The 106909-nt window shown below is 47.8% G+C and overlaps 1 protein-coding gene and 1 long non-coding RNA gene across 4 annotated transcripts; one reads left to right on the forward strand and one right to left on the reverse strand.

Annotated features, from left to right (window-relative positions):
* The first annotated feature begins 1531 nt into the window (after positions 1 to 1531).
* RCAN1 (regulator of calcineurin 1) lies at positions 1532 to 103018 on the forward strand. Of its 3 annotated transcripts, none has more exons than XM_023238770.2 (4): positions 1532 to 1849; positions 93832 to 94005; positions 98261 to 98420; positions 101249 to 103018. In XM_023238770.2, the coding sequence occupies exons 1-4, from the start codon at positions 1607 to 1609 to the stop codon at positions 101419 to 101421; spliced, it is 750 nt and encodes a 249-aa protein (XP_023094538.1). In that variant the 5' UTR covers positions 1532 to 1606; the 3' UTR covers positions 101422 to 103018. The 3 variants fall into 3 exon arrangements, with proteins under 3 accessions (XP_023094538.1, XP_023094539.1, XP_023094537.2); XM_023238771.2 differs by lacking the exon at positions 1532 to 1849 and adding an exon at positions 90459 to 90634; XM_023238769.2 differs by lacking the exon at positions 1532 to 1849 and adding an exon at positions 92377 to 92561.
* Positions 37423 to 40063, reverse strand: LOC123379869. The gene is made up of 2 exons (XR_006584817.1): positions 39665 to 40063; positions 37423 to 37723 (listed from the first exon to the last, which is right to left on the reverse strand). It is a non-coding gene; the product is annotated as an uncharacterized LOC123379869 (long non-coding RNA).
* Positions 103019 to 106909: the final 3891 nt, after the last annotated feature.

The following is a 106909-nucleotide window of genomic DNA, read 5'->3' on the forward strand; positions in this document are numbered from 1 at the left end:
GACCACCACTCATTTCCTTTCGGTCTCTATGGATTTGCCTCTCTTGCACATTTCACATAAACGGAATCATACAGCATGCGGCTTTTTGCGACTGGCTTCTTTCACTTAGCATAATGTTTTCAAGGTTCATCATGTTGTAGTATGTATCAGAACTTCATCCCTTTTTGTGGTTAAATAATATTCCATTACATGGCTATCCGTCTCCCTTACCCATTCATCTGCTGATGAATGAACATTTGGGGTTATTTCCACTTTGGGGCTATTTTTAATAATGATGCTACGAACCTTTGGATGTTGGTTTTGTGTGGACATGTTTTCATTTCTGTTGGGTTTATACCTAGGAAAGGAATTGCTGAGTCCTGCAGTAACTGTGTTGAACTTTCTGAGGAACTTTCAAGCTGTCTTTCCAAAGTGGCTGCACCATTTTACATTCCCACCAGCAGTATAGGATGGTTCCTAGATTTCTCGAATCCCGTATCACATTGTATTTTATGAATTATCTCTGTATGCGTATTACTTATTCCACTTGGATTTAAGCTCCTCCTGACCACAAAACGTCCATAAGATTGTCACAATGGCAACCCGGTCTAATTTCACACCTTCCAAAGAACTCTACACTTGAACAGAGTTACCAAGCATTGGGCCCTTACTGGATTCGTACCATATATGAGGAAACTAGAATTCAGGTTACTCGTCCAAGTAATTAACAGCAAAGCTGATATTCAGACCCAAGTTTTGACTGTACCACGTGGTCTTTCACGGTGAAAAAAAATCTACCTATTTTGCAGGGGGAAAAAGAGAGTCTTATTTGAGAATTCGTGCTTTCCCTCTATAAACTCCCCAAAGGTGGGGCGCAATGTTTTGCTTCTTTCATTATCTCCTCTTGTGCATAGCACAAAGGGGTAACTCAAAAATTTACTTCTGATTACATAAACTTTGAACAATGATATTATGACTAATAAGCTGAAATATAACAGTAAGGTATTGTCGTCATGGTCTAGTTCAATCCTCCCTGCGACTATATGTAATAATATACGGTAAGCATCTAACCACTTGCCAATGCCCTCGGAGCCACAGCCACAACTGAATCTCGCTTAAATCCCCCAAAGTTGGCCTTTGTGCCTCAAAGCGTCACCGCCTGGGAACCAGAGAAGCGCTGCCTCTCCAGCTACCATCCCGGCGCCCAAGACGCAGCCTTGCGCCTTTCAGGTGACACCAGCTGGCTGCGAAGCGGCACTGGTTGATGAGGCCCGTGCCCCTAACCAGCATGGCCACCGTAAGGCTTCGGGGTGAGGGCGGCCGAATGAGGATCACGTGAGGAGAATCCCGTTCCTTTATTGGCTTTCTCTCCTGGGAGGGCGGGATACAATCACCCAGCGGGGGGCCGGTCTTAAAGGGCCCCGCGGCTGTGTCCTTCCCGAGCTCCGCCCCCGGGGCTGGGCGGGGCCGGCGCGCGGAGGCCGCGTCCGGGGGAGCCGTGGTGACCGCCGCCGGCTGAGACGAGAGCCCGAGGGGGTTAACCGCCGAGTCGGCGCGCGGGAGAGCGCGAGGGGCGCGCGCACGAGCCCGGCTCAGCCGACGGGAGCGCGCGGGCTCGGGCGCGGGGATGGAGGACGCCGTGGCCGGGCCCCGGCTCCGGGCGGCTGCCGAGGCGGCCGAGGCGCGAGCGCAGCCGGGGGTGACGCTGCGGCCCTTCGCGCAGTTCTCGGGGGCGGCCGAGGCCGACGAGGGCGGCGGCGACTGGAGCTTCATCGACTGCGAGATGGAAGAGGTGGACCTGCAGGACCTGCCCAGCGCCACCATCGCCTGCCACCTGGACCCGCGCGTGTTCGTGGACGGCCTGTGCCGGGTGAGGGCCGGGCCGGGCGGGCCGTCGGGTGGAGGGCGGACACTTGTTGCCCGGAGGAGGCGGCGCGGGTCGCGGCGCCCAGGTCCCGGCCGGCCCGGGGCAGCCTCTCCAGCCCGGGCCACCGGCGGGGCCGGGAGGCGACCCTCGGGGACGTGGCGATGCCCCCGGCCGCCCTGCCGCGGTCCACTCACGGCCCGGTGGGGCGGGGGCGCGCTCCCGGAGGGTCCGGGTCCCTGAGCACCTGCCGGGCCGCGCGCGCAACCCGCAGGGGGGCTTTCAGCGCCTCGCCTTTGACGGTGGCCGGTCACCACCTCGCAGACAAGCTCCTGCCCCCGGGTGTCCACTCGGGTGGGGAGAGTAGGGGTTGGGGGGAGTGAAGTAAGAGACAATCTCGGGATGAATTAGCACCCGGCGTGTCCGGGAGCTCGCAGGGCCACCCCCGGGGCATGTAAGGTAGCCGGGCGGCACTTACTGCTTTGGGGAAGGGGCTCCCCTCATTCATCGGGAGGAGGAAACAGACGTGGAGCGGCGACGTGACTCACTGTTCATAAATAGGACAGCGTCTCTGCATTCTCAATCTGCACTCTTGGAAGAAAAACCAATGTTTGGGTGAGGATCTGTGGTTGCTCATTATCCTGTGGCTGGCCAGTTTCGGTCGAATGGTGTTGAGGGGAAGGGACCCATTCTCTAGGCCTTTAGAACAGTCGGGAATCTTGCTCTCTGAAGGGGTGACTTGCCACCATTGGGACACGCTATACATGGGGAGTTGGTTTTTTTTTTTTCATCCACCCAGTTTAGAAATTTAGGAGGGTGAGGGGGCAGGTATGAGTAATCAATGGTGGTGGCAGGGAGGAGGAATTTATTTCCAATCTACAATTAGTGTGCAGAATAGGATTTGGACAACGCAGGCGTTGCAGAATAAAGCCTGTCTTTAAGAGCTATGCCTCAGGAGGAGAGCAGCTGTCAAAAAAAGCGATGCTTTCCATGCTTGGCTCTGGGTCTGCGTATACTGTCTATGAACTTGTAGTAGGAGGCTGTTGCCAAGAGGTGCGCCACTGTGGAACCGAGAATGGTGTGCTGGAGTCCCATTTATTTGTAATTTATGTGCCCATCCGCTTTCAGAAAGGATTTACAAGGGCCGTGTGCTTAGGCAACTTCCTGTGCATGCTTTCTAAAGCAACAGTTGTCGTAAGTGCGGGGTCTCGCTCGTCTTACTCTAAAACCTTTTCTCTTCCCGCGGCCAGGGTCTAACTAGCATTTCAGGTCTCTTTCCCCGGGGGTCCGAGGCTGTCCTTCTGATGGAGCCAGGTCAGGTCATGTAAGACTGCGTTTATTTGCTTGGGTGTCTAGCAATTCGTAGTTTTCCAGTTTTCCCGGTAAGTGTGGGGGGCATTCCTGAGATTGCTTTGTATGAAATTTGGTCCACTTTGCTAGCTATTCGTTTATAACAAATGTTGGCAACTCTGCTTGGGCCAGGCGCTATTCTGGGCTCTGAGGGCACAGCAGTGAATGGAACAGCAAGTCTGCCTTTCGGGGCTGACCTTTTTGTGGGCGGCAACAGACAGTGAACAAATATTAAATATGTCACGAGGTGACAGTGCTAGAGGAAAAAGTAGGAAGGAGGAGACAGGGGAGGAAGGAGTGGAGGTCTGGGAGGGGAGGGAGACTGATGTTTTAGTAATGATGATCGGCGAAGGGCTTACTAAGGAGGGGATATTTTGAACAGGCACTGGGCTACCATTCGTTCCTTCATTTATTCTTTTGCGGTTTATCGAATGCTTACTACATTCCAGGCACTGTTTGGGGCCCAGTGAGTAGAGGGGCGAACACAGTGAGCTTCCTGCTGATGTTCCAGCGGTTGAAGGGGGGGTTAGGTAACAGAGGAATATAAGGGAACAAGGTCATTTCAGATAGTATGAAGTGCAGTGGAGAAAAGTAACAGGATTATGGGCTAGAGAGCCACCCAGGGGAGGATGGGGGCTGAGTCAGAATCAGTCCTCACGGGAGCACTGTGGTGGTTGAAGGGGTTTTAGTAAAGAAGTGATTAATCGCAGCAGGACTCAGAGAGTCCACCGAGGGGGGGTGGGTATCGAGGGGAGGAAGTGGCATTGCTGGAGCCTGGGGGAGAGCAGCGGCCCGGCAGGAGAGGCAGATGTGAAGGGATGGAATTGAGATGCTGTGGCAGGGACTGGCAGGGAGGAAATACCCCCGCTTGCCCTGGCTTTCTGATCTCCTTGGCTGAAGCCAGCTGGCAGCCAGGAGGCAGGGGGGCCCCGAACAATACAGTCCCATAGGTGGGCTCAGCCTTCCAGAGCCCGGAGAAGGGGAGAGAGGGCAGAGAAGGGCCCTGGGGACGATGCAGGCAAAGAGGACGTGCAGAGAGGAGTCAGCATGGGGCCACTTTAGATGGAGTGGCCCTGGAAGGTGTCTCTGCACAGCTCGGACTGGGCTGGCAGGAGGAAGCTCCCGGTGCAGATTTCGCGTGGCTGGCCTCCAGGCAGAGGGAACAGCCAATGCAGAAGTTCCAAGGCAGTGGTGAACTGACTGCATTCAGAAGGCGCAAAGGGGCCCTCGTGGCCGAGTGGGAGACGGTAGGGGGAGACTGAGGTTCGACACAGCGGGGGGAATGGTTCCATGAGGGGCCTTGGTGGCCATGGGAGGGATTCAGGTGTTATTCTAACAGCCAAGCTGAGCGGAGAAGGTCTCTTGGACAAGGAGAGTGGGGGGTCAAGAGAGGAAGCAAGGAGACCCCCTAGGCGGCTCTTGCCTTTCCTTGTCCCAGGGAGCTTTGGAAGTGTTTGGACTCTGATGGGGTGTTGGAGATGGACCAAAGGACAGAGCCTCCATTTGAGTCTGTCAGAATGGGGGTGGGGGAGCTTTATGAGCTTTGGTTGTGCATCCATAGGGTCCTGTAAGATGTCAAACAATTGGCGAAGACACAAAATTCACTGGGCTAGTCAGAGGCTCGGAGGGCAAATAGTTCTGCCAACCAAGGCGGCGAGAGCAGAAATCCCCGCGTGGCCTTTGGTGAGCCTTCCAGTAAAAAGAGATTTCTCCTTTAGCTAAAACCATCCCTCTAGGTGGGAAGGTGTGGCTTCTGACAGCCTTATTAGTTTAAAGGCTTTTCTCTCTCCCATCGGGCCAGATCACCCAAAGGTGGTGTAATGAAAATGTCCTTCTCCATCAGGTCAGTGTGGTCTGACCCCTAGTGGGCATGCCGCTAACTGCATTGCTGACAGAAGTCGCAGGGCCAGCAGGGGGTAGGGTGTCTGGTGGTCCCCTCTCATTCAACAGCCTCTTAGAAGGCCACCTGGACGAGTGATGGTGGCTTAGCTTGTTAGGGGACACTAGAACAAAATGCCACAGACTGAGTGGCTTATAAGTAACAGACATGGGGGGCCTGGGTGGCTCAGTCAGTTAAGCGTCCGACTTCAGCTCAGGTTACGATCTCGCAGTTCAGGAGTTCGAGCCCCGCGTCGCCCTCTGTGCTGACAACTCAGCCTGGAGCCTCTTCAGATTCTGTGTCTCCTTCTTTCTCTGCCCCTCCCCCGTTCGCAGCCTGTCTCTCTCTCTCTCTCTCTCTCAAAAATAAAATAAACATAAAAAATTAAATAAATAAGCAACAGACATTTATTCCTCACCATTCCAGAGGCCAGCATGGGTGACAGCCCTCTTCTGGAATGCAGACTTCTCGCTGTGTCCTGAAGCCATGGCAGGGATGGGGAGCTGGGGCGGGGGGCTCTTTCATAAGGGCACTGGTCCCAGCCAGAGGGCTCCATCCTTGACCTAAATACCCCCTAAAGTCCTCATCTGCTAATACCATCACCTTCAGGGGTTAAGATGTCGGCATGCAAAATTGGGGGGACCACAAACGCCCAGACCGTGGCAGATGGTGGGAAGGAAAAGGGCTGTGCCAGACTGTTCACCCAGGCTCGTATTATTCTCTTAGTCCCGAAAGAAAGAAATCGACCTGAGGCACCAGTTCATTTGGGAATGTATATCAGAGGTCATTTTCTAGCCCTAACAGTTAGGTCTGATAGGTGAAATTTGTTTCTATTAGCTGGGTCATCATCGATGCTGTAAATAATTTATAATGAGCGTGTTCATTAAATGCTTATCTAACACCTAACTGAAGCCGTATGGTCATTAATTTCAAGTAATATTACTAGAGATTTGCACCATTACAAATGAATGAAGACTTTTATTAAAATAAAATTAGTTCCTGTTGTAGAAATATTAATGTAGCATATCCCATTACCATCCCCTTTTTGCAAGACTGTTTTTGCTTTACTGAGAAGGCAAAGCGGCACTTTGAACCAGTAATTATAGGTGCTTTGGCTTGTCGGCAGTGGTCCACTGGTTCCCTAGAATAAAAGCTAACTAGAAACTTAGAGGAGTTCTCAAAAAATGCTCTGTGAGTTTCCCAGCAGCAAATATATTTCCATACGGTAATAGGAAAGAATACCGCTTTATCTGTTGTCTGAAAGATGAATGCATATTTGATTCTTTTTAATGTTTATTGATTTTTGAGGGGGGGGAGGGGCCGAGGAGGGGGTGTGGGGAAACAGAGGATCCGAAGCGGGCTCTGTGCTGACAGCAGCATACAGCCCGAAGCGAGGCTTGTACTCGTGAATCAGGAGATCCTGACCTGAGCCAAAGTCGGATGCCCGACCACCTGAGCCACCCAGGCACCCCTGTGTATTAGGTTGCTAACGCTTTGCCCAAAGGCTAAGTCCGAACATATTAATCATCAAAAAAATGACTCTTCTCTAGTGAATAAACTCACCTTCCTTAAAACAGATGCCCACTTAAGATTTGTGATACAGACATGACTTTCTTTTAATAACAGGAAATATTCCGAGAGCCCTAAAAGGAGTTTGAGTGGTGGCTTTGATTTGTCTCTATCAGTGACGACTGATCGCACCTTAGCTACATACACGAGAGTCCCTGGGGAGCTCTAAAATCGTCCAGACCCGGGCCGCCCTGACCAGCTGCAGTCTCAGGGACTGGGAACCGCCTGGAAAGAATTGCCCGGGAAGCTCCCCCAGGTGATTCTAATGGGGAGTCCAGATTGGGGACCGTTGTCCTACCTGGAAGGGGTTTTGCCTGACCGGAGGCGTTGTTGGGCCATGAAAAGATCCTTGAGTAATTGGCCGCTGGGTTCCATTTTGAGCCAGATCTGTGCCTCCATTGCCTCATGTCTAAACCAGAAGTCAGGCTCGTGGTCTGACGCCTCCCTTCTCTGAGTGGTGTTTGACCTCCTAGCTGGAAAGCAGGGTGATTGGCTGTCTGCCCTAGAGCCCTAGCCTTTGGGAGGCGACACGCGGGATCGGGGCGTGGGCTTTAACCTGGGGTTGCCTCCCTTCGCCTCCGTGCGCCTCCCTTTCCGCGGCTGCTCAGTCTCCAGATGTCACATGCTGGACTTGTCTTCCCAGAACCGATTTTTGTAGACAGGATACCATTCAATAGGAATTGGATGATGGAGATGGTTTTGGTGTCCGTGTCCGGGGTAGCATGGCTGATGCTACTTGGGGGCTGACTTCTGCTCCCAAGACTGTGGGCCCTTGGCCGTGTTTCTGCCTCTTCCTGTTACAAGTCAGTCTGTGGCAGCGTGTCGTGAGATGTGACATTCCAGCTGGACAGTGGCAGTCGGCTTCCTCTGCAGTGTCAAATCCAGGCATTCTCAGGCCATTTTTAGCCTCACCCGAGTGTCATAGGCATGTGGTTTCTCAAACTTGAACCATGAGTAAAACGGCCCCGACACCCACCCCCAAAGAGTAGAGAGATGGTAAACCAATATGGTATGGTTTAATTTCTTTGGAAATGTTCAGCATGTTCTATGTTAAAAACAAAAAACAAAAAACAAAAAAAGCCCACAAAAACCCCAACCGTGTGTTTCATCCGTGCCAAGTTTATTTTAGAATTTATTCACTATATCCCTAATTTTAGAATTTCTGACTCTTACATAAATCAAATGATTTTTTATATCCGTGAGGTTCCTTGGGTCCCTCCCCATCACTCGTCGTGGGAGCAAGCGTGTGGGTCGCTTTCAGCTCTGTCCCCTACCACCGGGCACTCAGCAGCGGTAGCATCCGCTGTCACTGCCCTGCAGCCGGGACTTTCCGGGCCCCAGGACAGTCCCAAAAGGGAACAAAACACAAACCGGCCTCGTGAGAGAACAGAGTAGCTAAAGCAGAAGCTGCTGGAGTCTGATTCCTGTGTCCATATTTCAGGTTGTGTTCGTTGCCTCTTGACTTTTGAAAAAGGTCCTCAGACAGTCCAGTCCACGCTTGTCATCCCTGCCGCCGAGGGGACCCGTTTGCCGGGCTGCGTGACTGCATCACTCCTGGGGGGCAGCAGCCAGCTGTGCACACACAGCAGTGTCGCACATCAGTGTGCGCATTGAGGGTGGCAGCGGAGATAGGCCCCCGCGGCCCGCATTTTCGGTGCCGATCGTCAGGACCCCTTTCGAGGGCTGGGGGGGGCGGGGGGGCGAGTGCCAGTCATTTGAAATATAATTCGGTTGTGACAGCGAACTTTTTTCTTTTTCTTTTCTTTTCTTTTTTTTTTTAATGTTTATTTTTGAGAGAGCGTGTGAGTGGGGGAGGGGCAGAGAGAGAGGGAGACAGAATCCGAAGCGGGCTCCAGGCTCCGAGCCGTCAGCACAGAGCCCGATGCGGGACTCGAACCCACGAACCGCGAGATCATGACCTGAGCCGAAGTCGGACGCTCAACCGACTGAGCCACCCAGGCACCCCTACTTATGTTTTTTTAATGTCAAAAGATTTGATGGGGTTTAATATGCTCCCCTCCCCACTGAAGTGTGCGTGAGAAGAGACAGTGCCGCCTGCTAGCAGAGGGCATGGGTCTGAAGCAAACCTTCACCACGCGGGTCCACAGTGGGATGAGGATGCTATTTCTCCCACCGTGCCTTAGTTTCCCCACCTGTAAAGTGGGGGTGGTGACAGTACGTGTTACGATGTACATAAAATGCTTATCACTGACTAGGACGGAGTAAACATAACCACCTGCGTTGGTATATCAGTGATCTACAGCTGTGCAACAAACCAACTCAAAACATGGTCGTTTCTTTAGAGAGAGTTGGGGAGCGGCAGAGAGAGGGAGAGAGAGAGAATCCCAAGCAGGCTCCTCGGTGTCAGCACCGAGCCCGACGTGAGGCTCGAGCCCACGAACCGTGATCTTGACCTGAGCCGAAAGCAAGAGTCCGACGCTTCACCCACCGAGCCGCCCAGGCGCCCCAAGACATAGCGCTTGAAAACAATACATTTCATTATCCCACGGTTTCTGAGGGTCAGGATTCCAGGGATGGCTTTGCTTGGCGCCTCTCCCTCCAGGTCGGCCTCCTCCGAAGGCCACGCAGAAGGAGTGTCTGCTTCCAGCCTCCCTCACGTGGTTGGCCGCAGGATTGCCTTTCTGGGGGGCTCCTGGGCTGAGGGCCTCACCTCCTTGGTGGCTGTTGGCCAGAGGCCTCCCCGGTCTCCTTGCCACGTGGGCGTCTCCACAGGGCACCTCCCGGCCTGGCAGCTGGCTTCCCTCGAGCGAGCGAGGAAGGGCACGTGACAGGCGGGGGATCGGGAGTCCTAACCTCAGAGCGGAGGGAACCCCACCACTTTTGCTCTGCTCTGTGGGTGAGAAGTGAGGCCGTGCCAGGGGCAGGGGGCGCCCACCAGGGTGGGACTCCCGGGAGGTGGGGGTCCCTGGGCCATCTCAGGCTGCCTGCCGCGGGAGCTCATCTGTTAGGACACCGTTTTCTTTGTAAACTCTTCTGACTTCTTGGAGCAGCTAACCCTCAAGTGCTTATGAAGGTTTTTTCTAATCTTTTTTTTTTTTTTTTTTTAAGCTTCAACCCTATAAAAGTTCTTTTCTCCACTGTTTTAGGTGGCACCACTGAACATAAAATACCCCATTGATAGGATTATAGCTAGGTTATTAGGTTTCTACAGTATCAAAAGCTGTTAGCCACTCCGTTTCTGAAAGGAGAGCTCGGGAAACTGGACCCATTGACGTTGGGAAGGGTCAGGACAGTATTTTTCCTTTCGGTGCTAATTTCAGCAGGTGTGGGGTGAAACTCCTGTGTTAGTCCTAATCGACGCCATAGGAACAAGTATTTGAGGCTGGGCTGAATTCAGATTTAAAAAATGAAAGTGTCGGTTAATTCAGATTAGCCGAGTTTGGATTTGTTTTCAGTCAACGTAACAGTAGCGTGTTTTCCTTCCCCCCTTTATGTGTTTTTGTTAAACTTCCTGCTTTATTTTATTTATTTACTAAGTTTATTTCTGAGAGAGAGAGAGAGAGAGAGAGAGAGAGAGCGCGCGCGCGTGTGTGTGTGTGTGTGTGTGTGTGTGTGTGTGTGAGAGAGCTGGGGAGGGGCAGGGGGAGAGAGAGAATCCCATCCCATGCAGGCTCCACGTGGTCAGTGCAGAACCCAACACAGGGCTCAAACTCACGAACTATAAGGTCATGACCTGAGCCGAAATCACACGCAAGGGGCAGGGGGGCTTAACTGATCAGGAGTCTGATGCTTAACTGACTGAGCCACCCAGGCGCCTCTCTGCTTTATTTTATTTTATTTTATTTTAATTTTTTTTTCAACGTTTATTTATTTTTGGGACAGAGAGAGACAGAGCATGAACGGGGAGGGGCAGAGAGAGAGGGAGACACAGAATCAGAAACAGGCTCCAGGCTCTGAGCCATCAGCCCAGAGCCCGACGTGGGGCTCGAACTCCCGGACCGCGAGATCGTGACCTGGCTGAAGTCGGACGCTTAACCGACTGTGCCACCCAGGCGCCCCTCTGCTTTATTTTAAAGATGATAAAGTAGTTCCCATTCATTACGGTGAAGTTTTTTATGTGTAATATATTTTTCATCTTCTTATAAGAACTCTGCGCAATAGGTACAATAACATCCCCATTGCACAGATGTGGAGACCGAGGCCAGCAGAGGCCAAGTAGCCTGTCCTAGGTCGCATAGCCAGGAAGTGCTGGTCCTCTGATTCAAGCCTCGTTTTGGCAACCTCCAGAGCTTGGGCCCTCGTCATCTTACAGAGTACAGCTCCGCACATGAATTTTTCATGTCTTTCACATCTTATTGAAACCCCAGGGCTGCTCGGTGAAGAAAGTATTTTTATCCACAGGAAAACGGAGGTTCAGATGAGTTACAGCTCTGTTACTCCTTCAGCCATTTATTTATACTTAACGGTGTATCCAAGTGCTCTTGGTATATCAGTGACAGCCATAGTGATGTTCTTGTGTTCAAGCAGAAGGCAGGGCCTGGGCGCTGGAGCCCTGGAGCCAGAAAGACCTGGATTTGAACCTTGGCTCCATCACTTCATTCATTCATTCGTTCGTTCGTCTGTTTGTTCATTCATTCGTTCATCCATTCATTCAACAAACGTTTACTGGATGCCTATTCTGAGCCCTGTGCTGGTTTCAGGACCAGTCCTGGGACCCCAGGTGAGTCTCCCACCCGCCCCAAGGCCCCGCCTCCTTGGTTGCAGAATGAAGACAGTCATCCCCACCCCACAGTCATGGTGACATCAGCATGAGGGGGCGCAGCCCTAGACAGCCTTTGGTGAGTGACAGACACCAACCATCCCCACCTTCATGGGGCTCACAGGTTAGCAGCAAAGACGCAGAATTAACTTTTGATTCCTGTGTGTTATGGTCAGTTGGTCAACGTAACCAAAGCACTTGGTAGATCCATAAAAAACCACATGTCGTTGGGCAAGTTATTTAACCAAACCTCAGTCGCTTCCTCTATAAAGTGAGCAGGTTGAATTGGATAATGTCTGTGAGGCCATTTCTGGCTCTCGAAACGATATGGGTGGCTTTACACTCTTACATCAGTGGCACATGGTTAGAACAGGGCCCATTTGCCCTTTGCTCCCCAGCACGCCCACATGTTAAAATCAGACTTTTCCAAGCAGGAAGTTGCTCAAGAAGGGAACTTCTCTAGTGTGAATGTAGTTCTCTTCCATCCGGCTCTCCCACCTGTAGGGGAGGCAGAACCTGACCTCTGCTCATCCTGGGTTTTCGGCTGTGGCTCTTTAACAAAAAGACAGATTAATAAGAGAAAAAACAGACCGTTATTACTGGGTGCCGTGCATGTCACAAGGGAGAAACCTCAGCGAAATGGAACTCGGCTTATCAATCCTCTTGAACAAAGAACGACATACTTGCAGTGGAACGACAGGACGGAGGAAGGCCATTTCAGGCTTCCAAGGGCAGCTGACTGTGGAAAGGTAAAGATGTGGGAGGAGTAAGGTTCCTCTGGTGTCTTCTCTGGGCTGATAAAGAGTCTGGAGTTGTCTCCAGTAAAAGGAGACTTTACATGCTGCCTTTAGGCAGAAAAAGAGGGAGGAGATAGAACTTAATTGCCTTCAGCTCAAAATAACTTTCATGTCAAAGAGGGAGACTTGGGGGGGGTGACATATTCTGCTTCCTTCACACCCATACCCGAGTCCTACACTGGTCAGTGAGAGGCCTGTCTGCGGGTTTGTAGCTGCAGAGGACGTGAATTTCAGTCACTTAGAAATTTACATGGGGCTGATGTGAAAGAAACCTGTGTCAGAGAGCGTTTAACTGACCGCAGCATTGATTCTGTCCGTCCAGCATTGGAGGGTCTGCCAAAGAGAGCCTCACAGGGCCGGACCGCTTATGTGAAATGTTTGTTCTTACAGTCTCTTGCTTACTTGGGACTTTTCCAAATCTCCTGATGGCTATTACTTATTGACAGGTGACAGTATGTCCCATTTGCACGTCTGATTTATGCCCGTCGTCCCGGGAAAGTTATCAGTCGTACCCCTTTGACTCTTAAGTTTGGATGATAAAGTACAAACTTAGTAGTTGTACAATTAATGATAAGCAAGCACCCTGTTTATGAAGCACCATTTGTTCCAGATATTTTATGCACATCATTTATTTTTTTTTTTTTAAGTTTATTTGTTTATTTTGAGAGAGAGCTAGGGAGAGAGAATGGATCCCAAGAAGGCTCCACACTGTCAGTGCAGAGCCCGACGCGGGGCTCGAGCTCACAAACCATGAGATCATGTCCTGAGCCCAGGTGAGGCGCTTAACCGACTGAGCCCCCCCGGGGTACCCAGCACATCATTTAATCCTTCTTACAACCTTCTAAGAAAAATACTATCTTTGCCTCTTTTGTAGAAGAAGGCTTCTTCCCCCTTTGCAAAACTACTCAGCACATAGAATCCCGCCGCAACTGGGCCTCTGACCGTGGGCACTCTCGCAGAACCAGGGCAGGAAGGGCCCCTCAGCCCACACCCTGCTTTTCTCTGAGGAGGAATCAAGGCTCAGAGAGGGGATGATGTCTCCTCAGGGGTGCTCCCGGGACATTGGCTGGAACTAGAACAGGTCTCCTTCCCCCTACCCTCCGCCTTTTGTACTGCCCGTGTAATTCCCCGGAAGTAACGTCCTCCCCTCTCCCACCCCCGCCCCACCCAAAGAACCCAGAGCGCATGAATAATGAGGACAGCTAGAGACAAGTCAGCCAGGACAGGCAAAACTGTCCCAGTGCCACCGTTAGGGGGCTGCCACAGAGCAGGGTATCCGGGCCCCCTCCTGGCCCGAGAGGCAGAGAGCTTTGCCCCTGAGCCAGTCCCATGCTGTTCAAAACACCGGCACTGGCCACCAGGGGGAAGTAACTTCGCGTATGTTCTGCGATGGAGCCTGTCTGTTGACTTAGACTTTAATTCAGGCATCAGGACAGAAAGTGCATTTTCAGCAGGAAGAAGTCACGCCTGTACCGCAAAAGAAGCTATTTAAAGATTAGTGTGTAGTTGAAACTTTCACGTGGAGGGACCGCCTCCCCTGCCCACAGAAGACCAAGGGAGTGAGAGCCACCTCCCGAGTGGCCCCTTCCCTGCCGCCGGGCCATGCCGGGCCTTTGGTGGGAACAGGAAGCACAGGGGCATGTGGTCCTCCTACTCCAGCCATGCCTGGTTCGAGTTTGGCACTCCCTCTGCCTCAGGCTCCGGTTTGAGGTTTGTCGGGACTATGACTCCAATTATCAGCGGAGGGGCACCTGGGTGGCTCAGTCGGTTAAGTGTCGGACTCTTGGTCTCAGCTCAGTTCATGATCTCACGGTTTGTGGGATCGAACCCTGCATCGGGCTCTGTGCTGACAGTGTGGAGCCTGCTTGGGATTCTCTCTCTCCCTCACTCTCTCTACCCCCCTGTACTCTCTGTCTCTCTCAAAATAAATAAATAAACTTAAAAAAATAATAGTTAAAACAATCATCAACAAAGGGGCACCCGGGTGGCTCAGTCGGTTGAGCCTCTGACTCTTGATTTCAGCTCAGGTCACGATCTCAGGGTTTGTGGGATCGAGGCCCGCATCAGGCTCCTTGCTGACAGTGTAGAGCCTGCTTGGGATTCTCTCTCTCCCTTTCTCTCTGGACCTCCCCCACATGCACGTTCTTGCACACGTGCTCTCTCTCTCTGTCTCAAAATAAACATTCGAGCTATCAGCATAAAGAAATACAAAGGGAACTCATTCCGATGAATCGGACCCCATTTCAGAGATAATGGGAATTTTCTGAGCTGGCTTCCGATTTTAGGGTACCACATAGACTACTTACAAAAGTAAAGCGTGTGCTGCCAGATCGGTCTCCAGACCTGTGCAGCGGGAAGTGTTCTCTCACATGGGAGCCCCTGTCCTGGGGTGAACGTAGCCTTCAAACTCAGCCCCCTGTTGATCCTGACACAGGATTTCCAGACTGTTTTTATTTTTAAAATCAATCCTGAAGTGGTGTATTTCTTTGAAACGGTCAATAAACTTGCAGGGGACTAACACTTTGACCCTAATTTGCTCTGTTTTGTCAAATATTTATTCCTGACACGTACTGGGAAATAACTGCTCGTCGGCAGAATACTTTGTAGCCTCCCCGTTTGGAGCATTTTCAGTTCTGTAGAGCAAGTTGGGGAAAATGACCTGGTCCTCCACGTGGTGAGCCTGCCTGAGACGGTGGCGTGAGTGAGGTGGGGTGGGAGGGAGAGACATTGTATGGGGGGGATGACTCCCCGCATTTGCCGGGGGGGGGGGGGGTGCGTCGTGCAGAGGACAGAACGGGGCGGTGCATGCCTCAGTAGCGGCTTAGTCACCTCGAGGGCTGTGGCCGAGATTCCAAGCTTCATCTTCAGTCTGTAAAAGGAGGGCGAGGGGGTGCGTTCACCTTTCCTGGATGCGGTGAGGTGTTAAATACAGCACCGCAGTGTCTGTGCTAGTATCTGAAGGCACGAGATACTCCAAAAGTATTTGTTTTGTCTTTATCAACGACCCCACTTTAACGGCCATGATTATATTACTGGATGATGATTCGTGTTGGGCTGCCATTTAATTTGTTTGTTAACTCATTCCCTTTTCATTTATTTCCGTTTCCTCCTTCGTTTTCTCTACTAGATAGCACAGGGGCCACACTGGCAGGATCACCTGGTGGCAGGTTCCTTTGCTGCTTGGTATTAATCTTAAGTCTTACGGCTCCGCTGAAAGTGGAAAGGTGCAGGCGTGTGCGCCTGGAAGATCCTTAAGTGCCATTTGTTACGGGCACATGCCTGCCTTGCTTTAGAGTCCTGAATGCTTAAAGGTGTTATGATGTTGGGAATAGGAGGGTGGGTCCCAAAGCCAAGTCAGCCTGAGTTCAAATCCCAGCTCTGCCAGCAACTGGCTGTGTGACCGACCTTGGGCGAGTGACTTTTTTGTGCTTTGGTGTCTTTAAGTAGGCCTCACTCCCAGCCCAGAGCCCGGTGCGGGCCTTGAACTCATGACCCTGAGATCAAGACCTGAGCTGAGATCAAGAGTTGAAGAACGCTTAACCAACTGAGCCACCCAAGCATCCCTGGTCTCTTTGTTTTTAAAATGGGTAATCAAAGTACCTACCTCCCGGGGTTGTGAATATAGGGAATAAGGGCAGGTCACCCCAAAATGTGCCACTTTGGCATACTGACTATTTTTAAAAAAGGTTACTTAAGAGACGGCCTGTGCAAGAAGACACTCAGACCGCCCTCTGCCCCCGTGAAGGCAAGATATCATCCTCCCATGCAGAAGGTACCCTCCCTGTACTAGGAGGTAAAGAGAAGAGACATCCTTATCATCAGAGAGAAATTCGGGGCTGAGAAAGCTGTACAAATAACCCTGTTACTTTTTACTAACTTATGACCCTAGTCCAAATGCTGATTAGAATTCCTTACTAATTAGAGGCGACTGGGTGGCTCAGTCGGTTGAGCATCCGACTTCAGCTCAGGTCGTGATCTCATGGGTTTGTGGGTTTGAGCCCCATGTTGGGCTCTGTGCTGACAGCTCAGGGCCTGGAGCCTGCTTCCGATTCTGTCTCCCTCTCTCTCTGCCCCTCCCCTGCTCACACTCTCTCCCTTTCTCTCACAAAAATAAAAAAAAAAAAGAATTCCTTACTAATTGAAGCTCCCAAAAGTTAAGTTTTTCTTTGTCCTGTCAATTCCTTACAGATGTATTGTTTCTTTGTCTAAAAAGTATGAAAACTATATGCCTTGGTCATTTCTCTGGGTCTCAATTTCACTATTGGGTCTCCATGCACACATAATAAAACTTCTCCTGTTAATCTGTCTCAGGTCAAAGTAATTTTTGGTCCGGCTGGAAGACTTTAAAGGGTAGAGGAAGAATTCTTCCTTCCCTAAATAAGGATAAATATAAATTGTTAACCTTAAAAATAAGACTCCATATTATATGTCAAGCGTACTTCAATTAAAAAAAAAAATAAACAGTGGTGTCCAGGTAACTAAAAATAATAAAATTAAAAAGAAAATAATGTAAATGAAATAAATTAAATAAAGCTGTTAGTTATTTTACCAACAAAAATGCGTTAATTCCGGAATAACAGAATTGCAATTCCAGAGAAGCAAACTAAGGCTAAACCACAGCCAAGCCTGGAGAACAAAGGAGAAGAATGTTCTTTCATAAAGGGGAGGTTGGGAGGGCTGTGTAAACAAAAAAGCCATTGGCCTAAACCAATGGGGAATTCAAGTATTGTGGCTTCTCATTGGCTGAGCTGTTGCTGGGGCAGGAGAAACCCTTTCTTCCTCCTATTGGCTGTGATCAAGTAGTATCCTTGTGCAAGGTTCCTCCCTCCCTCCATTTGATGGGAGGTAAGGTGTTAGCACTCCCCCTTCTGGCCTCCCATTTTGGTGAGGTTTCCCTTGATTAATTTTCACAAAATAAAGAGCTAAGAATAACACCAGGCTCAAAGTAAGTGTTTGGTACATGCTAGCAATTTTATTAAAACTAGTCTTAAAATTTAAATACTACAGTGTCTGAGTCGCTCACTACTATTTATCCTGTGCCTAGGACAGTGCCTGCCACACAGTAGGCACTTAATAAATATTAAGTACGGCGGTAGAAATAAAACACTAACATAAAAATGAAAGTATTGCTCTTTTAAGTCCATTAAATACTAAGCCTTATTTTCCCAGGAGGTTCCCGCACATGGGAGCATGTGTATGAGATTAACTGGCTGAGGTGCTGTTCAACATTAGGAACACTGCAGCAGGATGTGTCACACCAGGAGGCTAGCATGGCCTGTCATCACTTGTAAAAGCTTAGATCAAGTATGCTTTAACATGAAATGAACTCTGCTACAAAGTTGAAAACAACTTAAGAAACAAAACGCTGTGGGGCACCTGGGTGGCTCAGTCGATGAAGCCTCTGACTCTTGATCTCGGCTCAGGTCATGATCTCACCGTTTGTGGGATCGAGCCCCATGTGCGGCTCTGTGCTGACAATGTGGAGCCTGCTTGGGATTCTCAGTCTCCCTCTCACTCTCCCTCTCCCCTTCTCTCTCTCTCAAAATAAATAAATAAACAACAGCAACAAAAAAAACCCCGAAACACTGTAAAAACAAATCTCAAGACAATGGATGTAAAAATCCATGAGCCCTAAAGCATAAAATCATTAATGCTGATGATGAGAAATCCTAGGGGCGTCTGGGGAGTTCAGTCAGTTAAGTGTCTGACTTCGGCCCAGGTCATGATCTCGCGGTTTGTGGGTTCGAGCCCCGCGTCGGGCTCTGTGCTGACAGCTCAGAGCCTGGAGCCTGCTTGGGATTCTGTGTCTCCCTCTCTCTCTGCCCCTCCCCTGCTCACTCTCTGTCTCTCTCTGCTCTTAAAACTAAATAAACGTTAAAAAAAAAAATCCTAGACTTCCCAGCACAATTTTTATTCTTATTTTTATTATTTAAAAAAATTATTTTTAGACATTTATCAATAAATGTCCGAATTCGGAGTGACAGATTCCAAAGCAGGCTCCAGGCTTTGAGCTGTCAGTACAGAGCCCAACAAGGGGCTCGAACTCCCGAACCGTTGAGATCGTGACTAAGCCGAAGTCGGATGCTTAACCGACTAAGCCACCCAGACGCCCCTTTCCAGCACAATTTTAAAAAAAAAATTCTGTAATTGAAAAGTAAATACCATGTTTGCTAGGGAGTCTTTCACTCTCTCTTGCCCTCCCTCTCTTCTTTCCTTATATCCTTTCTTTTTCTCTCCCTCTTGTCTCTTTCACTGTTCTTAGAATGCCTTTTAGGAGACACATCTTTTCAGAAATTCACTGTCATCTGCTAAATCTCCACTTACTGCACCAGCCAGACTCTAGCACCCTTGATAGAAGGTGGCTGGTCATTCTCTGCCAAATCTTGTCCCTAAGAGGGCAAAATCAACTTGTGATCTTATCTCTGAATGCTGCCCTGGTTTCCATTACTTCGTGCCAGGAAAGATGACCTTCCTTAATGAGATGCATGCTGTCTGCTTAGTACTCAGCGGCCTGCTGTGCTTTTAATTAAATGAACCAATCTTTAAAAGCTTTATGGTTAGCCCCACAGCAGCCTGTCACCCCGCAGTCTGTCCCCGGTTACAGTAATTCCAGATGGTTACATCATAGGGTGGCACCAGTAGGGGCTGAAGGTTGGACTTTAGCACTGTATGATCTGGGCTCATACTTCTTAGAGCCGGTTCTCTGTGCTTTGGGCCCAGGATAACTCACCCCTTAACCTTCTTGCCAGACAGCACTGCCATTCTAAGCTGGCTTTAGCAAAGAGTTTACGCACCATTGCGCTAGGTCCACAGCGTGCTGGTGTAACAGTATCTAATGGCATTAGGGAGAACTTTCTGAAGAGCACAACTCATAACACATTTCTGAGTACCAACCATGGGTTTTTTCATTCGTCTAGATTGCTATTTGATCTGAAGAATACTTCATTATAGAACTAATACTTGGCCATAAAAATAAAGTACTTACTGAAAATTCCCCATCCTCTTCTCGCAACCTGTTTCTTAAAGATAGCCTCTGTTAAGTTTTATGTATACTGTTTCATGCATGTTCTATGCATGCATCGATGTGTATGTGGTGTAGATAAAGAGATAAATGCACTTAGATATATACCACGTATATATATTCATGCAATGTCATACTATACGCTCTTTTGCTACTTGCCTTTTTAAAATACTGTGGCTATCTTTCCAATAGACTGCATTTCTTTTGATGGCTCCCTGGCATTTCAGTATAAGAATATAACATTTAAAAAAAAAAAAAAAAGAATATAACATTTAACCACAATTCCTACTGATAGACATTTAGGTTGTTCGTGGGTTTTTCCCCCCATATAAACATTCTTGCAAGCAGCTCCTTATACATATATCTTTGTTTACTTGTGCAAATGTGTGTATTACATTTCTAGAAGTGGAATTTCTGAGTCAGAGGGTTTAGTGATTTTGCGTCTCAATAGATGCTGCCCGCTTGCTCTCGAAAATGTTTACACTCCTGTATATTAACCCCTACACTGCATCAAACTTCCTCTTTCCCCACATTCTTGCCAACAAAAGGGATTCTAAAGCATTTTAGATCACTGCCAAGATCGTCGTTCAGAGGTGCAAAATAGTATCTCTTTGTTTGAACCGGTTTTTCCTAAAGTAGGAACAGGGTTGATCATCTTTTATGCTTCTCGAACTCTTGTTGGGTTGTTGTTGTTGTTGTTCCTGTGAGTTGATTGTTTATATCTTTTTGCTACTTTTCTGGTAAGTTTGTGGACTTAAGAGTTTGTAAGAATTTCCTGTATATTAAAGAAATTGGTATTTTATCACGTATATTGCAGACATTTCCCCCAGTTTGCCATTTGAATGTATGTGGGTTTTATCCCACAGAAATGTTTACTCTTTTTATTTGTAGTTCCGATGTGGAACTTTTTTTTGCCTTCCAGTCTTCTGGGTTTGTCTCATACCTACAAAGTCCTTTCCTGGGCTTTGTATATATTTGTATATATTTTTGGTATATATTCCTGGGCTTTTATATATATATATATATATATATATATATATATATATTTATATATATATATATATTTATATATATATATATTTTTGGTATATATTCCTGGGCTTATATATATATATATATATATATTTATATATATATATATATATATATATATATTCTGATGTTTGCCATTAATTCATTGGGTATTTTGGTATAAGGAGTAAGGCAGATTTCTGGTTTTCTTTTTGCATGTTACCTGTGCATTCCAAATCCCACAGATTTGAAATACACGCCGGTATTAATCAGGGTGTTAATCTTTTTTTCCCATTTCTGAACCTATTTCATGCTACTTTAGTGGCGTGGCCTAACATGTTAGCCTTCTTTAACAGTTATGGGGTCTAATTCTCCCCCATTCTTCTCTCTCAGAGTTTAATTTTCCAGCCAGTTTCATTTTTTTTTTCTTAATTTTTATTTTTGAGAAAGTGTGTGTGTGCAAGCAAGCAGGAGAGAGGGGAGAGAGACTCTCAAGGGGGCTCCATGCTCAGCGTGGAACCTGACGTGGGGCTCGATCCCATGACCCTGGGATCGTGACCTGAGCCGAAATCAAGAGTCCAGTGCTCAAGGGGCACCTGGGTGGCTCAGTCTGTTGAACGTCCGACTCCGGCTCAGGTCATGATCTCACGGTTTGTGAATTCAAGTCCCACGTCGGGTTCTGTGCTGACAGCCCAGTGCTGAATGCCTCAGATTCTGGGTCTCCCGCTCTCTGCCCCTCCCCTGCTCATGCTCTGTCTCTCTCTCTTTCTCTCTCAAAAATAAATAAACATAAAAAAAAAAAAGAGTCCGATGCTCAGTTGACTGAGCCACCCAGACTCCTCAAACTCAGCATTTTTTATAAAACAATGGACTCTTATTATTTTATTTTGTTTTGGTTTTTAAACGTTTATTATTTTTGAGACAGAGAGAGAGAATGCGTGCACACAAGTGGGTGAGAAGCGGTGGGTGGGGGGGGGGGCGGGGGGGTGGCACAGAGGATCCCAAGCAGGTTCTGTGCTGACAGCAGAGAGCCCAGTGCGGGGCTCGAAGTCAGGAATGGCGAGATCATGACCTGAGCCAAAGTCGGACACTTAACTGACTGAGCCACCCAGGCGCCCCTCAGCACCTTTTAAATGACAGTATCTCATTTACGTAGCTCGGTCAAAACTTGCCATTTTGCTCAACCGGCTGAGCCACCCAGGTGCCCCTCGTTTGCTTATTCTTCGTAAACTTCAGAATCATTCATTCTGTCACGTTCAAACTCTCCTCCACCCCCTACAAAGAATGGAACAAGAAGTGCAACAAGCAAGCCTGTTAGGATTTGGAGTGAGATTGCTTTGGGCTTACAGTTATTTAAGTGAATGTTCGCATTGGGAATGTTACGTTTCTATAATGTTCTACCTATTTGGGCCACCTTTTTGCCACCAATAGAGATTTGACATTTTCTTCATGTAGATCCTGTCTGTTGTTTGTAGTTTGTATTCATGTTTCAGATTCTTGGGTGTAAATATTTTTTATGCAAACGTAGGAAATGTATTAAAATGCGAGCTCTCTTTTACTATTATACTGACTTCTACTGTCATATAAAGAAAAGTGTTGTTTCTATGGATTAACTTTGTAACTAACCACCACACTGAGCCTCTTACTGTTTCTAACGGGTTCAGTTGATTCTTTTGTATTTTCCAGCTGTAAAGTCATATCCTCTGAAACTAGTGATAATTTGACACGTGCTTTACAAACTTGTGGCTTAATTTCTTAGCCACGTGGCACTTTAACAATGATCATAGTGGTGTCAGATGGCATCCTTATCTTATCTTGTACCGAACTTTTAAGGGGAGTGTGCTCGCATCTTACCATTGACCATAACCTTGGGATGGCGGTATGGTAGTTTAACTCACCTGCAAGTAACTTTGATGAATACGGTCCTTTCCCGGTCTAAACCTGCTTGTGCACAACAAACACATCCAGCTCTCTTCTTGCTTTGTTTGTTTGTTTGTTTCAATGTTTATTTTTTCATTTTTGAGAGAGAAAGAGAGAGAGAGAGCAGAGGAGAGGCAGAGAGAGAGAATCCCAAGCAGACTCTGCACTGTTGGCCCAGAGCCTGACGCGGGGCTTGCACCCACAAACCGTGAGATCATAACCTGAGCCGAAATCAAGAGTTGGATGCTTAAGTGACTGAGCCATCCAGGTGCCCCAACTTCTCTTGTTGCTTTTAAGTAGACTTGATCCTCCTTTAAAGAAGTGACTGGAAGGATGTTCTATGAACCATATGTCTCTGCCCAGTCTCGACACTGCCCAACCCACCAACTCTGTGTTGATGGAAAGGTTCTTTATCTGTGCTGCCCAGGGCAAGAGACACTGAGCCACTGAGCCTAAGAAATGTGGTGGATACGATTGAGGAGCTGAATTTTTTATTTTATTTTACTTAGATTACTTTAAATTGTCACATGCTATTGAGCGCTCAAAATGTGGCTGGTGCTGCTGAGAAACGGAATTTCTTATCTTCAGTGTAAGTAACTTTAACTGAAATAGCCACACACGGCTTGTGGCCACAGAACCGGGCAGCACGATTCCGCTTTCGTATCGTGAGATAGGATGTGAGCTCTGGAAACCACCTGGTGGCCCCTCGGTGCGCTCAGAGAGGTTGAGATTGCAAGCAGTCTCGAGCGGCAAGTTCATGGCTAACGGCAAAGAGACGCCCAGGCAGGCGCCTCGTTCTCGTCTCAAGCTTTTCCCACTAGGCCTGACCCCCACCTTCCTCCTCACTTCCTGTTTCCCTTCTTGAAGTGACAACGACGTCGTGGGGTGTGCAGACCAACAAGCGGTCGGTGAACGTGCCAGACCCCGCTGACTTCTTCACCGGGTGGGTTGACCCTGAGGCTTGCGCGGTTGGTGAGTTTCAGCTGAGTTTCCCTGCTCTGCTCTGCACGGTTCCCTTGGGGTTCGGGTGGTGCGGTGCTGGAGCCCATCCAAGAGCCCATCCGGGCCCTGCGCCTGGCCTCTCGGCAGGTGGGGTTGAAGGCAGCCCTTGGCACTGTGTTCTAGCATCCTCAGGAGATGCTAGTAACTGTGCCCTCTGGGTCCACATGTATTTTCTAGTCTTCTTCCTTCAAGACTGTGAACATGCGCACTTCCAGCAACACAGCAGCGTGTGGCTCCTACCGTTGTGACTGATCCAAACCGGAAAAGCAATTGCGTCTGCTGAGTTGGGGTGTGGGGGGAGAGAATAAAGAAAGGAGAGCCTTTAGGAAGGTCCTTGGGGGGTGCCTGGGTGGCTCAGTCGGTTAAGCGTCCGACTTCAGCTCAGGTCACGATCTCGCGATCTTGCGGTCCGTGAGTTCGAGCCCCGCGTCGGGCTCTGGGCTCAGAGCCTGGAGCCTGCTTCCGATTCTGTGTCTCCCTGTCTCTCTGCTCCTCCCCCGTACATGCTCTGTCTCTCTCTCTCTGTCTCAAAAGTAAATAAACATTAAAAAAAAAAATTAAAAAAAAAAAAAAAAAACGAAGGCCCTTAGGCCAGGGCTCCAGACCAGGGTGGGTCTCCCGGTGACAGAGAAACCATAGTGGTGCTCACAAGTCACTTGGAATTTTCCTACTTGAGCTGACCCTCCACCTCTCCCCGTGGAGATTTCCTAGGCAGTCACTTTGGGCCACAGCTGGCATTCTCCTGGACTTTCCCTTCCTGCCGGCCACTCGTTCACATGAAGCAGGAGTGACCTTACCCCATGAGGGACTCCTCACTCTTTCTGGCCGAGAGGAAGACCCAGCGCTCACACCCGGAGGTCATTGGTTGGAGCTTAGTGGTGACGGTGCCGAGCGCTTGCCCTGCCACTCCCTCGTCGTGTGACTCTGGGCAACTTGCTCACCCTCTCTGTGCTCACCTTCTCTGTGCCTCGGCTCACTGGCCTGGAAGATGGTAATGGCCACCTCGTGGGTAGGGCCGCCGTGAACATTCCACGAGTCCGTAGCTAGAAGGTGCTCAGAGGGCCCGGCTCCCCAGTATGCCCTCCACAAATGTTAGCTCTCCACACAGGGGACACTCTCCCTGCCCCGAGGGCAGGTGACCTCTAGGCTCCGTCCGCCTCTGCTCCTCGGTGAGAGTCCTCCGTGCAGGCGTATTGAGAGCACTGCCTGGGTACGTGCGGATGGCTGCACCGGTGGCCCCCAGGGAGTCCCCTTTCCTGGCCCGGTCACATGCATGTCTCAGCGGGGCAGAGGGACAGCTGCTTTCTGACAGCAGGGTCCCAGGGCCCTTGGGGCGGCTTGTCCAGCACCAGCGACCCCACTGGAGCTGTCAGGACGCTGGCTCACGGGCCCGTCCGGGCAGCGAGTTGGTCTGGGAAGTGATGCTATCCCAGGGGCCGGTGAAGGAGTTTGCATGTCTGAACCTGTTTGCCAGTTGGGAAGTCAGCTGCCAGGTAGGAAAAGGACCCGCCTCCCGGGAGCAAGCAAAGCCCAGGGGTCTGTTTCTCCCGGTTTCCGCAGTGGCTGAGATGGCAGGGACCACCTGCAGAGCCTGGCCTTTGGACCGTTCCCAGACGCTGGAACTTGTGGCGAATAGACAGCTTGTGTTCACTCTGGCCGAGTCAATAATTTGCGAAAAGGTCAAACTCGGCTTGAGCAGAACACAAAATCACTAGGATTCTAGTCTTTTGCCCCAGGTGCTCTTTTTTTTTTTTTTTTTTTTTTTGTCCCCCATGGTCAGGCAAGACCTTGAAAGGTCTTGGTGTACTTCCTTAGAGCTTAAAAACTAAGTCATTGTCCTCCGGCTTTGGTGACTCTCTTTTCCTGTCCCCGCCCCCGCCGCCAGCACATCCAGAGAAGGGCTGTGGTGACTTTTCCCCAGCCACCCGCTCAGCACCTACTGTGTGCCAGTCCACACAGCAGCTGGCTCCTCTGTGTGTTGTGGCCAAGTAAATGCTTCTAGAGCCTTTGTTCTGTGCCAGGCACTGTTGAACGTGCTTCAAAATATGGACACATCCTGACACACACACACACAGAAAAGCTGCTCTCGTGTCCATTTTATGGATGGACTAACCGAGGCCCCCAGAGGTGAAGTCGCCGGCTCCGTGTTGCACAGCTAAGTTGGGGGCGGGGCAGGATTTGAGCCCAGGCTGTTCTATCCCAGAGCCCAGAGTCCTTGACCACTGCCCCCTGCTGCCTCTTCATTCTGGTCCCCCGTTTAGTTTGATTCCAGCATCCCTGTGAGGTACACACTGTCGTTACGTGTGGCCTGGAAAGTTCCTGTGAAGGCCGGTAGCCGGCCTGGGATTCAGAAGCGATGCCCGTGGGCCCAGATCCGAACACTGCTGCTCCCCGGGCACCCGGCTGCCCAACCATCATTGCCATCCGAGCCCCTGGACTTTGTCTCAGCCCCTGCCCTCACGTTACACCCATCAGGTCAAATGCACCTGACAGACTCTCAGGGGCTCAAGGCTCCCCTTCAAGGGCACCTCTCTGCTCATCTTCATGAAACAGTCTCTTCCAGCTGCGTCTCTGACTGCAAAATCGTTCTGTCTCCCCACGTGCTTGTTTACTGGTTCTGTTTCCTCTGGACGGTTTGTATCCTTTGCCTGATCCAGTGATCGGACTGTCGAGTTTAGGTAGATCTAGTTTCCGACTCAAGGGTCAGGGTCCTCCAGTCTCATCACTCGATACGTAACATTTCAGTACCTTTCCTGTTTTGCCACGATTCTGAAAATAATCACTTGCCTGTCATGCTAAATAATTAGAGCCTAAGAATGCAGATGTCACCCGTCGCCCAGCCCTCCAGCCTCAGAACAAAAAATAAGTGTCAGCTAGCAGTTTTTTCCTACACGGGCGACAGAATTATAAGCATGCCTGGGGCCGTGGTTGCCCAGAGCATGAGCCCCTCCTGTAGTCTGTACACCTGCTGCTTGAGGGCAGGACTCTCCCTGGTGGTCGCCCTGTACCCCGACCTGAGACCTGGTGTGCAGGAGCACTCCATCAGTGTCTGTCCAGGGAATGACAGCAGGCAGCTCACACATATTTGGTGGGAAGGGGGACCCAGGAAGCCAGGAACTAGCCCAGAACTTTCACAAAGAGAATGCCCACAACAATTTTCTTCTGTCTTCTAGACGTTTTACTAAACCTATCTGCTGTTCCGGAAGCTGTGCGTGTCCTTTCTCTGTGCTTGGCTCAGCAGCCAGGGGGCTCCTCACCCCGACCCTGTGGCCCATTGGGACTCCATGCTTCCATCTCTTGGGGACTCACCTATAAAGCTGGCACGGCCGTTTCTATTCGGGCTGCCTCAAGCCCCCTCCCTCGCCTAAGAGAGAGGCCGAGCAGGCTCATCATCCAGGAGCACTTCCCATGCTTAGTATGCGCAAAACAGAGCGGACACACTCGCTCAGTTAGGATCCCATTGACACAGCTCTAAGGGAAGCTCGTGATTCGGGGTGACTGCTCACCCGTGTCATAAACCAAATCTTATTCCTAACCGTTTGATTTATTTTATAATCTGTGACGACACACTTAGAGGATCGGCCGAGGGAGGGTGAGCTGGCATATGGTGAAAGTACGCTGTGCCTTGTCTGGCAGTCGGTCGTAGGTGCTCTGCAGGCTCGTAGCCGGGGGGCCGAGAGGTAATTAGTATCAGGTTGAAACACGGGGCACTGCCAGTGTCTGAGCATTTTTCACCCAAAGACGTTGGCGCTTCACTATTCTGCCCCTGTCCACGACCAGGCTGGCATTGGAGACCATCTCCGTAACTGAGCAAGACTGAAAGCATCATACGAAGTCCTACCGTGTGCAGGCTGGGTCAAGTCCTGGTGTAATCTAGGTGAGGGAAGGTCGATCTCATTTTAGAACGAAGGCCACCGAGGTTTATTCGTGATTCCGCTCAGTGTTGGTGCAGAGCCCATGGGCACGGGTCTTCTGTGTATTGAAGCCCTCGTGACTGCTCAAGGCCCAGCGCCCATCCTCCGGGTCTTTATGTCCCCGCACACTTAGGAGAAACAGCGTTGCAGTCCATTCCCATGTCCTCCTGGAGCTCCACTTAAGTCCAGCCATTGAGGCTTTCCTGTTATTGGAGATTGGCATCTCTGTATTAATCGCTAGAGTACGTAGAAGTTACATAGGAAAATCTGGTCGGGGACAGATGGCCCCAGCCAAGAAATGTGTGGTTGTTTTTTTGTTTGTTTTATTTTCCCACGGAATCAGAAAACACAAGGAACAGATGATTGGTTTCTGTTCGCTTTTCAAGGCTTCATAAATCAACGTGGGCCCTTGATAAATGGTTCTATTCTTAACAGACTTTGAGGCCTCGGTATAGAACAATGACAGGCACCTGGATGGCCCCAGAAAGGTGGCTTGGGTGGAAAAGGAGGTCAGGGGTTTGTGTGGGTGTGTGAGGGAACAGACTGCCCCTAGTGCTGGGAAGGCGGGACATCCCCCCTCTGCTTGAACGTAACCACCTCCCGGCAGCATTTTATTCCGGAAAAACAGCAGCCTAAATGCTGATCCTTGGGCTTTTTCACACCTTTTCTTAGCCAATCAGAGGACAATTTTAACAGGGTTTGGGCATGGGTTCGGGCACTACCATCCTGAAATAATGAAGCAGGGCTGACTGCTAGAGGGGGTCCTGACACCCAGGAGCGCTTGCGAGGCTAGGAGCCCCCCCACCCCCAACCCTGTAAGCAGAACATCCCTCCAGAATGCAAGTTCAGACGTGTGGGTGAATTGGGGCAGTTTCTCAGGTTTTCTGGTTCCCCATCATTTTTCTCTCATCTCCGTAAACCCAAACGGAGGAAGACTCTGTAAAGACAGGGGGATCTGGGGGGCACCTGGGTGGCTCAGTCAGTCGAGCGTCTGACCAGCTCAGGTCATGATCCCGTGGTTTGTGAGTTTGAGCCCCACATCGGGCTCTGACAGCTGAGAGCCTGGAGCTGCTTCAGATTTTGTGTCTCCCTCTCTCTCTGCCCTTCCCCCACTCACGCTCTGTCTGTCTCTCAAAAATAAACATTAAAAACGTTTTTCTTAAATAAAAATTTTTAAAAAGACAGTGGGGTCTGACAGGGTGTAAGGGGGTGGGAGCACTTATGCATTACCTGTGATGACACCTCACAGCTGGAATCCAGATCCTTCTCTAGTTCGGTATGTGACCACGTTTATTGTAAGGGGGGGTGGTATTGGGGGCATGGGTAGAATTCCATGATGGCTTATTCTTTTTTTTTTAAGTTTGTTTCTTTGTGTATGTATGTATGTATGTATGTATGTATTTATTGTGAGAGAGAGAGAGAGAGAGAGAGAGAGAGAGAGAGAGAGAAAGAATTCCAAGCAGACTGTGCTATGAGCTCAGAGCCCAATGCGGGGTTTGATCTCACCAACCATGAGATTATGACCTTAGCCGAAATCAGGAGTCGTGGGCTCAACCAACTGAGCCAGTTGGGCGCCCCCATGATGGCCCGTCCTGCACACACGTGTAAAATGATGGCCGTTCTGGTATCAGCCTGACGGTCATAGGATCCCGCTTGTGGGAACTTGAATCCTTTAAATAGATCAGTTAATCAAACTGGAATTCAGTGGTAGCTTGAAAGACTTGAGCGCCATTTAGTCTTGAACTAGCTGTGTTTGAAGGTCACCTTTCATTTCTGTCCCCTTTACGTACGCCGTCCAAGGGCCCCCAGACTTCGGGCGTCCCTGCGGTAGCTGGCCAGCCCCTGTGCCCGCGTCCCCCCGCACGTGTTCAGTGAACACCTCCTGCTCCGAGGCCCCACCCCAGGCCTCTCTGCTTGCTCTTCCCTCCTCCTGGAACCGTTGGTGCCCAGAAGCCCATCGCTGGCTTCCTCACCTCTTTTGGGTCCTGGCTCAGATGTCACCTTCCCAGGGAGACGGTCCCTGGCCATCTTATTTCAGGTGTACCCCCTCCCGTGCACTCTCGGTCCCACGTGCTACTCCATCGTCCTCCAGGCCGCTTCTCCCCCATGTGACACACCGTGTGTTTTATTTATTATTTATTGTCCAACTCTGCTTCCCAGACTGTGAACCGCATGCGGGGGGCGGTATTTGTGTTCATTGTTATGTATCTCCAGTTCCAGAGCTCTCCCTGGCACACAGGACGCGCCCAAACAAATATTTATCAAATGAAGGGATGAATCCTTCCTGACAAAGATTTATACTGGCGTCGGCTGGGTGTAGCATTCTGGAAGCGAGGACTGGACCCGAGTTCCCACTTGAGTCCACGCCCTTTGTAAGGAAGTCCCTTATGTGGGTCCTGGCGGGTTTCTTCTCTGAACGCTGTACAGGCATCACCTGTACACAGATTATAAAGGTACAGCTTGATGGGTTTTTACTAAAGAAAGAATCTTCATCATTGCCCCTCAGGTCAAGACAGAGAATATTATTGTGCCCAGAATTTTCTAGGCCATCCAGATCCGGTCATCCTGATGCTTTGATTGGCTAGATACACTTTATCTTACAATAGGGGCATAGATTTACTTATCCTTGAGGCTCCTGGCTTCTCAAGTAGAGGAAGCATGTCTTCTCATCTTTTTGTAAATTTCCTTTTGTGGCCTTGCACACAGGGACCGTCATGCTTGTGATGGATCAGCCCTTAGTCCTGGCTCTGTGTTAAGAGGGGATATGGGCTGAAATACAGGGCCTGGAATGGTGGAGCCCTGTAGGCTACCAGATGCTGGCCATGGCTGGGATGGAGGGGCTTTGTCAATGTGGGGAGATGTTTCAGGATAACGTTGAAGAGATCCAATTTAGAAAGGGGATTCAGAACATTTTTTCTGAGGTTTCTAGTTCTTATTCCCTTCCAGATCAGAATGCTGAAGTTAATACTCTGAGAGGTGTGCTCATTAGACATTCCTTTATTCATTCACTTGCTTATCCCAACAAATATTTATTGAACGCTCCTGGCAATGTCCGTAGAACCGGGAGAAAACATAGCAATGTCTTTGCCCTCCTGGAATGTGCATTTTTCATGGGAGAGACAGGTTTTTTGGTTTTTTTTTTTTTAAGTATATTGGTGATAGATTGGGATTAATAAATAAACCATGAATAAACCAAATGAGGGCCTGATAAGCAATAATAGGAGGCACCTAGTGGGGCCCCCTGAAGATCTTTTTGAGGAGATGACATTTAAACTGGGGTCTCAGGGCTGCAAAGAGCCAGTTAAAGTCCAGGAAGAGGTGGGGGCCTGCGCACAGGCCTCTGGCAGAAAGAGTGTTCACACAGGAAACCAGTGTGAGCAGAAAATAGGGAGGAAAGGGGAAATGGGTAAGTACTGAAAAGTGTTTGCTGGACTTCTATATTAGTTGGGGTTCTGCAAAGAAACAGAACTAAGTGAGAGAGAGAGACATATACAGAGAGATAGAGATACACAGAGGTACAAAACTAATCCCCTTTCCTATATATTATATAATGTATATTAAGTATGAATGTATAACTATATAATGTATATTAATAATATGCATATATAGACTATCTTAGATTAGTTTTGTTTGTTTTTAACTTAAATGGAAACATGTTTTTAATTATTTGTATCTCGGTTTTTTTGTTCAGCATTCTGTTGCATGTGGTATTAGAGTGCTCCAGAGAAACAGAACCAATAGGATGTGTATCTTTATATAGAGAGATTTACATTAAGGAATTGGCTCACATGATTGTGGAGGCTGGCAAGCCCAAAATCTGCAGGGTGGGCCAGCAGGCTGGGGACCGAAGGGTGAGGTGATGTTGCAATTCGAGTCCAAAGAAAGTCTGGCTGGAGACTAGAGAGAGACCTGGTGTTGCAGTTCAAGTCTGAAAGCCTTCTGTGGCAGAACTTACTCTTGCTTGGAGGACGTCAGTCTTTTTTTTTCTGCTCAGGCCTTCAACTAATTGGATAAGGCCCACCACATTAGGGAGAGCAATCTGCTTACTCAAAGTTCACCAATTTAAATATTCATCTCTTCCAAAAACACACTTGCAGAAGCTTTCAGAATAACGTTTGACCACATATATGGACACCATGACCCAGTTGACATGTAAAATTAACCATCACACCTGTAGTAATAGTTCATTTTCATTGTTGTTTCTATCTATGAATATATCACAATTTATTTATTTATTATTCTGTTATTGATGCCATTTGGATGTTTTCCAGTTGGGGTATCATAATAATCCCTCTATAACATTCTCCTACATGTCTTTTGACATACATATCTTCATATTTCCTTGATTGTGGTACAGTGTTCCTTTTTTACAAGTCCAGCTTTGCTTTATACTCTTTTGTTCTAGAATTTTATGTCTAGGTTCCTGAAAGACATGGGTCAGTAATTTTTTTTCTTATGATATCCTTGTCAGGTTTTAGGATCAAAGTTATGCTAAAATCATAAAACAGGTGAGAAGAGTTCCCCTTTCTGTGTCTATTGAAGATTTTATGTAAAATTGATGTTATTTCTTACTTAAATGGTTGGAAGACTTCATGGATCTTCTGTGAGGGCCTGGAATCTTATTCTGAGAAGGTTTTAAAATTAAAGATTCAGCTTCTTTAACAGAGATAAAACTAATTGATTTTCTCTTGTCTGTTTTGTTAAGTTGCAATTTTCTTGGACTTTGTCCATTTTATTTGAAATCTCAAATATATTTTCATAAAAATTGTATTGCATTTTTATAGGCTTTTAAGTATCTGTAGGACCTATAGTGATGTCTCCTGTTTTCAACTCTGACAGTGACAACCTGTGCTTCATGTGTCCTGTTAAAGGTTTATTGAATTTATTAATGTTTTCAAAGAGCCAACCCTTGACTGTTCATTTTTTTTCTATTGTATATTAATTTTCTATTTCAATTTTTTTTCACTCTTCCCCTCTCCCTTCTTTTCTTTGGGTTATACTTGTGTTCTGTTTTCTTGCTTTTTGAGATTAATAAGTAAATCATTGATTTTTAGTCTTTCTTCTTTTTCAATATGCGCATATAAGGCTGTAAGTTTCCCTCTACGATGTTACTTCTGTTGCATCTTCCAAGTTTTGGTGTGTCATATCTTTTACCTTTCACTTGAAGATATATTATGATGTCCATTGTGGTTTCTTCTTTGACCCATGGATTCTTTATAGGTGCATTGCTTCATTTACAAATATTTGGGAATATTCTACTTATCTTTTATGTCATTGATTCCCAGCATAATTCTATGTGATCAGAGAACACTCTGTCTCAGTCCCTTGACATTTTTTCAGATTTGCTTCATAACTCCACTAAGGGCCAGTTTCATGTATACTTGAAAAGCATGTGTATTTTTTTTTTAATGATTTTGTTTTTAAGTAACCTCTACACCCAGTGTGGGGCTGGAACTCACAACCCCAAGATCAAGAGTCACGTGCTCTTCCGACTGAGCCAGCCAGGCACCCTGAAAAGAATGTGTATTTTGTAGCTTGTCGGATGCACTGAACAACAACTTACAGTCAATTGGGTTAAATTTGTCATTTGTGTTGTTCATATCATCCGTTGCCTTACTGAGTTTGTATTCATGATGCCAAGAGAAGTGTGTTAAAATCGAAACACAGTTAAAATAAAACTGTGATTGGGATGTTTTTCTCCTTTCTCTCCACTTTTACATGTTCACTCTTTCCTTCCCACCCCCCCCTCCCCCCGTATATATAACAATAAAATAACCTTAAAAAATGACGCAAAAGAAGACATCATTTTAAAAATTATTTTGTTTCATTATTTCATTCCCTCCCCTAATTTGTCCATTACGCATTTCTTTACTATTCTTTTAGTGTTCTCATAGTGGTTATTGTAGAGATTACAACATGCATCCTTGACTGATTAAGGTCTGATATGAATTAGAGAGTAGAAATACTATCTTAGCATGTGCTGCTTCTGTAGCTAATGCATTATTCTGGAAATAACATGTAAATTTGCTTTTTGCGTATGTGTGTCAGTAAGGTTCTTAAAAGACCTCTTGCAACTGTTAATGTTTTAATAATCACCAAAATGAATTAAGAGTAAAGTTGAAACCTTATATAATCTTTAGAAATCACTCAACTCTTTTGAAATTCTGCTATTCATTTTTCTAGAAAAAGATAAAATTCATCTTAAACAAGAATGACTTATAAATTATTTTTATAATAATCCAAGTACACAGTTGAGGTCAAATCTTGGACCTTTCAGCATACAGGACCTTGCCCTTTCAGCATACAGAATTAGTATCTGTTAAATGCGTATCGAAGCATGACCCTCTGATAACATAAAATTCTCGTTTTTAGTTCCTAATGCCACACACTTACATGCAGCTGTGGGGACTAGTGGTCAGTGTGCATTTGATTTTGTCCTTTGGATTCATGATGCTCTCATGAATCCTCTGGTGAAAAGTCAGACATGGAAAACATACAGGTTTATTTTCAACAAGACCCTGGCACCAGGCAAGCAGGTGCATGCTTCTGCAGAGTCTGAAGAAGCCTAGCCTATGAACTCCTTCTAATTTGTAAGCACCTGACCCAAAGTTAAAAGCAACTTATGATCTTTTCATAAAGAGGACTGATGTCCTCTGCATCCTTTGTAATTTTCCCCCGACCTGTTCCTAATTATACCATCTCACCTAGCAATTTGATGCAAACCTCAGTAGGTGTTAATATCAACAAGGTTATATTTCATAGGGGAATGTAATTTTCCACTGCCGTCAGCAATGGAAGACGAGTAGGCTGGTAAAAGAAACCCTTTTGCAAGAAGGTTGTATTTGAGGAGTCATTCACAAGAACAAACTATAATTACGAAGCTTTATTTTTACAAAGGAAAAATTTTTTTAACCTTGGTGATGTCTGTTTTCTTAGATTTGGTGGCAGCATTTGGAAAGAGATACTTTGGTGTTGGAAGTCTTGTTTTTCATTATTATTTTGCTTTGAAGTTGTTTGGTGAATTCACTCTGAATGAGACATTTTGGTTATTTCTAATTTCTAGCTAACAATTTCTGATTTCCCTTCAGGTTCTTTTTTTTTTTTTGAGAGAGAGAGAGGGCACAAGTGAGCGAGGGGCAGAGAGAGAGAATCACAGGAGGGGCAGAGAGAGAGAGACAGAGAGAGAGAGGGAGAGAGAGGGAGAGAGAAGCTGGGCTCACCCGAAGCAGGGCTCAAGCTCACCTGACGTGGGGCTTGAACTCATGAACCCTGAGATCATGACCTGAGCTGAAGTCAGATGCTTAATGACTGAGTGCCCCAAGTGCCCTCCCTTTGGATTCTTAATACCTTCTGAAGGCTAGGGAAGGATATTAACAGAGATTACTTGAAATAAGGTGTGAGATTTTTCTGCCTCTAGAATACGGGCAAAAGGTAAAGTCAACAAATTGTCGCATGATGTCAGCCAGCAGGCTGGGGCACTCCAGATGGTTCTAGCAAGCTGCCTTTGGCCAGCCCTGTCCTCAGGTGGGTGGTTGGGTGGGCAGGAGGGGGGAAGGAGGAGGCATGCTCTTCAGCAGAAGGTTCAAAGAAAAGTCATCCTAAGGTATTTGGGAGTAAACTGGTAACTCCTCGTTAGACTTCATTATCCGTATGTACTTTGCTTGTGTGTGTGTGTGTAGTTTGTTTTCTTAATAGTCAGCCTTCAGGTCTCTGTTACCTGGTCTGGTCATGGGATCTCTGTAAATCAGGGTTATGTTTATCAACCTGTTGAGATGCAAAGCAAAATAGAGGCTCTTTGTGTTAGTTTACGAGAGCTGCCGTATCAAAGTGCCACAGACTGGGTGTCCTTAACAACAAAATACATTTATTTTCCAGCAGTTTTGGAGGTTGAAGTCTAAGGTCAAGATGGTGGCAGGTTTGGTTTCTCCTGAGTTCTTTCTTTCTCACTGGCTTGCGGATGGCCACCTTCTTGTGTGTCCGGGTGTAGTCTTTCCCCTGTATGCATATGTCTGGTGTCCCTTTATGAATCCTAATCTTTTTTTTTTTATTTTTCTTAACGTTTATTTTTTGAGAGAGAGAGAGAGAGAGACAAAGCACGAGCGGGGGAGGGGCAGAGAGAGAGAGGGAGACACAGAATCCGAAGCAGGTTCCAGGATCTGAGCTGTCAGTACAGAGCCCAACGCGGGGCTCGAACTCAGGAACCGTGAGATCATGACCTGAGCTGAAGTCAGACACTCAACCTACTGAGCCACCCAGGCGCCACCCCCCACTTTTTTTCTAAGTAGGCTTCACACCCAGTGTGGAGCCCATTGCGGGGCTTGAACTCAAGACCCTGAAGTCAAGACCTGAGCAGAGATCAAGAGTCGGACCCTTAACCAACTGAGCCACCAAGGCGTCCCCATTTTTTTTTAAAGAAGCTCTGTGCCCAACATGGGGCCTGAACTTATGACCTCACATCAAAAGTCACGTGCTCTACAAACTGAGCCAGCCATGCACCCTTTCTAATCTCTTCATAAGAGGACACCAGTCAGACTGGATTAGGACTCACTCTAAGAGCCTCATTTTAACTTAATTACCTTTTAAAGGCCCTCTCTCCAAATAGAGTCACATTCTGAGGTCCTGAGGGTTAGAACCTCAACATGTGAATTTAGGGAGGCAGGTGCAATTTAACCTATAACACTACTAGAGTAATCTATTGGTTATCAGGGGCTAGGGGGTGTGGGCAAAATGGGGACATGTTGGTCAAGGTTACGTTTTTGGTTATAAGAGGAATAAGGTCTAGGGATCTAATATACAGCATGGTGACTATAGTTAATAACACTGTATTGTATATTTGAAATTTGCTAAGAGAGTAGATCTTAAGTGTTCTCACCACACACACACACAAACAAAAGGGGGTAAGTAATGTTTTTTTTTTTTTTTCAGAGAGAGAGAGAGAGAAAGCCAGAAGGGGAGGGGGCAGAAGGAGAAAGAGAGAATCCCAAGCCGGCTCCACACTCAGCACAGAATCCCATGCAGGGTTCTATCCCAGGGTCCTGGGAACTGACCTGAGTGGAAATCAAGAGTCCCTTGACCAACTGAACCACTCAAGCGACCCAGAGGTTAACCATTGTTACGTAAATAAGCTTGATTGTAGGACTCCTTTGACAATATAGATAGATAGATAGATAGATAGATAGATAGATAGATAGATAGATAGATTTATTCATCTTAAATATATAAGATTATTAATCAGTATGTTTTTATCAGTCAACCAATAAACCCGGGGGGGGGGGGTGGAGACTATCTGTAGGAATTTCTTAGCACTATTGTTCTAGAACAAGTATCAGGCTGTTCTCTGAAACTAGTGACCCTGGACCCAATTCCAACGTGTCTGGGTGGGGAGGAATTTCCCCACCACACCAGTTCTCAGACACCAGCTGGGTGTCCAACGATCCGACTCCATTCCGACACCATCTACTTGGAGGTGGCGTCGGATCTCACAGGTTCAGGGCTCAGCCCTACCAGACTGCCCCCCAGCCCCACACCCGTACACTTCAGGTGCCAGCCCCAAGTCCAGGCTGCCACCTGTGTTCCCGACCACCCAGCTATAAATCGGAGGCTCCCACGGCCCTCGCCTTGGGTCTGATTCATTCACTAGAGCAGCTCACAGAACTCAGGGGAGCATTTGACGTACTAGACTACTGGTGTATTATTAGAGGCTATAAGTCAGGAGCGGCCAGACGGAAGGGAGGCACAGGACAAGGTGTGGGGAAAGGGCACGGAGCTTCCGTATCTCTGGGCACGCCCTTTTGTTAATCTCTATGTGTCCCCCAACCCAGAAGCTATCTGAACACGGTCCTTTGGGGTTCTTAGGAAGGCTTCATTACAGGAGCATGATGGATGAAATCCTTGGCGTCCAGACCCCCTGCCCTCCCTAGGTCAAGGGGTGGGACTGAAACTTCCAGCCCTCCAATCACCCAGTGGGTTCACCCAGCAACTTCAACCAGTCCCGCCGCCTTCCCCTCCACCCCCCATTCTGAGAAGTGGTCTAAAACTCACCTCATTAACATAACAAAGACACCTTTCTGCCCTCCAACGCTTAGCAAATTGCAAGGGTTTTACGAGTTCCCTGACCCACACGGACACTGAGATGAAGACGAAATATCTATTTCTTATAAATCACAGTCTCACAGACATTCTTTAAAATGGCACCAAACTCCATCCAGCCCAGGTGCTAGAGTAAATGCCTCATCTGGCTTGGAAGAGAGCAGCCCCGTTGGCCTTTTGATAACAAAATCAGAGCCCCCAGGTCACTCCCTGATTCTGTGACCTAAATAGGAAGGCACGTGCTTTGCAAGAATGTGGCAGGTCCCCTGGGAGGCGCCCTTGCTGGGTGCACTCTCGGTGGGCACCAGGCCACTTGCCCATCTTCCCGACTTTTTATTTTTAGATTTTTTTTTTTTTCCCATGAATACTCCACCACTGAAACTGTCACGCTGGGTATCCTGATTGTGTTTCATACTTTTTAGGGCTGCAAACAATGGAGGCTTTTCATTCTTAGTGATTTCTTTGTCCTTAGTAGTGGCACTGACGTCTGGGGATGACTGCTTGTTTTTCTTTGGGCTTCTTCATCTCCAAGGTCAGAATTTAGTACACGGAGAGCCAAGAGTGGGAACTTCCCCTTCCTCTTCCTCCTCTTCTCCCGTTTGAGGAAACTTTTCAAATAAGAAGAAAGAGAGGGTGTGAGTAATACTTTCTCAGATTCGAAAGATCATTAAGGGGCACCATCAACTCATTTTTTGACCCTCGGAGATGTTCATCTTCGTTCTGTTTGTTTGTTTTAAGTTTGTTTGTTTGTGGGGCGCCTGGGTGGCTCAGTCGGTTAAGCATCCAACTTCGGCTCAGGTCATGATCTCAGGGTTCTGTGAGTTCGAGCCCTGCATCAGGCTCTGCGCTGGCAGCATGGAGTCTGCTTGGGATTCTTTCTCTTACTTTCTCTCTGCCCCTTCCCGGCATTCTGTCTCTCTCTTTCTCTCTCCTTCCTTCCTTCCCTCCCTCCCTCCCTCTCTCTCTCTCTCTCTCTCTCTCTCAAAAATAAATAAATAAACTTAAAAAACATTTTTTTTTAATTTGTTTATGTCTACACCCAACATGGGGCTCAAACTCACAACCCTGAGACCAAGAGCTGCATGTTCTTCCGGCTGAGCCAGTCAGGCACCCCTGTTCTGTTCAGTTTTTTCAATTTTTTTTTTAAAGTTTATTTATTTATTTTGAGAGAGAGACAGAGAGAGACAGGCAATAAGGGGCAGAGAGAGAGAGAGAGAGAGAGAGAGAGAGAATCCCAGGCAGGCTCCCACTGTCAGCACAGAGCCTGACACGGTGCTGGAACCCACAGACCGAAAGATCATGACCTGAGCGAAACCAAGAGTGGGACGCTTAACCGACTGGGCAACTCGGGCACCCGTGTTCTGTTTTTTAACAAGACTCTCCTTCTAGCCTTCCTTCCTGTGCCCGGTCCTGGAGCTTCCTGAGCAGGGCAGTCAAGATCCTAGAAACAGCATCTTCATTTGGCTGTTGAGACGTTAGAACTGGTATCTTTGAACTGTGAGGTAGTCTTTGAAAACAAAATCACAAGGAAGGCCGTTGGCTATTTAAACTCTCCAGCTTGAAGTGATTTCCAATATTGATCTTTCCCACAGAGCCTAAGACTCCCCTGAGGCCCCTGGGCCCATCCCTAGAAGGGCCTAGAACTCCGACTCACTGCTCAGTGTTTTCGGTTTTCAGGATTTTTCTAGTGCTTGTCAAAAGACATTTTTGAAGTCTTTTGGCCTAAAAGTCTCCTTCCTCTCCCTCCTCCTCGCCGGTCTTGTTGTCTTGTTTACAAACATCCCCTGGGGTGACTTTCTATGCTTTTTCTTGACTCGCAACCAGCCAGCTTTTATACATATGTCATCAATGGACGGGAGCCAAGGAAGGAGGAAGCCTCCAAGGTCTCGGGGGTCTCAGACCCACAGCGCCTGGGCTTTGGATCCCTGCTCTGTGCAACCTCGGGCAAGTTGGTTAACCTCTCTGGGGTTGGATTCCCTCATCCATAAAGTGGGGTGACTACTGCATGCCTCTTCGGACCCCAGGGTCAGAGGTGAGGGGCCGAAGAAAAGCATCCAGAGCCCCCAGGGCAATCCCCACACCCATGTCCCCTCCCCACGCTGGTTCCCGGGAGTCTGTCCAGTGTCCCGCGCCTGGTTTTGCAAGCGCTGCCTTTCAGCTGCGTCGGGTTACAGCCTACAATCCCTGCAGCCCAGAGGACGTGACTGGATAATAGCCTGTCAAGTGAGCCACGGTGATATTTGAACATGAGCCCCGATCTGATTATTCTTCAGTCATTCAACCCCCGGCAAGAACGGATTCATACTTTCCACTGCTGCCTGCGCCAGCCGGTTTCCATATCAGCCCGAGTCTCAGGAAGATGGAGGGACACGCTGTCATTCTTTCCATTCGTGCTGACCCCACTCGCTATCAGGCCTGAGCGCCAGCACGTTCAGCTCAAGGAAGCTGCAAGTGCCGACCGACCGGGCTGCGCAGACCGGCTTCCGTTTCCAGCACGCTTGAGGGGAGATAAGGCGGCTCTTCGTGTCCTAAAGCCGGACTCACCTTACCTGCAAAAGCAAGATGAACGGGGCCTCCTCCCCTCTCCTTGGGAATCTGTGGCCAAGTTCGCTTTTTTATTTTGAGCCGTTGAAGTGAGGGCAGTGCGGACACTTTGCACTTTGGGTCTGAAAGGAATGCAATGTGACCTTCTCCTCTCTGTTCCCTGACGCCTGCTGTCACTTGAAAAGAGTCAGACTGGTAGCAACTCCCATATGAATTCTTCCACGGGGGGGAAGATCGGTGGTGGTCATTTCTGTTTGACAGAACGGACAGGCAATTTCAAAGAAAAAAAAAAAAACAAAAACACAACCAAACCAAACAAAAATTCTTCAGCTCACGGTCATTACTGAAAACCAGCGGCCCCGATGGAGTCGGAGCTCGTGGCCCTGAACCTGGCCAACCCACCACCGCCCTCTCCCCTGAGCCCAGGGACGTAGCTGACACTCTGTTTCCGTTTTAGAGAATTCATTCCGGGGAACTGAGAGATGGGTCTATTTTAGGACCCTTGACTAATTCATGTTATTCTGTTTTCTGTAAAGCAAAAGAGTGTTATCCATCAGCAAGTGTAAGTAACGTCTGAGGAATGCAGCTACACTGTGTTAGGTTTGGGGTCATGATTACTGAATGGGTCCTGAGCTCATGAGAAATTCAGAGGCCCCCATCCTTGCTCCAGGCCCAGGGCCAGTGATCTGGACTTGGCCTTCAGCACTGCAAGTTGAATCACCTTCCCAAGCAATTCCTAAACAGCCGGCCTAAACATCTCTCAGGGACCCACCTTCCAGAATCGCTAAATACAGATCCTTTTTTCATTTCCTGGGTTTTTTTTTTTTTTTTTTTTTTTTTTTTTTTTGTCTGCTTGGTTTTGTTGTTGCCTCACGTGAGGCACCTAAGTGCTGGGTGACCTTGCCCCAGGGGTCACAGGGACTCACAAGGGTTGATTTGGGACTGGTAACCCAGCCCTGCTCTTCCCAGGCCAGGAGAGGCTGGTGGCCGAGACGCTGTGTGCACAGCCACACAGACCACCTGGAACATTCTGTAGTGTGACCGATGCCCCTGCAGTGTCGCTCCGGCCAAGATGGACCTCCCAGAGGACCCACTAAGTTCCAGAGATTCTTCTCTAACCCTTAGGAAGGGTTACTTGTAGGGAAGACTGTCTACAAAGTGTCCTCTCCCTCTCTGGGCGGACCCATCGCCCCAGGGCCCAGAGAGGGGCCGCCAGGACGGGAGCAGATGTCAGGGTTGGCCCCAGAATAGGGCTGGTCTGTCCAATCCACCTGCTGCCCCGTGACGGCAAGCTGCATGGGAATCGAGCCTTAGACAACCAGTTCAGTTGTCTGTGACAAAGCATTTCCACTGTCAATGGCTTCAGCCAAATGGCCCATTTATAAAAATGATTGTCCAGTAGGCTTTGGATGCACACTGGTTATCTTCTTACTTTCTCGGCTCAGTGGAGAGATGATAAGAATATGTAGTGTGGCTGGGGCTCAGTCGGTTGAGCGTCCGACTTCGGCTCAGGTCATGATCTCACGGCCTGTGGGTTTGAGCCCTGCGTCGGGCTCTGTGCTGACCCAGCTCAGAGCCTGGAGCCTGCTTCGGATTCTGTGTCTCCCTCTCTCTCTGCCCCTTCCCCGCTCATGCTGGGTCTCTATCAAAAAATGAATAAACGTTAAAAAAAAAAAAAGAATAGGTAGTGTGGCCTGTCGCAGATTTCTAGGGGGTCTGGCTGATTGCTACTCACAGCAGGAGACCTCCTGATCTTTGATAAAATACATTTCTAAATTTCCTCCTGCAAGGTAATTCAGATGTCTTTCCTCCACACCACCCCTTCCTGGAGTTTTTCAGTGCAATATTCTTCTTTCCAGATTGGGCCCATCATTCGTATGCATTTAACATGGAGTCCAGCATGAGGTCCTCATTCACTTACCCAAATTGTATGTTCTGGGGGTAAAAATCCGGAGGTCAGTAGAGAAATACGAGGGTCAAGGACAATACAAAGATCTTATGTTTTCCACAGCACACATCTTGCCCTTTCCCATTTTTGAATTATCACATGTCGGCTGGTGGGCCCCTGGACTCCGACCTTAGCTGGCTCGGCCTCTTCCTCCTCTTCAGCCCCTGTCAGTAGTCTACAGACTGACATCCAGACCTCTCTACGGACTCCCGACATGTCCCAGCGGGACTTCCGTTCGGATGCTCACAAACCTCTCGAGCTGTGTGTGTCCAAACCTGGGCCGCCGGCTCTGCTCCTAAACTTGTCCACCTCTCCTTTGTTTTCTCCCAACCACTGAGCTGTTCGGGTCAGAAACAAGGGAGAGCATTGTTGATACCTTCTCTCTCACCATCACTAATTCAGCCAAAGGTTCTGTAGATTTCACATCTAACCATGAGTCCCTCCCGTTTCCACTTCCCTGTCCTCACTAGAACTGCCTCAGTTCGGTCTCTGAGACCGTCCCTTGCCTAGGTGACTGCAACAGCCTCATACCTGACTTTGCCGTCCGCTCCTGTGACCCCCGATCTACCTCTAGCCTGCTCCCTGAGAGATCCTTCTGAAGATCTGTTTAAGCATCTCACTGTCCTGCTATGAAGAACTCCTTCACACTTATCCACAGTCTAGAAGTTGAAGTTCAAGATCCTTACTTGGCAAACAGGCCTTTTGTTTGGCTCCTGCTTACGTCTCTGTTCCTCCCCTGCCTCTCCCTAGCATGGCTCGTTTAATGCAGGGGTGTGGACCCAGTGGGGTCCCCAGGATGCAGACAGCTGTACGATGAAGCTGGTGGTGGGTCTGCCTGGGATGCCTCTCCCTGCTTCTGCATCCAGTTGGCCCCCTTCGGTCCTTCTGGTAGCCTCTTAAGATTGTTGTTTTTTTTGTTTTTTTTTTTTAAAGAGACTTCATGTTTTAGAGGGGCACCTGGGTGGCTCAGTCGGTTCAGTGTTCGACTCCTGATTTCAGCGCGGGGGCCGTGATCTCATGGATTGTGACATTGAGCTCTGTGTTGGGTTCTGTGGTGAGTGTGGAGCCTGCTTGGGAGTCTCTCTCTGCACCCACCTGCTCGTACACATGCTCACTCTCTTTCTCAAAATAAACTTTAAAGTAAAATAAAACAGGGGCACCCAGGTGGCTCATTCGGTTAAGTGTCCGACTCTTGGTTTAGGCTCAGGTCACGGTCTCGCGGTTTCGTGAGTTCCAGCCCTGCGTAGGGTTCTGTGCTGGCAGCATGCAGCCTGCTGGGGGTTCTCTCTCTCTCCCTCTCTCTCTGCCCCTCCCCCACTTGTGCTGTCTCTGTCTCTCTCAAAGAAATAAACTTTAAAAAATAATAATAAAATCAAAAGAAGAATCAAGAGACTTCATGTTTTAGGCTAGTTTTATGTTCACAGCAAAATTGTACGGACGATGCAGATTTTCCATATGGCCCTGCTCCACTCCCCCCTCCCGCCCCCGCCATGCACAAGCTCCCCATTATCCACAACCTCCCCATTATCCACAACCTCCCCATTATCCACAGCCTGTACCAGAGGGTGCCTTTGCTACGGTTGATGGCCCTGCACGGACACATCATCATCACCCAGAGTCCACAGTTTACAGTAGGGCTCCCTCTTGGTGTCGTGTTGTACGTTCTGGGGGTCTGGACGAATGTACGACGACATGCATCCACCGTTACAGCGTCACGCAGAGTATTTTCGCTGCCCTCCAAATCCTCTTTGTGCGGCCTGTTGATTGTAAGACAGAGAGGCAGGCAGACTCTTCCCAGCTAACCTCTGATCTTCTCCGGTGAAAAGCCTGTCTTGGTACTGCCCTGCTCGTTCCTAACACACGTTCTCTGCTCGCCTTGTGATGTGTTGTTAGTAAGTGTTTCATGAATGAACGCATGAACGCATGCATGCGTGAGTTGGCCATACGCTTAAAAGCCACGTCATGATTGAGCCCAAGGGGATAGCATAAGTCGCTGGGTGTCTTTGCGTCTTCTCCCACCCATGCCTTTGTGTTATAATATTCATTCGACTGCAATAGATTCCCTGCCAAGCAAGCCATTAAGACCCCCTGGAAATCTGCCCAGTTTATACTTTAAGACATCGTTTTGTGTTCACCCAAACGTGCAGACTTCTCCGGTGCCAGTGGCTCACTCTTTCAACCTACTACAATTTCGTTCTTCCGAAGACTCTAGTTCCTGGCTGGTTTGGGTTTTATTTGTAGTAAAATTCAGCATCCTTCCTGAAAAAGAAAGGCCGAGCGGAGAGGGACAGGAGGCATTCGTAGGTGGCTTTATTTTTTTATTTTCTATTTTTTTTTTAACGTTTTCTTTATTTTTGAGACAGAGGGAGACAGAGCATGAACGGGGGAGGGGCAGAGAGAGAGGGAGACACAGAATCCAGGCTCCAGGCTCTGAGCCATCAGCCCAGAGCCTGATGCGGGGCTCGAACCCTTGGACCACGAGATCGTGACCTGAGCTGAAGTCCGACGCTTAACCGACTGAGCCACCCAGGCGCCCCTGTAGGTGGCTTTATTAAAGGAACAGGAGGACCCCGCCACACTTGGAACTTCTCAGAGGCGCCCCCCGCCCCGGTTCGCTCGGGTCTGAGTTGGATGGTGTCCCCAAGGCTCTCTTCTTGTCACAGGCTCCCCTGGAAGCCATCCAGAGCCCGGTTCTCGCAGAGGCCTCGGATCTCCTTGCGGGAAGGAACGGGTCGGGGAGAGGGCACGGCCCCCCGGGGGCGCGAGTGGGGCAGGCGTGATCCTGGAGGGCTCCCCGACTCCGTTAGTGCGCCGATCCGGCGAAGCGCGAAACCCCCGCGTCCGTGTTGGGAAACAGAAGGAAGAACTAGGAGGCCAGTTCTGAAATCACCGAATTGTGTCACCGGGCAGCGGCCCGGGACCGTCTCGGGTCAGCTCCGTTGTTGAACTGCTGGACCCCAGGCCAGATCTCCCTCAAGCTCTCCCTCCTGCTGAACTCCCCCCTCCTCCAGCCCCCACATCTGGGCTGCGGCATCTGGGAGGCTTCACCGGACCCCTGGCCCGCTCGCGCGCCCAGAGCGACCGAGAGCTGACCGTCCCCGGAGCGTGTGACGAAAGGAACCCGAGCTCTGGCCACGCAGGCCTGGGTTGGACCACCTCACTTTGTTTTGAGTTCGTTTCCTGGTCAGCGAACCGACACCCACCTCGAAGGGCTGTCCGGAGGAGGAAACGAAAACGAGGTGTTCGAGGCTCGCCCGGCGAACTGCCTCCTCGTCCACTCTCCCGTGTCTCGGGATTTTTTGCGTGGGTCCTTCCAATTAGCGGAATCCTGCTGAGGAAGGCCTCGTCGCTGCCCTTCCCGTGTGAAATGCCTTTTATTTTCACTTATTTTTTTTTTAAATGTGTAGTTATTTATTTTGAGAGAGAGCCACGCACACGTGGGGGAGGGGCCGAGAGAGAGAACCAGAAGCCCCAGCCGGCTCCGCGCTGTCGGCTCAGAGCCCAACGTGGGGCTCGATCTCAGGAACTGGGAGGTCATGACCCGAGCGGAAATCAAGAGGCGGATGCTTAACCGACTGAGCCACCCAGGCGCCCCGCTCTGCCTCTAACAAAACACTTTTACTTCACACCTTCTGCTTTGTCACCCTCCAGGCAGAGATTTCTCAGGCTCTGTCTGGACTTCCTTAAAATGGGCTCCCCTCAGGAGTAAGATCACCTCCGCCATGACGCCGGGCGTCTACAAGAAGCTGCATGATCAGGAGAGGGAGAGAGAGGGGTTAGGAAGAGGAGGAGGGAAGAAGGAAATGCTGTCGTTAGCAAGTTGAGTGTGGTGGTTCCCGGCGGGGCAGGGACGAGGTGGAGAGCTGGTGTTTTCCTGAGGAGTACCGCGCCCCCTGCTGAGGGTGGGCCATAGTTGTGGGGGAGGGGCCAGGTAGCTGCTGCAGGGAGAGGCGCCTTCTGACCACCTCTCTGCAAAGCCCCAGGACCAGTTTGGGTAAAAAGTGACCCATGATGGAAGGGTTGCTTAAAAACTCACCCGGTGGAAGGCGACTAGTTTTAGGAGAGGCCCTCAAATTTTACAGCTGACAGTGTCCACTTCCCTTTCCCTCTCGTCTCTTCGCGATTTCCTCCCATCTGTCCAGTTCCACCTTCTAGGGGCCCTGCTTTTATATTCAGGTGATTAATGTTTACATTCTGTGCCTGTGACCGTTGTCCATGTTTTGTTCATAAGCTGATTCTAAAACCGGAACATCAGTAAGCAGGGTTTATGCTATTATAACTCTGAAAATGTTCTTCAGCACTGGGCCAACCAGTTGGTTAGGATTCATTTCCTTCTAAGTCCAACTTCATGACCCACGAGGCACTGGAAGAGAAAGTATCTAACATCAAAGGGAAATGGACTCTCCTTTTATAACACTCAAAAATCTGCCAGTTTAAAATCCTGTGATTTTTGGACCTGACTTACTTGGGTAGTATTTTTATTTTTCTTAATTTCTGTGTGTGTGTGTGTGTGTGTGTGTGTGTGTGTGTGTGTGTGTGTGTGTGAGAGAGAGAGAGACAGAGACAGAGACAGAGACAGAGACAGAGACAGAGAGAGAGGCTTTATCATAGTCCGAAGTCTTTGTGTCAATTATGGGAAACTTTCTGTTATTCACATTTTTGCATTCTGGCCTGGCTCTTCTCAAGATCTGAGGCTTTCCTGCACCTGGGCACTTTTCTTCACTCCTCCCTGAGCGTTCCCGAGATCCCCTGTCGTTGTCTTCTGTGGGTCATGCCTTCATCTGGCCGGACTACATTCACCTTAACTCTCCCCAACACCCAAGAGAGAATGAAAAGTAAATGATGTGACTTCTTGAAATAGCTCAAAAAAATAGTTAGGCACCTTCCCACTTGATTGCTAGTTTTTCTCTGCATGTAGAATTGTCTAGTGAATACTGTTCTCTCCCAGAACTTTTCGGGAAGCTCATTGTCCTCTAGGGATGGGTTTGGCTGATGTAAAGGCTGAGGTCAGTCTAACTCACACACCTTTGTAGGGAACTTACTTGTCTTTCTCTTAAAGCATTTTTCTTCATCATTTATGTTCTGAAACGCTTTGCAGATAGGTTTACATGTGAATCTTTGTTCACGGTGGTCTTCATTTGCCAATTTATTTCCATCTCAACAATCATTTCCTTTAGGCCCGAGGAATTTTTTTTTTTTTAAGCATTCTTAATCTCTTCCCCTTCATTTATTTCTCCTCTTTCTGGAACCCCGGCAATTGCATGTCAGGCCTCCTAAATTGGTACTCTCTCTCTTTTATATTTTCTATCTGTATGTGTTTTTGTGACACAGATAATTTTGACAGTGTTCTACCAACTAGGGAGGCAACGTGTGTTGTTAACAGCAATAATGAAAATTACCAGTAGAAGTTATTATGGGATACAGTAAGGCCTCACAGGAGGCAGGAGCAATGGTTCTTATTGGCAAGATAGAGAAGGAGCCAAGAATGAGTGAGAATACAGAAAAATGGTGTCGTACAACGGGAGAAGTTAATTCAAGTTCCTCGGCTTTGATAGTCTTAAAAAGTGGAGGTTCAGGTCATTGACGGGGGCTAAAGTCTCAGGGGTAGAAAAAGGTACGAAACACCTGCTGAGGCAACAGTGGTGAATGGAAGTTTGCCCCGGAAGCCTTGAAGGTGCACCTGAAGTTATATAGGATGTCTTTGTAGTGGGATTGGTTGGCCTGGCTTTATGTCCAATAATCAGAACCTGTGAGCAGGAGTGAGTTGGAAATTGAGCAAGACCAGCGTGGTGACCGGACATTGATGAGGGATCTCAACCAAGGCAAAATATTGTCATCAGCGATGCGAATATGAGAGATTAGCTACCTAATCTTGACTTTATCCAAGTCCGTGATTCAATGTTCTCTCTGTGTCCTTCCCTGCTCCCTCAGTCACCATCACTATACCAGCCTTTGTCCCAGAAGCAAAAAGGAGGCAAAAAGGAAGAAGTTGAAAGCTTTTGGTCCCCCAAATTCGAGGCAGTCTGCTAAAATCTTTCCATATACCTCAAGTCTGTTTTCAGACATTATCCTTGGATCAGCATCGTAAATCCAAAGTAATTTCATCTTGTACCATAAATTCTAGGTGACGTTGGCTTGGATCTAGGAACAGAGACCAGATAAGTCAAATTCACTCACTTTCATTGACTTCAGAATTGTTGAAGCTGGAAGAAACCTTAGAGATCCAGCCAAGTGGTTTTGAAATGGTCTCATTTTTGGGTTTTGTTTTTGTTTTTAATGAAATCAAGATTCGTTTTTCAAACGAACTCTCTCACTGAACCCAACACGTAAGCAGAGCAAAGAGGAGTTGCCCCGTTGTGCAGTAGCGGTCTGCCTTGGAACCCCCCCCCCCCCATGGAGTTCCCCATCACATCCACAGACTCCTAGGAGTTCCCCTTATTTTATTTATTTATTTTTTTTTTCCAACGTTTATTTATTTTTGGGACAGAGAGAGACAGAGCATGAATGGGGGAGGGGCAGAGAGAGAGGGAGACACAGAATAGGAAACAGGCTCCAGGCTCCGAGCCATCAGCCCAGAGCCCGATGTGGGGCTCGAACCCACGGACTGCGAGATCGTGACCTGGCTGAAGTCGGACGCTTAACCGACTGTGCCACCCAGGCGCCCCCCCCCCCTTATTTTATTTAAAAAAATTTTTTTAACATTTATTTATTATTGAGAGACAGAGAGAGAGCATGAGCAGGGGAGAGGCAGAGAGAGAGAGGGAGACACAGAATCTGAAGCAGGTTCCAGGCTCCGAGCTGTCAGCACAGAGCCCGACGCGGGGCTCGAACTCACAAACCGCGAGATCATGACCTGAGCCGAAGTCAGAAGCTCGACCGACTGAGCCACCCGGGGGCCCCAAGTTCCCCTTATTTTATAATCGAGGACGCGGAATCCAGACGAGGGCAGGTGGGGTCAGAGCTGCGCTTCCTGCTTTCTCTTCTCTGTGTTCTCCCACCAGCAAGAGACAGCAACCCCCGGACAGAAAAGAACTGTGGATGAATCCAGATTTTGACATTCTAGCTCCTCACGGGAATGAAAGGAGCTGTCTCGGGAGAGTTTTAATCCAAGGCTTTTTTTTTTTTTTTTTTTTTTTTTTTTTTTTTGCCTTAGGCTCTTACCAAATCCCCCAGGATCTCATAAGGGACTTAACTGCTTGTGTTCTGGTCCCAGAGACACATGCGAGCCCTTCAGACAGTGCAGGTGAATTCTGCAGGTTTCCCAGCCTACATCCTGGGAACCACCGGGCACTGTGTTTCCCTAGCTTTATAAACGGGCTCTTCTGGCACTGGGATGACCATTCTCTGCCCTTTCTTGGTCACCCTATTATGTTACTGATAATTAAATTAGGTCTTTGACTGGCAAGCAAGTAAGATCAGTTTGTTGTAATTTACCAAATTAGTCTTAGCGACTAATTGTGAAGTCATTTACATTTTTTATCTGTATTAGCTGTATTGTTTTAATTTTAAATGAATTGGTTGACATTATTAGGGAGATTTAGTTTCATTAGTTAAAAGTACATTCACGTTTTGACCCAATACCTCTTTTTGAGAGGTAAATGTAAGTTTAAGTTCTATAGAATACACTTAATCAGGTTTTTTGTTGTTTTTTTTCTTTAATTTTGTTTAACGTTTTATTTTTTAGGAGACAGAGAGGGACAGAGTGTGAGCTGGGGAGGGGCAGAGAGAGAGGGAGACACAGAATCTGAAGCAGTTCTCCAGACTCTGAGCTGTCAGCACAGAGCCCGACATGGGGCTCGAACCCACGGACCATGAAATCATGACCTGAGCCAAAGTCGGACGCTTAACCGACTGAGCCACCCAGGTGCCCCAATAATTCAACAATTTTATACATTTCCCGAAGAGGAGAAATTTAAAAGGATAATACACATGAACACCTACACACAGTTGCTGGCACACAGGACATGCTTAAATTGTTCATTGCTTTCCTTTCCCTCCCCTCTCCTCCCCCTCCCTTCCCTTTTATCCAATCATCCCCACCCCTCACACGCCCCATCCTCACTGTGAGTTCGAACCCCACATCAGGCTCTGTGCTGACATCTCAGAGCCTGCTTCAGATCCTCTGTCCTCCTGTCTCTCTGCCCCTCCCCGCTGGCTGGCTCTCTCTCTCTCTCTCTCTCTCTCTCTCTCTCTCTTTTACACACACACACACACACACACACACACACTAAATAAACTTTTTTTAAAAATGGCCTCTAATCTAAGATAGGCTAACTTGTAAAGAATCACACAGACTAAAGGCAGCATCCGTTAGTTAGTGTTCGGATTAAATTGTTTTAAATTCCTGGAAGGAAACGGACTCCTATTGGAGGATCAGTCTTTCAGGATTTATGGTGATTCCTACACAGCAGTTTCTCCAACTTCAAAACTTAGTTTTATTCCAAAGTCTCTCCCTGTGAGCCTACCATTTAGTCCTTGAAAGGCACTTGGCCACCTGCCCGTGAAAAGGCAGGTCCAAATGCGTCCCGTTCAGCCGGTTCTGCCCCACTTGTCCCTGAGCACAGAAGCTTAGAGCCACAAAGCTCCCTTCCACTGACAGCCCCTCACCCTTAACATACGATCCACTTGGGATTCCCGCGTTGGTATCAGGAGACCCTTCTGAGGAGCCCGTCTACTGGAAATGTCAGGGAACTAAGGTGGCCCCAACGCACTTCTGCTCCCTGGCACCCTGCCATCTCTCACCAGCAGACACACTTTTTAGACTCAATTACGGCCTCGTTGTCATTGCGAACTCGGAACACTGAATTCTCACAGTTAACCGAAAGGTTAAAACACGTTCGAGGTCAAGCTCTTAACAGCCAATCTAATTCAATTAGCAAGGTCTGTTGATGGCTTTGGTGGGGGGGGGGGGGGGGGGGGGAAGAGCTGCATCCAATAAAGAGCGTCTTCGGTTTGCCCTTTCTGCTGCCCAAAGCGAGTGCAGAAAAAAAGTGTGCGGACTTCCAGATGGAATTCTGACTTGAAGGGGCCCAGGAAGCGTTGGCCAAAGCACGAGTAGCCAGCTGGAGTGCTGAAGCCAGAAGTCAGCTTTCAGCGTGCGTGTTGAACTTCCTCTTGATGGGACTGTGGTGGGCTTTCAAAGCCGGAGCCCAGGTCTTGAGTGGAAGGCTCACGTCCCCCTGGAAGCTGCATTAAGTGCAGTGCCACACGGGTCCGCCAACACCTCCCCTGCTCTCAGAGCTTAGCCCTCCTATGCAGTCATCCATCGGGTGGAATTTGGTCCTGACTGTGAGAACCGACCAAATGCATGAGACACAGGACAACAATATCTCTTTCACTCTGATTATCTGCTGTCCACGTAGCAGACAGAACTCTGGAATAGAAATGGAAAAAGGGAAGCACGTGATTCCTCCCCATGTTTCTTCTTAGGTTACTATTTCATTACAGCAGCAGCAGCAAGTAGGAAATTCTAATGAAGCCCAGACTTGCTAGAGACTTCTTCAGTTGGTTGTAGGTTAAACCTTACAAAGATTTTCCCAAGCATTTTTCCTGCCAGTAACTAGGCTGAAGTTTTAATTTTTTTTTTTTTAAGTTAATTTATTTGAGAGAGAGAGAGAGCAGGAGGGGCAGAGAGCGGGAGAGAGAGAGAATCCCAACCAGACTCCACGCTGTCATTGTAGAGCCCCATGCTGGGACTCTGGGCTTGATCTCAGGAATGGCAAGGTCATGACCTGAGTGGAAACCAAGAGTCAGACGCTGAACTGACTGAGCCACCCAGGTGCCCTTGAAGTTTTGTTTCAACGTTGATTTGAGGTTATTCTGAGTACTTGGGTTACCTTTTTGTAACAGAGTGATGCCTCTTAGAGCTTGTATTCCCAATCTTTTAAGTATTCCAGGTTTCTTTTTAGTGGAAACGATCTCTGCCTCTCTTGCTCGAAAGCATGTGGGTTGCGCCCACACGGAGCCTCAAATGCAGAAACACTCGGAATCATCATGGCGTTTGGGGGCTTGGGGGTGGGTGGAAGTCAAAGCAACACCGTGGGTCAGATTTTTAGTTTAAAGCCGTCTGGTCAAACAACTCTGAAGTGAGGGTGCTAACCACGATCCTGGCCCCCCCTCCAGGTGAGGGCCTGTGTGTCTTGGGAGTGTGCCGTGCTCCCTCCGACCGGGGGAGCAAGTGATTGGTTTGCCACCTACGTTTCGCACCTACCTACCGGCGTGCGCTTATGTGCATGGGCGCCCTGGCTGTGCGCGTGTGCAGAAGTCGGCCTGTGCGTGTGCGCACGCTCAGAAGGGAGAAAGAAAAAGGGGCGGGGAAGAAAAAGCAAGGACAGTTTAGTTGTGCCTCGGAGAAGCTGGAGGACAGAGGAGCCATGTTTTGGGGGTTTGGAGCGGGGAATGTGGCGGCGTGTGGCTTGTAGTCAGCCTCCCATGGTGGACCCCGGCAATGGGCTTCCCCAGTGGAACCCTCCTCTGGCCACGTCCCCAGTTCCCAAAGGGACACACCATCGAGGCCCTACACCTCTCCATTTCCGCCGCACTGTGGATACCCAGGACCCCGTACCTCCCTCGCTTAGATGACCCAGATCCACTGCCAAGGTCTCTGTGGGTCTCCTACCCAGGTCCGTGGACGAAGCCCCTCTAGGCCACAGGATGGCTGAGCAACAGTTGTCTTGGGGTTGTGGGCATAGCTTCAATGTGTCAACTTGGGTGCCGGTCTGGAGTGAGCAGGGCCCCATGGAGTATGACCCCAGGGTATGGGGTGCAGGCGGTGTTAGGAAAAGAAGGGGTTAGTTCTCTCTTCTTGGAACATCCCAGTTAGGGACCCCGGGGAGTCTGAGAATCCGAAATTGGTGCCTGGCCTCGCAGGTCACTATGACCGTCAGCTGGAGCTGCTTTAACAAAGTCCCACAGACCGGGTGGCTTCTAAATCACAGAAACCTATTTCTCACAGCCCTGGAAGCTGGAAGTCGGAGATCGGGGTGCGAGCGTGGTTGGGGTTTAGAGAGAGCCCCCCTCTGGCTGGCAGAGGGCCAACCTCTCCTCGTATCCTCACGTGGCAGAAAGAGTGAGCGAGCTCTAGGACCTCTGGTAAAAACACCAACCCATTCATGACGGCCCCACCACGGTCCTCTAGTTGCCTCCCAAAGGCCCTCGCCCAGATACCATCACATTGACATGAGCACTTCAACAGATGGCAGAAGGGGGCACATTCAATACACTACAGTAACCTTTTTTTTTTTTCAAGTTAGGAAGACAGAACATATTTTATTTAAAACTTTTGACTGATGAAGGCTTTTAACCGTTTAGGTGCCTGGTATGCGGGCCTCCGTTTGTTCAAGAAAGGCAGCTCGCCCTCAACCCAAGTGCTGTGATATGGAGCAGGTGTGGGGTTCTCCGTGCAGGATTGGGAGACCCGGGGTGGGGAAGAGGCTTTCCGGGTCCCGAAGCCACTGTGCGGGTCTGCGTGGCCAGGCCCGCACCCGTCCATGTTCACGGTCGCCGGGCCTCTGCTGGGGCAAGGGCAGCTTCCTGTGTTCGCGGGCAGCCCGCTGCATCCTTACACGGCTCTGAGATACTTCCCTCTTCTCTTCGGCTCAAGGCATCCCCGTTTCCACCGTGGCACTGTCTAGTATGATCCAGAAAGGCGGCAGTTCAGGCAGGGAGTCGAAGGTGTTCCCGAGAGAGGGTAGCAGCCAGCCTTGGGTGCAAGAGACGGGGTGCAGGTCCCTGAGACGATACATAGGAAGTGGCCTTAAACAGTGATGTGCCATTGAAACGTGAGAGGGTAGCCCTCGCTCTGTGTCCCTGGCCGGGTGCTGGGAACACAAGTGTCCGCCCCGGAAATGGAGCAGCACCCGGGTTTGGGGGCGCCCGGGGATGGGCTGGGAGGCGGGGCTGCGAAGCCTCCCGGAGCTGGTGGCTCTGCGCGACCCGCTCCTCCGGGATGGCGGGCCACGCTTCCCAAACTGCCTGTGGCTTTGACTAGATTTGTTGCAGTTTTCAACCCCTTGCCAACTAAACGCAACACGATAAAAATACATTGCTAGGGGCGCCTGGGTGGCGCAGTCGGTTAAGCGTCCGACTTCAGCCAGGTCACGATCTTGCGGTCCGGGAGTTCGAGCCCCGCGTCAGGCTCTGGGCTGATGGCTCAGAGCCTGGAGCCTGTTTCCTATTCTGTGTCTCCCTCTCTCTCTGCCCCTCCCCCGTTCATGCTCTGTCTCTCTCTGTCCCAAAAATAAATAAAACGTTGAAAAAAAAAATACTTAAAAAAAAAATACATTGCTAGAAGAATGGCGTGGAACAGAAAGACCTACAGCACACAAGCCTCAACGTCTTAGTCTTAGATGCAACAGACATACAATTTTCCTGATAAATTGCTTTTAAAAGTTTCTAAACGCCTTCCCTTGGTTCTCTTCTGACCTCTTTGCAGACCGGCCCCTGTCACAGACGCACTTGGGCAGCCTTATGCTGAATGACAAGTAGAGGTCAAAAGCCGGGATTTAAAATACGTGTATTTATGATTATGAGGTTTTCATTAAATTTTCAGGAAAAAAAAAAACCAATGCACATCATATTCAATTTGCTTTATTTTTAATCTGCTTTCAAATCTTTTCTGGTTAGCAAGCACACGTTTTACGGCGTTATAGCCCTCAACTGTGTTTATATTCTGCGTTTACTCACTGGCCCTTTTCTCACATGTACACCCCCAGAACCCCTTCCTGGGTCTGAGCCTTCTCACTGGCCACCCAGTCACCTGGTGGCTGTCCCAGCTTGCGCACTGTTCTCCCCTCTCCCCTCTGTTCCCCGTTCAAGCTCTCTGAGGTGCCTGAGTGTCTGCTAGAGTCACAGGTTGGTCTCCTTCCTCCGCCTCTGGCCCTCTCTTGCCTCTCCGGCTTCATTTCTTATTTATTTCCTCCGCTGTGACCGCTCCCACCCCATGTGCTTCAGCTGCTGAGCCCTATGCAGTTCTGGAAGGTTCCTGCCTTTCCATGCCTCCCTGCCTGGGGCTCCCCGTAAACCAGCCTCTGCGCTGGCCCTCGGCAAACGGTAGCTGTTTGCTCTTATGGAGAACTCTGCATTTTGTCGCATTTCCCCCCAGATACTTTTCTATCACAAACAGCACTGAATTGAAACACTTTTCTACAACCTCTTTTTTTTTTTTTTTAAACATAGGAATTAATTCCCCCAAATGGAATTAGAGAGTCCCAGCTTATGGACCCTTTATAAACGTTGTTGTATATTGCAGACTTGTCTTCCAGAAAGGTTGAACCACTTTTCAGTGTCAACATCAGTAAATCCTGAATTTTAACTCAGAAATATTGTGCCACCATCGGCCTCAAAATAAGTTTTTTTTTTTTTATTATTTAAAAAAAATTTTTTTTTCAACGTTTATTTATTTTTTGGGACAGAGAGAGACAGAGCATGAATGGGGGAGGGGCAGAGAGAGAGGGAGACACAGAATCGGAAACAGGCTCCAGGCTCTGAGCCATCAGCCCAGAGCCCGACACGGGGCTCGAACTCCCGGACCGCGAGATCGTGACCTGGCTGAAGTCGGACGCTTAACCGACTGCGCCACCCAGGCACCCCGGCCTCAAAATAAGTTTTAAGCGACAGTGTATGGTGGGTTCTTAGGTTTGTAATAGCTAATGTCAAACGGATTGGCTTTCCACTTTAGATGCTCGTTCTACAAAGGTCAGGGCCTGTCTCCCAACATTCCTTTGCCCTGAAAACAACGGACCCGTAATCAATACGTGGTGATGATGATGACGCCAAATGAGATGAGCAGAAATGAAGATAAAAGCTTTGTTTTCGGAAGATGTCCCTCGTTGGTGTGTCCGGCAAAGGGGGGAGAGGAGTGATAATAGATAGCCAGTTCACCGCGTAAGATACGCCTCGGCGCGCTGCTGGCCGGGTTGACCCGGATACGCCATCACCAGGGTCTTTGATTATGTGTCATGTTTACAGATGAGAAAATTAGAGCGCATAGAGAGAGCTTCCATACCTTGCCCAAGGTGGTGAGTTCGTAGCGCACACAGTGAGGCTGGGATACGACCCTGGGCAGCCCAGAACCCCCCACCACCCTGAGACAATGCTGGGTTTAGCCTCTGCCCAGCTTGATGGCATAGTTCTTCTGTGGGGCTTTTTTTTTGGGCACTTACCATTGTGAGGGTTGTTATTACTCTAGAAAAGTTTTTTTTTTTAACTTTTTTTTTTAACGTTTATTTTTGAGACAGAGCATGAACGGGGGAGGGTCAGAGAAAGAGCGAGACACAGAATCCCAAACAGGCTCCGGGGCTCCGAGCTGCCAGCACAGAGCCCCGACGCGGGGCTCGAACTCCTGGACCGTGAGATCATGACCTGAGCCGAAGTCAGACGCTCAACCGACTGAGCCACCCCGGCGCCCCTCTAGAAAAGTCACAAGTTCAACACAGATAACTTTTTTTTTCTGAGCTGCCGGAAAGTGGTTACCCACCTGGTGCCCGAATACCGTGGGATATCTCCTCCCGACCCGGCTGTGCTTCTACATAATCACAATGAAACTCTCAGGATCAGGACGTTAGGGCTGATGCGTCACTGCCATGCCACCGTGAGATTCCCCTGACAGCGCCCCATTTGTCTCAGGGATGTCCAGCTGAGGCGTGAACATTACAGTGGGCGTCTTGTCTCGAGTCTCCTTCAGCCCAGAGCCGTGCCCCAGCCTTTCTCGTGCATTCTCATGACCTGGACACTTTTGAAAGCTGCAGCCCATCATTTTGTAGAACGTCCTTCAGCCTGGATCTGTCTGATGTCTCCCCGGCACTAGACGGAGACTGTGTGTCCTTTTTTTTTTTTTTTTAATTGCGACAATACATATGACAAAATTTACCGTTCTTAACCATTTTTGGTTTTTTTTTAATTTTTATTTTAAGGTTTAGTTATTTAGTTTTGAGAAAGAGAGAGAGCGAGCAGTGGAGGGGCAGAGGGAGGGGGAGAGGTAGAGAATCCCAAGCGGGTTCCGAGCCGTCAGCACAGAGCCCCCTCTCCGTCTCACGAACTGTGAGATCATGACCTGAGCCAAGATCAAGAGTCAGGGGCTTAACCGACTGAGCCACCCAGGCGCCCCAGCCATTTTCAAATGGACAGTCCAGGGGGCGCGTGGTGGCTCAGTCGGTTAAGCCTCTGACTTCAGCTCGGGTCATGATCTCACGGTTCGTGAGTTCGAGCCCCACGTCAGGCTCTGTGCTGACAGCCCAGAGCCTGGAGCCTGCTTCAGATTCTGTGCCTCCTCTCTCTCCGCATCCCCCACTTGCGCTCTCTCTCTCAAAAATAAACAAACATTAAAAAAACATGTTTTTTAATGGACAATCCGGTTGTGTTAAGTTGTGTAAAAGCGTGCTTTTGTGAGCGTGCTAGACGTTTCAGGTAGGCGAGACCAGCCCTCCCTCCCCCAGTCTTCCCCCTGTATGGTCCTGTGGCCCTTTGCAGGTGCCTCCCCAGGGCATTTGTCCCGTGACTCCGTGTGCCACTGTGGGTCTGCCCCCCGCGAGAAAGACACTTTCTTAGGAACGCCTGGCACGTAGTAGGTATGCAATCAGTGATGACATAATAAAGCAAACCCTTGGGGGAAATTATAAAAGAGAGAGTAATTTGATTTTCCAGGAGCATAAGAAGGTACCCAAACTGATGTCACTGCCGAGTACATCAGTGCCCCATGAAGCCTTTATTGATTCTTAGCCAAAATGGAACCTTAAGAAATTACCCCTGAGGGACACCGGGGGAAGATGATCGTTTTTATGTGCTTTCATTATGGAATTCACCGAGCGTTCCGTCAGATTTCCTTGAAGTGCTTCTTCTGCGTGCCCTCCCAGAAAATATGCGGCTGATCTGGGAGTGCTCCACTTCAGCTAACGCGCTCACGCTAGAGAAGATGTACTTGAGTGCAGCGCAGCCTGGAATTTTCTGGGCAGATTCCTGAATTGGAAAAGATAGCATCTTGGGCCTTTTCAGGAGCCCAGAACCCGAATCCTCAGTGCCTGTGGAAAATGGGTCAACTCTTCAGAACAGTAGGACTATTGTGCCCCCCCCCCCGACATGGGGCCATTATTGACGATATTTCGATTTTCTTGGCATTGACACTGTGTATTAGCTTCTCTTCCTTTCGTAAACAGATTACTCAGGTAACTAATTTCCATGTGAAATAATCCAGAAAGAGGTAACCATTCTCCAGAAAGCGCTTGCCCTTTGCCACTGTGCTTCCAAGCGTTCAACCAGCCAAGCGAAACCAACGACAATATTTTTTCACTCTTGGAGGAAGATAAAACTATTCAAATGTATTTTTGTTCACCTACGGAGCATTCGAACGCTATTTAAAATAAACCAGGGTATGAGGGCAGATCACTATTTCTGACATTGCAAACAGTCCAACCAGGCTTACAGATATGCTTGGGGGATTATTTTTCTTTGTACTAAAAATAAAAGTTTTAAAATAACCCACGTGTCAAGAAGAGTTTCTTGGTGCTGGAGAAAAGGGCAGAGATTGGGCACTTTTATCCCGTATTTACACTGATCGCGATCTCAACACAGCATTAGTTTCTAAGGACAGGTTCCCCCACTCTCTGAACGTGGCGTGTCCCTGTGAAAACTTTCCTAAGCTGAAGTGGCGTAAAGCAAAGAAGCAATTAGCATTTGTATGGAAAAGTTTCGAGCGTTTCCAGACACCCCCAAAACTCCACTGTCTTTGGACTTTCTTTTCTTAGGACGTATCTTGCTAAATAAAGGATGCGCAGTATCAATCAAGATAGAGCACAGGTGCTCCGAGACGCAAGTTCAGTGCTCCAGGGACTAATCGCGAAGATGCTGGGTGTAGTTCCTGGGGAAGGCGCTTGGGGGCGTCACTCTGGTCGCTCAGGGCGCGCGCCGCCTCTATGTGACTTGCTGCAAAACCAACGCTGAACGCTCTCGTAGCTTTTTGCCTTCTTTCATAGAAGTGAAAGTCCTGTTCAATTTCTTGTGGTTAAGAGAAAGCAGGTACTCCATAGGTCTTTGGTAAAAGCAGAGGGCCAGAACGCGAACTTTCGAAAAGTGGGGTATATACCGCTTTGCCGGACATTACTCCTATTTATTCTTTTATTTCGCCACTGATTCTCCATTGACGTCCCCCCCAGGCACTCACAGCGTTTCCCCAACAGACGTAACGTTCTTCTGATGTCTTTGTGAAATCGTGTCAATAGTTCCGATTTTTAACACACTATTTTTTTGTTGTTGTTGCCACTTCAACCAAATGTTCTTCTGGTACATCTTAAGCTATTATATTAAGTATTAAAATTATTAGAGAATTGCAAAATAGTTTCCATTATAAAACCCTGCTTTCATCATTTACAACTAACTTTACAGCAATCCTCTTATAACGAGGTTTTCCAGTAAATGGAGGTCCCACAAAAGTCAACAACCTTGAGCTGAAGATCAGTCTGGATATTCATCGTTCGCTTCTGTTCTTCTTCCTCATTTTCCCCTCATATTCTCTATTCCCTGTTTGTTCTAAGTGTAGAATATGGGGAAATGATAAAGGAAGATCCTGCTTTTAAATTCTTAGGGATGTCGAGGTTGGTATCTTTAGGTGGAACAGTTCGCAGAAGGAGTTTTAACATTTGCCTTCAGGGCACCTGGGTGGCTCAGTCCGTTAGGCGGCCGGACTCTTGATTTCCGCTCAGGCCACGATCCCCCAGTTTCTGAGTTCGAGCCCCACATAGGGCTCTGCACTGACAGCGTGGAGACTGCTTGGGATTCTGTCTCTCTCCCTTTCTTTCTGCCCCTCCTGTGTGCTCTCTCTCAAAATAAATAAATCAACTTTAAAAAATAAAATAAAATTCGCCGTCTCACAGGTACTTGCATCCTTTCCTATGTGTGTTCTTCCTCACTAGCACCTTCGTGGAGGCCTGTGTCTGTGCCAATATATGCCTTCGGTCAGCCACACGCTCAGACTAAAGCCTTATGCTTGCTTGTTAGTCATAAATCGTGCAACCTCTATTCCTCACTTAAGCAGATTCTAGGTTTGTATCAGAGTGCTCAAAAATACCTAGCATCTGACTTCTTGCATTAAAAGATACATTCGGGGGGAATTTTTTTTTAGCGATCCTATCCCTATGTCGGGTCAGAGCCCGAGACCTAAATGAGCTCACCAAAGTTCCTGTTAAGTAGTGTTTGCTGACTCACCACTGTAATCTGAGGGCGGGTCCACGTACCCAAACCTTCGTCCCTTTTTCGGTACTATCTCGGGGATTTACAGGAAGGCGTATTTGGGTACAGCCGTCTTGGGTCACAGTGAGAGGGCACGCAAGTGCATGTAGACTCCGCCAGTTGTGAGCTGCACGACCTTGGGCGAGTAATCTGAGCTCCCCGAGCCTCTCATTTCTGTGAAGGTAAAGATAAGAATGCCTTCCCTTCGTCCTCTCCACCGGTTTCGGGAAACTCAAATGAGTTCATGCGTTTGAAAAGACCTTGTAGACTGCAAAGCATAGTTTGAGTGTCACTTAGAATCATTATGTCAGAGCCGGCGTAATAAACTGGAAATACCTGAGCCACGTTCCCAGAGGAACATCAGGACCTTCTGTGGGACCCAGTTCCGTGTATTTGGAAGGACTTAATCCGCTGGAACAAGGGGATGTTTGAGAGCGCGGCATTTAAAGCATTAGGCTGATTAGACCATTACCAGCAGGACATTTGTGCACCTCACAAACAAGCCCTTTATCTTCTTGCTTTGCCTGTGAAATTTACAGAAACACCTACATAATAGGATTCCTCACGGAGCTTGTGCTTGTCTGAACTCATTTGTGAGCGTATCCGTCTTTATCCAGAACAAACAGGCTTTAATGAAAGTTCTTACAGAAAGAATCCTGTGCTGTGTGAATCAAACAGCCCGTATGAAACTTCCTGACGCTACTTAATTTGTCAGACAAGTTTCTTTTATTTTTTTCCCAATCCTGGCCTTGTTCTGAATTTTCCAACGATTCCTGGAATAAGTAGGCTACATTTATTCATCTATGCCTTCTCACAATTTCCAGTGACTCTGATGGGAGTTTCATGCAGCTGGGTTGACAGCAATTTATGGGTTTTTTTTCATTATTATGATTACTTGGAAGCCTGTTTTTAGTGTCCAGGTAAAATGTTTTTATAGCGCTCCATTAGCATAGATTTTAATACACTTGAGTGTTACTATCTCTGCCGGCTTTCCCCCACTTGGTTCCATTATATAAGCTGAATCAAATTATTCAGGATTGTAACCTTTGCCATCTCTGCCATTGTCCTTTTAGATGCTCTGGATTCAGAGCGCTGGGGCCGAAGGATCCTTTACCATTCATTGACTTTGCAACACATGAGACCGTGATCCAGGGAGCTGGAATGTTCTGCCCAGTGCAGCTCAGCTTGTTTTTGCCAAAGCTGGGGCTAGAAACCAAACCCACCTCCTGGACCAGCATCCCTTCTAAGATGCCATGCCTCTTTGGAAAGCCAGAGTAAAACCTCTGCTATTCAAAAATCTTTAGACAGCCAAGTTTTCTATAGAGAAGGGAATATATAACAATTGTCGAAAGCTTAATATTTAATCATTTTGAGATCAGTGTGTAAAATGGACAGTCTGGGGGCGCCTGGGTGGCTCAGTCAGTTAAGCATCCGACTCTCGATTTCAGCTCAGGTCATGGTCTTAGGGTTGTGGGACCGAGCCCCACATCCAGCTCCGTGCTGAGCACGGAGCCTGCTTCAGATTCTTTCTCTCTCTAAAAATAAAAAAAGAAAAGAACAGAACTGCGCTTCTTTTCCACCAGAAGTACATGAGACCACAGGCACCTCCTTGACAGCTTGAACTGTCAACATGGTTTTCCACTGGCTATGATAGATCGTTCTTCACTATTTTAAGAATTTGTGTTAGCCTGGGTACAATTTCATTGTCGCCTTTCTTCAGATTCTGATTCTGAGTCAAACATCCGAGAGAATTCAGCACGAGGCGCAGCCTTAGTTCCTCATCCATGAGAGAGGAACGGTGCCTCTCTCACCGAGTAGGTCGGTGTCTGCAGAGTACCTGCCTTGGAACCCGGGAGACAGGGAGCTGTCAAGTTCACGATGGCTAACTGTTGCTATCGCCTTCGCCATTGTCACCGTCATTATTTGCTAAGTCTTTCAACGTCACTGCCAGTGACCAATGGACACCACCTTTCTCATCTTTTAGGTACTGTTAAATGCTAACGTTGTGTTAGTGTTCGTTATTTTTTAGAATTATCTGGAAATTTGAAGACCCACCACCTGTACTGGCTAACATGCATGTTAATACGTCCTTCAGCCTCGCGGCTTCCCCCTGCACCCCCTGGCCTGGGAAGAGTGCGTTGTGATGGTTGAAGTGGGACGCCAGGATTTCGCGGTGTTTGGGTTGGGTTTTATTTCTGGCCTTCCTCTTGAGTCACTCCCTTGACTTGAACCTTCACATGATCTGCGTCAGCCTTTCCATGGGTGAAAAAAAGACATCCATGGATGAAATAAGCCACACCTGGTCGGATTGTTGCACGAGTCAGGGGCTGCTGCATCCCAAACGGGCGCCAGGAACGAGCCGTGTGCGCACCAGGGGTCTGGGCGAACGGGCATTGCCTTTCGATGACTCTGGTGTGGGCTTCACAGCTTCAAATTAGAGTACCATAAAGTGGGGGCGCCTGGGGGGGCTCAGTTGGAAAAGCATCCGACTCTTGATTTCGGCTCCGATCACGGTCTCACGGTTGGTGAAATCAAGCCCGGCATCAGGCTCTGCACCAACAGTGCAGAACCTACTTGGAATTCTCTCTCTCTCTCCTTCTCTCCCTCTCTCTCAAAACAAATAAATAAACATTTTTAAAAAGGAAACTATCACAAAGTATCCAAATGTCTCATCAGCGGTGCAGTAAAAGCATCCTTCTGAACGTGGCCCTGAGACCACTCAGGTCACGTGACTGACCTGACACAGGTCTGTTACACAGCAGGCAACAAAAAGGTCCATATTACTTGGTCCTCCTCCAAAAGGTGAGCTGAGGTGTTTCTCTGCTCCTGTTTTCTAGCATTTTGAAACGTGTTCTCAATATTTTCCCTGCTGACTGCATCGCCAGTAATTGCAAAAGGAAGCCAAAGCCAAGAGAATTCTGTTGTGTGCTTTTAGCGGCAAAGGACGAAATTTTTCATCAGAGACCTCACTCTCTTGAAAACCTGTTAAAAATTAAATGACGTATTTTCACCTCGCGTGAATTTACACATTTTATTACGAAAACCATCTTACGCACGTCTGTGTAGAATTTGTACGGAGTGCTGACTCTGTTTTAAGTCACTTACCGGCTCTTTACCTTTTTTTTTTTTATTTGCCTTCGAACTCTTTAGAAAGAATTTTTCGTCTATGTAGTTTTTCAAATGTGTGCGAAAGTAGAGAAGATGAGCCAATGTATCCCATGCGCTCAACTCATCACCCAGTTTCAACAATCGTCAACACATGGAACCCCCCTTCCCATCCTCACTCCATGGGGTAATTTTAAACACGCTTCCAGGTATCGTATCACTTCAACTGGATGCATCTCAAAGAGATAAGGACTCTTTTCTTTAAAAAAACAAACAAACAAAAAAAAAACTAAAGTGCTTTCTTTTTGTTTGTTTCAGTGTTTATTTATTATTGAGAGAGAGACAGAGACAGAGACAGAGACAGAGTGTGAGCAGGGGAGGGGCAGAGAGAGAGGGAGACACAGAATCTGAGGCAGGCTCCGGGCTCTGAGCTGTCAGCACAGAGTCCAATGCGGGGCTTGAACTCACAGACTGTGAGATCATGACCTGAGCCAAAGTAGGACTCTCCACCAACTGAGCCATCCGGGCATCCTCAAGATTTTTTTTTAATGTTTATTGTTGGAAAGAGAGAGAGAGAGAGCATGAGTGGGGAAGGAGGGCAGAGAGAGAGAGAGAGAGAGAGAGAGAGAGAGAGAGAGAGAGAGGAAAGAGAAAATCTCAAGCAGACTCCACACTGTCAGCACAGAGCCTGACTCAGGGCTCCATCTCAGAAACCGTGAGTGAGATCATCACCTGAGCCAAAATCAAGAGTCAGACATTTAACCAACTGAGCCACCCAGACCCCCCCCCCCCCGAGAATTTTTTTTAAGAGAACACAGTGATTTTAAATCATTTATCCCCCTTAAAGCACAAGCAAGTCAAGGCAATTTAAAATACTCCATATTCCTTTTGGTAATATTGTAAAAAAAAGTCGGTGGTTAAATATTGAAATACCCCTTTAAGTAAAGCCTAATGGTGCACCTTCTCATAGAGAGGTGCATCTGTACTGCTTCTACTCCTCTTTGTATCCTAATCATCCTTCCTAAATGCAGACCTCCCTTTGGTTCTGAAAAGATTTTTGCTTTATAGCTTCTTTGTTCTGTTACAAGTAGATCTGATCCTGGAGCGGAATTCAGTGAGTTTTGCTCATGAGCCCAGCATCGTGCTCCAGGCTCATCTACTGGAGTATATGATGCCCTTTAGAACCCAGAAACACGGGCCCATCTTATGAATTTATGGCCAAAAGCTTATTCAGGACCTACAGTCAAGACTTCAAAATTCTGCAGAGGTTTCTGGGTTTTATAGATCATTCCACTTCTTATGTGGAATAACCATCCGAATCACTTCAGGAAATGAGAAAAGTAGGATATGGTTATGAGTCAGACATGGAAAACTACAGCATGGAATGAATTAGTCAGAAGAAGGGCTTCAGTGGCCAGCATGAGCCGTGTGCTATCAGGAAGTGGTGTGACTTTCCATGATTTTATGTGCTGTAAATCATGTGGCATAAGGCTCCAAGGCACCTGGAGTCTTTTTTTTTTTTAATCATATTTTTCGAGATAAAACTGGAAAGTGCTATATTCCTTACAGTAGTTGGCTGTCCCTACAGTCAGCTTGAATGGATTTCCACCCATCCCCACTCCAGTGGAGACAAGGACATTCACCCCCACAGCCCTGTCAAGTTGAGAAAGCAGTTGGCCTTGACAGAGTCACATTACAAAGGGAGGAATCCGTCTCTTTCTTTCGTTTTCTAATACTTTCTCTGGAACCTCAGGTCTTGCAGGCTTACACAACCATGCCCTTTGTGGTCTACAACAGAGGTCCTCCTCCCTGCGTTGTGCGTGTGTAGAAGGGCACTCAGAAATTCAGAATAAGGCAGCGTGTTCCAGTCTCCTGTCGTCCTGTTAAGGAGAGAAAAACTTATAGAAATGCAGTGGATTGAAAGTTTGAGTCATGTAAGGTCTGGAAAACTATATCACTAGAGGAAAATGCTGAACATATAGAGTCACCTATTAAAACTGTATGGGGAGGGAAATAAGGTTGTTTTTTCTGGAATACGAGTCACGTAATCACATCACCTCTTTCCTGCCTCCTATGCTTGACTGCTTGATAAGTACGCATGGCATTCAATCATTATAGCTTGGGAAATATATATATTATATATATATATATCTTATATATATTAGATATATATTAGATATATATATAATATATATTATCTAAGATATATATAATATATATTATCTATTATATATCTAATATATCTATCTAATATATATTATCTATCTACATATATATTATAATCTATTATATATAATAGATTATATACATAATATAATCTATTACATATATAGATAATTATTATCTAATCTATCTACATATATATATTTATATATATAAATATATATATTTATATATATGTAGATAGATAATTATATATATAATACATATATTATATATATATGTAGATAGATATGTATATAGATATATATATGTAGATAGATAATTATATATATATATATATAATATATATATATGTAGAGAGAGAGTGCAAGGCAGGGAGAGGGGCAGAGGGAGAGAGAGAGAGAATCTTAAGCAGCCTTCATGCTCGGCATGGAGCCCAGTGCAGGGCTCGATCCTGGACCCTGGGATCACGACCTGAGCCGAAATCAAGAGTCGTACACTGTACTGACTGAGCCACCCAGACGCCTATAAATATATATATATATATATATATATATATATATATATATATTTACCAGCGTATCTAATGGGAGAATTCAATAAGAGTGGAACCTATCTGTGAGCATTCACACTCCTCACTCAACATCGACGAAATTCTAGTTGACTCTGATGTCCTTGGCAACCCGGTAAACATTTCTCTGGAAGAATCCTGTAAACCAGGTTTGCCTTGTTTGCCATTTGTGGCAATCTGGCAAGATTCCCCTGGAGAATTATTGGTCCACAAGTTATCCGAGGACAGTTGAATGTGCTTGTCACATGGTAGCACTTAGCGATCAGATGGTAACTGGCAAATCTTCCTCCCCGCCCCCCAACCCTGGACCAGTGCCTCTCACACCTTACTGTGTGCCATGGATGGAATGTTTGGGTCCCCCCCCACACACTGGAAACTCAAGTGTTGAAATCCTAGCCTCCCAAGGTGATGGTACCGGAGGCAGGGCCTTTGGGGGTGATTAAGTTATGAGGGCAGAGCCCCCACGGATGAAATTAGTGCCCTTACCAGAGAGACCCCAGAGAACTCCCTCTCCCCTTCTACCGTGTGATGACACAGCAAGGAGATAGCCTTCTGCGAACCAGGAAGGGCACCCCACCAGACACCAGATCAGCTAGTGTCTTGACCTTGGGCTTTCCAACCTCCAGAACCGTGCAAGCTCGACGTCTCTTGTCTATAAGCCGCCACACAGCGTGCATAGGTGACCTGGGCGTCTTGTTAAAACGCAGACTGTGCTTCGGTAGATCTCAGGCGGGGCCCGGCCGTTCTGCCTTTCTCACGCGCTCACAGGTGATGCCAGTGCTGCTGGCTCAGGGCCACCCCGTGAGAATCCAGGCCGTCCTGGCCACTTGCTGTATAAATGAGCTGTGTCTGCAAAGTTAGCAGGGAGCCAAACCTTGCTGCCCTGTGCCAGTGTGTGCAGAACCCTTGTGTGTCCGTGACCTCACGTCTCTTTACGTCCCAATAACACTACCCCCGGCAGGACCAGGAAACACCCCGGGACGGAGGAGCCCTCAGAGGTCCATGGCATGAGTCCCCTGCTGACCTTCCCACCTAGCATCTCAAACTCCACTTCATCCTCTGAGTACGTGACTGTGTGCCCCAAATTCTGCCAAGGCCTTGGAGGCTTCTGGCAATTCCCTCCCTTTCTCCACTGACTAAATTCTTCCTTAGTATGAAGACGATTTCTACAACTATTGGTCATCCAGGTCTCCTCATGGGACCCACAGGACCTACACTGAAGCCTCCATTCTAAAAATGTGTTACGTACCCCTCGTCTTTATCCTCTGACATGCAGGGAAAGGGCTCACAAAGTTCAGAAAGACAGTAGGGGACTTCAACTTCACGGACCAAGGGGGCGATGCTAGATGTTCTGGGAAGGAAGGTCTAAGAGATTTATGAATTCCTTAAGGCTGATTTAAAGAAAGAATCAAGAAAGAATATTCACAAGGGGAGTATCCCAGCCCAGAAATTTGAGCTGTTGCTGTGCTTAAGAACCACCCATCATCAGAATACGCGCGTTTGGACCAGCCTGAAGAATCCTTAAGCCAAAGTGACAGGGCTGATATCCGCTGCCTTTTCCCCTAATTGCCCCAGTGGAAATAGGTTAAATCTTTAACTGGTTATTTTAGTACCGTGGAATTTGCAAATAAACCGGCAAATCGACATCATTGTTAAGATCCTAGGAAATATGATTCAGGATTTGTCATTATTTTTTCCAAGGAAGAAACTGGTATAGATATTTTCTGGACGGGTACATTTCTGCGACTTTTCCGGTTAGAAGGCAGCCGGGCCGACCTTTCATAAACTCTGAAAAGAAACAGTGTTCAGAATGTAGGAGTAAAAATAGTCACCACTGGCATGTGTATATCCTTGATGGTTTCCCTGAGTGTAATGGGTGCCTCTGAAAGCCTTTCCACTGTTTTCTTTGGGTCTTTGTGTAGGGGGAAAAAGCAGAGTCCCCATTCCAAATGGTTGCCAAGAACGTGGCATTTGAAAAGGTGAGTTTAATCACTATCAGAACTGCTGGTCTTACTTTATCAACACCAGAGTTGTGTGGCTTTGCATCCATGAAGGACAGACTGACAGCGTGGTGCTGGATGATGGCAGGAGGCAAATCCCATCAGATGCTCCATAAAGCTCTGCCCACACCACCAAACTTCTCCAGAGACAGCTGGGTGTGCATTCCAGTGGTGGACTGGGGCTGTCGTTACATTCCTAGCTGATCGTTTTCTTCCAGAAAGTTCTCCCTGAAGATGTTCAGACAAACCATAGGCTCCTGTGGGGTGGGGAGGGGGACTTAAACAGCAGGCATGGCATTTATGCTCTCACGGTTCGGGAGGCTGGCAGTCCAAGTTCAAGGTGTCAGCAGGGATGGGTTTTTTTCTGAGGCCTCTCTCTCCCTGGCTTGGAGAAGGCGGCTTTCCCCCAGCGGTCTTTCCACTGTGGGTGCAGGTCTGGAATCCTAGCACAGAAGTTAAGAATCGCAACAACAGGGGCGCCTGGGTGGCTCAGTCGGTTAAGCGTCCGACCTCGGCTCAGGTCGCGATCTCACGGTCGGTGAGTTCGAGCCCCGCGTCCGGCTCTGGGCTGACGGCTCGGAGCCTGGAGCCTGCTTCCGATTCTGTGTCTCCCTCTCTCTCTGCCCCTCCCCCGTTCATGCTCTGTCTCTCTCTGTCTCAAAAATAAATAAACGTTGAAAAAAATTTTTCTTAAAAAGAACTGCAACAACAGCAACATAATTCTCGAAGCGATAGTGTAGCCCACTGGAGATGAGAAGATTTCTGTAGAAATACGCCCAGGTGTCTTGCAGAGAACAGGGTGGACCTTGGCCACTTAGGAGGAGTCTTGGTTGTGCTTCCTCTGTTCTGACTTGCTCCTCCCCACGCTGCCCACCACCGGCAGGAGCACCTGGGGGAGGGGCATCAGGATCACACACGGATTCTGCGTTCAGTAGCTCCTGGGCTCAGTCTGCGGGCCGATCGGCACCTCAAGGAACCCTGGTGGAGTCTGTTCTGGGCCCCAGCACCTGGCATAGCCCATGCCGGGCCTGTAGTAGATGGTCAATGAGTGGATGAACGAGCGGATGAACGAATGAATGACAACAGCAACCCGCACATGGCAGCATTTCAGAAGGTCAGCCACGGAGCCTGTGGCCCTCCTGCCAGTCCCCCTCCCTTGGGCTCCCAGTGCAGTCCTTTAGGGAGGCTCTGCTGGGGTAGATGCCACCAGTGGAGTTAAACCCTGTTTGCTTTGTGGATGGTGGAAACAACGCAGGTATCGTGTAGCCCCGTGTTAACCTGGACTCGGGTGCCAGCACCACCCTGGCTGTGAGTATTAACCTTCCAAGCTTACCTCCATAAATTGTCACTTTGGTGTCTTTTGGTTAGGCAGCCACCACTAATGCCGATTTTGAACAACCACGGCGAATCATCTAGCAGACCCATTTCGCAACTCGAAAGCAAATTAGAATATCACCTGAACCGCCACCGGGCTAGCAAGTGAACACCGCTCGAAAGAACTAACAACAACATTCCAGAAAGTCACAGGCTCTCTTAGAAAGTGCCTTCGTGGCAGATTTCATCTTCTTGCATGCAGGCTGCCACAACCACGGCCCCTGGCTGGCTGTCTTCTTCTGCCCAGTGCCCTCCAGGGTCACTGCCAGCATGGGTCAGAGTGCCCTGAGCCCCCCACAGCGTGCCCAGCAGAACTCCTCAGTCACTGGCCAGGGACAGGCAGCCTCCTCTCTTCACGGAGGATGGAGACCGCAGAGAGCAGGAGGAACAGAAGGCAGACGAAAGAGAACTTCAGACATGACTGCTTGGTCACATCTCAGCATGCAGCAAACGAAATCTCCCAACTCCTTCTGGGTGATGGACAGCAACAAGCCAGCTGGCAGTGCAATTTAGCAAAATCATCCAAACTACACAAAATAAGAAAGAAACACACAAAATAAGTGCAGACGGGAAAAGCGTGCATTTCTCTGTAATTGCTTAATACCCTGTTACTTGGATTTGCAATGTAACTTAGGAGAAATAACGTGTTATGTAGGCGGCATTCGAACAGAATTCAACGTTCTTCTGGCCGGCACATTTTGAACCAGACAGACCAGATTCATGGATAGATACAGAGGTTAATAATCGCTTTTGAGGGGTGCCCGGGTGGCTCATTCGGTTAAGGGTCCAGCTCTTGGTTTCGGCTCAGGTCATGATCTCACGGTTTCGTGAGTTTGAGCCCCGCAGGGGACTCTGTGCTGCCAGTGCAGAGGCTGCTGGGGATTCTCTGTCTCTCCCTCTCTCCCTGCCCCTCCCCCACTCGCACTGTCTCTGTCTCTCTCAAAATAAATAAAATAGACTGTAAAAAAAAATCGCTTTTGAAATTATCGTGAACAGTGTTTTTCAGTTATACAGTATTTCTTACAATGTTAAGCAAAATACCGGTTTATAACGATATAGTTAAAGGCAGAGATTTTCAAGGTAGTATAATGATTTTTAAATTACATCTCAAATAAGGCTGTTTTTAAAGGTAGCATACTCATATTTGGAAAATTTCGATATTGCAGAGAATTTAAAATCCCGAGCACGAACTGACTTGACATTTTTTTAATCGTGTGTACCCTTTTGAAAACTCTACCTTCCCAATTTAAATTTTTTTAAGCTTTATTTGTTTTTGAGAGAGACAGAGAGACAGAGCGTGAACGAGGGAGGGCAGAGAGAGAGGCAGACACAGAATCCGAAGCGGGCTCCAGGCTCCAAGCTGTCAGCACAGAGCCCGACGCGGGGCTCAAACTCACAAACTGCCAAGGTCATGACCTGAGCTGAAGTTCAGTGCTCAACCGACTGAGCCACCCAGGCATCCCGAAGATGACTGCCTTCTTGCTGTGTCCTCACGTGGCAGAGAGAGTGAGGCCTGGCCTCCCTTTCTCTCCTATGTGAGGACACCAATCCCATCTTGGGGGCCCCATCCTCATGACCTCGTCTAGACGTCTAATTAGGTCCCAAAGGCCCCACCTCCTAAGACCACCACAATGGGAGTTTGAGCTTCATCATACGAATTTGGGGAGGACACAGTTCAATCCATTGCAGTGGGCAAGGCACTTAATTTATCTCATTTTCTTGGCCTTTTTGCTTTTCCTGTCGGGACTATTTTTTCCAGATTCTCCGTCTCCTAGGGGCTCTTTGCCCACGTGGCAGGAGTGGGTAAAGGGTGAGCAGAGAGGGGGATGTGTGGTGTGCACAGAGCAGTAGGCCCGAGTGCCCGCCTGGTTGCCCCTGAAAGCTCTCCTCTTGGCTCCACCGGAAATGCCCCTTTCTCTTGGGTGTGCTGGGGGCTCCCCCTCGCCTGGGTTCAAGCTCCTGACACTCCTGGGCCCTTGGGGACTCCACCGCCCCCTTGATTCTGGAGGCGGCGTGGCTGCGGCCTGGTGGGAATCTTTCTGTGACCCTTTGGGTTCCAAAGAAAACACCACCCCGGGAACCCACTATGTTTGTTGACCACGTGGAGCCTTCAAGAGCGTGGACCCCAAAACAGAGCTTCTGGGAAGCGTTCGCGCAGGTCCCTTTTAATAAGTCACGCACTCGCGACCAATCATTTTCCCCATCGATTTCATTTTCCAGACAGGACCATAGTAATGGGTCAAGCAACTTCTACCTTTTCCTGTTTCCCCTTTTCATGGGAAAAAACCACTCTTGTCTTTCCATATCTCAAATGGAATTGAACCCTTCTTGTAAAGTCTACATCTCAGGGAAAACCCCGCTGCTGTTCTTAGCTACTTCCTCCTATTCTTTGGTTCCTGGCACAGTGGAAGTCGCCATGCGCTCTGACTTCTATTTTCTGCTCTGAGAGCTGTCATAACTTATTTGCCTATTAGTATTTGAGACTGCTGTGTTTATTTGCAAACCGCGAAGACGGCTTGGCTTTGAAGCTACGGTGATTGTTCTTTCCTGTGAACATTGATGGTACGTTTTTCACATCAGCTTCTGAAATAAGAATGTGGTAGTTACATGCCTTGCTGACCGTACTGGGATTTTTCGAGTAACTCAATGCTCCCTTATACCGGCTAGTGACTTTAAGTTAAAAGCTGTTTAGTTTGAAACAAAGAAAGTGTTTTAATGTCCACATTTAAAAAAAAAAGGGGGGGGGGAATTAATGATAAGGAAGAAACCGCGAGCAAGTACATAGAGTCAGTATTTTTAGGTCATTTCTTCTTAAAGGCAACATCTAATAAATCCGGAAAGTTCTTAGGGCCAAAGGTTAGTGAGTGTGCGGGTAAATGTTTGGATGCAGAGATTGCTATTGGGCGGAATTTTGGGTCTGTGTGGGGGGGTTTCTTTATAGAAAAAAATGAACTTTTGCCTCATGTGACTGCTAACCATTTTCTGAGTCACAGAGACCCTTTGCTATTAGCCGTTTTATTTCTGTAAATCTCTTTCTTTTGCTATCCTTCAGATATCAAAGAGCATGTTATATCTCCGAAGGATTTCATTTTATTCAGGGTCGACTGAAATCTTTTCAACATTTCTGCCTGTGTTTTTCAATGCAGATGATATCTTGTTTGGACCCATTTGAAATGACATGTTTTAGCCCTGTGTGAAGAGAGGCCACCCTTGCCTTTTGAAAAGAAATTAACAGAACGTAGGAATGCGTTGGCATGCTGGGGCTATCCTTAGCGTGTTAGAACAAACCAGCTTCATCTGGGATCCCAGAGTTGTCTTCCCAGGGGCACTTGAAAAGCCACGGGAGACATCCATCGGGATCGTAGCAATGGCGGGTGAGCTGCTGGTACTTGGCGGGGGTGGGGGGTGGGGCCCCTCATAGTGATAAACATTCTAGAATGCAAAGCACAGGGCCACGCAAGGAAACATGATTTCATCCCAAACATGGTTAGTGTCAGTACTGGGAAGCATTGGGAGAAATCCTAGGCTCAGAAAAATTGGGATATAAAGCATCTTCCCCATCAGGCTCATCTCCCTCTTCTACACAAGAGCGAACTGAGCACACACATCTGGTTGTTGTTGTTGTTGTTGTTGTTGTCGTCGTTGTTGTTTTTCAAGGTTTCCCTTTTTTTTATTACTATATTTTTCATTTTATTTTTTTAATTTACATCCAAATTAGTTAGCATCTAGTGCCACAATGATTTCAGGAGTCGATTCCTTAGTGCCCCTTCCCCATTTAGCCCATCCCCCCTCCCACAACCCCTCCAGCAACCCTCTGTTTGTTCCTCATATTTAAGAGCCTCTTCTGTTTTGTCCCCCTCCCTGTTTTTATATTGTTTTTGCTTCCCTTCACTTATGTTCATCTGTTTTGTCTCTTGAAGTCCTCATATGAGTGAAGTCGTATGATATTTGCCTTTCTCTGACTGACTAGTTTCGCTTAGCATAATACCCTCCAGTTCTATCCATGTAGTTGCAAATGGCAAGATTTCATCCTTTTTGATTGCCGAGTAATACTCCACTGTATATATATACCACATCTTCTTTATCCATTCATCCATCGATGGATATTTGGGCTCTTTCCATACTTTGGCTACTGTTGATAGTGCTGCTATAAACATGGGGGTGCATGTGCCCCTTTGAAACAGCGCACCCGTACCCCTTGGATAAATACCTCATAGAGCAATTGCTGGGTCGTAGTAGGGTAGTTCTATTTTTAATTTTTTGAGGAACCTCCTTCTAAGGTGGCTGCACCAACTTGCATTCCCATCAGAAGTGCAAAAGAGATCCTCTTTCTCCGCATCCCTTGCCAACATCTGTTGTTGCCCGAGTTGTTCATGTTAGCCATTCTGACAGGTGTGAGGTGGTATCTCAGTGTGGTTTTGATTTGTATTTCCCTGATGATGAGTGATGTTGAGCACTTTTTCATGTGTCGGTTGGCCATCTGGATGTCTTCCTTGGAGAAGTGTCTATTCGTGTATTTCGCCCATTTCTTCACTGGATTATTTGTTCTTTTGGGTGTTGAGTTTGATAAGTTCTTTATAGATTTTGGATACTAACCCTTTATCTGCTATGTCATTTGCAAATATCTTCTCCCATTCTGTCGGTTGCCTTTTAGTTTTGCTGATTGTTTCCTTCGCTGTGCAGAAGCTTTTTATTTTGATGAGGTCCCAGTCGTTCATTTTTGCTTTTGTTTCCCTTACCTCTGGAGACGTGTTGAGTAAGAAATTGCTGCGGCCAAGATCAAAGAGGTTTTTTGCCTGCTTTCTCCTTGAGGATTTTGATGGCTTCCTGTCTTACATTGAGGTCTTTCATCCATTTTGAGTTTATTTTTGTGTCTGGTGTAAGAAAGTGGTCCAGGTTCATTTTTCTGCCTGTCGCTGTCCAATTTTCCCAGCACCACCTGCTGAAGAGACTGTCTTTATTCCATTGGATATTCTTTCCTGCTTTGTCAAAGATTAGTTGGCCTTATGTTTGTGGGTCCGTTTTCTGTTCTGTTCCACTGATCTGAGTGTCTGTTTTTGTGCCATCAGGGTTTCCTTTTACCCCTGCCCCACATTGCTTCAGTTTTCACGAGAAACCACAAGGAGCCTGAGATCTACTTCCTCATTTCTAGAACGACTTTCTTGGTTATGGCTCACGTCATTTTTTCTGTGGGGGACCAACACGCAAGTACTCCACCAGTACAAGCTTTTGTTAGCAAATGCCAGGCAGCGTTCAGACCGTCCTCTTGCTGGTTCTGGAAGCGTAGGGAACACACGCTGACCGGCTGGTGCAATGCTGTTATCTCCCACATGAGCAAGAGGCAGGCTTGAGATGACCTTGAAACAAGGCTGGGGTGGGGGTGGGGTGCTGCTTTTGTAATTTTGCTGTGCTTTTGCTTTCTGATCTCGTTTCTCTGAGGGATCACATCCCACTGAGAAGTATATGGGGCTGCTGAACCAAGGCCAGTCCAGCCTGTCCCTGACTTCAGGCACAAGGTTCAGGAGAGGAGGTCCCAGCGGCTGTGATACCAGTGACAGCGGGCCAGAGAATTCTATTCAGCTTTGTCAATAAAGTCACATATAAATGCCTCCATCAGGGCGCCTGGGTGGTTCAGTAGGTTGAGTGTCCAGCTCTTGACCTCAGGTCTGGATCTCAGGGTTGCGAGCATGGCCCAAAGCCCTGCGTGGGGCTCCTCGCTAGACATGAAGCCTACTTAAAATACATACGTACATAAATAAATGTTTAAAAAAGAAAATACATTTAAAAATATATATTACTAAGGTTGATGTCCAAGAGCTTACTGCCTGTGTTTCCTTCTAGGAGTTCTATGGTTTCAGGTCTTACATGGAAGTCCTTAATCCATTTTGAATTATTTTTGTATGTAAGAAAGCGGTCCAGTTTCATTCTTTTGCATGTAGCTCTCCAGTTTTCCCAGCACCATTTATTGAAGAGACTGTCTTTTCCCCATTATATATTCTGGCCTCCTCTGTCATCCATTAATTGACCATATGCCATGGGTTTACCTCTGAGCTCCTCCGTTCTGTTCCATTGAGCTATGCACCTGTTTGGGTGCCAGTACCATACTGTTTTGATTACCACTGTTTTGTAGTGTAGTTTGAAATCAGAAAACATGGAGCCTCCAGCTTTGTTCTTCTTTCTCAACGTTGCTTTGACTCTTCAGGGTCAGCCCTGTGTTTTAACTCTTTAGCAACCACTCTGCCTTTCACTTATATTCCCATCATGCTATGCAAATGTACATTAAACATCTAAACATATATACACACATTGGAGCACCTGGGTGGCTCAGTCTATTGGATGTCCAACTTCGGCTCAGGTCATGATCCCACGGTTCGTGGGTTTGAGCCCCACATCGGGCTCTGTGCTGACAGCTCAGAGCCTGGAGCCTGCTTCGGATCCTGTGTCTCCCTCTCTCTTTGCTCCTCCCCTGCTTGTGCTCTCTCTCTCTCTCTCTCTCTCAAAAATAAATAAACATTAAAAAAATAAACATATATCCACACATACTCCTAATTTTAATTTTTTAGGACCTCTTCTGAATTCATTTTCAATGTGGCAAGATAGCCTAGCTATATAATTTAAACAGAGAGTTCAATAGGTATTCTATTCCTGTAGCAAATTCTAACCCTTGACTTTGACACACTGTACTTAGATCCCACCCTCCGTATAAGTTGTTATGGCAAAAGGAACAACTGTCGTGCAGATCACCAGCATAAATCTACTGCAGAATTCAGCACAGTGTGCTGGAGTCCTGTACCCCCAACGGCATGTGTAAATTGCTAACTCCGTGCTCTATGTCACGTTTTCAAGTCATTGAAAACATGGTTGGACGGTCATTTTCCAACTCTTGGGGAGTGCACAGCAGGGAAGACATGTTGAAAAGATAAACCCACAACCAATTGTAGCCATCATAGGTGCCAGGAAAGAATAAGAATGCTTAACAGAAGAGTTTGCCACATCTGGGGGCCCAGGGGCAACTTTTGTGCCCCCAGAGATGATACTTAAATTATTATTCAAGTGGGACTTGGCTAGGAGGAGATGCAGGAGGTGATCCAGCCAGAGGAAGAAGCTTGGATGAAAGCCCTGGGCCTTAGAAGCCTGGGGAGCAGTGATGAACCAGGTCCGTGTGGCTGGACCTGGGCTGTGGCAAGGGCAAGGCAGGACCTGCGCCGAGAGGTCCCAGGAACCACTCATGGTCTGGATGCTGGATTTTCTCCTGAGAGCGAACGGAGGCCCAAGCAGTGCTGGCAGGAAGAGAGAGACAGGCTGTTTTGTAATATCCAAGTTAGGAATGTCTCAAAGAGGCTGTGGTGGTGCATTTTCCAAGACTCACCTTCTAGAATGTTCCCAAGGCACGTCTTCCTCCTTGTATGCCAGGTCCGTTGCTCTACTGCTGTCCAGTAGCATGCAGAGAACTGGGCGAGGATTTCCAGACATCCACTCCTATAAACAGAGCTGCCCTAAGCTTACGTAAAGGCGCCCGTGGCCATCCACAAGACGGTACCCTCAAGACGGTACCCTCAAGATGGTATCCTCCATATCACTCCCGAGGCAGCCCCAGGTGAAGGCACCCTCCTGGCAGTGAAAGGGGGGGGGGGTGGAAGAACAAACTAGAGAGATGGAAAGAAGGATGGGGAAAAGAAACAGGCAGGGATTTTAGAAAGAGCCACAAATTGTAACCAAAATGGTAGCTATGAATCCAACTAAATGAGCAATCGCTTTGAACACCAGGGGTCTAAAGGTACCAGTTAACGACAGGGATTGTCGGAGGAGATGAAAAAACAAGACCCCACCAGATGCTGTCAATAAGAAACACACTTTAGATGTGAAGACACATGGAGATTAAAAATAAACGGGTGGAGAAAGAGAAACCGTGGTAACACTAATCGGAAAAGAGTCAGAAAAAACTGGAAGAAATGAGTGGTTGCAGAAGGATGGACCAGAGGAAGGGAGAAAGGGGAGTGTGCTCACAGTTCCCCCCGACTGCAAAGCCGCCACAAGCCAGGCCCTGTGCTGACCCCGGGTGAGTGTGTGCTGACCCCGGGTGAGTGTGTATCCTATCACTTAGAGGACTTATAAAAACCCAGATCCTGATTCATTAAATATGTTCTGTAACTGCATAATCAGTTACCACAGATTCAGTGGCTTAACGCAACACGCATCTATTAGCTGACAGGTCTGTAGTCAGAAGTCCAAACGTGGGCACCTGGGTTCTCTGCTCAAGGTCATACAAGGCTGGAGATTAACAAATGATAGTTGAAAGAATACACAAATGAATCATTTTTCTTGATGCTCGAACGTCTGCTCTATATCCCAAACAGCTCACATAAGAACCTACTCAATATAGGTGCTCAAAATATCTCCACGTAGGTAGAACCCTGCCTCAGAAAAGCTCACCTGTCTAGGGGACTTTCCCCCCTGTAACCGATTTGCTGTCTGGAATTTTCCTCTTAGCAATGCAGTCATTCCTTTGGGGACGAGACTTTGATCTCCATAATATGCTGATTAAATACAAATTCTCTGAGAGCTCTTATACTTGAACAGCTGTCATCATTAACACTGTAATGGGGGGGGGGGGGGGAAGCTCATTAGGTAACATTCCAGTCTCGTTAGAAGGGAGACGCAGAGGGCAGGGCCGTCCCAAGGAGAAAGAAAGAAAGCTCCGAATGTGATTCTGGGTCAGCAAGAAGAGTGGAGAAAACACAGATGAGGAAGGGGTAGATGTGGGGACATGGGAGTGACAAGAAAGAATCTGACGGCTCTGCTCGGAGAAGGCATCATGCTGGAGGTCATTTGCAAAGCCCGGATAGGAGATTTTCCAAAACCCAGCAGATAACTCTCTGCCGGCCACCCCCTAGAGCCTGCTGAGTTGAGTGTGCTGCTTAAGATCTGGTCATGCTAATGCGCAGCTCAACACCAGGGAGCAGGACAGTCACGTGACCGTCTCCTGGCACGCGATGGCCCGGACTCCGGTGAGAATGTCCCAATCAACACAACTAAGTGGTTGGTCACTTCACCGGATAAAAATGGCGGGCCAAGGAGGTTATCGAAGAAAACACAAAAGCAGTATTTTCTGGTGAAATCCCTGTTTTTGAAAAGTATTTAGGTAAGTAAGAAAGGGGATTCTCTCAACAGTTGGCACCCCCAAAATATTAACGAGTTAAGAACACCAGGTTTGGAAATTGTGGGTAACAAACATTCACAGGGCAAAGAAATGAAAGCCACAAGCCACACACCGCTGTGCGAGAAATAGGGGGGTAAATTTCCTCTCCCCCTAACCGTCTAACTTTGCAAGAGTGTTATCTGTTAACCATGGTTTCTGTGACCATTGATACATAAGAGAAAGTGAAGGGAGGGCAGACAGAGAAGCCTTCATGTTATTACAAAAGTAATAAATGTTCACTGTAAGCCCAAACAGTAATACTAGTCAGTCCAAATAGGCGCAAAAGGAAAACCCTGCAATCGTAACTAACATGCATATTTTTTCTTTTCGCCACAATGGATCCCAGCAATAAACGTCGCTTTGTAACCTGCTTTTCTTTTCTCTTAACAGTAAGTTGTGAACATCTTTTTTTTATGTCGTTAGTTTTCACCTCCTTAGTGTGAAGGGCTCTGTAGCCTGTGGAATGGATTCAGCACATTAGCCGGTCACTGGTTGGTTTTGGTATGTTATTTGCACAAGCAGGATTGCAGGGTATATGTTTGCATCTAAACCTTTGCCCACAGCTCCGTACTTTCTGTAGAATAAATTCGTAGGAGTAAAATTGTCGGGGCTTCAACTGACACGGTAAATACTGGGATTCTGAAACTGTTGAGTTTACTACCTTTTTTTTTTTTAACTGTATTTTTTTCAAGTTCCTTAACATGGATCAATGACCTAATGATCTGCAGTAAAATCAGTAGTGTTTTCATGGAGTCCAGTTTAAAGTCTGTCCTACTTGTGGGATAGTTCAGATGATGAACTTAGTGTACAAATCTTTGACCCTGGAACTTGTTGGTTCCTTGATCTTGGGAACGCTTGGTGGTTGGTTGTGATGAAATTATAAAATGGGGTTCATGAGCGAATGGCTAAGAAAGAATTCTTGAGAGGCGTCTGGGTGGCTCAGTCGGTTAAGCGTCTGACTCTCGATTTTGGCTCAGGTCATGATCTCATGGTTTGTGAGTTTGAGCCCCACGCTGGCAGCGTGGAACCTGCTTGGGATTCTCCTTCTCTTCCTCTCTCTTTGCCCCTCCCCTGTTCTCTCTCTCATTCTCTCTCTCTCTCTCAAAATAAATAAACTTCAAAAAGAAGGAGAAGAAGGGGAGGAGGAGAAGGAGGAGGAAGAAGAGAAGAATTCTTGAGACGTTTTTTGGTGCAAAAAGGCGACATGGGGACAGGACCCCCGGGCAGAAAGAGCTGTGCCAGGATTGTGAGGAGGGACTGATTAAATACTTTCGAGTTTGCGGAGGGAGAAGGGATAGAGAGACAGTAAGTTTCTAGGGAATTTGGAAGCAAGGCTTTTCAGGACCTTGAGGGGCTGGCGCTGTTAAGATAAGGTTACTTTCAGTCTTTAATAAAACACACACGTTAAGGCACTAAGGCAGCCATGAGGCCCTTGAGGAAGGTCACGCTTTCCATGTTTCAGACGTCTACCAGTGGGCTGCAAGCTGTAAGGACATTTAACTTAAACTATGTTTTTCTTGCCTTTGTTTCCCTCTTCGGTTGGTTGGTTGGCGAACACAGCGACACGCTCCAGGACCCTTCAGGAATAGAGGATTTGCCACCCAGCTGCCCTTGGCAGTTGTCCCTTTGGGGGATTATATCAGCTGAGCAGAGCCACCCATCTCTCTAAGTTCCCCACCCCTTCTCAAGGTCGCTGCCATCCCGGAGCTGACCAATGTGGGGGCATCAGCACAAGCCCTTCTTCTGCTCCAGTGAGGGTCGCGTCGTCCCCAGAACCCCCACCCCACCCCTACCCCCACCCCCACCCCACCCCCAGCGGTTGATGACCCTGTATTCCATCTTCAGACTCTTGGGGGAAGTTTCTTTAAAGGATGAAGTCAGGAGGCACCTGGATGGTTCAGCACGTTGAGCGTCCAACTCCTGACCTCAGCTCAGGTCGTGATCTCACGGTTTGTGAGATTGGGCCCCCCCCCCCCCCACCGTTGGGCTCCGTGCTGACAGTGTGGAGCCCGCTTAGGATTCTCATTCTCTTTCTCTCTCTCTCTCTGCCCCTCCCCTGCTCATGCTTCCTCTCCCTCTCTCAAAATAAACAAATAAACATTAAAAATAAAATGACATAAAGGATGAAGTCAGGCACCATCTTCCTAAGACTTATTTCAACATAAGAAGTTCGATTAAGCTGGATCCTAGATTTTTACAAAGGCAGTTTAAATGGTCTGTTAAAGAACTGTCTTAAAAGCCTCACTCTGAAAATACCTGGAACTCTGTCTACTTTCGGATCATCTCTAACCCTGTCTTCTAAGGCCATTCATGACAGAACCTTTCTGCCTCCATCAATCACAAACGAGTTCTGCAGAAATCTGTAAGTGGGTTAAGGTTCTGATTCTTAGCCATGCTGTCTGCGTCTCTGGTATGACCCAACGTCTTCCTAACAATTTCTAAAGAAACCAACTGTGGTTTGTAGTTGTTTGAGCAGAATCTATGTAATCCCTATAATAATGTCTCCACCAGTCGCTTACATTACTGTATAATTTCAGAGGCGGGAGAGAACATTCAGCAAATGCCCAGGAAGTCACTTATGAAAATGTGTTGTGCCAGTGAATGGGCCAGAAGGAAAAAGACGAAGAATTGCCTTGTGAGGCGTAATGGACATGCTCTCTAAATGTATTATTTGAGGGGCCCCTGGGTGGCTCAGTTGGTTAAGTGTCCAACTTCGGCTCAGGTCATGATCTCACGGTTCGTGGGTTCTAGCCCCGCGTCGGGCTCTGTGCTGACAGCTCAGAGCCCGGAACCTGCTTCAGATTCTGTGTCTCCCTCTCTCTCTGCCCCTCCCCCGCTGGAGCTTGCTCTCTCTCTCTCTCTCTCTCTCTCAAAAATAAATATTTAAAACATTTTCTTAACAAATAAATGCATTATTTGAAGTAGATTATGTGACATAAAACACTTTGAGCCAGGGGGGTGGATGGGTGAGTGCCTTCGTGTGTATCCCTATCTCTCAGTGTCTGGCTCACAGCAAGGGACTAAGCTATTTTTGATGACTTCCTAAATTAAGCCAGAGGCCAAAAGCTCAAATGCCTTTGGGGTCTGGAGTGATGGGGACAATGATATCTGGAGAGCACAGGGTTTAGCCACCAGTTCAGCCATCACCATATGGGTCTCTGGGCCCTGAGTGGACACATCTTCCCTCCCCCCCCCCCCCCCGCCCCCACAAAGAAGCCAGAAATTCTATTTCTAGGGCCACCTAGGAGTCTCAGTCGGTTCAGGGTCCGACTTCGGCTCAGGTCGTGATCTCGTGATTCGTGAGTTTGAGCCCCACGTCAGGCCCTGTGCTGACAGCTCAGAGCCTGGAGCCTGCTTCGGATTCTGTGTCTCCCTCTCTCTCTGCCCCTCCCCTACTCCCCCCCCCCCAAAAAAAAACATTAAAAAAATTTTTAAAATTCTATTTCTATGTGAAACTTCCCAGTTTTTCAATATTGACAACTAACTTTTCTAAGTGTTGGGGAGCTGGCAATTCTAGACCTAAGGGGACAGCTCTTCCATCCCAGACGCTACGGAGTAAAGATGTGTGCCCAAGTTCTAGTCACTTGACAGGAATGCCCAAATTTCCTTAACAACAAGCCTGGTGCAACCATTCTCTTTTTTGATGGTGCGTGTTAATATCCAAGTTGCGGTAGAGTCTCCTTTGTTCTGTGTTGATAGTTTATCTTTTTCTTTTTAAATATACTTTAGTATATTTCTTTTTTTTTTTAATTTTTTTAATCTTTATTTTTGAGAGAGAGAGAGTGGGGGAGGAACAGAGAGAGGGAGACACAGAATCCGAAGCAGGCTTCAGGCTCCGAGCTGTCAGCACAGAGCCCGACGCGGGGCTCGAACTCACGGACTGTGAGATCATAACCTGAGCCGAAGTCAGACGCTTAACTGACCGAGCCCCCCAGGAGCCCCAGTATATTTCCTTTTAAATATACGTTAGCGTATTTTAAATCATTGTGCCATTCTTACGAAGACAGGATATACTTCCTCGTGCAACTTATTTTCAGACTTTAAATAATCAGGGAAGAAGGCAACGAAAGCATAAAAAGGCAACCTAAGCTGTGGCCTTGTTAGAAACTTCTCGGCTACAGACAGGAAAACAGGGCCTGGGGGCGGTAATGGAAATAGTAGGAAAGCACTCATGACACAGTTTTCTCTTCTCCCGCATTTGGCAAGGAACAATTTCTGAGCTGACTCCTGAGTTTTTAAATTGGGTGTGGATACAAACTCTGCAGAGCCAAGGTTTTGAAAACTGTGTTTTCTATCTGGCTTTACGGATTTTGATTTTGCTCCCCTCTTTCCTCTCTCTTGCACAACCTTCTCACTTTTTCATCTTCTGCTTGTTTAACCAGACATTCACCGGGTATCGCTAGGCTGTTGCGTGACCCCAGCACTGTGCCAGGTTCCTCGGGAGAACCTACTAGAATGACACGTGGCTTCTGCCTCCCGGCGGCCCGCGTCCTGCCCACGTCTGGTTGGGTCAGTTCTTCCGGATGAGCATGGAATATGCAACAAAAGGATCCGGGTTCTTCCGTCAGCGTTCACACTAAAAAGTAGAGCTCATACTTTGAATGGAAGGCGGTTTATGGGGCGCCTGGGTGGCTCAGTCAGTTGAGCGTCCGACTCTTGATTTCGGCTCAGGTCGTGATCTCACGGTTTGTGAGTTTGAGCCCCGAGTTGGGCTCTGTGCTGACAGCGTGGAGCGTGCTTGGGATTCTCTCTCTGTCTCTCTCTGTCTCTCTGTCTCTCTCTCTCTGCTCCTCCCCTGCTCTCTAAATAAATAAATAAATAAATACATAAATAAATAAATACATAAATAAATGAACTTAAAAGGGGGGTTGGTTTAGTTGATGGGAAAGAATCAATGCAGGGCTGGAATGAGAGATAACCAGCCCCATGAGTGGTAAGCACAGGGGCAGATGGTCGCTAGCCTGCTCCCATACACCTCCTGCCCAGGGGTCTTTGGTGCCACAAAATTGTGCCCCAGCTGAGGAAGGCATCAAGGCAGAAATTAAAATCAGTAATTAAAGCGAGGTGGGTCGGGAAAGGACTCGACAAAAGAGAGCAAATAAGGGATGATTAATTAGGGTGGCTTTGGCCACAGTCACCTCTGAATAAACGTTACCTCCCTTAATCCACGTCCGCTGGTCTCCAGGCCGCTCATTAAGCATAGTTCCGATTTGCCTATGGCTGTTTTCTCTGTCTTCGGCCTCCTAAGCCGTGCGTTTCCAAAAAGTCACAGAGGGTTGTTTAACCTTTCTGTACTAAGGAAAGATTGAGGTAATAAGGAAACAAAAGTTAATGGGATTTTGAGCTCACGTGGAGTTTAACAACCGAGATGAAATCTTGCCTGAGCCCTGACCTCCTTTTTAAGGTATAAATTCGAACATGCTTCTCATCCCTAGTTTTTCCTAATCAACTGATTATTTCATTTTATTTCTTTTTTTTTTTTTTTTTGATGATTGCGTTTTTTTTTTTTTAACACTCTACCATAACCTTTAACAGAGTATGCCTGCCCTTCTGCTAAAATACATCGATCCTGGGGCGCCTGGGTGGCTCAGTCGGTCAAGCGTCCGACTTCGGCTCAGGTCATGATCTCGCGGTCCGTGAGTTCGAGCCCCGCGTCAGGCTCTGTGCTGACAGCTCGGAGCCTGGAGCCTGCTTCCGATTCTGTGTCTCCCTCTCTCTCTGCCCCTCCCCCATTCATGCTCTGTCTCTCTCTGTCTCAAAAATAAATAAACATTAAAAAAAAAAATACATCGATCCTTTTTGACACTGGCTTCAATACGCCACCCATATTATATATTTAAGTCCTTGAAAGCTCTGTGTTCTCCCAGAAATACCAATTATGTGTATACTCTCTTGTACTAATCCGTGCAAAGTAGCAGATCCGTCAGACTCTTCTGTTTTTCAAATTATCAGAAATGTGCCAGGCTGAAGCTTAGCAGTAGTATCATTTCTTCTGCGTTACCCTGCAGATCCAGAGGATTAGTGCTTATTAAACATAGAAGTGATCTTCACTTAAGACGGTTCTCTTATTGCAGATTTGGAATTCTTAAGGCGTCACCCTCTGTCGTGGAAGAACCCCACCCTGCCTGTTTTTTTAGGGGGTTCTGGTTAGAACCCGGGAGCCCATCAGCAGAAAGGTCACCTGCTTTGTTTTACATTTGCTTTGAAATGGAGGCCCCTCCCTGTGACGCAGCAGATCTTACCAGTAACAAAGTAGCGCTAAAAGCAATAAATTCCTGAGCCCAAATCTGGCCTCCTCCCCGAGCTCATTCCCTGATTCCGCCTGACAGAGAACAAGAATGGAGATTCCTTCCGAGATCGAGAAGAAGAATATTTTTCCTGCTCTCTTTCTTCTCCTGGATCGTTAGGGCGAAGCTCAAAGAAAAATGGGGGTTTAATCACACTGCTGCATAGACAAATGGTCTCCGTGGGTTTTGATCATGAATCTCATTGGTAAAAGAGTTTTTAGTACATCTGCCAGTGAAAGCATTTTTGTCCATAAATTCTACACGATTTCAACTCCACACTGGGCACCTTATAAAACATACCCCCAAAATAGGCATTTTAAAAAGACATCAGTGGCATTAAAAGAAGTGAAAATATAGTAAGCTGGATATGTTCTTCCCACATGCAGAAGATTTTCAAGACGGCTGCCAGAGAGACCCCGAAGAATCATAGGCCTCCAGGAGCGTCCCAGGGGTGGGGCCCCCAAGTCTGGACTTGATGGCTCAGTGCCCCCCCTACCCCCGCCTGGGTGACCTGCGGGCTCCCACACAGCAGGGACAGAGAACGTATGTCCCGGAATGGGACTGGCACCCTCTGAGCACACATGTGCCTTTACCGATGCTACACGACGTCCTGTGACAAAAAGGAGTGGCAAGGCCTTTGCTTAAACCAAAGACACAGGGACACCCTTAAGTCAGGAACACCAAGGGCCATGGCCCTTTGATGCCTGGTGAATTCTGGCTCTTTGTGGGACTCAGATGGGCCCTCCCTGGGGCAGTCTCTGAATGTCACAAACATTTGCCAGCATCTCCAGGAAGCACAGAATGAGTGCTGTTGCCCCCATGTGGCTTTCACTGCAGTCAGGGAGATTTGCCAGATAAGAATGTAACTAGGAGGAGAGCCCAGAGGGTCACTGGGTTAATGGAAGGGCGTCTCCTAGAGAAGCAGTGTTTGTGATGGGCTTTAAAGGATATATAGGGGGTCTGATGGGCAGAGGAGAGAGACGAGAGAGTAGCTGGCTGAGGGCAGTGAGGAAAACAGGCACAGCTGAGGGCTCCATGGCCGGGAAAGGCCTCAAGCCTCACTGGGCATCTTGCTTCCACCCTGCCGTTTGCTCTGTTCTGAACTAAGATACTGGAGTGGTTCTGTTGTATGGAAGTCAAGTCCTGCTCAAAACCCCCTGATGGCTGCCACCTCCATCAGAATTTAAGCCAGAGTTCTCTCAGGGCTCAAAGGCTCCCATGGCCTTGTTCCCAACCACTTTCTCCACCCTTCTCCCCTGCAGGGCCTTGAATGTGCCAAGATTCTCTTGGCTGAGCGCCTTGGTGTATTCTGTTCCCAGGCCCAGAATGCTGTTCCCCAGCATCCCACAGTTCAGTCTCCCACTTCCTTCCGATCTGATGCATCGACACGTCACCTTCTCAGGGATGCCTTCTCTGACCAGTCTCTCTTTCAACATCTTTCCCCAGCTCTTCCTGTCCCCTCTCTGTGCCTTTCCCCCAGCACTTACCACTGTCTAAACTCACTGTGTACTTTACCCAATTATCTTGTTTCTTTTCTTTTCCTTCTCTTCCCATTTAGAATGTCAGCTCCGTGAAAGCAGAGGGTTTTGTCTGTTTTGTTCACCCTTGAATCCCCAATACTTAAAAAACTGCTTGGGTGAAAGAATGGATGGGTGGATGGATGGGATGGGTGGGTGGATGGATGGATGGACAGATGGATGGATAGTTGGATGGGTGGATGCATGCATGAATACTTAGTAAAAGTCGTCATCTTCAGCCTAAGGAACAATGGGAAGTCGCTGAAGTTTTTCCCATGGGAGAGAAACATGATCAAGCTCGGCTTCGAGAAGTTACCTGTTGTGGGAATTATGTACTATCCTGGAGCCATAAGAAATTGGCCACCGTGAGGCCTTCTGCAGTCGCAGAAGCCGCCTGAAGTGCTGTGCGAGGAGTGCAAAGTGGAGGGTGGTACAGAGAATCCACAGACCTCTCCCCGGACCCGCGGGCAGGGCACCTAGAAGAGGAAGACATCCAAGATGCCCTAGACAGTCCAGCCAGAGCAACTGAGAGAACAGAGGTGGGGACATGAGCTCCGACACCAGAAGGTGCAGCCGCCAGGGGAGCACGGCGCTGTGGTTCCCTGGAACCAGCGTGGAATCTGCCGTTGATAGACCAGGGTGAGTCCTGGCTCCCCTAAATAAACTGTGCCCTTCTCAACCTCAGTATCACGACAGGTGAAGTAGGAAACAGAGACCCGGCTCACACACAACAACCCCCGGTAGTGTTTCAGGCGCCCTGCTCAGCGCTCTGCCAGCATCACATTGTTCGATCCCGCTCCACCGCTGAATTGGATATTAACCAGGGTTACAAGCTGAGGACAGGAACACTCCCCTCGGTTAATACCGTCGATCAGACTGGGAAAACGGTAAAGATGAGTAAGCGTGAGGTCCTAGGTCTCTCCATTGTACAGTAACCGAGGGTGGAGGAACAGAGCTCCACGTCAGAGGCAGCAAGGGCTCCAAATACGAAGCAACAATAAAACAATTCCATTATCTCAGAAGCTAAAAACTCGCCTAAGCCCTACGTTTCATTAGCGTTCAAGATGAATGCTCTTTAAACGGGTACCTTTTATCTCAGTCAGGTATGTCCTCCCCCACCCCGCCCTCCGGGCCCCCCCCCCCCATCTTTTGTGAATTGCCCCGTTCTTTACTCTGCTTCGGTTTGCACATCAAGGTCCACACTCAGTTTCCCTTTCTGGTCGTTTTGTAGAACCGTTTCCCTGGTGGTGGCACATTCTTGGCAAAGGTGCAAACTCCTTGGGGTTTATAAGGACGCGCTGAGGTCATCCTAACTCTGCTCCGGGAATGCTGTAATGGAAATGGTGGAATTCACCCTAAACCTCAGTTTTTCCTCCCTGAAAATAGAAAACTTCTTAGTGAAAATATGCTCTTACTGCAAGTTAGATGAATTTAGGATTTTTATGGCACGAATGGAAGAAATGCAAAACATCTAAAGCTTTCAGTTGACTAAAGCATTTCATTTCTTCTTCAACTTCTGGTGTCAGTTTTACTAATTTAAGTGCAATTTTTGGTATGCTTCTCAAGAGCTCTAATGAGACATTAGGCACTGCTGTCTTCAAATCACTTCTATCCGACTAGCAAACAAGAATCAGGAATGCACTTGTCTCCCAAATGACAAGGGATACACATGTAGGAACGTCTACTTTTTTTTAATACTTGTTTTGGAACAATTTTTATCCTCCATGAGGACAGGCACTGTTTACAATGTAATGCTTTTGCATAGGACATTTAGAAATCCAAGTTCCCGTATAATAGACATGCAGCTGAAGAGTGGACATTCCTAAAAACAAATTTTTTTTAATGTTTATTCTTGAGAGAGAGAGAGAGCGCGCGCATGGGGAGGGGCAGAGAGAGAGGGAAAAACAGAATCTGAACCAGGATCCGGCTCTGAGCTGTCAGCACAGAGCCGGACGCAGGGCTCGAACTCACGAACCGTAAGATCATGACCTGAGCCGAAGTTGGACGCTTAACCGACTGAGCCACCCAGTTGCCCTGAAGAGTGGGCATTCCTGATGAGAACTGTCAGATTAGCAGATGAAGGGAAACTGAGATGCGTTTAAAGCAGTGTTACCTCCGGGTACAGGGACGAGACAGGTGTCCTATCCCTTTATAACGTCCCTGCAGCCAGGGCTGGAGCGCCATGAAGGAGCCTTGCCACTCAGTGACGTACTTCGAAAACCCGTATCTGCTCCATGCCTCTCACACAGTAGCTGAGGAAGCCGGTGCTGGGGGACCGTAGGTGCCCCTCTCTGGTCCAAGGCCCTGGTCACTTTGTGACCCAAGGAGTTTTGCCGAAAAGCATTCTTTTCAGCCCCCCTACAGTTGGTCACTGTTTTGAGCTCCTCTTCTGGGTGTAAAAATGGGAGCACTCAGGATCACAATTTGATTCAAATGGACCTTAAAAGCAAGTCAAAGGCAGGTACAGAATCACACATTAGGCTTTTGGGGCAGCCTAGTGAAAGAGCGATCATTTATCATTTATTTCTCAGAGCAGAAATTTGCCTCTTCTTTCTCCTCTGACCGCCGTTTAACTCTATTTGCTAAGGTGGACTCCAGGAGAAAGAGAAAAAGCGGGGGGGGTGGGTGGAGGGGGACCATGGGGACCATGGGGTGGACGTGGACGTGGCGGGGCAGGGGGGAGGGGCGGTGCACCTCAGAGCCCTCCCCAGCCTCTCTGGAGGAGGCTTCTGTGTCCTACCTCCCCCTCCCTTTCTTTCCCCTTAGCGCCTCCCCCCCCCCCCGCCCCAACGCCTCCCATACCCACACTACCACCGCCACAACGTGTGTGTGTCAGGGACAGGCTGCCGACAGCACTGAAAATACGGCACGCCCAAACACACGCTACCCATCGCCAAGCACCATCTCATGCGACCGTATCCCCGTGCGGTTTGAGGCAGACCCGTACTATTCACAGTGTTCCAAACTGTTTTAGAATATATGCATTTAGATCTTTTCGGGTTGGGAGTTATGGGTAATTTGGCAAAGCGAACACCATAACTGGTTTCTTACATAACTCTACAGTTGGCAGTAAGGCAGTGCGCATCGAAATTAAGCAATGCTCATTCATCCAAGACTTGACTTTTCCTCCTTTGGAGGGATAAATGCTCCGGTTTCATTTTGCTCCATTATTGGAGACTGTAACATTGGCTAACTTTAATGGTTCTCTGAAGGTAATTCTTACATGTGAATGGCAGAGTTCTAGTTAACTTCTGGAAGCTTAGGAGGTGTCTCTGTGTGCCGCTAGACTAGACAATGCTTTTAGAAGTAACTTGAGTGCTTTTAGGTGATAATGCAACTGGGGAGATTGGGAAGGACCCAGGACCCAGGCTGCCACAGGGATCGAAACTGGAAACGTGCTTAGCACCTCAGAGTTGCAGCTTTGGAAAGAAGGGGCAGCTATTTCACCTGAAAAGGGGCCCGTTTTCAGGTACGCTCTCCAACTGTAGCATGCATTCCTTTCATTTCTTCTTCCTCTTCTATGAGAAGAAAAACGCAACTTTTAGTCTATGTGTCTCAAAACAGGACAGCTGATCTCAGTGTTTTTCTTTTCTCAACTCCAGAAGCTAGATTCTCTAAAATGTGTTTGTATCTTTTTCTGAATCCAGTAGCTCCCAGAAAATGATCAGAGTGTTGCATCTTCCTAGTTTCCAGATTACAATAGTAAAATTTTCCAGTGAAGAATCCCAGGATTGCTTGAGGAGCTCTTCTCACATTCCCACTGTGGAATACAAGTGAGAATGGGGACATTCATCCAGTAAAGTTCAATTAGGGTGGAAAAAAAGCGCCATATTTCAAAATGAATTCCACTTTTTTTTTTTTCTTTAAAAACAGAGTTCATTGACCAAGAAAGATTTCAAAACGTTTTCTCTAATACCCCAACATGAAACTTGGATTGAGGTTTTCAGGGAATTACAGGGATCAAACAACTAGCCAAGGCTTGAGTTTCCAGGTTTCCCAAAGGCTCAAAACTCCCCCAGAGGCTAATTACTGTTTACTGCTGAGACCTTCCTCATTTTTCTTCTGTAACATTTTCCATCTTAAGAAGGGTGGTCCCATTCAGCTGAGGAGCATGGTGTCTGAGTGGCTGAATGGAATTACTACCAGTGGAAACTATGTTGCAAGAGGAGTTGATAAAGCAGCTGCAAGGCAAACCTTGGCTGTTTTTTCCATCCTCCCCAAGCAAAGTTAATTAGCATAGGGAAAATGACTAAGGTGTTGACGTCACCTCTTTCCAGTAGAAACTTACACTCTGTCTCTGTCTGCCTAAAAGCATGCAGGACTTGACTCAGGAATTTGCTGTCCAAACAGGATGCTCTAGAAGCTGTGCTTTTTTTTTCCCAGGGGGCTGGACTTCGGTGCTTTATAAGGGCCTGCTGGAGTGACAACCTCCAGCCTCTTGCAAGGGACCGTCACTTGGGGCTTGACTGCCTGAGTCGCTAGTGCTTTCGCTCTACGAAAGCAAGATGCACTTTAGAAACTTCAACTACAGCTTTAGCTCCCTGATTGCCTGTGTGGCAAACAGTGATATCTTCAGCGAAAGTGAAACCAGGGTAAGGCTTCTAATATAATGTGATTTTTGAGAGGTTTCAAAGCACTGTGTTAATTGGAAATAGCAGCTGAAATATTTGCGGGGGTGTGATGTGGCTGTCTTGTGGGTTTGGGGGTTTTGAAATAAGTCCAAAATATTTGGTGCTTTATCAAACGAAGCTGTTGCCCGAGGGATTAACTGTGAAGGAATGTTTAAAACTCTCAGTATTTGAAAACATCCAGGTCCCTTGACCAATCAGTAATGCAAAGTTTTAACATGGTTTGTATTTTTCATTCTGTGTGGGTTGTAAGCAACCTTTTAGAGGGAAGCTTTTTTCTGGCCGTGAACAGAGCGTTTCACTTTGACATCTAGAGATCAGAACAGTGTAATTTTATCTTGGGAAATAAATATCGCAAAGATATTTGTATGTCTGTGGTAATTACAAGGGCCTGTCCTCAAGTTTTCAGCTTCTTTTAGCTAGGGAAAATGCAGCCATAGCAAACAATAAAACTGGATAAGTATCTTAAGTTTAAGTGTGGGGAAGCAGCTCTCATTGGTGGTAATTAGTAGAATTAGTCATTGTAATCACCGTGCTTTTCTTCTTCATTCGATTAAGGTGTAAGATTTCCATCAGTAGCTACCCAGCTGTCTAATTGATCTTTAACAATATTGTATATGAGTGAGTTCTGTGTGTTGTGTTTGGGGAATGGTGTTGGTGCTATAGGCTTTAGAGCCCATGCCATATTGGAACATGTGAAGGATTTTTTTTTTTTTCTTTAATCAAATTGAACTGCACGAGTGTGTATGATGCTTGACAGCTAGGACTGTGGTTTCTGAACGAGATAGCAGCACATTCTATGTGTGAAAATCCCACAAAAGCTACGTATTACATATTAGCCTTATGTGAGTAAAATCATTCTTTATTCAATCAAAGAGGGACAGCGTCCAGCAACTATAAGAGCTGATCCCAGCTGTCAGAACAAATAAGATTATTTTTTTAGGAGAATGGCGTCATAGTGATGTGGATTTAACAGACTCTGTGCTTTCTCTTGTGGTCTGGTCCTGAGCCCTGACTTGTATTCTAAAAATATTCCTCAAAGTCATCTCCCCTAAATTCTGAATCATAACTCCAAAACTAAACAGTGGGTCACAATGCCTATTGATGAGGTCATGCAAAATTCCAAATATATATGCACAGACCCTGCGCCAGAAACTTGGCCTGAGCTCCCGCTGGAGAGAGGTGGGGAAAAAGTCCGCCAGCAGCCAGATGAAATCCTCTGGGAAGCATCTGCTGTGTAACATTTTTCTCATTCTTTGCCTCTGCAAAACCCCTCAGAGGTTTTCATAAACGAAAGCAAAGCCACGGGATTCAGAGAGAGAAAGTTGGTGAGTTGTTACCACCCCCACCGTTGGAACAACCTGCCTGGTGCGCACCGGCTGACCGCCCCCGCCCCCACGCTGGAACACAAGTCCTGTCCTGCCCGTGAAGCCTCTTGCGCCTGGAAGTGCCATGCCCTTGCCTCTCTCTAGCACTGAACATTCTTGAAAATGTTCTCTCTTGTAAGGCGTCCCCTCTCCCCTCTGCAGAAACTGCTTTCCGCAGGTTTCCAAGGTACTAGGTGCACCCCGCCCGCCTCCTCCTCGACCTCGGTCCCCTTTGTAGAAGGCGCGCCCCTCCCCCAATGGGACTCTCAGCCGGCCCTTTCTGCCTTGCGCAGACTTCCCACCACCTGTCCTTCCTGTTCAGTCTGGAAGAAAAGGCTCGGAGGGTAGGACGCCTCAACGTCCATAGAATCTTTCTGGAAGTTTTGACTATCAACTCCGTCTCTGGTTGGAGCCTTGAGACCTCGCTGTGGTCTCCCAACTCGCTCCACACCCTCCCGCAAAAGCCACCACCCCAGGACCCAGCCCAGCAGTGGCCTCTCCACACAGCTTCTCCCGAAAAGCTGGTGAGCTCCTTCCTGAATCTAAGCCTAACACCCTTGGACTTGGGCATTTCCATCCTAAGAACTCAAGCTGTTTTGTAATTTTCACTAGGCGTTGTAACACTAGAGCTAGAAATATACATACATTGTAGCCCTCATGCAGAAATGGATCCATTTGTGGGAGGCAAACCGTAAGAGACTCTTAACTGCAGAGAACAAACTGAGGGTTTGCTGGAGGGGAGCAGGGCAGGGGATGGGCCAAATGGGTGCTGGGCATAAAGGAGGTCACTTGTTGGGACGAGCACTGGGTGGGGGTTCTACTCCTGAAACCAATACTACACTGTATGTTAACTAGCTTGAATTTAAATAAGTAAAAAATTTTTTTGAAAGGAAAGAAAGAAATGGGTCCTTTGGCAGTACATTAATTTTTAAACCAGTATTATTTTAGAGAGTTAAAAAGTAACAGACTCAGTGGGAAAATAATAGGGAGATTTCTTTTTAAACCTCTTCCTTTACACTGAGAAATGCAGGGTTTCTTATTAACTTCACTGTTTCCCAATGCAATAAAATTAAAAAGAAAAAAATTTTTTAATGTTTATTATTTGAGAGAGAGAGACAGAGAGAGACAGAGAGCAAGCAGGGGAGGAGCAGAGAGAGAGGGAGACACAGAATCAGAAGCAGGCTCCAGACTCTGAGCTGCCAGCACAGAGCCTGACTCGGGGCTCAAACCCACAGACCAGGAAACGAGATCATGACCTGAGCTGAAGTCGGCTGCTTAACCGCCTGAGCCACCCAGGTGCCCCCCCCCCCAGTGTTTTTTTTTTTTCAAATGAGTTCCAGTGTTTTTAAGCCCTAAAGAAACATCTGATATACACAGCCACCCCCTGTGTTGAGCAGTGGGGGTGGGAGTTCACTAGGCCTGGGAAGGTTGTTGGACATAAGGAATTGGTGGGGGGGGGGGGGGGTGACAAATTACCAAGCTGGACATCCTTGGAATGTCCTCCTTTCCTACTTTCAAAAGAATGTTTCTGCGACTGGTAATTGTTTTGCTGATTGAATGAATTTAAGAAAGCCTACATTCTAACTTTCTTAAAAAAATCACCTGTATTAGAATTTAAAGGGGCCAAAAGCAAATCTTCCTTGAAGGGGTAAGGCTGGCTTTTCTTGTCTAAGAAAGAAGTTGGGTGTTCTCGAAATGACACTAATTCCCTTCCTCAAGTGGAAATGCGATGTAGTCCTCAGGACTCCTATGCGGGTATATTTTAACTCCTTTTATTTTTGTTATTATTTTCAGGCCAAATTTGAATCCCTCTTTAGGACATACGACAAGGATATCACCTTTCAGTATTTTAAGAGCTTCAAACGGGTCAGAATAAACTTCAGCAACCCCTTATCTGCGGCGGACGCCAGACTCCAGCTGCATAAGACTGAATTTCTTGGAAAGGAAATGAAATTATATTTTGCCCAGGTGAGTTGAATGCAGTGATACACCTGCTTCTCCCTCTCACCCTTTTTAAAAGTAGCTCAGACATTGATTATGTTATACATTGATTTTTTTTTTTATGCATTCGCATTTCAATTGCAATGTTGGAATTAAAAGTATATCCTGCGGGCGCCTGGGTGGCTCAGACAGTTAAGCATCCGACTTCAACTCAGGTCATGATCTCACAGTTCGTGGGTTTGGGCCCCGCGTCGGGCTCTGTGCTGACAGCCTAGAGCCTGGAACCTGCTTCAGATTCCCTGTCTCCCTCTCTCTGCCCCTCCTCCGCTCACACTGTCTCTCCTCGAAAATAAACATAAAAAAAAAGTTTTTTTTTTAAAGTAGATCCTATTCTGTACCCTTCCTTTTTCACCGTGTATCATTCGTGATCATTCTACTGCAACATTAAAATGTGTTTGATAAGATCATTTCCAGGTACGTAATATTCTACCATATAGATATTTCAGACATATTTAAGCAGTCTTTACTCTCAGACATTTATCTTGTTTTCCAATGTTTCACTATCACAGATAACCCTGCAGGGAACATTGTTACATCTCCACCCTTTTTTTTTTTTTTTTTTTTTAACGTTTTATTTATTTTTGAGACAGAGAGAGACAGAGTATGAACAGGGGAGGGTCAGCGAGAGGGAGACACAGAATCCGAAACAGGCTCCAGGCTCCGAGCTGTCAGCACAGAGCCCAACGCGGGGCTTGAACTCACTGACCGTGAGATCTTGACCTGAGCCCAAGTCGGCCGCCCAACCTGGCGCCCCTCTCCACCCTTTTTTTAAGCATGTTTATTTTGTCACTTAAATGACAAAAGCAACGCAGATTAACTGAAACAATCCAAGTACAGTACAAAAGTCCCTAAAGTTAAATAGGTAGATATATTTCTCCACTCCCCCTTCAAAGCCATTGCCTAACATAACCACCTTTGAAAATCTAGTGTGAATCCTCAAACACTTTCCCCTTCACATATACAAACATACAAGTGCATGAGTATGAGTTAATTTGCTTGCACACACAAAAAAAAAAATGGAATTAACTACAGCCTTCTTTTTTACTTAGCAGTGTATCGTGGACAGCCTTTCTGGTCAACGTACCCGGCTGGGTTGATTTATTTATTTATTTATTTATTTTAATTTTTTTTTTCAACGTTTATTTATTTTTGGGACAGAGAGAGACAGAGCATGAACGGGGGAGGGGCAGAGAGAGAGGGAGACACAGAATCGGAAACAGGCTCCAGACTCTGAGCCATCAGCCCAAGCCTGACGCGGGGCTCGAACTCCCGGACCGCGAGATCGTGACCTGGCTGAAGTCGGACGCTTAACCGACTGCGCCACCCAGGCGCCCCCCGGCTGGGTTGACTTAAAACTCTTAAGAATTCATTTTGAGGAAGGCAAAATTCATACTCTAAATTTTCAATGTCCCGCCTATTTAAGAAAACATCAACATGGGGTGCCCGGGTGGCTCAGTCGGTTGAGTGCCGGACTCTTGATTTCAGCTCAGGTCATGATCTCACAGTTTTGAGATCGAGCCCCGTGTTGGATTCTGCACTGAACGTGGAGCCTGCTTGGGATTCTCTCTCTCTCTGTTCCTCTCCTGCTTGCACGCGCTCTCTCTCTCTTGCTCTCTCAAAATAAAAAAGAAAGGGAGGGAGGGAGAGAAAGAGAGAGGAAGGAAGGAAGGAAGGAAGGAAGGAAGGAAGGAAGGAAGGAGAGAGAGAAAGAAAAAGAAAGAAGAAAGAGAAAAAGAAAGAAAGAAAGAAAGAGAAAGAAAGAAAAGAAAGAAAGAAAAGAGAGAAAAAAAGAAAGAAAGAAAGAAAAAAAGAAAGAGAAAGAGAAAGAAAGAAAGAAAAAGAAAGAAAAGAAAGAAGAAGAGAAAGAAAAGAAAGAAAAAGAAAGAGAAAGAAAGAGAGAGAAAAAGAAAGAAAGAAAGAAAGAAAGAAAGAAAGAAAGAAAGAAAAGAAAGAAATCAAACATCAACATGTGTTTAAAAGCAAGCGATCTCCAAAATGGCCCTTGACCTTGGGATGAGTAGCGCTGGGAGAACCTTTCCTGCTCATTCAGGAGGGTGATAGTTAAGAGTACAAGGCTGTGGGCGTGGCTAGTCTAACACTCTAAGATTTGTGCAGCATGTTTCCAGGAACTGGCTCAAGGGTTAGGGCTACTGACTTGTTTCAGACCAAGAGCAGACCTGAGCGGGGCCTCACTCTGTGCAGTTTCTTGGCAGCACCGAGCCTCCCTCGGTGGAGAACCAGCCGTCTGCCAAGTGCGGGCAGCTACGTCGGCACAAGGCTGCCAGGCCTGGCTGGAAAGGAAAAAAAAAAAAAAAAAAGAGTTAACCAGACAGGTAGCAAACGCTAAGAAAGCCTCCTGGTGGCAGGAGTCCCAGCCCCGGGTCGCGCTCGAAGGGCTGTGAACGGGTTTGCTGTTTCTCTTGCTCACCACCCTTCTGGTTCTCCCCCACCCCCCAGACCTTCAATGATAAGGTGACCCATTTTCAAGGCAGCTCACAAAGTTCTATATGCTGTTGCATCTGGGGTCCAACAGGTTGGCCGTGGAAGGGGAAGGAGCTTCTCAGGTGCAGCTTTCTGGTTACGGCTCGTCCCCACGGGGGCTCTGAGCTCCCCAGGCCAGTAGAGGAGCGGAACCTGTGGAGACACTTCCTGACCCTGGGAGGAGGCCACCTTGCAGGCCCTTCAAGTATAAATTAGAGCTAGGATGCCCTGCCCCCTGGTGGCGGCGCAAAGCACGGGTTTTCGACCTTGGCTCTGTAGAATGACTTTGTCCTTCCACTTTTTCTGATTATTAAAGTAAATGCACGCTCAGTGTGAAAATTTGGCGGGGGGGGGGAGTGGGAGATTAAAATAGAAATAAAACCCAAACTGGTAAGATTTTGATGTAACATCTTTCTGGGCAGCCCTCTAACCGCACGGACAGGACTTCTAAGCCCAGGCTAGAACCATGGGTTATCGTTTCATGCTATTATTTTTTAGTTTTTTTTAATTTAATTTAACTTTTTTAGGTTTACATCCCAGTTCATTAGCATATAGTGCAATAATGATTTCAGGAGTAGAATCCAGTGTTTCATCCCCTACGCACAACACCCAGTGCTCATCCCAACAAGTGTCCTCCTCGATGCCCCCTGTCCCTTTAGCCCATCCCCCCAGCCACAACCCCTCCAGCAACCCTCAGTTGGAGTCTCTTATATAAGTGTTGTCCCCCTCCCTATTTTTATATTATTTTTGCTTCCCCTCCCCTATGTTCATCTCTTTTGTATCTTAAATTCCACATATGAAGTCTTATGATACTTGTCTGTCTTTAATTTCACTTAGCATAATACCCTCTAGTTCCATCCATGTTGTTGCAAATGGCAAGATTTCATTCTTTTTGATTGCTGATACGTATATACATACATACCACATCTTCTTCATCCATTCATCAGTTGATGAATGACATTTGAGCTGTCTCCATACTTTGGCTATTGTCGATAGTGCTGCTATAAACATGGGGGTGCATGTGTCCCTTCAAAACAGCACACCTATATCCCTTGGATAAATGCCTCGTAGTGCAATTGCTGGGTCGTAGGGTAGTTCTATTTTGAATTTTTTGAAGAACCTCCATGCTCTTTTCCAGAGGGGCTGCACCAGTTTGCATTCTCAAGATAGTATTTTTTTTTTTTTAATCTCCTGGAAGGTGGATCTTTTTTTCCTTCTTTGCTTTTGGCATCTGATTTGGAACCGCAGAGGAAGGGAATTGTGGGGTACCACCGGGTGGGCGGGGGCCCTGGGACCCCAGCCCCACTTTGCCCTCCCAGAGGCTGTATCATCTTAGAGCTGTCGCTTAGCCTCTTGGAGCCTCTGTTCTGCCTTTGTGACCTGAGGAGCTAGAAGAAATGGCTGAGATCCCTGTGACATCAGCAACAGTGCTTTATTTTGTCCATTTCTAGTACGACGCTACTCCTTTTCCACCAGTCTCGGTCCGTGGTGATTCCTGGCAATCCCTGTGCCTGTGGGTCCCAGTCCTGGGAGGGCGCTCTAACCATGTTTGTGCCGTCACCCCTTTGCCTTCTCCATACGGACTGGGTCACGAGCCCCCTCCAGAACCGCATGCGTTCTGCCGCCCAGACGTAGGTTTGTCCTTTTGCGCCTGTCCTCCACAAGCTGTCACTGAGCGCTGTCGCCTCGCTTGGGTTCTTTCCTCCAGAAACCACGCGCCTGTATTTCTTTCTCTCCGCAGACGTTACACATAGGAAGTTCCCACCTGGCCCCCCCGAATCCGGACAAGCAGTTTCTGATCTCTCCTCCTGCCTCGCCGCCCGTTGGTTGGAAACAAGTGGAAGACGCTACTCCTGTCATAAATTATGATCTGTTATACGCTATCTCCAAGCTAGGGCCAGGTAAGCTGTGCTCTTGGGTGGGAGCAGGGAGACAGATGGGCAGAGGTGGCGTTCACGGGCCCAGACGGAGATGCTCACCTGCCTCAGGGAGCGCCTCCCCGCACCGTGGCCCCCCGCGTGTTTTGTGAATGGTTTCTAGTCGCTTTCATCTGCGACTGTAACTCAAGTTGCTGGGGACACGCACAGCTGCCTGCCTCTGGCCTCATTCCTTAGCGGGTCATGGGTACCAAGCACCATGACCCCTCGCTGCCAGCATCACGGGAATCCTTCCCGTCACCCACTGAGCACCAGCCCCAGGCCCTGTCGCTCCAGGATGAGCAATTAGACTTGGAAAGGGAAAACAAACCACCCTACACGTTAGAAATTTCATCTTTACTCAAGGTGGTTGGTCTGATTCTCTCCTGCCCCTTTGAATGTTCAAGGGAACCGTAGGGCGTAGTGAAGAAAGGGCCCCAGTCATGCACGCCCCCTCTTGGCCCCATTGGGGTGCTCCCCAGCTGAGAAGGAAGAGTCTTCAGTCCTCCGATGGGACGAACATGTGAGTGTTCGGGGAGATAACAGGTGCTCTGGCCTCAGTCTTCTTCTCCATACAGTGGGTATTACCCAGCGGAGCTGTGAGCCGTAGGTGAGACCGTTGTATAGAAAGCACTTCAAAACGTGCCTGGCCCATAGGCTGTGCCCAACACATGATTTTTGGAAACAATCCGATGTTGGTGGTTCCTGTCCTACCTGCTGGGTTTGGGGTGAGCGGGCAGGTTCGTGAGGACGTCTTGGGGTGAAGCAGTGTGAGCTCCTGCCCTATCCACAGAGCAAACAAATACTGAGACCATTTCTTCTGGACCAGAAACCTGATGATACTCCTTTGGACTGAGGGTTTTATTTCATGGACCATCAGCAGTTTCGTGTTGAAAAGATTACATTTCTGAACACACTGCCCCCAGCGGAAATCGCCTCCGTGGGAGAAAGCTAGAATCCCATTACTCACTGCCGATGGTGGGGTCAAGGTCAAGGTGGACCTGGCCAGTCCGAGGAAGCGCGAGCTCCTGGCTGAGGTGCCTTAGCCGAGCTGAGGGCTGGAGTCTGCCGGGACGCTAGACAAGGGAAGAAACGGGTCCTCCAGCTGGGGGAGGGGACAGACTCCTCCAAGGGCAAGGAGTGCTGCTGAAGGCAGTCCTTCCCACTCCAGAACCTACCCCTCCTTCCTGATTTGAGAAGCCCTTTCAGAAAAGACATAATCCAATCCATTCGCCCTTAGTTTACGTGACGGTGAGCTGGAACGAGATCTCAAACTGGGCCGTGCTTTGCCGCCAGCAAGATTGCAAAGAGTTTGCAAATGTGGCCCTACACTGAGGCCTTCTGGACCCTGACTGATGGGCAGGTAGATAAGGACCCTGACCGGACAGCCGTGATCTTGTGACCCTCCACCTCAATTCCCTCCCTGACAGAGCTGAGGCGCGCTCACCTTTTCAGATTCAATTGCCATGAACGTTCCAGATAGAGAACCGGCAAGTTCCTTTCTTATGGGGAAAAGTGCCTTCCGTGTTCAGAGGCGTCCCCAAAGCAGCGGGAGGCGGGAAGGTCTGGAATCCGGCTGGGGAAGAGCACACAGAACTTGAAGGAAAACCCACCTCTGCACCCCGAGGGGGCGGAGCCAGCCGAAGCAACCCCCCACCACCACCTGCTTAAATTGTAACATTTCTACTCCCTGCTTCCGACCAGTCAGGATCCGCGCCCTATTTGTCAACATTAGTAAAACTAGGTGACACTTAACGGGCCTGTGGACCGTGCAGCAGGTCCCAAGGACTTAGCTTGTACTTACCTGAGCAGCTCTGTGAGGTCAGTGCCATAATTATCCCATTTCTCGGAGGAGGCCGTGGAAGGTCACAGGAATGCAAGGGAACGTGCCTTCGAATGGGCTCCAGGTCCTGAGTGGAGGGAATCAGAGGCCACATGTGGGCCCCCCTTGTGGCCTGTCTCCAGTGCGAACCGCCTCGGTGGGAGCCTCAAGAGGGAGGCTCATGGGGTGCCTGGGTGGCTCAGTTGGTTAACCATCCAACTCTTGATTTCTTTTCTTTTTTTTTTTTTCATAATGTTTACTTATTTTTGAGAGGGAGGGAGAGACAGAGTGCAAGCAGGGGAGGGGCAGAGAGAGAGGGAGACACAGAATCGGAAGCAGTTCTCCAGGCTCCGAGCTGTCAGCACAGAGCCCCATGTGGGGCTTGAACTCCCGGATCGTGAGATCATGACCTGAGCCGAAGTCTGACGCTTAACCCCCTGTGCCACCCAGGTGCCCCCCGACTCTTGATTTCTGCTTGGGTTATGATCTCACAGTTCATGAGTTCTCTCTCTCCCTCTCTCTGTCTCAAAATAAATAAATAAACTTAAAAAAGACGGAAGCTCTCGATGTCCTTTCCTAACGCGTTTTATTCGTGCACTGTCTCCCCAAACACATCGCACCACAATGGGGAAGCCATCTGGGTATTTTAGGAGGCCTGGTGGACACGTTAAGTGTCATTAAAAAATACACTCCTTCCGTTGCTTTCATATGCCTGGATTCAGTGTTTGACTGAAAGCAGAATAATATATAACGGCGACTCTGTGTGTGTGTGTGTGTGTGTGTGTGTGTGTGTGTGTGTAATTTTTTTTTTTCCCCGCTAGAGCCACCAAAGAAATACCAATCCAGAGCATATCTGGCTGTGTCCCTCGGTCCCCATTGAACGTCTGCAGAAGCCAGGCCGAGCAGACCCATACATGCTCTTCCGTTTGCTTTTGTTTCTTGGCTCTCCGGTCCTTGCCCGAGTTACCCTGCATTTCTCTTCTTTCCCCAGGGGAAAAGTATGAATTGCACGCAGCGACCGACACCACCCCCAGCGTGGTGGTCCACGTCTGTGAGAGCGATCAGGAGAACGAGGAGGAGGAGGAGACGGAAAGAATGAAGAGACCCAAACCAAAAATTATCCAGACCAGAAGGCCAGAGTATACGCCTCTCCACTTAAGCTGAACTGGCGCCCGGAGGAAGAAGTATTCCGAATCACACTCACGGAGAGGAATCTTTTTCTGTGCAAGTGGCCGCTCACGACTGGGGAGGTGGCAGCCGTGATCGCTGCGGCAGAAATTCCAGTTCGCGTTGCTCAGAAGAGAATCAAGGCTTTGTCCTCTGGTTCTAATGCTGGGCATCCGTCAATGTTCATGGCTTCCGGGAATGTCCTGGACCAATCACTGAAGTTTAAGGTGATCGCACGAGGACATTTGGGCACGTCTCGAGAAAACCGATAACCGATCGTGTTTTGTACTTGTTCTTTTCTGGTAGGTTCTGTCTTTTGTCAAGGGCGGCTTGATCCCTGGGTGTGGGGAGAACCCTCTGTTTCCAACCAGCCCACGGGGCGGACTCTCTACTGGTAGGAAGAGGCACCGCGAAGCCACAAGGCGTCCGGTGCAGAAAGGCTGTGGAAACAACAATGCAGTGTGGGAATTGGAGTGTTTCATTTTTCTCCCCGTCACGTTCTCATGTTTGTGCATGTATATTACGGATTTTCAGAACTAACCTCTGTTTGTGTATAGTTATGCCACTGTTGTGTTACATCTTTTGGGAAGATGGGAAAGCTTGACCAACCGATCGCCTTTCCAGATTCACGATTCCCTGCGACAGCACTCACACGTGGAATGCACCCGGAATACGTTCATTCAGCATCCTACCCATTGCAACATAGCCCTTGTGCTCTGGCACAAAAGAAGTCGATCGGAAATCCCCACGTAGAGTTGCACTTCGTAAAGTGCAGAGAACAGCAGTGTCACTGCCAGCATTTAGTGGGTGAGAAATTTTAGGTTCGGTGTTTGGGGTCAGACATCGGTTCCATTTATTCCTTTTCCGTGGTGGTTTGTACACATGAACCGTAGCCGAAATACCTTCCTGGGGAACCGTTGGTGGAGATAGTTGATTTTTGTTTTTTTAACCCCACTAAAACATCGAGATAAACCTGTAAATAAAGCCGATAGCATATTTTCATTCCCATTTGTACACTCGGGTGAAAAATACGGCAGTGGAATTGTAGTGTCAGAATATTACCCTACCTGTGACTTGTATGTTGTAGAAAACGCTGTTAAATGTCGGACAGGACTTGAATTCAAAGCATGTCAAGTGGATAGTAGATATGTGGTGGAATGCTAGGGACGCAGTGCCTTTTTCCCCATTGATTCCTGATGGAATTGTTACACTAGGTTAACGTCTGTAATTTTTTTCTGGTCGTCATGTGTGTGTCTGGTAAATAGGTATTCTATTTTGGCCTTACAACACCATAACGAAATTTGTCCTTTTGAAATCCCTAACGCCCAGTAACAGTGCATGCTTTGGAAATTTGGAAGGTGGTTTTCTTTAAGAAGCAAATGCATTAGGTTGTCCGTATCAAGAAATTGACGGGATGTTCTCAAAACCCTGTTTACAGTACTTGGTGAGGTGTTGGGGGGCCGTGAGGGAGAGACCATTGCCTAGCTGTTCAAGTGTTCCTGGCTAAGTGCTTTTAAACTGGAGAGGCTAACCTCAAAATATTTTTTTTAACTGCAGTCTATAATAAATCAACACAATATCCTCTTTACGGAAAGCTTGATCTCTGTGCCCTTTTCTTTCTGACGATCGGTCTGTGAACCCCGTGAACCTTGCCGTCTCCAAAGGGCTCCTTCCTCCGTCAGCTGCCATGGAGAAACTTGTGATGCTTTCCTGTGGTTCGTGGGGGGTTAACCGCACTAACTGTATATCACCTAGTAAAGCGGAAAATGGAGAGAACCAAAATCGGGAGTCTGGGTATTTTGCTTTGTGGAGGGAGACGAGGAAAACCCTGTGCCCCAGCAAAACCACCAGCTCCAATAAGCAGCAACGTTTCTGATCGTTCATAGGAGGAGCTGTCTTTCCTGCTAGAAGCCCAGGCAAGACACTGAATGACAAAGGCCGGTTAATGTTCCGGAAGTCTGTCTCTGAGCCTTCCGTCTGAATCCCAAGCAGCCTTTCCCCCGGAGCCCTTATGACACGTGGCGGCGTGCTTTCTGTGCATGCCCACAGAGGCCCAGACAACCCAGGGTTTATTGGCTGAACTCCAGCAGACGACATTAATCTGGATCAAGGTTAACATTGGGCACTTCTCCGTGAACGCTCACATGCTCTTGTGTTTTTCTTTCTCTAAGAATAGCTCCTCCGGTCGTGTCCAGGAGAATTTACATATTTTCAACCCGTCGATGTTTGACGTTTAAACATGTTGGAAAATCCATTTTTCAGTCGGGTGGCCAAATCTAATTATCGAGCAGATTCACTAAGTGACCGCCTCGTGAGGGAGGGGGCTGCCATTCATCGTCCCGTTGAGTAGCTGGGAGCCCAGTAAGCCCCGTGTGCCAGCCCAGGATCCTATTTCATAAATAACCCTGGAATAAAATCAAATCGTGTTGTCAGTTGTCACCCTTCGCCACTGATTGAATGTGTCTCTTAACTAGATTTTGATGGGACGTATTTCTGATCTGGGGGTAACCGGCTTAAGGGTCATCCGAGGAAAGAAACCCGGCCCCCCACGGAAGGTATGCTAAATCCAAGGGACGGGTCGTGATGGATGGAGAAGTGTTAACATTAGTCAGTAAACTCAGATTTCCCGTCGGTCCCCTTTGCCCACCTGGGAAGATGTAAGCAGACGGTCCCGCTGCCCACAGAGCCGACAAAGCCTAGAGTGGAAATCACAAGTCAACGAACATCTTCACTCAGGACGGTGATGTCAGGTGAGCAGTTCTGTGGCAGCCTCAGCTGAGCTTCTGAAACCCACAGTGCCTGCGATTGCTGGTTACCAGGCTGATGGCCATGAAGGGCCCCCGGTCACAAGCGTGCTCAAGACTCAGACATCTCTTTGGCCCTGCTCCTCAGAGGGCTCCGTGAAAAGCAAAGCAACGGACACAAAACAGGCGGAACCGTGCAGAACACGCCCTTTGCCACTGATTGACTGTGTTCCTTAGATAGATTTTGATGGAACATATTTCCTTTTTTTTTTTTTTTAAGTTTATTTTTATAGGGCACCTGGTTGGCCCAGTCGGCTGAGCGGCCGGCTTTGGCTCAGGTCATGATCTCACAGTTCGTGGGTTCAAGCCCTGCCTCGGGCTCTGTGCTGACAGCTCAGAGCCTGGATGGAGCCTGCTTTGGATTCTGTGCCTTCCTCCCTGTCTGCCCCTCCCCCGCTCGTGCTCTGTCTCTCAATAAGTAAACATTAAGAAAAAAAAAAGTTTGTTTTTATTTATTTTGAGAGAGAGAGAGAGAGAGCAAGCAGGGAAGGGGCAGAGAGAAAGAGGGAGAGAGAGAGAGAATCCCAAGCAGGCTCAGCTCTGCCAGCACAGAGCCTGACACGGGGCTCCAACCCATGAACCGCGTGAGACCATGACCTGAGCAGAAATCAAGAGTCAGTCACTCAACTGACTGAGAGCCCCCCAGGTGCCCCGATAGGATATATTTCTGATCTGGCAGTAACCAGCCTAGGGTCATCCAAGAAAAGAAACCCAGCCTCCGTGAAATATATGCTAAATCCAAGTGAAGGGTGGTAATCGATGGAGAAGTATTAACATTTCATGCGGCTATTAATATTTGGATTATGAACATTGATTTGCAGTCAGCAAGCGTTTAAGATTTTATATTTCCAGAATGGAGTGTGAAATCCGTGCCCACAGGTGATGGGGGTTTTCGGAGAACTTTAATTTTCAGTGACATGTACAGAATTCACTACAAAGGAAATAAATCTTATCAAATATTAAATTGCAAAGGATTAACTACAGTATATGGACATGTTATGGCCAAAAAATGAATCAGCAGCTGGGGCATGTCGTGCTCTAAATGTATTGTCATAGGTTTGCAGAACTCTGTGGAATATTTGCCTCAATATATTAAGTGCCTATCAAGTAACAGTCACCGAAAGGTCAGTTCAGAGGGAGACTATAAATAACCTGAAAATTATTTGGGAAGAAGCTAGAATATATGTAAGAAATACATTCTTTCTCCCCTAATTCTCTGGTCTTCTGATTCCTTAAAGGCATGTAGGGGATGTTTTTTCTCTTCAAGTAATGCCACCCCTCTTGGCAATCTCTAATTCACATCTGAAATTCTCACTCTTGTGACTCACCAAAGCTACATGGCAATCAGGTAGATGGATTTTATTCTCACATACCTCATTTTCTTCAGGGCCGCCTCTCTGCTGTGCGTGAAAGGTCATTTTAATCGTGGCTGTGTTTATGAACGGCAGAAGGAAATTATGTGAAAGTGATTTGAGATGTGGTGTCTACATTCAACATTTCTTTTTCCAGATTCTGGTTAGGGATACAATGACCGTTTGACACAGCGAATGAGAGCTGACCGGCTGCCGTAGCCGCTGCTCACCGTTCCGTCCTTCAGTGTCATCAGGAACCCCCTCCTGGCTGACATTTAAGCTCTGGTCACATGGAATTTTCAGTGTGTCTAACTCACCATATTATCTCTTTCCTATGCACCATCCCCCCACGTTCCCTGTGCCTAGACCATTATCCCATTGCCCCAGCCCAGCCCAGGCTAACTCCGTAATGATGTGACCCCCACGAGAGCAGGCCCATGTCTGTCCTAGTCACCTCTCTCTGAATCCCTAGCAGCTACCACTGTGCCTGGCCAGTGGCGACCAATAAATATTGCTGAAATGATTAACTGGCTCACTGATAGTTGTCCTACAGTGGCATCAATGATGTCTCCTTCCCCCTGAGAATCATTTCCAGCTGCTACTGCTGAGTCTCCCATTATGTGCCATACTTCCCCTTTGTAATATGTATTGACTTCTTAGCTTAAGAATTAAATTGTTTGTCTTCCTTGTTAGAACCTAAGTCAAGTGGAGGCAGGATTTCTGGTGGTCTGTGCCTCAGAATAGACATTCAACACAAGTTGGATGGATGGATGGAAGGATGGATGGATGGGTGATGCATGCATGCATGGATGGGTGCATGCATGCGTGCATGGATGCATGCATGCATGAATGGGTGCGTGCATGCGTGCATGGATGCATGGATAGATGAGTGAATGGATGAGTGGATGGACAGATGGATGGACAGAAGGATGGAGAGATGGATGGATGGATGGAAGGATGGATGGATGCATGGATGGATGCATGCATGCATAGATGAGTGAATGGGTGAGTGGATGGATGGATGGATGGATGGACACACGGAAGGATGGATGGATGCATGGATTGATGGATGCATGGATAGATGAGTGAATGGATGAGTGGATGGACAGACGGATGGATGGAAGGATGGAGGGATGGAGAGATGGGTGGATGGATGGAAGGATAGATGGATGGATGGACAGATGGATGGACGGAAGGATTGATGGAAGGATGGATGCATGGATAGATGGATGCATGGATAGATGAGTGAATGGATGAGTGGATGGATGGACGGATGGATGGAAGGAAGGAAGGATGGATGGATGGATGGATGCATGGATGCATGGATGG

The sequence above is a fragment of the Felis catus genome, chromosome C2 (genome assembly GCF_018350175.1).
Source record: "Felis catus isolate Fca126 chromosome C2, F.catus_Fca126_mat1.0, whole genome shotgun sequence".
NCBI classification, from domain to species: Eukaryota; Metazoa; Chordata; class Mammalia; order Carnivora; family Felidae; genus Felis; species Felis catus.

What these genes read in the sequence shown, in the direction of transcription:
- RCAN1 (XM_023238770.2), top strand. Translation starts at nt 1,607, where the DNA reads ATGGAGGACGCCGTGGCCGGGCCCCGGCTCCGGGCGGCTGCCGAGGCG. An exon ending in TCGTGGACGGCCTGTGCCGG is followed by an intron (nt 1,850 to 93,831) that starts GTGAGGGCCGGG and finishes TATTATTTTCAG; the next exon opens with GCCAAATTTGAATCCCTCTT. An exon ending in TGAAATTATATTTTGCCCAG is followed by an intron (nt 94,006 to 98,260) that starts GTGAGTTGAATG and finishes TTCTCTCCGCAG; the next exon opens with ACGTTACACATAGGAAGTTC.